The 122,160-nt window shown below is 52.9% G+C and overlaps 5 protein-coding genes across 6 annotated transcripts; 4 read left to right on the forward strand and 1 right to left on the reverse strand.

Moving 5' to 3' along the window:
• Positions 1 to 12,778: 12,778 nt before the first annotated feature.
• Positions 12,779 to 68,796, reverse strand: RBM6 (RNA binding motif protein 6). Of its 2 annotated transcripts, XM_080350362.1 has the most exons (23): positions 68,710 to 68,796; positions 63,054 to 63,163; positions 59,689 to 61,033; positions 58,842 to 58,931; positions 57,852 to 57,921; positions 47,789 to 47,862; positions 29,077 to 29,151; positions 27,466 to 27,526; positions 26,312 to 26,380; positions 24,954 to 25,205; positions 24,294 to 24,454; positions 23,453 to 23,547; positions 22,920 to 22,962; positions 22,269 to 22,329; positions 21,232 to 21,323; positions 20,376 to 20,528; positions 19,216 to 19,305; positions 18,368 to 18,457; positions 17,499 to 17,768; positions 16,865 to 16,939; positions 16,159 to 16,256; positions 14,816 to 14,927; positions 12,779 to 13,061 (listed from the first exon to the last, which is right to left on the reverse strand). In XM_080350362.1, exons 2-23 carry the CDS (start codon positions 63,095 to 63,097, stop codon positions 12,936 to 12,938), a joined length of 3,546 nt encoding a protein of 1,181 aa, XP_080206488.1. In that variant the 5' UTR covers positions 63,098 to 63,163; positions 68,710 to 68,796; the 3' UTR covers positions 12,779 to 12,935. The 2 variants fall into 2 exon arrangements, with proteins under 2 accessions (XP_080206488.1, XP_080206489.1); XM_080350363.1 differs by lacking the exons at positions 26,312 to 26,380; positions 27,466 to 27,526; positions 29,077 to 29,151; positions 47,789 to 47,862.
• Positions 68,797 to 69,030: 234 nt separating this feature from the next.
• MON1A (MON1 homolog A, secretory trafficking associated) lies at positions 69,031 to 74,151 on the forward strand. Its single transcript, XM_080350489.1, has 6 exons — positions 69,031 to 69,245; positions 70,226 to 70,367; positions 70,625 to 71,092; positions 71,331 to 72,096; positions 72,189 to 72,336; positions 72,804 to 74,151. The coding sequence occupies exons 2-6, from the start codon at positions 70,241 to 70,243 to the stop codon at positions 72,942 to 72,944; spliced, it is 1,650 nt and encodes a 549-aa protein (XP_080206615.1). The 5' UTR covers positions 69,031 to 69,245; positions 70,226 to 70,240; the 3' UTR covers positions 72,945 to 74,151.
• Positions 74,152 to 76,131: 1,980 nt separating this feature from the next.
• MST1R (macrophage stimulating 1 receptor) lies at positions 76,132 to 83,436 on the forward strand (the record flags this gene model as incomplete). The annotated part of the gene is made up of 20 exons (XM_080350509.1): positions 76,132 to 77,376; positions 78,570 to 78,758; positions 78,840 to 78,965; positions 79,042 to 79,218; positions 79,418 to 79,587; positions 79,677 to 79,854; positions 79,942 to 80,087; positions 80,201 to 80,362; positions 80,629 to 80,722; positions 80,818 to 81,045; positions 81,126 to 81,272; positions 81,347 to 81,506; positions 81,587 to 81,679; positions 81,758 to 81,979; positions 82,060 to 82,140; positions 82,220 to 82,401; positions 82,473 to 82,582; positions 82,695 to 82,860; positions 82,940 to 83,076; positions 83,157 to 83,436. The coding sequence occupies 20 exons, from the start codon at positions 76,132 to 76,134 to the stop codon at positions 83,434 to 83,436; spliced, it is 4,293 nt and encodes a 1,430-aa protein (XP_080206635.1).
• A 10,429-nt stretch (positions 83,437 to 93,865) lies between these two features.
• Positions 93,866 to 97,146, forward strand: CAMKV (CaM kinase like vesicle associated; the record flags this gene model as incomplete). Its single annotated transcript, XM_080350615.1, has 10 exons — positions 93,866 to 93,960; positions 95,099 to 95,230; positions 95,307 to 95,381; positions 95,458 to 95,596; positions 95,676 to 95,796; positions 96,069 to 96,144; positions 96,226 to 96,362; positions 96,449 to 96,527; positions 96,602 to 96,689; positions 96,877 to 97,146. 10 exons carry the CDS (start codon positions 93,866 to 93,868, stop codon positions 97,144 to 97,146), a joined length of 1,212 nt encoding a protein of 403 aa, XP_080206741.1.
• A 1,126-nt stretch (positions 97,147 to 98,272) lies between these two features.
• On the forward strand, positions 98,273 to 118,390 carry TRAIP (TRAF interacting protein; the record flags this gene model as incomplete). The annotated part of the gene is made up of 15 exons (XM_080350690.1): positions 98,273 to 98,370; positions 99,542 to 99,599; positions 100,848 to 100,931; positions 105,005 to 105,044; positions 107,622 to 107,749; positions 110,712 to 110,806; positions 111,370 to 111,483; positions 112,427 to 112,514; positions 114,057 to 114,146; positions 114,365 to 114,453; positions 115,225 to 115,380; positions 115,581 to 115,629; positions 116,132 to 116,257; positions 116,804 to 116,854; positions 118,262 to 118,390. The coding sequence occupies 15 exons, from the start codon at positions 98,273 to 98,275 to the stop codon at positions 118,388 to 118,390; spliced, it is 1,395 nt and encodes a 464-aa protein (XP_080206816.1).
• Positions 118,391 to 122,160: the final 3,770 nt, after the last annotated feature.

Genomic DNA, 122,160 nt, shown 5'->3' on the forward strand with positions numbered 1-122,160 from the left:
CAGGCTGGGCAGGCGTGGGGGTCTTCGCCAGAGAAAGTATTTTAATGAGGCTGGAGGGTGCCTGTGCTGTTATCTGCTGCTTCTCAGAGCCTCTTGGCTGCAGCTCCTCGGTAATTACAGCCTGGACGGCCGGGTAAGCTCTCTGGCTTGGACCCCTGCAGAGCACCACGCTCCGGCAGCCTCCTCGGCACGCTGCCCTTTGCTCCAGGACACTGCCGGGGGAGCTGGGGGACACGTCTCTGCCCAGGGTGAGCTCCCAAAGGGCTGAGCTGCCTCGCAGTCCCCAGCAGTGGATAATCCACTGTGGACAAGGGGGGTGTCTGGAGGAAGGAGCCCTGGCCCTGGCCCCGCTGCGCCTCTGTGCAGGGAATTTCTGAGGATCAGTAACTGGCAGAGACACAGGGGATGGACGCCAGGCTGCTCACCCCTGCTGGCTGCTCATCCATTCTGCCCCAGGAGACCGCGGGTCATCTCCAGGCTGAGCTGAAGATGAAGACACATCTGTCAGGGGTGGAACAGGTCAGTCGCTGGGCAGCTGCTGTAGCTTTTGCATGAGAGGAACCAGGGTGATGGCTGGCAGCAGCATGCTCTAAGGCAAAGCCCCCTCGTTGCAATTATTTAACTGGCTGGTTAAACCAGAGACAACCCAAACCAGCAGATGGGCCCAAGTGGAGATACCTACTCACAGTGTGGCTCCTGGTGCTGGTAGCAGCCCAGAAGCAACCACCACCATGTACCTCACCCAAGGTGCTGCTCCCAGGACACATCCTTCCTATCCGGCCCCTAGTTCATGGGAGCGCATCTCAGTCCTCCAAGTACTCATCCACACTGTGGAAGGCCACTGTGGCTGTCACCCTTCCTGTGGGGAGCTGAGCTGCAGATGGACTGAGTCACCTGCCCGTGGCCAAATGGGAACTGCAGCAGGGCAGGGATTGACCACAAGCATCCCACCTTCCTGCAAACAGCCGATCATCCTCCTACACCATGCACCAGAGCCTTGAGGAAGCTCAGTGCTGAGCCTGACTCTTCCAGTGCCCATGTACAAGCCAGCATGTGGTGGCAGAGTTGTCACCACCCGCCTGCGTGGGAGCACGCACCGTGGGAAGGCCAGCTCTGTGCTCAGTGGACAATGGACAGATGATTGAAACTGAAAGCCAAGTTAGCTGACATCAATGGTCTCCTCCTGGAAAACGGGGAAATAAACCTGAACTCGACAGTGGGAGCAGCAGAGTGGTTCCTGCGCACAATCAATGGCAGGTCGCCAGCACGTGGGACAAGAACAATAACCCCACACGACTTGTGAACAGCATTGTTTTAGGGAAACCATATCCTGGGCAGGCTCCCAAGTCAAATGGGGGTGACGTTGGCGCCAACCACGCTCCGTGCCATGCCATCCTCCTGGCAGAGCTGGGTTGTGCTGGCTGGAGCACGTGTGTGCTGTGCCTGCAGGTCCAGTGGAGCCTGGGGTGGGTCAGGGGTATGTGGCGTCACTGAGCATGGAGATGGCAGAGCCCAAATATCCTGCAGAGCCCAAATATCCTACAGTGCCCACACTAGGGAATAAAAAGGCTTATCTCTGCCAGGAACATGGAGTGCTCCCTCCCGGCTACCACAAAATCTGTCGTTCCCTGGCAGCTAGCTACGGGTAGATGCTGGATTTTTATGGCTGTGATTTGGGATAATCTATTCTACAGGGAGGCAGAATGACCCGGTCCCCTGTGCTGTGACCCCAGCTCTGCAGCCTTATACTGGTCATTTTGCCACTTTGTGCTTCTGTTGTCCCAGGCAAAAAGAGTTGGAGAAGGCACAGCCAGGTCCTGTGAGCAGGGGAGAAATGAGAAGTAGGTGGGGAGTTGATGGGTGGAGACAGAGAGGACCGCAGCTGGAGACCCAGGCCAGAGCAGGTAATGCTGTCTCCCCATTCCCTATCCGAAAGCTGCTCCCAGCTGCTCCCGGAGTTGGGGGCTACTCAGCTGCTGAACTGTGTCTTTGCTCTCAAGTTCATGTTCCCTAGTTCATGGGTTTGTAACTGTGTGAGCGAGTGCCTGTAAAGACCTGATTACCCTGTGCTCTCAAAGCTGCCTCTCGCTGTAACTCCAGCTGGAGTGAGGACAGACCAAACTTGGAGGAAGGGGCAGCTCCAAGAGTCCGAGAGCCAAAGCTTACAATAAATCTTCATCCTTGCTGTAAACGGCCCCTGAGAGGGTGTCACAGGGGCACAGCAGAGAGTGAGGCAGCCAGAAACCCTTGCTGGCGAAAGCATCTGCCAGCTCTGCTGGCTGAAGGGCTCGGTTTGGCAAAGAGCATCACTAGTCCTGCCGAGGAACCCAGGCTTGGCTCCCGCTGCCTCCGCTCGAGCCCAGCGCCGCTGGCAGCCCCGCAGCCGGGCATCACCTCCCCTCCAGCAAGCTGGGATGGCTCAGGCTGTGCCACCCCCTCTCTCCGGCCTCCACGAACAAGCACGTTGGTATTTGGGAGAACAACTTACACCCTTGGGGGTTTCCTGTTTAAATCTCACCCCAAGGAACTGAAGCAAATGATCTCTGTCTTGCATCCTTGTGGAATTCAGGGAGATTAGATTAGGGATGAATTCTTCCCATATTTCTTATAGAGCTGATATCTCTGCCCTGGCTTTTCAATTGACTTATCCATCCCTGACTCATAAATCACAAGGGTGTTTGTGTCTGTCTCTGTCATTTTCAATACTGTTAACTCTGCAGGAGAAATCTATAGATTATAGCAACCCATCATGTCAAGTCGGTGACCCACGGGCTGCCAAGCCCCCCCTCCCTTTGAAGGCTGTGGCAGGGCTGGCTGTTGGAAAGCTGGGACACGCTCCGCTTGGCAAAGAACAAGCTGCTGTGGCGTGCACGTGGGACAGCCCAGGGCTGTGATCTGCCCTTCCAGAGCACCTTCCCCTCTTCCCTTGGGCACCCGACTGCCTCAAAAAATGCTTGTTTCCAGCGTGGTGCGAATTTCACACCAGTGCTCAGCAGACAGATTAACGTGATGATTTTGTGTGGGCAATAAACTGCTTAAGGAAACACAGCCCTGGCAGCACCCTGAAGGTGGGGGTTCACCAAAGCCCAGCTGCACCCCCATGAAGTGCTGTAGCTCAAGCCAGAGGCAGTCTTACTTCAAGAGTAGGAAGAAATAACTCTCCTTGTCTTAAATTAAGTTCATCAAGTACGTTGTTATTTGTTTCTAGACATAAACAAACTGCCTCCCTCATACCCTCACCTGGAGTATCACAGCCCCATCGCACTGAAACATCTATCCAAGATGCTGGAGGTGCGTAAGGCTTCTGACTCCATCTGTTCATCCCCAGGCTCTGCAATGCCTCCAAGCAGAAGGGTCATTAGTTAAAGGACCCCTTTGGAGAGCACCCGGCATTTCCCAGGCTCTGTTTCTTTTCTGCTTGCTATATTGCATGTCCCAAGGTTTCTGAGAGCTGAGGCATTGCAGAGAGGGAGTTTGAATCTGTCCTGACAAATTTAATGCAGCCTGAGCAGGGGATGATTCCCCCACAGTACTGGGAGGTTATTTTGCTTCCTCAGACCAAACCTGTCACAACTGCTTGGAGGCAAATGATTGATTTTTATTTGGGGAGGTGGGGGAAATCCAACAAAGCTGTCTTTGAGCAGTGGAGAAGTCCCCAGAATGGAATAGGTCTTTAGTGAAAAATCTGTCTGATATGGGATTTCAGGTTGTTAAACCTTAGCAAAAGCAGAGCATCGAAGTCAAGGAGCCTCAGAAAATCCAGCTCTGGAAGCACCTTTACCTTAGTAATAAAACTTCTTGGAATCCAAGTTAAGGCATTAATAGCTGTAACCAAAAAAGGTTATGACCGTAAACTTTTCATTGTGTACTACAGCAAACAGAGCAGCAGAACAAGCTCTGCTCTCTCTACAGAGCTGGTTAAAGACAAGTCACTGCTGAGTTGCTCTTCACAGAGATATAAACCACAACAAAGCAGACTGTAAAAGCAAACAGGTTTCCAGCGGGTCAGCCCTGGTTCAACCACCCTGGGAACGCTGCCCCAGCCCTGGGGACAGACACAAGGGACCCAGCCCAGCCCGGACTGCCAACCTGATGAACAATTAACCCATCTCTGCTACTCACCAGCCCGGGAGCCCGCGGGGTCTCAGTGCGACGAGCCCACCCTGCTGCCAGCCCAGTGGCCTCCAGCACACCCAGCGCACTGGGAGGCTGCAGGGAGGAGCCGGGGGGTGGCAGCCCCTTCATTCACAAAACCAGCCCCCGCTGCGGTGACCCCGCTGTCCCGGGAGTGCTCCGCCGCTGCTCGGCCCGGGATCTGCGAGCAGCAATTGCCATCTGGCGGTAAATGGATTTATTTGGCCAGGGGCTGTGAGGCTTGCATGAAGTCATAGGAAAGGATTCGGCTTTTCCTGGGATGTCTCATTCCTGCACTCGAGGCACACCTAATGGGCTGGGAGAGTAAAGCAGCCCATCAAATGCATCGCTCCTTTTTCTTTACTTTGTTAACTGGGAAACCGAAATGCAGCGGGGCAGATGGGGACTGGGGACACACAGGTACTGTCCCACTGCAGCCTGGCAGCGGGATTTAGAAAGGAAAGCTCTGGTCCACAAGCAACTCCAGAGTGAAATGTCATGGAAAGGGAAATGTGTGAGGACATGGGCTCTGAAAGCTGTGCGCAAGCACAGTGCAGCAGGAGCGGACCTGTACATCCAAGGACCCAGTGTACGTACTGCACTTTTGCAAGGTTGTGGGTTCTTTTTAAACTCCAGAAAACCCCTGGGCTGATGCTGTAGCCTGAACGCCCAGCAGTGCCTGGGGAGCTCGAGGTGCATTCCTGGAGCACGTTTGATTTGGTTTCATCTGAAAGGAATCCAGTTGCTGTTCTCCCAGGCCTGAGCTCTCCAGAACTGCTCCAGGACATGATCCAAAGCACAGTAAAGTGAGGCAAGTCAGGAGATCATTTTCAGAAGTGCACCCCTGAGCCACATTAATGTGCTGGAGCAGGCACACCCAACAGGGCTTTGGAGAAAAGGGACTTTGCCGTGTAACTGCCTTGTGCCCAGAGAGCTGCTGGACTGTCTCCTAAGTCCCAGCAACAGGGAGGACCCAAGGGAGCTGCCCAAAACCCCAGTGGGGCCAGGGAGGGTGTCAGGGCCCTGGGGGCACTGATTTGCCTCACCTGGGCGCTCACCCACCCACCTGCTGACCATTGGGCTGGGAGCTCCATTTAAGCCCAGGCCTGGGTTGTAAGCCCTTTTCTAAGCTGTGCTGCAGGTCCAGACTGTTGTTCTGAGTGGACTTCAGGCTGATGTAGGCAGCCCCAGCTCCTGGTTAACCTCAGAGCAATGTTACTGGCAGCTTTGTTACCAGCTTGTTGGTGGCACCTGTCACTACCCCCACGCTGGCCATACTCAGGTCCTGTGGGGTGGCACCTTGGTGGGTGAGGACACCGCCTGTGCTGGGGTCACCCTGCTCCTGCTGCTCCCACCCAATGGGAACCCAAACTACCCCAGCACAGGTACCTCAGCCGTTCCTCACCTCCATCTGGATCGAGCCCGACGTGACACAGCATGAAGTCATACGGTATGTATGCATCCTGCAGCATAGGAGGTGCTCCCCAGGGTTATCCCCAGCAGTGGTGTTTGTAAGGTGATGACTGCAAATGGCTCCAGAGGATGAGCTTCAAGCTGTTATCCAGCTCTCTGTTGTTTCTGGACCTGCCCATCCTTCCATTGTGTGGGATGGTGGTCCCCTGGGTTGTAATTAATGCTCTCATTCCCCAGTTTCCTTGCAACACACCCGAATGCTCTGCAGGGAAGTGAGGTGCACATTAACAGCTGGGTGGGACAGGACAGGCTTCTTCCAGGCTGTAAATGGGCTGAGCAACACACGCATGGAGTAGAACTGTGCTCCTGGAGGGGATGAGAAGTGTTGGTGGCAGTGCTGCGCATGGCTGGGTTGGTGTTCATGTTGCTGATCCACTCATGCTTCCCAGGGGCAGCCCTGTGTGCCCCAGTGCAAGAGGTGGGTGCTGGAGATGGGCCAGCACTGGCACAGTAAGCTGCGGGTCCCCCCTCCACAGCTGGAAGTGCTGTAGAATCCTGGAACAGTTTGGGTGTGAAGGGACCTTCAAAGCTCAACCAGTCCAACCCCTGCCACAAGCAGGGACATCTTCACCCAGGTCAGGTTGCTCAGAGGCCCATCCAGCGTGGCCTGGGAGGTCTCCAGGGATGGGACATCCACCACCAACCCAGGCAACCTGGGCCAGTGTTTTACCACCTTCAGCGTAAAAAATTTCTTCCTTAAATCTAGTCTGAATCTACCTTATTTTAGTTTAAAACCATTACCCCTTGTCTTATCAAATGCTTCTGCCTTTTTCCTCTGCCAGGAGTAACCAGCACAAGTGATTCTCCTCCCAGCAGCGTGTTGGGGAGGAGGGCAGTGGGTGCCAGGCAGGGCAGCAGTGTGAGTCCAGGGACAACCTCCTGCCCTGGGGGGGCTGGAGCACGTGGTGAGGGACGTGCTGCAGCAGGACCCTGGGCACACACTGGGGAGTTTGAGTAGTGGGAGGTTCGTGTGGAAGGTCTGTGTCCTCTTGGCTGCCCTTTTCTGTAGGGAAGAAGCTTCTTTTTCATGGTATCATTTCCCTGGGCCAGGGCTGTTTTGCCCATGGTGAGAGATGCTGCTGTGAGGCAGCCTGGTGCCATCTCACCCCATTCAACCCCTTCTCCACACGCACACCCCAGCAGCAACTTGGCCAAAACAGATCCCCTTCAAAATGTGCTGGCAAAGGAAATCAAGTCAGAATTTAGACAAGGGCTTGTGTCTCTGCTTATCTCAGCTATTCCAGTCATTATGTGACTTATGTCATTCATCTTTCTTTGGATATTTGCTACTGGATGGAAGTCTATGAAAGTGTGATTTCACAAAGATTATACTTGCTGACATTCAAAAGCATAATGTCCCCAGTGCAAAGAACAGAACAGTCTTTCTTGTTTGTATATGGATGAATACAGAAATACATAATCTACATTAAAACGGGGGCATGATTTGAGTGACAGCCTCCTTTGAATGTTAAACTCCTGTTCCTCTTAAAACATTAAATGACTAAAAATATTCATGGTACTTTTCAGGTATCTTCCCACATTCAACTAGAGGCATGTACAGATTTTTATTACTCTGCTCTTTCACTTCAGATAAAGACAAGGCCTTTGGATTTGTTTGAAATAGTTACTAAAAATGGCTTATTGAAATGTATTTGCTCCTAAAGATTTTAGCAGTAGAGCTGTAGCCCGCTCATGTTCTGCTTGATGATGTCCTGTGCTTTGGGGGTGTCCTGGCAGAGCTTTGCCTGATGAGGAGTTGCCCGACACCAGGTTCAGTTGTAGCTGTACAAGCCTGCAATGCCCCTCATGGCCAGCAGCAGCTGCACTTGTTCACTGGTTGTATTAGACAAGAAATCCCTGGGGCTGGGTGTTTTTAGTTCACTTGCAGCTGAGTGGTAGAAACCAAATTTGTGGAGCATCAGAAGTTGCCTCTGTTGGAGGAAAAACAGGGGTTCTGATGCCACTGATGAAATGGATGTACCTGGCCTACAGAGATGTGAGATTTTTCTATGCCAAACTGTGTAAACCACTTCAGAGAGGGTCCTGAACAGTGCCTGCCAGGCCAACGAGATGCAGCCAGGTCTGGTCTCAGGCTCTGCACTACCCTAGCCAGACATGTTTTCCTCTGCCAGGTCTGTGCTGCAGGAGGGCAGGTACCTCATCCTGCACTCACCTCTTGGCTGGCTTTCTGGGCCATCTTTGCTCTCTCTGCAATGAGTGAGTGTGCTTGGTCTGCAGAAAGAGCAGTTGTGAGCTCCTGCTTTAGCGTCATGTTGCAGCGGGAAGATCCCCACAGTGTGCATTTGCTGCTGCCTGCAGCCCTTGTCCCCCTTGCTGTGCCAGTCCCTGGGGGAAGCGGGGCAGGAACCATGTTAGCAAAAAGCTGTGTCACTTCTGCTTTTCAGAATGGACTCTGGAGAAAGCCATGGCTGAGATAAAGCAGCGCTTGTTTTATTCCATGGACAGCAGAAAAGCTGTGTGCCCACCTTGCAGAAGGACAACTTGCTTCTGTCCTTTCCTGGCTGCGCTGGAGCTGAGTGGGGCAGCCCCAGCCCCCTTGCAGGGACACCTCTGCCCTCCCTGAAGCAGCTCGCTGCTGCGGAGGGAAGTCTCTTCTTCTCCTTCCCCTTTACAAATTCTTCCCTCATCTCATCTGGCTGTTTTCCTTTTAGAAAGCACAACTCCAGCTCTTTACATCAATATGTTCCACTTACAAGGCCCTGAATCATTGTTGTATCAATATTAATATAAATAAATATTGAAAATCAAAGACTATCTAGAATCACAGAATAGTTTGGGTTCAAGGGACCTTCCAAGCTCATCCAGTGCCACCCTTGCTATGAGCAGGGACATATTCACTCAGATGGGGTTGCTCAGAGCCCATCCGGCCTGGGATGTCTCCGGGGACGGGGCATCCACCACCTCTCTGGGTGACCTGGGACAGTGTTTCACTGCCTTCAGTGTAAAAAATTTCTTCCTCATGTCTAGAAGCATCTACTTGCTTTACGTTGGGAAAGCGGCTCTTGCTCCAGAGGCCCTCAGATGTGCCATCAGCCTCCTGCATAAGAACCTTTGGGGCTGACAGAGGTCAGAGATGGAACCCTGTGGGCAGGGGTCCAAGTACCAGTGCCCAGCTTGGGCCCTCTGCCTCCCACCTTCTAAATGGTGAGCTTCATTTCCTTTTGGAAACATGAAGTCTAGGGCTCCTGTTCTTAAAAACATCCCCACACCAAGCACAGCCCAGCAGCCGTGCCCCTGGGGCAGTGTCCCTCCCTACCCCCACAGTCCAGCCTTTGGAACCCCTTGTTCTGCCTTTTCTTCCCCTGCTTCTTGCATGCATGAAGCTCCCATTCACATCTGCCTTAGTACTGGTTACAATTGCTCCAGTCCTCCTGCGAACGACTTCTCCATGCCCATCAACCATCAGACCTCCTCCGGTCCCCCAGCGCAGGAACCGCTCTCTACAGTCAGTATGGGCAGCAGGTGGGGAGGGAAGGAGGAGGTGAAATGCATTGGGCCCCTCAGTTCCAGCAGGACAGGGAACTGCTGGAGAGAGTCCAGCGCAGCCACCAAGATGCTGAAGGGAGTGGAGCATCTCCCGTGTGAGGAAAGGCTGAGGGAGCTGGGGCTCTGGAGCTGGACAAGAGGACACTGAGTGGGGACTCATTCCTGGGGATCAATATGGAAAGGGGCCGTGTCAGGAGGATGGAGCCAGGCTCTTCTGGGTGACAACCAGTGGCAGGACAAGGGGCAATGGGTGCAAACTGGAACACAGGAGGTTCCTCTTAAATATGAGAAGAAACTTCTTCATGGTGAGGGTGGCAGAGCCTGGCCCAGGCTGCCCAGGGGGGTTGTGGAGTCTCCTTCTGTGCAGACATTCAAACCCGCCTGGACACCTTCCTGTGTAACCTCATCTGGGTGTTCCTGCTCCATGGGGGGATTGCACTGGATGAGCTTTCCAGGGCCCTTCCAATCCCCGACATTCTGGGATTTGGTGACTTGTACTCCACCAATTCCCTTTGGAAGTCCTGCTCCAACACAGGACTTCCCTTGTGAGCTGTTCCAACAGTCTTGGCTGGACCTTCCAAGAAATAAAAATGAATGGCAATCTTCAGGCATGCCCATCACCACAGGATGGCACACCAGGCAACATGCTGGACATGGCAACAGCTCTAGGACAGTTGTGAATAAGCTCTGTAATACAAAGAAAATAATTATAAGACATAAAGGGAGTTGAAATGCAGCTGTGGCTTTAGGTGACCATCCTTTAAAAAAATATTAAAGATATCAAAGCCACTACACCAGTGACAAATAGTCAGGGTTTCTACATTACCACCTATGGTGCTGCTTTCCTAAGAGAATATGAGGTTTCCTGGCTTGTTGCTGCTTTTTAATGCTTTTAGCTCCTTACTCTATTTGTTTGTCCCAGTCACCTCATCCCAACCCCACTGGAGTGCTCCTCCACATTCCCTCACCCTGGATATCCCCCAGCTGGTGCACAACACAGGTAGACACCATTCCCACGTGTATACGTACATTCCTATGTGTATATGTACCTTATATACACATGCACATCTCCAAGGGAATACAGAGAGGCTGGGTTATCCTGGGGAAGAGGAATTCAGAGGAATTAAGTCAATACAAAATGTAGGGGTTACCTTGATTTTCCATGAGCTGGTGGTACTGGGATACTCTTTTCAGTTGGGGTGAGTGGCGTTTTCCAGCCACACACAGCACACCCCCTTGAAACCTCACATTTTGTGAGTAACACGGTATTGTTCCAACATCTTAAGCCACAAGCCATATTCCTGATTTCCTATAATCAGTTACTATGATCCTCAAAATAATGGAAGCCAAGAAATTTAATGTTGTGATGATTAATAAATAATGGGAAGTTATCTCCACTGAGGAAGGATTTCTCTCGATTGGAGACAGATGCACCTTGCAATTAGATTTTTTTTTTTAAGATCTTTTTTTCCTCTTTTCACTACAGTCTGTTCCTGCTCCTCTCGTGTTCCTGACTTGAGCCCTGGCAATCGGCCTACAAGGCAAGTGCTGCGCTGCCTCTCCTTTCACATATGCACATCACGCCAACGACAAGCGAGCAAGCACGCAAAGGCAAAGCTAAGCCAAGGAACGCACATCATTGACGGAGGTCCATCTGTCCAAAGGAAGCTGCTCTAACATTTATCTGTTTTATTATCTAATTAATTATGTACCATCAGTTGTTAACAAGTTTTCACTAAGATGGATGTACCCACTTAGCAAATTAATAAGATCAGATAACGGGTTCCTGCAGTTGGTGGCTGTGAAGGATCCCCGTTCTGTCTGGGAATGACGTGCTGTGGGTGCTCATTTTTGGCACACGTGGGTGCCTGGTACACCCTGTGCAGCAGACACTGGTCTCCCCCCAAGTTCCCCATTTCCCTCCAGTGCTGCTGAAAACCATGTCCCATCGCAGTCCCCTTTCTTTCCCCCTTATGCACAAATCATTTCCAGACTCGAGAGCACGAGCCTGCTCCTCCAGATCCACACCCCCCCCACCGCTCCCTTCCAGGGACCTCATCCCCAGGAGCCCATTGCCCTCCCTGTCCTCCCCCTCGCATCCCAGGACCCCCCAGGACCAAAGCCCCATCTTGCCACCCAGGCTGCAGAACTCTGTACAGCCAGGGCCTCCTTCTGTACATTTTGTCAAATGCTTTGCCCTCGTTTGGAGATCACTAGGAGGACTGTGAAGGCTTGCTACCCTTTGAGACTTTGTGCTACTCACTCAGGCTCTAGTTTGGGTTAATTCCTCACTATTTCCACCCTAACAGAGTGGAACCCTGTGGGTCAGGGTCATTACACACATGTCCATTAAAAGCACCAGCATCCTCATCACCCAGACTGGCCCAATCTACAGACCCAGACAAGCTGCTGCTGGTTGCACCACTAATCCCACAGTGTTCTTGTTTTAGCGCACAGCTCTAGAGTGACCGACCCTTCCTCCATCTAAATTGCCACACTGTTCTCCTAAAGCAAGTTTCTTCAGCAGCTCCTCACGCTGGTTTGCGCAGAGCCCCCAGACTCAGCACAGGGGACTCTCCAGCGGAGGGGCTGTCACAGACTCTTTCTAAACCAAACACGTTGCCCTGGGCACACACGTTCCCTCCCCTCATACCCACGTACTCACCAGCACCACAACGCTTGTCCCCACCTCCACCATCACTGGGTGCAGCACCAAGGGCCAGGGTGCCAGCCAGTGAGTTCCCCACACCTCTCCGGGCTTGCCTGTGTTGGAGATGAGGAAAAGCAGCGTGGACAGGCCTTGTGCTCCCTGTAGCTGTCAGGTGTTGCACAGTGGCCCTTCACCTCCACATCTTGCTGTCTTCAGCTTCCACGTCTCCCGTTTTCCCTCCGTAGGGATGTTTGATGCTGGGCCAGCTCTCTGCCAGCAAGCAGCGCTGGGTGCTGGCCAGTGCAGTTCCACACCACCTCCTGCCAGCCACCGCCATCAGCGTCAGCCTTATCCGCACAGGCCATGCTCAGCCTTGTCACCCATGGTCCCTGCCCTGTGTACACGCGCACACATGTGTTCACTGTGCTTCAGACAAACCACCCCCAGGACACATCCCTGTCCAGGAGCTGCCCAAAACGACTTTTTCTCTGACAAGCACCACTCCTTGAAGGCCACCACACAGCCCCGGTCACCCTGGACCAGGATATCTATGTCCCCACGAGCATCCCCAACACCACTGCCACCAGATCCAGCCCTCCTCATGCTCTGTGGGAAGGAAAGAGGGGGACTCTGCACTGGCTGGGGAGCCCAGATGACACCCAGCATCAGCAAGACCACCTTTAGCCATTAAGCTCCTGCTATTAATTGAACCCAGCTGTCCTTGCTAACAGCCAGGATGAATTCCGCACAGGTCACTCCTGCTCCCGAATTCTTCCCAGGCCTTGGGGCTGTACCCTGCTTCCAGATCACATCCTGACCCACAAGTACATGGCACCAGGAGCATCTGTCCCTGAGCGGGCAGGGAATGTGCTGCAGAGCAGTGACTCAACCTGTCCCAGCCCCACAGACATAGCCACAAGCGCCAGGGACCTCAGCAGCAGAGAGCAAAACACAATGGGAATCTTCCAAAGCACAACATGTTTTTCAAACATGCCATTTTAGGCACGAGACAAGCACTGACAAATTTTCAGTTTTATTAAAAAAAACTCTAGCAGCAAAACCTGTAACAATTCAAAAAAACAACAAAAAAACCCAGACCAAACCCTCAAGAGAACAGGACACAGACAGAGATGGAGATGGAGAGAGACAGGCTTGGGGTTTTCTCTACCATTCACTCCAGTTCCTTATAGCGGGCGAACATGACTCTCCTGACAGCGTCGCGGTAGGTCTCGTTGGACTGCCGCTTGCTGGGCTTCCCGGGGGCACCCAGGCCAGGGCCCTTCTTCCGATTTTCTGCCTGAAAACAAGACACAGCCTGTGTTAGCGATCAATGCTCTCTGCTGACTGCCCATGAAGGAAAAGCTTTCCCCAGGCTGACAGCTGACTGCTCCCGCGTGGATCCAGGATGAACAGCAAGTGCACCGTGTTCCTCCAAAAGCTGTTTGGGAGAAACTCTTGGCCCTTTGCAGGCAACAAAACCGCAGTCAGCAAATGCCTGTCGAGAACCAAACCATGGCGATCAGCACGAGCAGACGGTGGGGTATGAGCAGGCAGCCAAAACAGGCAGCGCCAGCAGATGCCAGGCAGCGTGTGCGAGTGAGGATTGAAACAGTAAAGGAAAGTGCCAGCGAGAGAGCCGGGCTCCTGGGGAGCTGTTTGCCGTTTGCCTGCGTTTGCACAAGCTCAGCTGTTCTCTCCTCTAACAGAGCTCCCATGGGCTGCAGTAGCTCACTTTGAATTTCAACCAGTTTTTAACGACTGGCTTTTGCAGCCAGTGTCTGAATTATTCAGTAATACCTGCCTAGAGTTAGCCCAGGAGAGCTAGCCCAAGGCTGGAAGTTTCTCTTGCTTTTAAGTCTGACTTATCTGAATACCAGAGATGTGATCAATTAGGCTGAGAGATCAAAGCCCTGTGGGGCCGAAGTGGGCACATGGCTTTGTCCGGCATGACTTGGAAGTGAGAAGAAAGCGTATCTCTGGGGCCCTTCCGGGAGGCTTGCATAGGATTGTACGATGGCTGTGCTTTGCAATCAGCTCCTGCAGCTGGTCCAGGGAGCCCTGATCAGAGGTCAGAGCCCCCAGAGCACATTGCTGCAGTGGGTGCTTCGGCAAAGCCCGTCCTGTGGCCACAGGAAACTTTCCCTGAGGACTGAGGAGCAGCTGGGGCCGGTGCCTGCTGTCTGCACTGAAGAGGAAATCTTGCCTCGTGTGTGTGTGGGCTCAAGCAAACACACGTCACGAAGCTTCAAATATTTGCCTTTAATGATAAACTCGACTGCAAGCTGAATGTCGCAATGTGAGCTGCGCTGCGAGCTGCCTGCCGCTTGGCGAAGCACTGACACCATGGCAGTGAGCCAGCCAGACGATAAAGCCACCACAAGTGATGGTAGCCACAAGGGCACGGTGCTGCTCACGTGCCCCTGGGCAAGTTATGCCAGTCCCTGGCCTGTGCCGCTTGTCAGATAGACCCTCTCCAGCAAATTAAGGTCCACTGAGACCAGCCTGTCCCAAGAAGGCAGGATCTACCCAGCCCTGCCTGTCCCTGAAGCCCTTTGCTGCCAGGGACTCTGCTCCTCATCAGACCATGCACCCCAGTGCTCCCTTCTGCAGTCCAGAACAGCAGCAAGAGCCTCACAAGCAGAGCAGACAAACGATATCACATACCTGTGGCTCTGGCCACGCTTGCACCTCCCAGGAGAAGGTTCACCTTCTCCCCAGCTTACACGGCTGCAGAGCACTCAACTGGTGACCTGCTCCAACCCCAGCCTGGCTTTGGGCAGGTATTGATCAGGCACTCACACCCTCCCTGTTCACTGTTACTCTATTCTCAGCTGCTCCAGATCCATATAAATTCTAACCTTTTCTCACTGCCAACACGCTTGCAGTCCCTCCCAGCCTACAAAGTTAATCAGCACACACGTATTATTCCATCTTGTGGTGCAGAGACTTGAAGCCCGACTTTTGTGCCGGCCAGGAATTTGGTCCAGCTGTCCTGGGAGACATCACTGGCCACAGGACAGGGATGTGTCTGGAAAGCAAGGGAAGACTCACCTCCATCGGGGATGTTGTGCCCTGCTGGTTGTGGCCGAAGCCCTTCTTCCACCCCGTGGACTGAAACATGCGGTTCCCTTTGTTGTTACTATCCATCCTGGGGTCATAGTCACTGCAAAAGAGGCAGAATCAATTGTCCAGCTTTGCAGGGCTTCAAACACATGCCAGGGATTTCCAGCTCTGCTAACTGCACCTTCACCGATATTCCAGCCTCTCCTGAAGGGCACCCAAGTTGCTTGCAAGAAGCACACTGCCCAAGGGATCCAACTTGGTGGATTCTGGGTGCAGGACTCAGACAGCTTTGACTGTAAAACTTCTTGTCCCACACAAAAAACACACCAGTGCACAGGAAATGAGATCAGGCTCCAAACTATTTATGATACAAGCAAACCAGGAGCATTCTGTGCTTGCATTTCTTAATCTGAATTTTAGCAATATCAAGAAAGTGAAGTCTAATGCCTGCTGCTCTGTTAGGTCTTTCTTTTCTCCCAGTGCTGTGGTCATTGAGCTCTACAGTTTTTGATTCAGACATGCTTTTTCCCACCTGGTCATTACTCATCCAAAACCACTAACCAAGCTCCACCATTAAAAAACTGCTCAACACAAAAATAGCTTCCTTCAGGCAAGTTCTCCTTTCTGGCTGCTGACGACACTGCAGACAAACTGCTTTAGTTTATCCACAGCTATTCCAGGAAAACAGAGGGAAGAGAAAACGCAGATTTTTCAACTGCAAGACACGGAGTAAAGGTCCCCGTCTGAGGTGCTGTACCAGAAGGCACACACCAGTTTTGTCCCCAACACACGCCTAGCAGCTCCTCAGCCCGCTGCAACATGTGAGCTCACGGCAGGCAGGCCTTCTGAGAGCTCCGCACAGCACGCACTTTCTTCCTCCACCTACTCCGAATGAGATGGAAACAGCTCCCAGCATTCCTCTGAGTCAGTGGAACAGATGCAACACAGCTTTGCTCTTTCTGTCAATGGTTGGGTGCCAGGACAGGGGGACAGCAAGTGCCTTAATGAGGAGGTAGCTTCAACAAGCTGCATTTTGCACCCTATGCCTGGCCAGACACACTCAAATCCCCATCTCACCCATCCAGCTTGTCTCTGCTGTCCCCTAAACCCTCATTTCCACCCCTGCACTACACAGCCCTGGTGCTCCCCTGCTCTCTCTGAGAAGTCCTGCAGCACAAGAGGCTGCTCTCCCCACAGGAATCCCAGCCTGTATGGCCGTTCCTCTTGCAGATCCACCCCATGGGCTGATCCCTGGCCTTGGCATGCCAGTGGCACACACACCATCCTGGGACCAGCAGCCCCAAAGAGCCTGAACGAGGAGCAGCCATTACCTTTCTGAATCCCGGTCGTATCTGAGTCGTTTCCTCTCTGGTGAATCCATCTGCTGGAATTTCTCTCTCCGGTCATTTCCTTTGTCTTTATATCTCCCCTTCATAACAGAAATAACAAAGTAAATACAGGAGCTATGAAGGATTCAGCCCTCCACAGGAAACTGCTCTGTAGCCAGGTCTCATCTCATCCTCAGCTGGCTGCAAATATGTCCTGGGGACCCACAAACCCTGGATGTTTCCAGGATGCACAATCCATTCACGCTGTCCTGATGGCATCTGTTGGGCTGACCCAGACCTGTGGTTGCAGCCTTCCAGCTACGGCACTGGAAACAGCTCTGCTGCCTTCCCAACAATGGGCAGTTACAGCTTTCCCAGTCCTGACCAGGCAGCAGCAGCCCAGGTCCATACACGGCTTCAATTTTAGATGGAAATCTGGGTCCCAACTCAGCCTAGAGCCCAGCGTTGACTTGCAGGACAACAGAATCACACTCAGACCCCACCGGGAGAAGAGAGGCCTGCTCCTGGAAGTCACAGTTCTATCTGCAGGTCCAAATGCAGACAGTGTCCACAGTTCAGTCTAAGACTCTCTGGGAGGAGTTTGATGCCCTGGCTGCAGACACAAGTGCTGAAGTGGAGGTTCTGCCTGGGACCACCACCCCCCTATATAGGACCACAACCAGAAGTCCGTCCATCACTGCAGACCCACCTCACGCTCTCTCTTCTCCAAATATGCCAGTTCCTGCTCAGATCGTTTGATCTTCATATGTATCTCCAGGTTTTGCTGGAAGGAAGAAAACAGAAGCCAGTGTCAGCAGAGGACACAAGCTGTCAGGGTCATCTGCTCTGCCCCTACATTGGGCAGGTAAAGCAGCATTCCCTTGCACCTGCACTATACTCACTGCAGCAGCTTCTCTTGCAGCCCAGACTACCTGCTCCCCTCCAAGTGCAGGAGCACTTCCTCTCCAAAGTAAGGAAGACAACCGGTTCTATTTTATGCAGTTTGGCCCTCTAAGAAGAGCTCGAAGGCAGCACAGAACATGGGGAGGCAAGTGCTAAGTTCCTACTGCTATCACACTCCTGTGTGCCAGCACCCGCTCTTCCCAAGCCTGAGCTATCTCCCTATGGCTTAAAAAGTCACACCTTGATGTTACAGCACTCCCATGAGAGGAACCAGCAGCTCACACAATGCTTTGAACAGCGCTTTGATTGGAACCTGCTACTGTGTCAAACCCAGCTCTTCCCACCCAGCCATCGCATTTTTCCCTGCACATTATAAAGCTGTTGAGCCAATGGCAGCTTGCAGCACACACGCAGCCCCCCAGCAACCAGCTCCCCCGTACCTTGTGCAGGTTGGAGAGCTGCTGGTGCTTGATGAGCACCTCTTTGTTGGGAAACTGCCTCCTGCACAGCAAGCAGGCCAGTTTGTTCCAGTCGGTCAGCTTGTCGTCGTTGGCCTTGGCCTTCCTTGCCGGCTCCTTGCGTTGTGCTGGTGGGTGCGGAGGTGGCAGCCACTGCGCCTGTGACTGCTCCTCCTCTTCCTCCTCTTCTTCATTATCGCTGTCTCCTCCATATTCTCCTAGAAGTCCTATCAGAGGGTTCACCACCTTGGGCTGAGGAAAGAGGCAGAAGAGTGTGATAATTAGTAGCATCACGCCTGCTCAGCCACGCGGGGCTCTGCTTCCCCACCCAGTTTCCCCACAAATTCTCTGTTCCAGCCCAGGAGCCAGAAAGCACCACCCCAGCAGCATGGGTAGGGAATGGGAAGAAGCTGGTTGGCCAGCGTTTAAACACCACACGGCAGAACCCTTCTGTTCTCTTGACAGGCTGTGCTTTGGTGCCAGGCTTTCCCAAACGGCCACACAAGAAGCTGACCACAGCAGCAGCTCTTTGGCAGGGACCTGCTGTCAGTCACTTCCTCCAGCAATGGAGATCAGGGAGGTCTGGCCTTTCTTAGTCCTCAAGACTTCTTGAAGTGGAAAATTTTTCTGCCTAAGGACTGCTCAAGTGAGGAGGCCCATGCTAGAAGCCCGCAAACAAGCTCAGAGTTATAAAACACACGGCCTTCACCATTCCATCTCCAGTGCTCCCTTCTCTGGCACGAAAATCCAGCACCTCTGCCACCCAAGGTCACAGCCAGGCTCTGGTGAGCCTCCCTAGTCTTCTACCCAGGCTCGAACAAGTCAAAAGTCCATCCTATGGAGCCACTTACCGGAGCTGCGCTCTCGTCCTTTTTCACAGAGGGAGGTAATGGTTTCTTAAAGACATCTTCTGCAGAGAACTTCTCCTCTCCAGTCTCATTCTGAAACAGTCAAGATCAGGCATTACGACTCCCACAGCACGGACTCTGTGCACCTAACAGCTAAGCACCCATTTAAACAGGCCTTCTAGGAAACCAGTTGGCAGAAATGGTGGTTTTGGTGGGAGACATTCCCCTCCTGGGGGATTCACAGCTCTCCTGGAGCTATGCCCTTGCTTTCAGCAGCTCACCGTGCTGTCCCAGCCTGTTCCCCTGTCACTCTGCCAGACAGTGATGTTGACAGCAGCCCAGCTGTGCCTCAGACCAGGGAGGGAGCTGAGGCAGGGCCAGGTCACATTGGACACCTCTGTGTGTACACAAAGGACATGGAGACCATGCACAAAGCCACCTGCACAGCCAGCATGGGAGCAGAGAAACCCGGAAGAGTTAGTCCTGCTTGGATGTGAGAGGTGAGACAAAGCACAAGTACTAGAGAGGTGGGGAAGGGAAAGGACAACACCAGTGTTCTCTGCTGTGTCTGTGGCACAACGCATGGGCAGGCTCGACCAGCGTGGTGGTGTTCTGAGGATCTTCTTTATACTGGACAGAGACACCAGAGACTGCAGTCACCCAGCACTGCAACAGGATGAGCCTGTGATGCTCACTCATACACTCAGCAGCACAACAAGCAGGGTAGGGTGAAGCTTCACATCTACACGCTTTACAGAAAACTTGTCTGAAGCTCTGGACATGCTCTGGTTTAGCAGTTCATCAGCTACTCAGACTTGACTGGGGAAGACAAGTGCTATGCAACATCTTACCAGGCCTGCACTCTCATCCTTTTTCAAAGAGGGAGGCAATGGCTTTTTGAAGACATCTTCTGTAAAGAACCTCTCCTCTCCAGGCTCATTCTGAAAAACCCAAGACCAAGTGTTAGGCCAGCAGCAGCACAAGGGTCATAGAGTGCACACAGTAGCCAGAAAGCCGCGTCTGAGCATCCACAGAAACCAGGCAGCCTGGAACAGTGATGGGAGGATTCCTACTGGAGATGCTTTCACATTCCTCAGACAAGATCATGTCTGTCCTAGGTCAGTGCCTGTGAGAGCAGGCATCCTCCACAACAGGTAAGACTCCTCAGCTGGCTTGGTACCAACTTCAGGGATAATTGCACCCCTTGGGTGCCAACTGCCCAGGGCTGGTCCTGCTACAGAACACATCCAGACTAAAAGGCAAAGGGGAAATGACGTTTCTGCATTCATGGCTCAATCACTTCTGCCAACTCTCCTGACTCTCCCTGGGCCCAGTCAGTGCCACAGCACTGTTGTGGAAGATCCTACTCCAAGTCCTCGTGCTCAAACACCGCTTTGGGCAGATACTCCACCCCAGCAGGTCCCCACACAGTGTTTGCTCGTGGGGTAAACACTGAAGGGCACTGCCCCAGGACTGGGGCTGGACTCCGGGAGGGATTGTACAGGATGTCTGTCACAGACTCCTATCTGTGTTCTATCTCGGTTCACCTCTGCAGCCTGCCTGCACAGTCTGCCTCATCTTCCTGCCTGTCTGTGGTGTTTGGAGTGGGCAGGAATTGCGGTTAGAGGAAAGCTTGATCTCTGTTATTATCTGACTTGCTATGTTTAAACATCTCTGCTATTTTTCCATTGGCTCTGCTACAATAGTCGAGTACTTTCAGTAGTGTGAGTGAAATGTGTGTGTCAGTTACCTGGATGTTTCTGAATTCTTTACCATGAAGAAGGTATAAGAAGCCCTGACTCAATGTCACAACAAAAAAATTTCAGGAACTTACCCCGACCTGGCCAGACAACCACCACGTTCCTGGTCTGCTACCTCAGTATTTAATGCTTTTTGCTCACTGTCCCTCCCTCTTTGAATCCTCCATAAATTATTCTCTAATTTCTAACCTATCTTACGCCAGCCTCCTGGCCTCAGATCTCCGATCATTCTGATGCCTGCAGGGATTTACCTTAGCAGAAGTACTTCTCCCTTTCTCCTTTTTGTCCCTATTGTCCCTGCTGTGCGGCTCCTTCCTTTCATTTGTCCGTTCTTGGCTTCCATGCTGCCGCCTCTTGCCCTCTGTAGGTGATGAACAGGCTTCTCGGTCTATCGTGACTTCTCTCTGAAAGAGGCATTTGGAACAGACTTAGCCAAATCCCCACAATCTCCTTACTGGGCTTATTGTCCTTGTTGGGCTGGGGAGACCAGCACAGCAAGATGGAACTGCAGAGCCTCAGAAAGCTGAGGGTAAAGGCTTCAGAAATTTGTTGGGGCAGAAGAAAGTTGACCACAGTGAGGTCATTAGAGTATTGCCCTGCTTGCCCAGGACACAGACATGTCCAGTATAATGAAAACAAGATGATAGTTCCAAAGAACCTCTGCTGATAGTTCTTTTTTGGCATATTTGTAACTACTGCTGGCTGGGGTCAGGGAGCAAAGAAACTACAGATGAAAACACAGCTCTGCTGTCCATCTTTTAATATAGAGAGTCGCATATCACATGTCTTCAGTAAAATCTAGCCAGGATGCTCTGCCCATAAGTCTACTCAATGAACAGGGGACCAAAAACCCTCCAAAGGCAGCACTTCAGAGGCCATATAAGCAGCTATAGGAACTGGTTCAACACACAGCTAATGGGTTTGTAGCCTCTCATTAAACGGATATTTTGGGACATGCATCCCTTCTATACAGGACTGAGTGAGAGAAACAAAGCTGCCTCCATATGTCCTATGCTTCCTGTCTTCAGGACCTAGCTGTGAAATCTCTCCAGAAAGGGCAGTTTGTAAAAATGTTCTATGTGTAAAGCTTTCTTCCCACACACTCACCTGAGTCCTGGGGTCGTAGTATGTGTCAGCTATGGGGTCGTAGTAATTCCCAGTTTCAGGATCATAAATGTATGTGGACATATCTGATGGAGCTGAACAGAGAGACAAGAGTTAACACTAGAATATTCCAAAGGCAGAACTTGTCTTTTATGACAAAAGTGGGAGCAAACATTACACTGGTAAAAGGATAAAGATTGGGAAAGAAGGATTTTTCTCTCCTGGCAAAAAACGTATGAGTATCCCAACATCACTCCATCTGCATCTTCTCTTTTTTAAGGAGTAGACAGACAGGTTTTCACAATTCTTCTGTTTTAGGACTCTGGCAAAACTTTCACATCAAAGCACACTTACAGAGGCTGTGCTGAAATCACCAGACCACAACATTTGACCAGACAAAGCTAAAAAATTCAGCAATTTTCCTATGAATAAGGTAATGAGTATCAGGCTATGTGTCCACCCACCCTTGTGAACGAGATCTGTGCTCTTTCAAGCGTTCTTCTGTTTAAAGTGATGACGTTCCCCACATCCCTGCTGCCCTGTGGGTGCATGAAAGTTCCCCACAAGAAAGTGGAGCAAACTGTTTCAACAGGAAAAGCCAAAGGCCTTAGGGGTAGCCCCATAATGTGAGGAATGCTTCTCATTTCCAAAGCATGATGAGACAGAGCTCAGCGATACTACATATAAGTTTGTAAAACAATCAGGAATGTTCTCCCAGCTACTGGCACTGCTGCATATTTTCTTCCGTCTCATCTAGGAATTGCTGGGCTGATCTTATCCCATCAGTTTACCACAACAAGGAAAAGCATGTAGAAAGTTTCCTTTATCTGTATGTAGTTTTGCACAGTAAGAGTAGAGAGAAACACATCATCAGATAGGAAAATGTGACTAAACAAAGTTGGCAAGGGAACTCAGAAGTGGGTGTAGCAAACAAACCTACTCTTGGCCTTTAAAAATATTTTTGGGCTGATTTCTACATGTCAGTGCCCTTTTAAGGAAGAAAAGTCTCCACAGTAGGAGTGAGGCAGAGCTTAACTTACACTGTGCTCTGGTGCGTCTCTGCGATTCGCCGCCCCTCCTGTCTCTCATGCCCCTTCTGCCCTGGAGTAAGCAAATAACACAAACAGATCAGAGACTCTTTGACAAACATCATATTGCTTTTCCTCCCTCTCACAGCCCAAAATTCAGGAAATCAGCTCATGTAGCTACCCTAAATAGGGCACAGGCAGACAGCTTTTCATCTACAGAGCAATGGACAGTGTTGCGAAGCACAAGCCCTCTGTAGCTGCCATGAATCTTTAAATGAGGTGCTCATGGCAATCTATATTGAAGCCTCCAGCCCATTCAGTAGGCAAGAGCCCTGTAGTCTAGTAACAAGCACTAGAGAAGAGACATTCACTCCAGCAACAGAGATCAGTCATCAATTAAGTCACTCTATAAAGCGTGGCAGAGAGTAATCCAGCCTAGAACTGCCTCATGCAGCATCTGCATGCTGCCTTGCACTTCTGTGCACATTATAAACAGTGTCAGGGGCCCAGCAGCAATGAAGAGCACACTTGAGCAATATCAGCCCATCTTAAACACCTTGAACTTTCAGCAGCCCAAAAGAAAAAAGCTAAACAAAGTCAGGGCTATTATCCCCGGTGCTCCCTCCCATTCCAGCGACCTGCAGGGAAGCTGTGCAGACCTACCGGACCATAGTAGGAATTGTCTCCACGGTCCCCATAGTCATTCCTGTTGAGATAAATGTTATAGGTTAATGTCAATTTGGCTTCACATTAACCTCAGTGTACTCAAAATGATCAGCAGCACCAGTAAAGGCAGAAAGATCATCTTTGTTGGCCATGTGATGAATTGTGGCCATCCCAAGAGACAGAGAGACTCTGCAGATAACTGTCACCACAAGAGTTATGACCAGTCTCTGTGCTGTGCCCATAAAGATGAATCTCTCCAATTGCTCTTTAAAGAGTTGAACCAATTATTTCCTTCACAACGGGATTTGATGGCTGGACAACAACAAGAGCCCATGCAATGTGATTAATCCCATACTGCTCAGTCATTGAAGCTTCTCCTAGCTCTGATGCCTTCACCTCTCCAACACACTTTTAGGTTGCAGGAACATCTGTGTTAATTCATGTGACAACCTTTAAGAACCTGATCTGACAACACAGCTCTAGGCTCGCAGCACATCAAAGGACAACCCTGCTGCCTCATCTGCCTTTACCTTCTCCCTGTAGCAAGATTCACTTCCAATGTACGTCCATCAATGCAGATAGGGGGATCCAGATTCTGCAGGATCTTAAGCAACCTCATTGCCTCCTGTAAAAGGAAAGGAGAATTTCACATCCATGAGAAGAAAACATAAGCCTGTTTCCCAGATCCAGTCTGCCTGAAAGGAAGGCTTTGTGCTTACATGCTGATCAAAACAGGACAGGAAACACAACACTTTTGACTAAATATTAGTGAAAGGTATTTAGGATGGGACAAAAAAAAGATAAACCTGTTCTTAAGTTCTCTGCTTGCCCTATGACCATTTTCAGCAGCCAGCTAGACTACATTCTCTCAGGGCTGCTAGACCATGCAGCATCATGGCCGCTGTTGCCCCAAAGAGTTTTGGTGACTACGCTCTGGACCAATGCCAAAGCACAGCTATGGAGTCTGGGAGTCACCCAGAACCAGAAAATGTGAACCCTCCAACATGGGACTGTCGGTTCATTAAGATGCTTGCCTTCTAGAGACAGAAATCATTGAGTTCAAGCTCCCTGCAAACAAAATAACTGTGTAAGAGGTGCTGACATTTAGGAGGATCTACAAAGATGTGTATTGAGGCAGGAAACTCAATCAGCACCACAGCTTGTGACCAGAGACAAACTTTGGCTCCTAAAGCCAGAGAGCAAGAGCTGTATCAGATATTCCCTGAATCTAGCCAGACAAGCAGAAGAGACAACTTACTCTCAGGCAGCTGCCTCACAAGTACAGCTGTTTCTTATATTTCTGTGGTTTCTCTGCTTCTACAGACAACAGATGCTAACAGGGAGAGCATGTGAAAGCAGCAAACTACTTACAGCATGTGATTCCAGCTCAACAAAGCCGTAGGTCTGCCCCATCCGGCCAGCCTTGTTCTTCATGATGCGCACGTTGGATGTGGACAGACGCACATATGGGGCCAGGAGCCCCACAATCACTTCTGGTGGGGTGAACCGTGTAATGCGCTTCAGTATAATTGCTGTAAAGAACAATAAGGGAGGTGGACAGCAAAGAAAAAGTAGGAAAAAGAAAAAAAAAAAAAAGAAAATTCAGATCTAAGTTTATTGTGACAGCACAGGTCTAAACTAAACTCACCGACAGCAACAACACCACGTTTTTTCTCTTCACTCTCAAGATGCTCAGAATTCCCCCTCCAATTGATAACCTTCCCTTCCCAGAAAACAGAGCAGAAAGGAGGCCCCCTGAGGAGCTCAGCCCAGGTAACTCCTAGCCAAAGAGACTTTTGCTGCTGTGCTAAGTTAAATGCACCCCCCTGAAGCCAGTTTGCCCTGAATTAATGTTCCTAAAGGAAATTTGCCAGCACCTTTGGAGATGGACATCCCACCATTGCTTGATGCCCTGGATTTGCACAACATGGAAAGAGCCTCCAGAGGTTTTAGTGAAATGCCGCCCATTCTGCTGATGGCTTCATGGAGTGCAAGCAAGAAGAATAAAAAATTGGGCCCTGTGTTACTCACTTCTGCTTCCGCCACCATCCTGTGGCGTGGCTTCCTCTGGTTGTCTCTGAGAAGGCATCTCCTGGTGCTGGTCCATGTCACTTCTCCTCTCCTGTGAGGGCCTCTGCTCCCTCCCTTCATCTCTCTTCCTGGGCTCCTGTTCCTGAGGCTGACACTCCTGCTGCGGTGCAGGAATCGCAGGCTGGAGAGGCTGCTTTGGAGATCCTGGTTGTCCCGATAACTCTTGCTCGGGTTTTTCAAGCTTTGTCTCTGCTGTTAGAAAAGAAAAATTGACTGGTTACACATACAGGGTTTCACCTCATATTTTTCTTCTATTTTCTGGCCACTGCAGCAGAGGCCCTTATAAAAGGCTAACCTGCTCTGCCTTTCACATATCCCGTGTCTGAATACTCTGCAGACACAAGGTGGGTAAAGGACATGTGAGAAACTGCTGATCCTTCCATTACCTTGTTTCACCTTGGGCTCCTTTACCTTACCTCTCCTGTAGGAGACAAGAGGCTTTTTGGCCTCCCTTTAGGACTGGCTCTTAGCCTGGCACACATGAATGAGGGATGGGTTCAGATGTGTTCCTCCCATGACCAGGACAACCCACACGGCAGCAATATCCTCACTATGCCAGATATATTTGTGAACAGCCATAGCTGAACAACATCAACCAGTAACTGTTGCCCTGTCTCTATGGGAGAGGAAAACTGGGTTCAGATGCCTGTGACCACTGAGTGAAATGCATCATCACACAATTGCTGATTTTATCAGGTGCCTCCTTACTGCAGATGAGGCAGATATTATGGGGAAACACCCTGCTCCCCAGCCTTTCTATGCAATACAGAAAAGACAAATCCCATCGAGTTTCTGTGCTTGAAGGCCTCTAAAGCATCTGGCTTCACTTCAGGAGATCTCTACCTGAGCTAAAGCTGTTGGACGGGAAGCCAAAGCTACAAAGTCAGACACCACCAGACCTGCACCTGCTGCTGAAGCCTCTTCCCACAAAGAGAAAGAAATGAGAGCGCAAGACTCGCCACAGTGAAGCTTCACTCTTTAATGTCCCCCAGAGCACCTCCCTGCTCTTGTTCTCTTTGGGGAGTGGGCAGCATGGCAGAACATATGACGATTTTGCACGTAAATGTTGAGAAAGCTGCACAATGATTTGCTTGTCTGTCAGCACAGCTCATGTTGGACAGGCCTGTACTGATTTGTCTGCAGTTTGCAGCATGCAGAGTTTTGGCTACACTTCATGAGCAAAACCTCATGTAGCATTTGCATATGAAGCCAGTCTGCACGTGCAGCTGTGAAAACTGCTCATGCAAATCACACAGACATGAGGATGACCCTGGGGATGGGGAGAGCAATTCTCTTACTGAATTCTTGCTCAGCTGATGTGTCCTCTTCCTCGGAAGCACCTCTGGACTCTGGGCCTGTTCTGCTCCCTGTAAGAGAGGCTCATTAAAACCCATTTCAAGACCATCAGTCAAAAAGCACGTAAGAACTCACACAAAGCTGCAGTAATGTCTGTATATGCATAGAGAGTTGTTTTGTTTCACCCAGCAATTAAAGGACAGTCATAGAGAGGTTACCTTATTATACATGTTCTCACAATCAACAAAACCAGTTGGTAAGCAGCACGCACTACAATCTGTTTTCACAGCATCTTAAAGGCTCTGTTTAATTTGCTCCTTGGCAGCTTTATTACAATTCATAGTTGTGTTGGGCCAGCTAGGTGAATTTTGCCTTCATAAGGCTGATGGAGGAGCCACAGCACAAGGAAAGCACAACCACGGGGACAGTGTTTCAGTAAATTCAGAGTTCTGCAGCAGTAGTTATTTTAATGCCCTTCTGCCTGGGGTATGTGGGTAAGAAATGCAAAACATTGAAGTCTGCTCAAAGATACAGAGTGCCTGGAACACCTGCTCATCCCAAAGAAATCAGTTATCAAGGGAACATGTTTTGGCTCTCACACCCTCCCACTCAAAAAAAGCAAAGGTGTTGGTGGGGTGAGGAGAAGCTCCTGCAGATGCAGAACTCCTCTCCATGCACTTCTCACAGTTAGTAAGGCAAGTTCAGCGATGCACGTCCTGGATTCACCTCTAATCCAAGAGCCTCCAAAGAGTAACGCTAAAAACACACAGCTGCAGCTCCCAAGCAAGGTGGGTTGAGGAGAAGCCATCTCACTGACGGCCGGCAGCACTAGCTCACAGTCCTAGAGGATCCACAGCCTGGAACTCTGTGGTTGAAGGGCAATGCCAAAGCAATAGGAAGGGAAGGCCTTGTGCAGAGAGACACCGCTCCACCAAGCCTCACCAGAAGAGAGAACCTGTTAGCAACACATCTGCATGCAACATCTTTACTGTGGACAGAGAAAAGGCTCTAAATGAAGCAAAATCAATAATTCTCCTTCACAGTGCTCAGCTGGTCCACCAAGAGATCTGTCACACTTAAGCCAGAAGAGAAACTTACTTGTCAGGGCAGATCAAACTTTTAACTGACCAAATGCAGGGGGAGCTGATATACTCACCATCTCTTGGGAGCTTGCAGTAGGAACAGGAGGATCTGTAGCCCACAGTACACACCTTACACTGCAATGGAATACGGAACAGCATGAGGATGGTATGTTTTAAAGGCACCCACTCCAGAAAGGCAGGCTCTGCAGCGCTTTCAGAAAGTAACAGCTGCAGAAAAGCTGCAGTGAGAGCCTGAGGGACAGGATGGGTCATGGCAGCAGGAGCCTTTGCTGGAACGGAAGGGAAATCCTCCCATGGTTCACCACTGGAATTGCACAGGATTTTCACACAACTCCTGAGCAGAGATTTGTTTACACCATGGAGGTAACTTCACTAATCCTTGAGACAGGACCCTCCCACGTGACGCTGGACCAAAAGGCTCCATGCCAGGCACCATCCTGCTAGCCACCCTCTTATTTCAAAGGATCCAAAGTTACCTTTGTATTCCCTAATCTCAACTCACTCCTAAAGCAGTGACAAAGTCCTTACCCGAGCTAAACTGTAATTTGCTGAGTCAGTGAAGAGGTGTGTGCTAGCCAAGAGGCAGAACTGCACAGGCTCACATGGTTTTCCCACCCAGAGCCACTGTGGAAAGAGCCAAGCGCCCCATCTTCACAGCTCTCCAAACACAGCGTTGCTAACCTCGTCTTCAAGCTCTCTGTAAATGCATTGCTTCTCTTTCATACAATATTTTTTTTTCTCTAACTAAACCCCTGCAAATGCCCTGGGGCATGAGAAAGCTCTTCCAGGCCACACAGATGCCCAGCAACAGCAGGGACATACACTCCAGCTACTTCCCACTGCACTGAGCACCACCTGAAACTGCTGTCTCCACTTCATCTCTGGAGTGTTGCGAGCACAGACGAGGTGCTGAGCAATGGCTCTGCTGGCAACAGGCATGCATCCAGTTAGCCTGGATGAAGGTCTTTGTAGCCCAGTGGGATCCAGCGGCCAAGGCAGGAGTCCAACCAGAACCGATCCCTTCCCTACAACCAGCGCTTTGCTCTCACTGCTCCCCAGCCCACTGCAGCCCAAAGCACCTGTTCTGGGAGAGCTGTGGGAAGGGCATGGGCACAAACCCAACCCTCGGGCAACTGTGTCTTCCCAGAAATGGGCCAGTTCCAGTCTGTACCAACTGCTGCCTGGACTGGGACTCGTTTCCATGCTTCCTTCCCTGATGCACTTACTGCACTCAAATCTAGATCGCAGGTTCTTGCGTGAGAAGAGGAGTAGTTTGCACTGTTACACTGATGAAAGCTCTGGTTACCTGGGCAGTGAAGGCAAATGAAAACCTGTTCCATTCCGGTTGGCAGGATCACTGTCTCCTTTTGGTTTTTAAGGAAAAAGGATCCGCACACTATTTTCCCCACGTTAAAAGGGAACAATTGCATAGGGATGGAATTGTGCTTAAAACACTGGTTACCTGTACTAAAGCAACACACACTCAAAGGTGGTACCAAAAGCAAGGTAGGGAAAACCACCAAAGTTTAGAAGAGGCAAGAGCTTCAGGGCAGGTATTAGTGTCAGTGATCTTCACCCACTGAACAAATATCTAATGCTCCTCTCTGCTACCACTGCCACTGCCAGCAGGGAGGCACAGCACAGCTCTCTGATCGCATACTTACACGTTTGCAGCGCCAGAACTCTGGGCATGGTGTGTATTCAAGGGTCACTTCTTTGCCACCGATCGAAAGAGTTCCCTGTTGAGACAAGGGGGTAAATGACGAACGTGCCCAGCACACGCAGACTGCTCAGAGGCAAAGAAAGGGGTTAAAGCTCTGGTTCCTAAAGGTTCTACAAGCGAAACAGGGTGAAAGGAGGGAAAGTCTCCCGGTACAATTCACTGGAGCTTTGTTGTGGAAGTGGAAAGGAAGCTGCCTGTGCCCTGGTCTAGCACGGGGCTACAAAGCTGCGTGTCAGCTCCAGAGGAACTAGGCAGAAAGGCTTTGTCACCTCCCAGGATGAGCAGAGTAACCAGAGCATGAGAGGGAAGTTGCTTTAACCTGTTTTTGTCCACTTGCTGGGAAGAGGCAGCTGAACAGTCTGCTCCACACCAGCCACCACCAGGCTGGCCTCAAGGCAGCTACTTGAGAAGGAATACAAGTCAAAATATCACCAAGGTGAGAGAATTTTCATACTTGGGTTAGTCTCCACGTCACTCCTGAAACCCTGGCTTTCCTTCAGACAGGTGTGCCAGCACGTCCTTGGGGTTGGCCTCGAGCACCTGAGCAGCAGCACCAGAGGAGCTCCACTGCCTACAAACACACACTGCTACCAGCTCCGGGCACCGCACCTTGGAGAGACGTCAGGAGCCCAACAAATCCACAAGCTTTGCTGAAATGCAGATGATTTAAGGGTGAAATGAAGCCACAGGTGCAAGTTCCCCAGCTCCTGCCCAGAGCATCCCATAAAAGCAGAGAGCAGCGAGGACTCCTGGTGGGTCTCTGCTGTGGACAACAGACAATGCCTGGGCATGCAGGGTACAGACTGAGCTACAGATGCACGGAGCCATCAGACATCTTGTGTCACTGGAGGCAATGCCAGGCCAGTCTGTATTTCCCAGACCACAATATGAGACTCGGTGACAATGATGAGACTCAGACCCAGGTTTCCCAAACCCCAGGAGAATGGTCGCTCTTCTGGCCCATTGCTGAATGGTACAGACAGATGTCAGGGAGCTGTAAAGCTATTTTGGAGGTCTCTGGTAAGTCAGAAGCTTCCCAGGTACTCTGACCATGAACAAGAGAAAACAAGCTCCTAGAGTTGTTATTCAGAAGTCATGATACAACCATACATAAATTGCTGTGCAGAACATGAGTGAGATACTAGGGAATACGTAAAGCATGAGGGAAGAGTTCACGGGAGGGAATCACTCAGCGGCAGTACAACAATCCTTTAATCCCTACAAAAAAACACAGTGGAGAAAGCTGGAGACCACAGACACCACCCTGTAAGGTCAGGTTCCACCAGGACCACTCCTGCAGCTCGCTTTTTAGGAACGAAGGCGAGCCTTTCCTAGCAGGCCTATGTGCGTTGAACACTTCGGGTGTTCCCTTTCTGCTGCCAGCTGCTCAAGCACCACTTTCCAGCATGGACTTGCAGTCCCCAGACCTTGCTGCGGGCTGGTGTGTGCACCCAGCGCACAGAGCTGCGACCTCAGGCGCAATGAATCTCCTCAGGGTCTGTTCACAGCATGGGGTTTGCCTACTTTGCATGTCTGGGAGAAGGTTCCTACCTATGCTAAAGCATGTGAGGAAACACAACTGGGCAAGACAGGAACATGGACATCCAGGCTGTGCCGCTGGGACTGCTCGTCCCTCTGAGATGGAGATGCTCCCTCTCCCAGGCCGGGCAGCCACCACATTCCATCATACACTCACAAGACAGGCAGGGTCAGCAGAGCAGGGCCCAGCAAGCGCAGGCAGGAGGGAAGGCAGGGTGCGCATCCTCACCAGCGGAGCTGCACCCGCGCCGGGAGAGTCCTCAGAGTCCTCACTGCAGCCCTGGGGGCTTGGGAAATAAGGACAACCAGATCTGAGGGCAATCCATCACACAGGTTCATCCTTCTGCCAGACACTGGGGATAAAACTCGCCAGAAAGCCTTAAGATTATTTTTGGGTTTGGGGAAGATGGTTTTTAATTGCATGTGGTGATGGTCTCTGCTGCAAATTCAGTTCTCGGAGACTGCAAAAAGTGTCACTTGCATAATTACCCCCTAATTTCCTTAACACCCTGCTGATTGCCTGCTCACTTTTTCAACAAGCTCTCTCTTACTGATTTCTTCTTGATAAAGTAATTTTCAAGGTTGCAATCATCATTTAACACATCAAAATGAGTCCTTCGTTTAGGACACACATTGTCAGAATTCAGTGACTTTAAATTCCTCATTCTCCCATTCTGTTACTAAATGCCATCCCAAATATTTTCAGAACCTTTATTTCCTCTAGTCCCTGTCACTGCTTGTTCTTTTTTTCATCTACATCTTATTCCTTTTTTCTGCAAAATGTTTTGGATAATACTCTAATTTTCAGTTCACCACTTGCAATTGAGCAGATCTTTGGAATTTCTGAGAATTTCTGGAACAGTGCCAGGGGAAAAAAACCACCAACAAACAAAACCAAATGTAAGCCCAAGGAATGCAACATGTACTGTCTGGTACCCAGACAGTAAGAATCTCTTCCATATTCACACATTTTACCCCAAACCTCTCTCACCGACTCACCTGCACTATGCCCATTAATGCTCCTTGTGGGTTTTCAACATCCTGTATTTCTGAGCAGCTTGGCCTTTTCTTTCTAAATCACTATGTGCTACAGAAATGTCTCTCTGGTCCTCCCAGGCAGGAGCCTCCCCCTCACAAGCAGCAGTAAACACCCAGTTGACTCACCAGGGAAGGTTTAAAAGGCAGCACAGCTCTGCAGTCCTAGAACACCGAGCTCTCAGCCATGGAAATGACCAGATTTCCATGGGCACGAGCAGCTTCTACTGCTTTTTTTCTTTTCCCTGAATTTCCAAATTCATCAAAACAGAGCATCAGGACTTTACTGCGGGGAGCAATGATTTATGCTGCTGTTTGATATCTTAGTTATACATGTTTTTTCACTTAGAGGTCTGTTGGAGATTCAATACTGGATTCTAGTCTAAGCGACACAATTCAGTAGAAGCTGTTTCAGCTGAAGCTACTTAAAGGTCTGCATTATCTAGAATAATAGCTGATGGCTTAGTATGCAAATATTACTGACAGAAGACTCTGATAAACTGAGCAATCCCACCATGAGGTGGTTCTAGAGAGCGATGCCATGAAACAGTAAAGTCTGTTTGCAGAGAGCACACACAGCAAGCAGCAATGTCTCAATGCCCTTCACTGAGTGGGGATCAAACCCACAAGAACGGGTTACCGTAAAGAAAATGGGAAAATCCCTTAGCTGTGATATTCACAGGTGACAAAATCCTTCCAAAAGCACTTTGGAGACTGTGTGTCAGCTGGGCACAAGGCTTTGGCAGCGAAAGTCCGGTTTCACTAGAGGAGCTTCCACGCTCTTTGTCATCAAAGGCAATAAAACCAGAAGCATTAAAATTAATACAATACGATCCAAGTGGTAAAGGTAACTTTACCTGTGCGAAAAAAAACCAGATCACACTGCTAGCACATGGAATGCCCACTCGTGAGGGTTGTTCTAACTCATCTCCAGTGTAAACTCTTCAGACTTGTGCTACTTTAGCAAGGGAAGAACTTGCCTCCTGCTCCAAACACAGGCAATTCACACTGACAGAAATTGTGTGTGCTACCGAGCAGCGATTGCTTTGCTCACGCTTCCCAGGGAAGGGGCGCAGGCACTGCCGGGCTGGGGACAGCCCGCTGCAGGCTGGGCACGGCACGAGCCGCCTGCTTCGGCTGCCAATCATTCACATCACATGTAGTTGGCACGCTGGTGGCTTTCACGCTTGTTGACAGCCTTCTAATGATGATGACTGGGGGTTGAGGAGGGGGAGAACTTGCCAAAAAGGTATCTCTATGCTCTCTCTAAGACTGAGATGACAGAAGAATACAAATCATCAATGTTAAAGTTTTTGATAACTGCTTCCCTGGAAAAAATTTATAGCATCCAAGAGTGACCTAGAAAATTTAAAATGTGGAGAGCTTTTGGAGCACGGCACACTCCCTCAAATCAGATCAGGCTTCTTCTTTAACTGAATTTGGCCACACATTAAAAACTTCAGCAAAATCTCACTTCGGAGCCTCTAAACAATGAGCAGATAGCTCTCCACATCTTTCACCCCATGGGCAGTGCTTCAGCAGCTACCACAGGGGCTGCCAAACCACACAGACGTGGATGTAGCCACCGGCGCTGCTGTGAAGGAAGGTGGAGCCTGGTCTGGCTCCTTCTGTGGGCTGGTAACGCCAGGTCACCGTCCCCTGGTCCCTTGTCACAAGAAAGGTCACAAGCACCTGACTCAGTGGAACAGCAGTTGAGTTACGCACAGAACCAAACACCGCTTCAGCTAATTATTTCCTTATATTGTTCATAGTTCGATTAAATGGAAAATATCCATGCCATGAACTGAAAGGTTCTGGTACCCTTGCTGCTGAGTAACAATCAAGTCAGAAGACTGACATGGTTCCACATGTTAAAAATGAACTTAAAATATAATTCGCACATAGATATAGAATCACATACAAAGATTATGACAAAAGAATGCTTACGGGCAGCACAGCAAAGCAGTCACATTAAAATACCAAAATTAACATCCTTTATGTGATGCTAATTCAGCCCTCTTACGCATAGTTGCTATAATTAGGATGGTTATTCAAAAACCATTATACACCCATCATTTAAAAATTATTTAAACTGATTAATGAGTAGTAGAGATGCAGCACTTCCCAGAACCGCCATCTCTTGTCATCTTTGGGTGTTTTCCAGTCCTGCTCTCCAAATGCATGGGAGAGCACAGAGAGACAAGCAGCCAACAGCAGAAGTCAGGTTATCTAATTGTAACCGCAAATCAGACCGCTCTTAGGTTTCTCTCCTATTTGAGTATGGATTATAAATGCAAATATAACAACCCCAACTGCAACACAAAGTAAATTACTGCAGGTCCTCCTGTTTCCCTGGCATGGCTCTTGTCTCTGGCCAGAGGCAGGAAGGAGCTGGCAGGGAGAGCACAAAGCTCTCCCCATTACAGTAATAATCTCCAGATAATGCAGGCAGGTGGGGTTGAACAACAAAGGTCCCTCAAACCCACAGCTCCCCAGCTGCTCGTGGAATTCAGGAGGTAGCAGCTTCCCGGGACAGAGCAGGGGGCCAACACCAAGACACCTTGGAGGATGAGACCAGCTGGATGTATTTCAAAACAAGATCATCTCAGTCACAGAAACTGGCTTCTCATCCCGTTTTTTCCATATGCTGAAGTTTTTATCTCCAAGCTCCTTGGCAGCTGCCATACAAGGGACTCAACTCTACAGAGCAACAGGCAGTACATCTGCTTACCTTTGACAAAAAGCAGATGAGAAAAGCTGTGAACCCACAAACCACAATCTGTCGGTAATTAAACATTTAGAAACAGAGCATGACACGGAGAGATGAAGAAACGAGAGCAGTGCAGCCTGCTGCAGGGTACCGCGGCAATCTGGCACTGCCTACAGGAACAGTAACCACAAGTAAATTCCTACTTCAGTGTGACTTTGCCCAAGGCTCTCAGCCCCCTCCTCTACCCCCTAAGCATTTGCAGCTCATGGACTTGTTTTTACTGGCCTGATCTATCAGTATCCAGCACTCTACTGCAGGGTAACTGACAGCCAAGGCAGAAAATTCAAGATATTATAATACAGGGGAAAAGGACGGCCTGACAAGTGGTGGATCCCAGGGGAACAGTTACATCGCCAAGTGGATTCAAACCACCTACTGTGTACTATTATTACAGAGCTCTATCAAGACTAACACTGAAATGAATCTTGCACAGTGGTTGTGTTAGTGGGCACCGAAAGGAGGATGAGGTTCTTAGGGACATGGTTTAGAGGCGGACTCGGCAGTGTTGGGTTAACAGTTAGATGCGATGATCTTAAAGGTCTTTTCCAACCAAAATGATTCTATGATGCCATATTTAACTCCTGGGCTGCAGCAATGCTTGGAGCTGAAGAGCATGTGGCATCACCTTGAAGCACTTAGCAACAAGGCACTTGTCTCAACAGTGACCTGATGCCAACCAGCACAGCATGCTCAGCATTATGGTCTTCAAGGTCAGAGGAGGCCTGAGAGCCCAAAGATGTCATCATCAGTCCTGAGTTCACACAACAGAACTTTAGGCACACCACTGATGGGCATGTTGAACAAAACCAGCACTAGCATAGAACTGAGGTTATTAGGAGGATAACTTGGAAAGTCCTGAAGATGCAGTAATAAACATAACAGATTAAGATGCTACATAAGGATTATTTTATCCTAGATAGCACTCGGTGTCTCTTTTTCAAAATCCCTTCCTACAAAACCCATTCCTCACTTGCACTGGGACCATCCACCATGACACTCAAGTTTCCACTTCTACCTGCTCCCCTCTGCAAGCCTCCCTCTCTGCCTGGTCATCCAGGTCACTTGTCCTTTAGCAGAAGGTGCCAGTCTGCAGCCTATAAGAGCCTTATTTCCACAGACACCCCTCATCTAGCCTGATGAGACACCTTCAGTTTTCTTCCTACAATTTCTAAATACCTTGGATACCAGCCATACTCTTTTTAAGCAAGTCCCAGTATCTTTCTACAATCATCTCACCCCACCAACATCCCTTTTGCAAATATACACAGAAATTGCCTTCCAGAACTCCAATCCACTTCCAAGTTAAGACTCTCAAAGTGCTTATCTTTTAAACACAGTGTTTGCTTCACTTGTCAGCACAGTCCTATTCTGAGAATGCCACCAAAACAGTCAGTACAGGCAAGGTCCGTATTATGGCTCCGTGAAGGGTAACAGCAATCTGTCACAGCTTGAAAAAACACACAATGTGCCTGGGATTGCACATGCTCTAGGGCCAGCTTTGGGCGATAGGTGACACAAATGGCTTCTGCATTTCACCCTTTAAGGAGATTTCAACACATCTGAAAGCTTTCTTTGATCCAGTGAAGCAAAGTGGAGCTTCTACCTGCCACTGAAAGCCCTAACATTTCCCTGTAACGTTAATTCTATGCTTCAGCTTCCCTCAGCCCTCTCAAGAGGGCATCTCTGCAGATCAGCATTATAGGATCACTGGAAATATGAGAAAATTTTAAAATTAAAGGCTTTCTTATGCAGTACAAAGGGGTCAGAAGAGGATTTCTAGAGCTCAGACAGTGAGGGTTGGGGGGCATCAGGAGATAACAGCTCCAACAGTGACAAGTGCTGCGCTCTGGTGTTACTGGCTGCGCTCTCATTCCACAGCCAAAGAGGAGCCTGGATGGTTATGGACTTATTGGGGGTGAGCTAAGAAGGTCATACATATCAAACACTTGTTCCAGTGCTCAAAGAAGTATGAATCAGGTTGAATCCTCGCTTTGAAAAGTATACTTAAAACTATCAAAACTTAAGAGTGTTTAAATATTTAGCATATTGAGCATCGTTATTCTTAGATGGCTCTAGGGAAGGGTCCACATGGCTCTGCCTCATCTATATTCCTTTTCTGATTCATCATGGTCTGCTGCCTGGGCTCTGTGTTTGAACAGCAGCTGCTTCAAAGACTCCCTTTGCTCCCAGCTCAGATTTCTCTTCTCCCTCCAAAATGCTGCTCCGCGGTGTCTGGACTTATTTCTCAATACTTTGTTACATGGCCACCTTCTTCCTCAAAGGTCATCTCATCCCTTAACACTGTTTAACAACGTAAAGATGAGGCACATTTAGCACAATACACTAATCCACCCCAGGACCTTTCCCGTGCAATTATATGATTCTGTCATTTCCCCTCAGGGTACCTTACAATTAGCCATGCCCATAAGGAAGCTGGGAGAACGATGAGAAAAGGTCCAATTCCTTACTCAGAGATTTGAAGCACAATATCAAAACACTAAAGAGCAATCTCAATGCAAAATAATGCTGGAAAAAAGTCTGGCTGAAAAGCTCTGCCTTAAAGGGGTAAATTTATTCCTAGACAATTCAGTGTACTTGATTAACCATTTAATGATCCCATATCCAAACAAAAGCGTGCCCTTTTGCTGGAGCATGTAACTGTGGGATTACATGCCAGTTGCGACATGGCCTGACCTGCATGATCAAGGTGCAGGATGTTCTGCACAGCAACAAACCTTTACTAAGAACACGACAAGTGTAAATGGGGACCAGAAGGGTCCAGAGGCTCCCCCAGACAAGACTTCAAATTGACTTCTGCAGCCCCTGATTTAAAGTCTCAGAGCCCCCATTGGCAAGGCTTTCTCAGGCAAGCTGCCTGTGGAACAGCCCCTCTGCCACAAGGAAAAGCCCCAAAAACCCTGGGAAAGACAGAGCAGCTCTGGATAAAAAGAGGGTTTTGTCCCTGAAGACTTCATTTCTCAACATCCTCAGATTCCTAGTTAATGGCAAATTCTGACTCCAAAAGGGTAAGAACCCAGCCAGTTGCCAGGGAAAAGGCACTGGCAGAGCAACACTTACCTGGGCCATCTCAAGGATGATTCCCAGTGCATCACCATGACCTTGAGGTGGCCTGTCCGAAAGCTACATCCAGATCCTTAACAGCCAGGCCTACAGAGAACTACCAAGTAGCTGGCACATCCTCAGCCTGGCACCTGTACAGATTTCTAGATCTGAGTGGGTGCTGTCTCTTAGGAGAGCTACTCTTAGGAGCTGATTTGGGAAAAGGCTGTTCTTTGGTCAGTATTTGCCCAGGAAAATACTGCTGGCACAGCGTGAGAACAGAGCTGTCTGAGCCCTTTGGAAGGAAAGGAGCTTCTCCTGACAGCCTGGCCCAGGTGCAATGTCACACTAGTGGCTGTCACAGCTCCCCTAGGACCAGCAGCTCCTCTTTACAGGGGCACTGAGGCGTACAAGGTTCACCCAGGCACTTCTGACATTTAATGACTGGCCTGTTACGCACCAGAAGGGAGGAGAAGTCAGTGCAGTGGGCAGAGGAGGCAGTGGTAGAGGATAAACACCAGTCTCACATGGACCAGGCACAGCACACCACGTTGTCAGTGGAAAAAAAAAAACAAAACAACCACCTCAGCTCTCTTCTCCAGTGATATTAAAGTCGGGAAGAATCAATCAGGCTTTCAAAAACCTGGGATTATAAACAGTAAAATACCTTAGTCATCATATCATTAATGTACAGTTTCACACCATGAGACAACTTCTTAGTAAGACTTCTCAACCTGATTTTATGTGTAAGGAAATATATCTTGGGATTCTGAGGACTTAAAATTACTTTCTCTATTAACTCTGCTCCCGAGATCCTTGATGGAAAAGTACATTAAGTGTTTGCTTGGGCTTTTACTGCCATCCTGGCTCAAATCTGGTACATGAAGCCCATCTGAATATTGCTAATTTCCTGCTAAGACATGGACTGTACATCACAAAAACTAAAATCTCCCCTGCTGTCTATAAAAACAGGAGAGAATTCCTTTCTTCCTCTTGTTCTAAAGACAACAGTTTCAGAGATTTAAATACTTGAATCTCATGTTTACGACTTTGTGGCTTTGACCTCATTAAAAATGTAATCCATTACATGACACGCTTGATTTTACACCACTGTCTTTTGGGGAATTTACTTCTGGAAGCTGTTCATCCTGTGGAAGACATCACTACCTGAACTTACAGGTGGTACAAAATGATGGTGATGCAACATTAATGCACGCACACAGTGCAACAAGGCAGGAAAACAAACCTGAAGGCAGAATGCAATTTTACATCAGACACTTCACTGAAACAAGACAACCGCACACTTTGCAGCTTCTGTTGAAGAACTTCCCACTTCCCTCTGTCTCCTTGTACAAAACAGCTTCAGGATTTTCTCCCTATTGCCCCTTTCATGGAGCAATCGTAGTCAAAGACAAGCTGCTCACACAGGGGCCCTGAGGACTCTCAGCTGCTGTCCTGTTCACACATGCTGGGTTGAACAGGTCACCAGACTTGATGCAAGAAAAAATTCTCCCTCTCTTAAATTAGAGAGGATTGGGGGAAGTTTGTGCCTTCCTTTGGAAGCCCTTTGGAGGGCTGTTTTCTGCTGGCACCCTCGGTGTTCTTCCACTCAACGTGCTTTCTTGTCCTGCGCAGACACGGAATGACAGCAACGCTCCTGACCACCAGTCCTGTAGCACACAGTGTTTCTTGTGATCTCTGTGGGTATTAAAGCTTTAATAACAGTCTGAAAGTGCCCTGTGGCTTGCAGGGGAATGGGGAGGATAATAACCGTGTGTTCTTCTGTGTTAAATACCTGTTTTCTTGTTGCCTGTGATTGATGGATAATGACACAATAGCCCACTCAGGCGAGCCAGCCCATTTTCCACTGTAATCATGTTTCATTTCTAGTCAAAAACATTAACAGCCCAGTTACAGTCAAATGGAAACAGAAATTCACAACTAAAAGTTGCTGACTGCCGTAGCTTTGATCTTGCACCATCAAACCTGAAACACTTGAATTTAACCTTTTCCTTGTGTGTTTCTCAAAACCCGAGCAGAAAATGGCAAAATTCAAGGTACTCTTTTTGAATGTACCTCAATTCAAGATACCTTTTGAATGTACCTCAATTCAAGGTACCCAAACTTCCACGATTTACATTAAAAAGGTCCAACACAAACTCAGCTGGGAAGAAAACAGACCAAAATCCACATATGAAGGGAATTAATTCCAGTTCTCTCTCACTGTCTATCATAACCGTACTTAAGTAGAAAAGTTTCTCCAGAAAAGCAATCTGACAATCGCCTTTCTAAGAGAAGGAAGCAGCACTCCTGCCTTCCTTAGGCCCAAGCAGTGTGCAGTTTGACATCTTTTTCAGCCTCTAGACTCAAACTTTTACCTTCCTGCTCCAGCAACCCACCGTCAACAGTGTACCAAGGAAAGTGAAAAGCAATTGCCGCCAAGACAGCATAAAATCACGAACAAACAGCTCTGCTGTTGAAGCTAACAAAAACGACTCATCGAGTGAAAACTGCAACAATGTTTTGGTGTGCCCCAACTTATCAAAATAGTCCAGGTGGAGTCTTAGCACTATAGTGTGGCTCATATGCTCATAGAATGTATCTGGTGCTCCTCGCGACGTTGCTGGGATAGGGCCGAGAAAGACTGTTGTCTTTGTCACAGTGACAGGTCTTGTGCAAACCATTATGGCAAAACCGTGATAGAAAATGGTCTTGCTCTGGAAATGAAAGTTATGATGTGCTCATCCAGATGCCTTTATTCCTGTAAACTGAACCTATACAGACATTTCCCTCTTACTGCCTCTGTGTTTCCTTTAAGTAACTTCAGTCATTTCATCAGCATCATCCACTTCTAAGAGTACAGAGGGAATTTCTGATGGTGCATCTGCAGTTCTGTTAGTCACCAGCTTACTTAAAGGACGACTTCAAAAGCATCAAAGCAAATCTGTGGCATGAGTCCTATTAACTTTCATATAGAAACTTGATCAAGGGATTTTACATCTTAATCCAAAATCACCTTCTGACCACATACACAATCTATCAATTGTGGCAACACACTATCTGTGCCACAGCTGATTTACCATGCTCCTCTGAAGCACTTTGATGCTACAATGATAAATACCTTCCAAATGGTTACACAAGAATATATTTAGTTTCTACAGATCTTCACAGAAAATTAACCAATCGTGAATGCAAACACAATAAAAAATATACAATCTGTGAGTAAGAGCAGCCCAAGATTACTTGAAATCTTTCTAGCTCAAGGCAAAAATCTCACCTACAGACGAATTCAAAGGACAAGTGCACACGATGCTACATCACTCAAGAAAATGCTTCACATGTTGACAATGACTGAAACAAAGCTATTTCTTAGGTGTTGCTCTGCCAACAGCTGCTTTGCAATGCAAATTTATCACTACAGAAGGGGCAGAAAGCAAACTTATCCCTGGCACATGTTGCACTTCATTTCCACAAGCAAAAGTTTTTAAGTATGCCCATTTTTACAACAGCTGTGCCGGGTATGACTGAAGGTCCAGCTGCCCAACAGTGGTTCCTCACTTTGGGCCACCAGTGTAGGGAGTATCCACCCCCACACCTTTGGGTGCTCCAAGAGGAGTGAGGGCTGCACTGCAAGTGCTGGTGTATCCCATCATACATCAATCAGCCAGAGAGGACTGCACTTTCATCTTGGCAACACTCACGGATCAAGTTATTTTAACAAACTTCAGGAAATCAAAACTATTTGTTACCATTTGCCAGCTCAAGCTCCTGGCATTGTAAATAGAACATCTATTCCAACAGAGAAAAACTTGATTAACAAGGCATTTGAGGTGTACAGGGAAAGAACGGGTATTTCAGAGATACATCATCACCCAGATTTGTTAATGTCAACTGGCAGCAAATCCCAACAAACCCAAACCCACTTGAGACGCAAGTGGGAATGAACAAATGATTGACTCAACATGTCGAGCCTCAGTGATGCGAGACCAGGGCGAGCTCGTGATAAGGTCACATACTGAATTACACACACAAAAAAACCCAAGAAGGTAAATGCCCAGAGGCCAGGGGGAGAACAGTGCCATTTTACAGATGGGTAGCAGGGGGATGCTTTACGTGGAACAACCTATTTATACAGCAGCCCAAGAGAGCTTCAGCACACAGTATAGACAGTTCTGCAACACACAGCAATATTTCAGTCCTGAGATAACCCTGCTGGACCGTATGTCCCCAGCAGTGACCAGAGACACTAGGTGAGTCGTGCAATGCATCTGCTGCCTGCTCCAAGCAGCTCACCCTGAAGCTGTCCTCTGGGACAATCCCACTGCAGAGCGGCAGGTGGGCAGCAGCGGACGCACACAACCTGCATCACATGGGTAAGGTGAGGCTGAAGGGAAAAAGGATGAAGGAAAAAAGGAGCACAGGATTTTTGAATAGCAGCAGGGAGGTAGAGGGACATGGCAAGCTGGGATCACACAAGTAGAGAAAGAAGCTGCAACTTCACAATGTTTCTAGTTCGAAGTGTACTTATTTTAAAATACATTGGCTAGCATGGTTTGCTTCCGAGGCAAGGCAGGACAGAGCTGCCAAGAAGAAGGTTGTAGTTTTTTGCCTGGGTAGGGCTAGAAAAAACACATTGATGGGCAGCCACTGCTGAAGGAAGAGTGTGTGAAGTCTTTGGCAGAAGATCTCTTACAATCTCCTGTGCCAAAGGAAGAGAGAGTAAGAGGATTCACACGGCTTGGATAGCTGAGATGACAGAAGATGCTGAGATGACAGAAGTCCAGAGAAGTATTTTCAGTACCAGAATTTTTGGCACTTACATTTTACAACAAAAGACACCCTCCTCTGCACAAGCAACGTCTCTGTAACATGCAGAGATTAAGTCAGTCCTTCCGAACAGAAAAGCAGACAGGGCATTTATTGCAGCATGATGGCAGGATATACACAGGGACGGACACCCAGGCACCCAGCCCTGCCACAGGTCACCGAAGGCACATCCCACTGCTTGTTCACAGGGACGCCCCTGCCCAGCACCAGGAGCCTCCCATTGTGCGCTTCTGTACGGATCTCAGGGGCTTACAACTCCAGTTAAATGACAGTACAACACAGTGATTAGTGAGACGCAAGTGGGAATGAACAAATGATTGACTCAACATGTCGAGCCTCAGTGATGCGAGACCAGGGCGAGCTCGTGATAAGGTCACATACTGAATCACACATAGAAAAAAAACAAATCAGCTCTGCTGCCTGGAAATCCACTCATCTGATTACAAGGTGGGCTATGGAGGGAACTTTCCATGGGCCACTTGGATCATAAAAATTACTCCAAACTGTGCATGTTTCACAAAGCATTGGGTTGTTTACAGAAGAAACGCTGCCAAAGTATACCAGCCTTTCCCCTCTCTATATGCACACTTGAAGTGGAAGACTCCAAAAGGTAATTCTAGAAATCCACACAGTCGAAAGCAAGACATGTTTAATAAGGAAAAAAAAGATGTGCGCTCATGATACAACCTGAGCAAAATCCACGCACCTAATATACAACAAGAAAAGCAGAAGATATCAGCTGATAATCCAAGAAGGACATATCCAAAGCAAGGCCATCCCCAGCACTCTCAGCCTAATATGCAAACGGATTTCAGCATATTTGTGGACACACTCAATTGTTACCACCACCCTCAACGGCAGGTTAAAGCTAAAGAGATGGAGTGACCTTGTCAAATAAGTAAATGATGGATATCAGACAGCCTGTGAAAATACATTTGAGGCGGGTGTCATCTTCTGTTACAGGGGGCATTTTGCAGATTCTAGGAAAAAATGCCCGAGTCCACAACTCGTCATATCCTACCAAAAGGAAAACAATTATTTTTGATGTTTCGACACACATTTTCTCTTGGAAATTGCAACACACTCCTTGCACCACAGGTTTCAATAAATACCCCAAGGCTACAGGTCACAGATGCATTCTCAAGATAACCACAAGCTCCTGCTGTATTTCACTGAGAAGCCACACGGAGCTGTGACTGGTTACTGCCAATGTTTTCAGGACAGAAAGTCCTAGGCTTTGCCTGCTTGTCAAAGCATCTTGTGGATTTTAACACCAACAGCTAGAGTGAAAAACCTGCAGAGCTTGATCTGTATGAGCAGCTATGCTCACACTAAATGCAGAAAAGCACAACCGTGAAATGTGCAGCTGACGCTTCCAGTTGCGCAGAGGTGGGATGTGCTCAAGTGAGCACCCACAAAATCCAGTGAGAACCCCTCTTACCCTCTCCAGCAGGAACAAGGAGGGGACGGAGGTACTGTCATGTTCAGTGAGCTGAACCGGGACCGCACAGCGCTGCGGGGAAACGGCTCCCCAGCACACGCGGCCTCTGTGCAGGAAGGCACAGGAGCAAACCTTGGAACAACCACTTTTGTGCACACCTGGAGACCTCCTCAATAATTCCTGAACTATGTATTTTTAAAAGTTCGTGCTGCAGCTCTGCTATTTTTGTCCTCTTACTTAAGAAGCAGGAAGAGAGGACTACAAAGATGTTAGATACTACCAACGAAAGCTAGGAAATATTCACGCTGCCAGTGTTACTAAGTTTGAGGCCTGAGTGGATTTGGAGACACTACTACATAATCAGTCAAGACTAATTATTTGCTCCTAAGCTGAAAAACCCATTCTGCTTCCATATGTATAACAACCAGCTCTCTCTCATTGAAAACAGTAAAATATCCAGGGAGGAGAGATTTCTCCATTTCTCCTCCTTCACCTGCCTTTATGATACATGAGAGTACATGAAAGGTATTTAATTTACTGCCTGATTTTCTCACACCCAATAACAAACTTATTACATATGTTTGTTCTACAGATGGAGGAGGAGCACGGGAGAGAATTCAGGTACTTGAGGGGATCCCAAACGCTTATGGAAAACAAGAGCCACAAGATGTATTCTCAAAGCTGTCTCCCAAGAAGCCAGTCTGGTGCCCCAAAAAGGAACTCTGCTACACCATGGGCTACACCAATCCTTAACACCAAGAAAATGCAGCGAGGTAAATACCACACTATGTTACAACCTTTCAAAATGAGAATAAAGGAGAGAAAGATTGTTGAGGAGAAAACCTTCCAAACAGAAACCCCATTTTCCATTCAAAATACCCGTGCCTCTCCAAAGGAAAAGAAGCTCATCACAGACAGAAAAGAGGTCTCCTCTCATACAAGTCAAATGACAAAAGACCAACAGGAACATTGCAACCATCAGGTTGCACCTGGTTTCTGTAAAACTACTCCAGAGCCCACCTGCACAACCAAGGCAAAGAGCCTTCCAGGCAGGGGCGCTGGCAGCAGGTGCTGCACCCACCCAAACCTGACCCTCAGCACCTCTGCGCGAGCAGTGACAGCGACCCATCATGTCTCATGTACGGTAAATGGGACCTGCCAGCTGCAATGAATTGCCCATGCAACAATCAACAAGGTAAAGCAATGAATACGGGGGGTATTTTCATTACTTTAGCTGCAGCAATTAATACAAGTGGAATGAAAATCCCCTAAAAAGTAGGGCAGCATAGAAGACGGATGTTTCTTTATCACGGTAGAAAGTCACCTCGAATCACAGCAGTCACATACACATTAGACTTATTGAATGGAGAGAGTTGGACCTGGTAAATCTGTAGTTAGCAAATTTGGGAATGATCTTAAGTGGGTGATGGTCTGTGCTGAGTGAAATAAAAGGATTTCACAATATAGGACTTATACCATTTATGGATGTAGCAAAATGTTCTTTAGGCAGGGGCAGTTAAAAAGAGGCATTAAAAAGCATAAAAAAAAGCTGTCTCTGCAAAAGCTATTTATTCCCAGCCTACAGATGACTGAGAAAGAGAGAGGTTGACTAGCGAGGGGCTAGGATGTCACCGTGGGCTGGCACTGGTTTGCTATTTATGCTCTCACAAGCGATTGAGTTTGACAGGGATAGCTGGTAACCTTCTGAAAATAACTGAACTACCAAAGAATCTATGTCTCAGCTAACACACGTTTTCACTTTTGCAGCTTGTAAAAACGCAGATTAGTTCTCAGTCTGAGGAAATGATCTTACAAGTCTACCCTGGAAGATATTAAAATATGATATCTATTGTCTAAGGAGAACTGAATTGCGTAACTCCCTTTCTGTATAGCTCTATTTGGCTTTTACCAAGAACTTGAAAGTCAGCTCCTTCCCTTGCAGCAGGTCAGATATGAATCTTACTACTTCTTTTCAATTTAAATAATTAGAAGGCTTTTTTTTCCCCCATGTTCAAATTAGAGAAGTCAACCTACGTGGGGCAATTCAGATGTTACAACTCTCCTGACCAAGTTTACATAGCTTAGGTCACCTCAAAAAAGTATGTTTCTTGCTTCACAAAGTAGAGTAGTGAAGACACAGTGAAGATTGGCACGTGCAGGCTTTGGAGGTGATCCCTCCAACCACTCCATCTTCCAGGTTTCCTCCGTATGAAGGCACAGCCACGTACAGCAGAAAGAAAAGCTCAAGACCTCACACCCTTTCTGTTTCTAATGAGTCCCAGGTAGAGCATACAGCTGGACCATGACTCCAGTGCTTAATTCTGGCAGCATCTTCCCTGAGTGTTGGAAGGGAAACGCAGTAAAATATTATCCAGCCTGAAGTCCTGCTACAGCTGTTGCTGGAGAGGGTCAATGTAAGCGGCAGCTGCCATCCAGAACCTCCGCACATGTGCACATGCACAGGGCTTTACTGGGCACCCAGTTCAGTTTAAGGACTGGTGCTTACAGGCTCTTTGCTATTGCAATGGGCTAAATCTGATCAAATCAAACATTTGTCTGAAGTACATAAGGATGCTCCAAACAGAAGAAGGGGCAGAATAGGCATCAACAACAGAAGAAAGAGGTATTTGGTAATTGTTCTGCATAGGAAGACATTGTTTCATGTGAGCAGAACTGGAGAGGGAATATGGAGAAGCATTTGGTTAACAGGCGTGTCATACATAATTACAGATTCCCCAGTGACAACAAAATAAATTGGGAATTGTAACAACACCAAACGGAAAATAGAAGTTGTCACTGATGGTAAAAGTAATAATTAATCCTGGAGCCCTCTCTCCCTGTGCTCACTGCCACCACCCCGGTGGGAATGTGCCAGGCTCTTTCCCAGCAACAGAATTATTTCTGCAAAACATTTTTGTAAGTCGCAATACCTCTGTAACTGAAAATAGAGGCAAATGTGAATGCTTAGTGGGACCTCTGAAACCCCAGCTGTGAAGACTCATTAACTGTAAGTACATTTTTGCAGATGCGCAGCTCTAAATCTGACTCATGACTCTCTTCCCGTGACAGCGAGACCTGGGATTCAGGTAAAAAGCCTTTAGATAATTTATATGGTTTCTTACTCAGGCAAATTAGGAGGAAGAAGGCAGCAGAGAGGAGACTTAAGGGATGTAGTGAAGGAAGGCAGATCAATTGTTCAGGGATTCTTCTTGAGTGCTCCACCACCTGCAGTTCCAGGGCACAGGGAGGGTGGTGCAAGATGGGAATCTGTGTTTTACCAAGAAATTTTATGCACCTTGCTCTTGTATGGTGGACAACAGCTCTAGCCTCAAACACCAGGGCAGAAAAAAGGCTCCTCTTGGGTATTCATTCACTGGGATTTAAGCCATTTTTCACTTTCAAGGGCTGGAAGTGTTCAGATTTACCAGGCACAACTGCATGTAGGATACTCCTCAAGTTTGCAGCTCCAGCTTGCCAAACGACAGGATAGATATAAGGGAGATGGACAATTAAGAATCTCTCTGGCACACAAGACATACGGAAAAGCAGAGTGTGCAGGTCAGAGCTGAGTCAGAGCTGCAAACCAGAGGCCTCATCTACAGTCCCATGTGTATGTGTGTGCGCACGCACACCCAGGGAGGCGTTTAACACAAGCAGAGATCTTTCCGATTGGGTTTCAGTGTGAGAACAAAAGTATCAGGGCCACAACCTGCATTAGGGGTCTGCCAGCCCCCAGCCTCTGACGGCACCAGTGTGCTGACACACGCTGGGGAGCAGGGCAGACTCTGTGGTGTCTAGCGACTTTCTCACACTAGCATTTCTAAGCCTTTTACAAGTTTCTGGAAACAACATTTAAACCGCAACGTTGTGTATAATACAAGAATCTTCCTTTGAACGGTTCAAAAAAACCTCATTGGCTTTCCACCACCCCACCAAAAAAAATTAAATCTTCTAGCAGCATTGACCGAAGTTTAAAGCAACCTGGTTGGCTTCCATGCATCCGATGGCCTCTTCCAAGAGTGAAAACTCCACGCAGACATAGCCATAGTCGTAACCTGGGGACAGCATTTAAATACAGACGGGAGTCATGTTAGTGCCTTGTCATAAAGAAAGCCACATTAAATATTCCATTTCCCTTTCCCTCCAATGACCAACCACCACCCCTCTACTCCAGAATGAAAAGGAGAGAAATCAGGGACTAGCTGGATGATGATTAATTGTGCAGTTTATCATGAATGTTAATGGTACAGTGTTCCCACTTCCCCTTACACAACCCAGTGACAGGCACACCCTTCCTCAGGGCAAGAAATAATTGCTTTGAGGTTTTTTTTAAAGGTATAGTGATTTTCCACTGCTAGTTTCACATTTTGTGCTACCTTGGAGGCAGCGTTCTCCAAAGCAAGTGTTGATAAGTCATTCCAAAGTACCTTGCTGCAAATGCATTTTAGATGAAGAGCCAGCATTTTAATTGAGCAATATTCCAGAAAGAACCAACGCAATTTCTTTGTCTGTGCTATTTTTCCTTCAACACCTGGTTACTTTTGAAGTCCAAGTCCTTTGTATTATGAAAAAACACAGCGGTACAGGAATGAGAACTGCAGCTTTCTTATTTTGGTATAGATGTTATTGTGCACATAACAAAAGGGTGTGGGAGCTCGAGTTTAGATGTAAGAAACTAGAGAGCCTTTACACTTCTCGCTCCTCAGAAAGTTGTCATCTCAGCCAGGGGCAGGAGGGACCCACTGATTCAACTGTGTCCAGTTACCTGCACTGAAATGTTACATCCCACAGTAAAGCGCAGGGTGAACACTACAGAAGATAAGCCCATCCTAAGAGTCATCCTTGATGTAGAAAGTAGCTCCAAGAAAGTCATAACCTCACCCTTCACACGCCAAGGCCACCTGACTCTAAAACAGCGCTTTCCAGAAGAACACGTGCTGACATGCTTCCACACGGACGCTCGGCAGTAGGAAACGCTTGGTTCCCTCCTGCGGCTCTTTTGGCTGGTTAGGAGCAAGAGGAAAGGCAGTCTGGGTGTGGATGGTACAATGTGAGACACCTAGCTGTCCTGGTGAAGAGCTTGCCTCCTCTGCTAAAGATGCACATCTTAGCACCCGTGCCTTCAAACCAAGGATGTATCTGGTTCCTATTGCCTCAGCCGCTCACCTTCCGCAGGAAGGTGACTGCACACACACTTTCAGGCCAGGCTATCCAGTCTGTGGAAAACAGCCCCCATTTTCCCCTGAAACTATGCCAAAGAACATGTGCTGCACTCTCTGATTTTTCCTTCTCTGTTTCTTTATCACCTTTTGTACTTCACCACTTCAGAGACAAGGCCAAACAAAACTGTTTCATCATCAAACCCTATTTTTTTTTTTGTAAATTCTGAGAGCTCTTTGCATGCTGTTCTAACACAATCCTGACTTTAAACATCTGGCATTACAATGAGTCTACAATTTGAACCTAGCTCGTCCTCCATCTCCCACAAGAATTTATTCCCTTTTCCCATATTATTTCAGTCAATATAACTACACTAGAAGGAAATTTATCAATCTGGGCGCTTTTCCGCTCGCTGACGGACGCAGGCCAGCAGCATGCCATCTGCAGTGGAATGCAGCTAAAGCCACTTGATATCCTCCCATGAAGCGGGCACCTGGAACCAGAGGTACAGTTTCAGCTGGCAGAATCAACAGAACCAAATTCACCCAGCTGTTCCCAGAGCATCCAATCACATTTGCAAATGAAGCAGCACTCCTCTCTGCAGAAGCGAGCTGCTCTCCGAGAGCAGTGCTGCCCCGTGCTGGGAGGCTGGTTTGCATTCCAGGCAGACACCTCTGCTGCTTCCAGGCACAGCGTGCAGGCTCATACCATCTATTTTCAAGTCTTATTCAAATCCAGAACTCTGTAGAGTTGCTTCTCTCCTTCCTGTTTAGAAAAAGGCTGCATGAATGATATTTGTCAGCCTGTACGGCTCCCGATTTCCCTTCAGAGAGAGGATTTTTGAAAGCTGCTGTAAGCAGCAAGCCAGGATCAGAGTGCTATCTTACTTCCACGTGCATATGAAGTAGGGGTCTGCTGACAAGCAAGATTGCAGAAGTTTTCACTCTATTTGCTCTGCAACAAGAGGCAGTTTACATCCTGCTCCTAGTGAAGTGAATGAGTGGTTTATACATGGATTTAAGCCAGCATGAAACAATCGAGAACACAACGTTGAATGTTATACACAAAAACAAAAACTGCGACATTCGGAGGAATGTACACTACAGGATCCTTCCAAGCATTACATGGAGACAGCTAAGGAGAAGACCAGCACATTTCTCCTTGTGCACTTTCTTACCTTTGCTCTCCCCCACCAAACTCAACCTCCCAAACAAGCAAAGCTGCAGTAACGTACGGCAAGAACCACAAACAGAAACTGCAGCCCCATATCCTCTCAAAAAGCAGCTTCGGGCCAAGACGTTCAGCTGTTGTGGTCGGGTCACAGAGGGACACAGCGTTCTGCGGTTCCCTGTGAGCCGTCTTTGCACAGCCAGCACCGCAGTGGTGCAAGAGAGCGGCCAGGAGCTGCTGCTCCTCTCCAAGCTCCTGCTGAACATCTGCAGGGGCCTGACACGTCCCCAGACCCAGCCCTTTGCATGGCTCTGACACACACACTCAGTATGTAAGAACTACAGAGATACATCAGCCTGGGATGGTACAGCACTCCTGCTCTGTCCCCTTACCCCACCAGAGCATCCTTCCATTTTAGACCATAATGGAAAGGCCACTGAAATGGAGGCCGGTGGAACAACAGCACTGCTACAGAGCACCTTCCAAATGCAACGTGCGCTGATTTTTTTTTCACGATCAGCAATAGTTACAATACCCAGACTGCAACGCCTGAAACACAACCAAGTGACTTGAGGCTGGTTCTTAGGTGGAGCAGCTAGAGAGGCTCTGCTACCAACCATTGTTTCTCCTCTGTAGGGCTGGTTCAGCTCTTTATGCAGCAGCTGCTGAGCTTGCCTATTTTTATATCTGAAGCCTTCACGCAGTTTGCCTGTCAGAACATCGCAATTCAGCTGCCAGTACCAGAAGTGGGGCAGAGGATTTTGACGGGGGCAGGGGGCCAGGCATCTCATGGCAGGAACTGCTTCAACAGGCATCCCAAGGGAAGGTGTCCTCCCCTGTCAATGATGGGTCTCAGACACCCACTGGCATGCTTCAGGTCAGAATACTAAAACCAAAGTGATCAAACCAGCAAAGCAAAACCACCACTGAAGACTACAGCATGTTTTGGGTTTTTTTTACTCAAGGCAGCCTGAATTCATATGCAAAGTTTCATCTGAAGATATAAGTATCTTCTTTATTTCATCCTTCACTTACTGGCTAATACAATACTACAGTGTCAGGATCCACAAAAAAAGTAGAATGGAGTAAGAAGTGCTTTATGTTTTGGCAGAAGTATGTTGGATCAACACAGACTCTGTTATAAAGGACGCAAATCAGTATTTTCCCGCACACAACCCCTGAGCATGCTGCAGCACAGTTACACTGTCCAAAGGAACTTTCCAATAGGAACAGTGCTCCAATACTTCTACTAATGCAGATTTTGACCCTAGCATAGCCATAAAGCGCACATGTCCTCATCTCCCCCGCCATGTTTGAGGTCAACTGTGTAAAAGGACTTTCGTACCTTATTTAACAACATCTCGGCTGTGCAAGTCTACAGTACCACAGGCTGTATACGGCAGGTAAAAGGAGAACACAAGCAGAGCGTGCACGTAAAATCTAGAGGACTTTTGCTTTCCCTCAAGTGCTCCTATGTATACACAATCCTTTATGGATTTCCCAAAGCAGGCTCAGTTGTTTTCTGCACTGAAAATGGGCATGATCGCTTAATACTTAGGAGTAAGAACATATTTATAGCACCAGGAAGCTGCTCTGCAAACATTTGAATAAGCAATACTTTGCCCCTGAAGCAGATGTGTTGTAGTGAAGTGAAATCTAACAACAAATAGCAGGTCCCTGTGAGCATACCATGATTTGGCTAAACATCCTGAAAGCCTGACTTAAAATTACTGTTCTTTGGCTTCAGATAAAAAGATCAAAGACTTGGGATTCAAAATAAGCCTTGTTTCTATACTCACACGGTTTCTACTGAACAACTGACACATAGTAATGTGTTACTTCATGATAATTTGTTATGTCAAAAATCTAAATAAAGAAAACCATAATGTTGTTCTGTTAGGAGCTGTAAGCAGTGTGAAGACATAAAAAAAACTCTCTGGAATTTTAGGAGGCCAAAAGAAAAGATCTCATAAATACAGCAGCCCTGCCTATGCCAAACCAAAGATACTTTTGGAAAGAAGGCATGATGGCAACACGACAAAGGCATTCAGTTTGAGAGGTGATCCAGCTCCTTAGCTCTAGGAACACAGTAAGTGACGTTACCCCACCCCTACAAGCTTAAGGCATTAGGTAACCTGAAGTCCACAGTGAACTGTCAGCTACGTTGTCAAAAACAACTGCTACAAACCCCCTGTCTGCTGAGGTGCAGCACAAAGATGTTCTCTCTCCTCTGGCCTGGAAGGTAAGAAGATGGCTTCCTATTAAAGTAACTCCAAATAACAGGTTGCCAAAAGACACTCTGTTAACCTGACTGGCTGGGCCAGCCGTGAGCATGGTGGAGGCCCCTCCATCTGCCAGGGCAGAAGCTTCAGCCTGAGGGCAGAAGACGATGATGGAATCTCCGTTAGCAGAGGGCTTCTCAGCCATCCAAACAACACTTCCCTTGTGTTTTTTTCTGTAGGATGAGACAGAATTACCACAGAATAAAAGCATTTGCAGCTTTGGGCACTTTTAGGACTTGGAGAGACAGTACGTTAAAGCAAAGCTATGGCCAGGCTGCTGAAGCAAGGACATTCTTGCTGCTTGTCCTCTCCAGACCCAGCATGGCACAGCAGAGCACAGCCAAGGAAACCCTCTACAGAGCTTCATCCAGGTTAGAGAAGTTCTGTTGCTTCAAAGGCAACTACAGTATAAAGCATGGAGCAAACATAAAGGACTTCCATATTCCTGGAAGGAACCTGCAATCTCACACGCCAACCTCTGCACAGCTCAGGTAGTGGAGACAGGATTTCGTACAGTGTTCTCAGAGAATCTGCTGTTCCTTGGTTGATAGGAAGACCTACCTCATCTGTGGGAGGTTTTGGTAATATGCCCATGAGCCCTGTGTACAAGATTCTCAGTTTCCTCCAAGGAAAGATGCAGATGTAGTTCATCCATACTAAAGAGTAAACACCTCATACCACAAGAAAATACTAAAAGACACAGGGCTTTCTCTGTATCTGTGCTTACACAGCGAGTCCTGCAACTGCGGTGAGAACAGGCAATACTGCGCTGCCTGACAGCAAGCAAGGTGAGCCAAAAGCCTGCGGCCCATGCAGCTGGGAAAACTGGCAAAGACTGATATCAATGACCACGCACTAATTCCAACTAAGTGCTTTTTTTAGTCCTTGCCAGGCTATTCTGGCTACAAACAAGAATCAATTGCTTCATGTGGACCAGCGCTGAAGGTATTTCCCCAGATTCTGAAAGCTGAGCCCTCCAGATGGAGGAACTCTGCTGATGAGCAGGTCATCTGGTCGTGCCTCAGGAGGAAGCTCCGTGTGTGCTACAGCATCTTGTGAGCTCAGGGACAACCGCTTCGGCTCTCAGCAAGTGCCCAAGATCCATATGCCCTTGTTCATGGCTGATGCAGTTGAGCAGGCCACACAACCTTCACTGTGCAAAGCCCTAAACACAGCAAGAGGAGGTTATTTGTCCTCTGGTTCATTAGCACCAGCCTTGACGGTGAGCCACGCTGTTTTCTGCACCATTAGCGCAACAGGCAAGATGCACCAACTACAGCGAGGGAGCCAAGACTCAGCTCCATGTGGGCTAGACAAACGCAGAGCTGTGCTTGCTACCACAGGAACTTTAAGGGAAAGGAGATCTCACTGCTTTGGGATGCCCTCCAGGCACAGAAAATGGAGAATTTGACCTCAATATGGCAAGGCGTACTTCAGCACTGCATCTCCTCAAAAGGGTCAGACAGAAGAGGGTCAGCAAACCCAAATCTCCCAATTTTTGAAGTGCTGCACTAATTTAGAGGGTACATAAAGGGGCTGGAGTACACTTCACTGCTCCCTCTGCCTGCAATCCAGCTCACCTGGTCCCTCCAGGTCCACTTCACAAAGCTCCTCTCTGCACATGCTGCTCTCCATCTCTGTTAGCATGTCCATCCTCCACCACCTCAGTAAGAACTCCTCTCGGTCCCCCAGAGTGAGCCAGAAAAGCTTCATGGGTTGTCAGCGATTTCTCAGGCTCACTTTCCCTGAACAGCCCCTCCTCACTGCTGGTATTAATGCTAACACAAATCCTTGTTGGAAAACGCATATTCTGAGCTTGTCCCACTGCAGTCTGCATCCAGGAGAACAATCTGAACAGAAGGCTCACAGTACGCTTTGTGTTTGCACTTATTACTAAGGCATCACTGCAGCATCTTTTAAGGGTGAACGACTCATCACAAGCAGCCCTTTAAGATAAAGATAGTTCCATAGGCCCCCTTCTCCAGGGCACACATGTGTGTTCAGCAAAGAGTTCTGCGCACATCAGACACTCAAGATGGTCTGTCAGACTTTGCTTATGTTGGGCATTAATCAGGAAAACAGAAATAAAGCTTGATGATAACCAGGCAGGAGATAAGTTTAAAATACGACCAAAATAAAAACCAGGACAAGCTGTGTTCATGTTGGATTCCTCGAAGGTCAAAAGGTATTGGTTTCAAGCCGCTGGCAGTCAGCACCGACGCAAGCGCACAGAGAGTGGCAGGAGATGACAGGCACCCTGCCACGAGCAGCCCAGTGCCGTCACACGCTGCACTGGCAGCTCCACAGAGGAAGGCCCACATGAAAGCCTTGACCCCAGTGAGATAAGGACCCTCAGATGTGACAGAGGGGCCTCACAAGCCGTGACTGACAGCCCCCTTCTCAGAGAGCAGCTGACAAGCCGTCAGTGCCAGGATCTACCCAAGCTGCAGTGCATCCACCGTGTGAAGAGGCACCGGGAGATGTCACAGACTAAAGCAGCTTTAAGAAGATTCCACTATCACCTCAGGCTTTATTCTTTGTAATGCTTAATTGAACAGACATCACCAAACATACTTGAAAAGGTAAGCTGAAAGAGAAGGCAACAATCTAACACAGTTATTTCTGCCAAGGCTTACACGTTACCTTGGAAGAAGCCCGCTTTCCCCCCACAAACGGATTTGATACTTTCAGTCTAAACATCAATTCAAAAATCTAACCAGTGAAAATGACACATTAATTTTGCATAATGTTATAAAGTCTGATTTTGATATTTTATTATTGTCTGTAAATATCTGCCTTTTTGATTTAAATAGAACTACTATGCCATTTCAGTCTGGGCTTGAGAAAAAATAATCTAAAGAATAAACAGTTTGAATGCATACCAAAATCACAGCAGGTATATTAAGAACAGTGTTCCATGCTCAGCACAACCTTCAGTGACAATACACTTCCCTTTGCACATACACAGTACATAAAAAGAAAGAGCTTTATAAAGAAGTCGAGCTGCTTTTTTTCCAAGAAATGTCAACCATATGTTTTCCCCAAAAGAGAAGAGTCTTGTGAAAGATTATGCAGTGGAATAATCAGGTTGAAGCTGCTGAGACAAGCTTTATGATAAGCGTTATCTTTTCGTGAAACTGATTTGAACCTCACTTATTTTGAGTTAATTGTGTGTTATTTGTTATGGCTGTTATTGTTCTCCAACAGCTGCAGGCATTCTTCTCTCCAACACACTCAACATGAATACTCATGATTAATGTTATTTTTACCATTTCTGAACAGCACTCAACAATACATAAACCACTCACACAGGCTTAGCACGCACTCTTTGAGCCAAGGGTAGCATGCACCCTTCTGAGGCAGGCTTAGCACACCCTCCTCTAAGCCCAGTTGCCATTGTGGCACTGAACGGACACAGCAATGCAGCCCCTGGGCCCAGGTGTATCCCAGAGACACTGGTAATCCAGCAAGTTTGCCTTTAATTCTTACGAATATTTACACACACACCCCACCCTAAAAGCACTATTTAGCCCATGACTGACCTCTTGTTTCAAACAGACTTAGCTTTTCAGAAGTTAATACTAATTCAATTTCATACACTTCTCTACAGGATGACCTAATGTGAAAAGCTGGATTAAATTTACTAAAGCTTCTAGTTACCCAATTTCAAGAAGTTGTTTTCACAATTCAGGAAGCTTTTATTGTCCTAAACGTATCCATCTTGCGTAACAAGGATCAGAAAGCTGCTTAAATTAGCAGCTGCATTTGCGGCCTCAGGACATAATGCAAAACAAAGTCTTTGGAATATCCACGTAACCTAGATTGATGCTAGACTGCTTAATTACTGATGTTGACTGGACAGGGTTAAACAACTGCTTTAAATAGCTCACAAAATATGAGCTAATTTTAATTTAATTCTTTCCCTCTCCACAACTGCCAGAAAAACTTCTTAAACAAACAAAAAAACAACAAAAAGAACTTTGCAGCTGAGGAGACAGACTAAAAGAAAACACAGCTTTTAGAGAGATGGCAGAAAACTGCAACCCTCCTAATAACACGTGACTGCCAACAGAACCTAGAGCTCCTGGGCATAACTTCAGGCACTGTGTCTCATCCTGAGTAGCCTTTGAAACGGGGAATGGGAAGGAGACAACAACAGTTCTCTAATGATGGCAGTGAGTCCTACTACATACACAAGAAAAGGCTTACAAAGAGATTCCCAGTTCAAGTTGATTTATTACTGAAAAGTGACGTGTTTCAGAAAAAAACCCTCACAAATCACATCAGCACAAGCAAAAAAAAGAGTGTGTTGCAATTACTGGGTTGCAGTCAGTGTCGGGTGGCTGATGACAGCCATGCTGTACTATGCTTAGGAAAGAGGAAAGGAAGCAAGAAAGATGGACTGTGCCCTTTAAACCCTGCTCATTGGGCCAGACCAGACTTTGTGACAGGAGGGTGTTCTTTAGTTCAAAGGTTCACAAGAAGGTTGTGAAATCTCCTTTGACAGCTTCCAGAAACAAGAATATACTTGAGAAATATGCAACTGCCCCAGTTTCTCTCCTACTAAACACGTAGGACGCGTTTACATAATGTATTGACACCAGGAATCCCAACTGCTTCACGTGCAGCCCATATTGGTAATAAGAAAAAGCACTGATGGAGGTTGAAGCCTTTGCTTTCCTAGGTTTTAAAAAAAATAAATAAACATACCAGTTTCCAGGTATTTCCTACTAGTATTATCTAAACCACTCCCCAGGACTCACCCTGCATTTGCTACCATCGCACATCTTTGTTCCAGTATAACTTTCTCACAGAGCAGTCTCGTAAAATACTTTTCTTCAGAATCCTATACATACTGACCAGAAGTACAGCAACACTTCATTCTCTGAATGAGGAAGAGCATCCAGACCCAGTATGTGGGTATCTGTTCATCAAACTTACTTTTTTTAACCTGTCTTCATATCTAAGAAGGGTAACAGGTTCATGTTACTGAAGGAGAAATGTTAGGATGCAACAGGTTTCCTGAGGACACTATTTGTGCAGGACACATTCCACAGTAAGACTATCTCAGAAAGAGGATGTAGAACAATACAAAAAGATTTAATAATAATTTTAAAAACCTACTGGGAATTAACCTGGTGTCCCATGTCAGTATTTGCTTTACTCTTGATGGCTATTAGAACAGCCTTCTTGGTTGTACTGCTGCTCTTCCATCTATCTAGAGGCCCTAGGACTCATGTTTTACCTCTGAAGTAGCAGCAGCCATCAGTTTCAAAGACAAGAGGACAAACTACAAAACAGTAGGCATTTTCATTAGAAAATACCTGCAATTATGGCATCAAAGACTTTAACCAAACTGCCTAAGTGAGTGTCAGTGTGAAAAATACCCTTTTATAAGCTTGAAACCAGAAGCACTGGAAAAGCCTTCTCACCTGAACTGTAATCTTTCAGCCGCAAGTCCTTCACAGGTGTCCCATCAGGCCCTCGGAAAGCGTTGAGAATCTACAGGAAAATCAAGATCCACTTCAGTCTCCAAAACAAAATCTCAGAAAGTGAAGCACTTGCTCAGGTACCTTTCTCTTTCCCCAAAACTTCTTTTCTTTCTAGATTAACACTGTTACAAACTGACAGGTTTTCCCCATCAAGTTCCCACCATACCTGAGAACTGCTAATTGAGCTTGGGCAGTATTTTTGAGTTTTCTTTAAATAAGCGAACACCAGACAGTTACTGTCTTTAAGCAAATCAAGGGGCATGGGCTGCATGTTCTAATTCTTATCATCCTCCGACGGAAGAGGTTTCTGCCAGGAGTTCTCTAGATTCAAGCCTCAGCAGCTCCGATCATCGCAGCTAACCCTCGAGAAAACTGTTGCATGTAGGCGTTCTCATGTCTGCAACTGCCGCTAAAAAAAAATTCTAATTCAATGTGGAAACTTTTTGAAAGGGAGCCTCTTTCACCTTCCAGCCTAGATTTTTTTTACTAAAATCATCAAGCAGTAGACATGTTCTCCATATTTCTAAGATCTCATTTAAGCAATTTCGGGTAACTAGGAATGAATAAGTACACTCAGACGCTGCACGTCTGAGTCCAAAACATAATAACAAAGTAACAATATTTGGTATATATAAAGCGATGCTGGAAATAAGGCATGTTAAAAGGAGTCTGGAGTGAGGGCTTTTAACCACCAACACCAACACCCTAGACGTGACTGCAGAAAAACTTGTCACTTCCAGACTCCCCAAAACCCAGAATCATCAGATAAAAAATAACATTGCAATGACTTCTAAATCTGGATTTTCCCTGGGGAACATGACAGACCATCTGAAGTACATTAACAAGGCTTAAAAATGGTACATTTAGAAACACTTGACAGAAGTTTTGAAAATCTTGCAACGAATTTTGGATGTAAAACATCTGACTTACATCATCCTTTGTGGCAGTTTCAGGCACTCCTCCGAGTCGAATGAGCTTGCTTGGCTTCACATATTTGGGACAGGTCCGGTAATCTTGGTCCTTGAGTTCACACAATCAAGATGGTTTTTACAAGTGAGAGATGCTAGTTCACATATGCTAATGGTAACAAAGTAAAGCAGGGTATCATTCAAAGGCAAAGGCCCATAAGCAGATTGGCTCAGATCTTTAACCCCAGCACTGCTTAAGACTCAGAGAGCTCTGGAGAACCAGCATTAGTAGTTTCAGATGCTCACTGAGCTGTAAAATGAGATCTAGATCCAGGCAAATGACCCCTCTCTGCTTTCCAGCAGTGGGAGATTCAAATTCATTAGTAGTTATTAACTAAGTTGTTACTATTACCTTCAGATTTCAAAGTTAACTCTGAAGGAAAACAAAACACGCATGAGAACAGCTGTACTGGTCTACACAGGTTCACTCAAGCCAGTAACTTCTCTCTGGTAGTGCTCACGGTACTAGTGCTCCTGGAGATGTCCAGAAGAAAATAAGATAGTAAGATCTTCTATATCCTACTTCCCCCCCCCCACTCCCTCTGCCTGGGCATTTTCAACTTGGGGACTTTCTGAACCAAAACTAGTTTTATGTATTTAGCAATACTCAATTGCTAAACTGCACTTCTCCTCAGAAGAATATATTTCTGAGATAGAAAATGTGCCCATTAAAACAACCTGGAGCATGAGGAAGGTGAATTAGGACAGAGATGAAGTGATGGGATATGAATGGAAGACTCCTTCTCAGCTCCTTCAATTTTTTGGCCAACATACATTTAAAAGAAACATCAACTGACAAAACCACCTACCTGAAGGTTCTTATAGGGCCTAGAATCTTTGCTGGGTTTTCCTTCTGAAAAGGACTTGCCATGTTCATAATCAAAAATCTGATGCCCTGGCAGCCGGTGATCCACATCGCGATACTCGATGTTTCGGTAGTCGGTGTCTTGCCTTCCGAGGAAATCCAAGTCACCTTCACCCTTTAACCCAAGATCAGAATCGGATCCTTGCTGCTCCCCCCCAGAAAGCTGCTGCTGCTGCTGCTGTTGCTGCTTGTTAGCAAAGTTCTGAGGTTGCTCCTCTTGGTCCTGAAGAGCAGGAAGAGGTCCACAGCTATTCTGGAAATTGTGTGAAGCATCGTCTTCAAGACCCAATCCGAGGGATTCCTCTTCTCTGGCTGGTGCTTCTGAATGTTGAAATTCCCCTTTTTGGCTACCAAAGGGAGTTCTATCTAGACCAAGTGCAGACTCCTCTCTCTTGCTGGTGCTTAAACCAGAGCCCTCTCTTTCTGCTAAAGGTACAGTAGATTGGTTGTGCCTAAAATCTACAAGGTTTTGTTCCACAGGAGGCATTTCCCTATCTGAAAAGTCCATACGAGGAGCCACATCTCTGCTCCTAAAATCCTGATCAGACCGAGACCTGTGCCTATTTCTGAAGTCTGACGATGGTGCATTTCTGTTTCTGAAGTCCAAATCAGAGGTGCCCACACCCCTGAAGTCCAAATCAGGTACGTCCCTATTTTTGAAGTCTGAATAGGAATGCTCTCTGCCCCTGTAGTCTAACTCAGACACATCTCTTGCCCTGAAGTCCGCATGAGGTCCATCTCGACCTCTAAAGTCTAGATCAAAAGACCCCCTTCCCCTGAAGTCTGATGTTTCATCTCTGCCCCTGTAATCCATATTATGTGCTTCTCTATCCCTGTAGTTCATACGGAACGTCTCTCTGTTCCTGTAGTCCATGGAAGGAACATCCCCACCCCTGAACTCCATAGGCGGCCCTTCTCTCTCCCAGTAGTCTCCAGAGTACATATCCCTGCCCCTATACTCAGAAGAGGGGGGCTCCCTTCCTCTGAACTCCATCTGGGACTCATCTCTGCCCTGGAAGTCGGGTGGTGGGAAATCTCTGCCCCTGAAATCATGGTGCCCCTCCCCACCTCTGAAGTCACTACGTGGTCCATCTCTAGCTCCAAAGCTGAAAGAAGATTCCTCTCTGTTGGCAAACTGAGGATTGAGGAGGCCTGTGAATGCCTGGATATCAAAAGGAAGTGATTCTCTGCCAGAGAAGTTGCCAGAGTGTCTTTCTTGAGCAAGACTATCAAGGGAAGGAGGATATTCCCTGTTCCACCCGGGAGCAAACCTTTCTTCTTGGCTCCCACTGTAGAAATAAAGACAGTATTATTCATAACGTGCTTAGAGTCTCAAATCTACACAGCAGCACATTCTTCTCTAAACTTTTATAGAGTTGTGTAACAGTCTAAGATCCGCAGAAGATATTGATGTTTGGCAGTTTAAGATGAGGCAGCATACGACAGATGTGAGAAAGTAAACTTGGGTGCTCCCATTTCAGCACAATTTCCAGAAGCACTCAACAGGGAATACCTGCAATATTAATGGGTTAATGATGGCAGCAATCCACATAGTCCTGCACTGCACACAGCTCTGCAGCTGTGCCAGGTTCCAGCAGCCGGTGTGTGTGTGTGTGTTCATTAGCATCACCAGCACACACTTGTGAGGAACCACTTGAGCTTAAGCTCTCCAGGCAGTATTAAACAGCTAACTTATCACACCATCCTGAGGCACACAAAAGCAGAGATTACCAAATATGCTTTACTAACATACTGCAGAGACTCACTGATGCTTCCTTGTGCTGGAGTCTAGACTGGCAAAAGGCTGCGAGCTGCCAGTTCAGGCTTTGTGGGTGCCCCACAGGAATATGCCAACAATCAACAGTCAAGATGACTCTGCGCTTGTGCCTCCAGACCGGCTGTCTGACACCAAGTTTACAAAACTATAGCTCTGAGCTCTCCTGATATCTGCCTAAGACCACTCAGGAAGAGGCTTTTTCTCAAAACAGTTTCTCAAAATCCAGTGAGATTTTCTTTGAGATGGAGCTACTTGCTGTTTCATCTAAGCAAGGCTCCAATACATTTAAAAAAAATAGAATAATAAAACATCAATACATTTTAAAATAACACTGAATGCTACCCAAATCAGTGGACATTCCTTAGCAACTACAGCAAGTCATGTTCTTCTTCAAGTTTCACTACAGAATCACCAACAGAATGTAAGGTGACATTTGCATGGTTAACCAAACCATATACAGATTTCCTAAGCTACACTCCTCTGTTTCACCACCATATAGAACAGTAATTAAAACTTGAATCAAGGTTAGAATTTCCCACCTAATACAGTAAAGAATGATGCAAATAAAATCCACTTAAAAATTAGTATAACAGCACTACTGATACAATCACAAAACACAATCACTCATCAATACCATTAAGACATGTTCTGGAGGAAACTGTTTTCCATAGCTCAAATGTTATCAGCTTTCTCAACAACTGGACAATTATTTTAAGTATTCTTATTGCAGAACTCTAAGGTATACCATGAGTAAGCACCTTTACCATGTTAATATTCAAATAACTGAGGTGGACACATGAGCAAAGGGTGAAAGAATTATGCACAGCATAAGGAAAATCCTAGCTCTTGGTGCCTCCATTGGGTTTTGGTTTGTTTTTTATTTTTCATACCAAGAGCCCTCTTCCAAATACACGGCCTACTAACAACCAGAAGAATCTAAACTATGAAAAATATCATGTTGTGCAGGTCCAGTTGCATATGACTCTTTAAAACAGTTCTAGTGACATTCAAAAATGTCTTATGAAGGTTATATGGTCTACTTAGCCTCATGGAGAGAATTAAACTCTTAAAAATTTTCATAAAATCCTGTGTGCAATGAAAGTGCCAGTATTCCTGAAGTTAAGGCAAGCACCACAGTTGAAGAGAATCAACATCACACTATTAGGTGCTTCTCTTCTAGGTCTTAACAGCACATAGCACCAAAACCCATATGGCATCTCATCACCTCGGCTTACAACAGCTCCACTGGAAAAGGTGGTGTGGAGAAACAGAAATATTAAAACCAGCTGTTGTTAAAAAAAAAAAGAAAAAAGGGAAAAGAAAAAAAAACTTCACAGAAATGCAGAACACTACACTGTCACTTAACTTGTCTATTCTTTGGCAATCACACCAAGCTCCACAACTATCTCAGAGCTTTTACCAAAGTAGTCTGCTGACAGGAGGCTGTGCAGAAACATCGACAAACAGAAAGTTCCCACAGCTTATTGTATTTAAGAATGTTGCTGAAAAAAACTATACATTCAAATGCTTACCGAAAAGACCCCATTCTGTTGCCTTGTCGATGGTCTCCCCACATTTTGATCTTGTCTGGTAGGCTTCCAGAAATGCCTAATTCACTCTAAGAACACCAAGACAGCACGATCTGTTGAATAAATAACATGGCAATAAGCCACAAGGCAAAGAACACATATGTAAGAAAAACACCACTGGTTAGAAGAGGTGTGCATAACATCTGATCAGGGTCCACAAATATACAAGACCACAGGCACAAACAAATTTAATTGCTGCGTTTCTCCACATTCAAATTTGCAAGTGTCAACTTCTGAAATCAAACTGTCAATATGGGGGGCAAACAATTTGATATCTGCTTTGATTAACATAAAGCTTCCCAACACACTGTGCTGTCTGACACTATTCGGAGTGCAGACAGAAATGTGAGAACACCACAATCTATAAACAACAAAGACCATTGCTGAACAACAGTTCGCAATTAATGTTTAATCCAAACTATCTTTGCCAAAAGCTCTTTGCTGGGCAAGGAAACAATCACTCCTATTGGTCTGCTATGGTTACTCTGCCCTCAAAAGTCTACAGATAACAGAGCAGGCTTTGCCAATAAATCACTACAGGCACTGTCCCCCACCACTGCCCTCACCAAGCTGAGCGCCTCAGGTAACATTTGCCTCAATAGACACATAAAATTCCATCCACTTCCTCCCATTAGCGAGGAAGGTGCAGATTTCCTGTCGATTGCCGAAGCCAGGACTTGAAATGGGAAGTACTTCCATCTTTCCCCCCTCCTGCCCCCACCCGCCCCCCCCCCAAAAAAAAGACTGCAGCAGAACTAGGGCACAATGAGGCAGGTACCAACCTGCAGGTCTCAAATGTGCCCTGGCTAACCTGGTTGCAGTGGTTCAGGAGGGCAGCGGAGACACCAGACCAAGGTCGGGAGATCTTGCTACACAGCAGCTCAAAAGCAGGATTAAACTCACCGCAGCTGATCGGTGGAACAGGAGACAGTACAGTCACCACCAAGCCTGGCTAGAGTAGCTAATCTCGAAGAATAGCACGCAAGATCCTTTTTCTTCTGCTTCCAAAGATCAGTGCTGCCATACGGGCAGCAAGTCAACCGAGCAGGTTATGACATACACCAGGAAGTGACTCCACGGGTCACAGAATCATAGAGTCATAGAATCATAGAATTGTTTGAACTGGAAGGGACCTTCCAAGCTCATCCAGTCCAACGCCTGCCATGAGCAGGGCCATCTTGACCCACCTCAGGTTGCTCAGAGCCCCATCCAGCCTGGCCTGGGATGTCTCCAGGGATGGGGCACCCACCACCTCTCTGGGCAACCTGGGCCAGTATTATATCACCCTCATTGTAAACAATTTCTTCCTCATGTCCAGCCTCAATCTCCTCTCTTTTAGTTTAAAACTATCGCTCCTTGTCCCATTGTTACAGGCCCTGCTAAAAAAGTCTGCCCCCATCTTTCTTATAGGCCCATTTTAAGCACTGAAAAGTGCAATAACATCTCCCTGGAGCCTTCTCTTCTCAAGGCTGAACACCCCAACTCTCTCAACCTGTCCTCCCAGCAGAGCTGTTCCAGCCTCCGATCATTTCTGTAGCTTCTCTGGCCCTTCTCCAACAGGTCCATGTCTGTCCTGTGCTGAGGACCCCAGAGCTGGATGCAGCTGCAGGGAGGTCTCACCAGAGTGGAGCAGAGCAGCAGAATCACCTCACTCCACCTGCTGCCCACGCTCCTTGTGATGCAGCCCAAGATACAACTGCCCTTCTGGGCTGCATGCACACATGCCAGCTCATGTCCAATCTCTCATCTTCTTGTACCCCCAAGTCCTTCTCCGCAGCCTGGATTGATATACTGGGGGTTTCCCTGACCGAGGTTCGAGACCTTGCACTTGGCCTTGTTGAACCTCATGAGGTTCACATGACTCCACTTCTCGAGCTTGTACAGGTCCCTCAGGATGGCATCTTGTCCCTCAGGTGTGTTAACTGCACCACTCAGCTATGTGTCACCTGCAAACTTGCTGAGGGTGCACTCAATCCCACTGTCTATGTCATTGATGAAGATGTTAAACAGTGTCGGTATGGACCCCTGAGGGACACCACTTGTCACTGGTGTCCATCCAGACATTGAGCCATTGACCATTACTCTCTGGATGTGACCATCCAGCCAGTTCCTCATCCACCAAACAGTCCACCCATCAAATCCGTACCTCTCCAACTCAGAGAGAAGTATGTTGTGGGGGACTGTCCTGCACCAGCCAGTGCTCATGAGGAGGTTGGGGACAGTAAGGTCTGTTAGAGTGCTGGTGAGTGTGAGGGCTGATGAAGGCAAGCAGTACAACAACCTGCTCATTCACTTGCCATAGGGACATTTCTAAAGAAACAGGTTACCAGCTACTCAAGCCCAAGGGCCCTGGTCTGCTCACGTTTTACACGATTCTCAATGCAGCAAGAACGTCCATAGTTCCAAAGATTTCCTCCATAAGGAGTAGCATTTTTTTGGGCTTTCTCAGAGGTGAATCTGAGAGAACTGACACTGCACTCTCCACAGAGAGGACAGGTGAGCAGAGATGGTTACAGCAGTCACCATTACAGGTGGCTGGCATCAGCCAATCCTTTTATCTATGATCTTTTGCAGCCTGAAGACATCTAGAGCAGTGTTTCTTGGTGTTTCTTGTTCTTCCTTTTTTGATTTCTTCCCCCACTCAAGTTCTCATCAAGTCAACAAGCTTACCTATGCTTAAAAAAAAAAAAAAAAAAAAAAAAATCCCTTGCCAGCTGGGAATTGTTTGAACATAATATTCAAATTATCAGACAGGGAAAAAAATACCGTTGGACTGAAATGAGGCCTGGCGTAGATCAGCTGAGCTGTGCAGCCACATCCATGAGGATGAGGTCACAGTTCAATAACACGGGCAGCAGCACTGGCTCCCACAGTCCCTGTTCAGCCGATATGATTTCCACCCTCTGCTCTGCCTCTGGCAAGGCATAATGTGTTAGTTGTGCCAGCTTGTGCTTTTTTGGGTCTGCAACATGGACAACCCCCCGAAAAGAGTTATATTTAACACAGGTTATTTCAGCGATACAGTTTACTACACAGCCCCACAAAGCAGGGTAATAGCAAACTGCTGGACGAGGACGGAAACTTCTTGGACTGGCTTCCACCAACGCCAAGACCTCCCACACATAACACCCTGCCACAACCACTCCAAAAGGCGCACACTGTGCCCAGAGACCATCAGGATTCACCCTGCTGCTGCTGCAGGCAGGTGCAGTTGGCTCAGTTCCCACCTCTCTGCTCACAAGCAGACACCAGGAGACAGGTCAGCGTGAGTAAAGCTGTTTGCCAAAGACACACTAAGAGAGCCTGGGGCCAGGCCAACAGCAAAGTATGGCAAAAATCCACCCTCGGGTGTGAGGAACTGCACCAATTAGTCTTGCCACAGTTCAAGTCACAACCACACATCTGAGGGAGATGGCACATAGGACGTTTCAACCACAGAACATACAACATGGTCCAGCTACTCACAGAGCCCAGATTTAGCGTTCTTTTAAGACAATAATTAGCTGTTAACAATTATACTGAATATTCAGGAGGGCTGAAAAGCATCTTGAAAGTATGGCATTTTATTTCCTTCCTCTCCCAGCTGGCTGTTTCCTGGTAACAAAGCCTTGGCTCCAGTGAAGAGACAGAAGGTGTCTCCAAGGAGGGGAAGCTCTTTGGTGGCCTTCGTCTCCCCAGTCACCAGTGGTCCCAAAGCTCTCCCAGCAGACAGGAGAGTCTGATGCAGATCCAGATGCTCCCTGGCAGTTACACCCTGACAGCAGACTTTTCTGCATCTCTTATTTCAATTTACATCTTACTACGGTTGAGTAACAGCATTGTACATCAGAAGCACGCAACTGAGCCAGACTAGGAAGCTGGCCTTCTTAAGGAATAATTAAAGATTTCTGGCAAGGGGCAGAGGGAGGAATGCCAGCACAGACCTCCAGCACCTCCTCACTGACTTACACCCAACTTTGCACCTTGTTTTCCAAATCTGCGGGGAGACAGGATAAACTACTGACTGATTAGGCAAGGTGAAGTTTCAAAGAGATGCTATTTCCAGAAAAATACCCTGATACTTACAATTCCTCTTCAAACATATTTTGCCAAGGCTGCCAGACTTGGTATTTATAGACCAAGAGGAAATCAAACACAGAACTACAGACAAGACTACGCTCAATGAACAGAGGAAATAATTTGCTGTGGAACAACTGGCGGTGCTCAGTAAAGTTTTTGTAAGGCTAAAGAAAGGAAAAAGCCTCTGTGAAATGCAAATATTGCAAGACATAAACATGTCACTGAAGTTCGACAGTGAAAGGAGAGAGAACCACTTCGGCTCTCCTGGGTATCAGGCTGGAGGTTTTCACTTAAAGGGGTATGTGTGCTTTTCAGCTGAATTATACTTTTAAAAAGATGTATTGGAAACAATTAGGTGAATTTCTAACACACACCCCCCCCCCCCCCATTACTATCCTGACCTTGCCTGTCCCAAAGGACTTCACGAGCACATTCTCAACTCTCACACCACCAACACCCTGCTGGGACAGGGAAGGGGATTCAGCAGGATTTCCAAAATAATACCACACCAGCAACAACACCAAACTCTTGTGGTGCCAGTTGTTTTAAAAAACAAAACAGGAGAGCTCACCGTTATTGCTCCCAGCAGTTCACAACCACAAAGTAACCAAGCCACGTCCTGCCTCCATCTGAGCCTTTATTTACAGTTCAAAATGCCATTCAGCCCCTCTTGGGGGTTACTGTCAGCTAATCAATCTCCAGCAACAACCCCCGTCACCTTCCTCTGCCTCCCAGTGTGAACCTGGACCACTTTTCATCCACCCCTTTTAAAAACACAAGTGTCCTGGGACACTTTTCACAGAAATGCATATAATATGGTATGAAAGATGCCCTAATTTTGACCAGGGCCTCACAATAACAGAGAGATACCCAGAAGCACCACAACCACTAACAATGGCACAAATGGCAGGTCCAGCGTTAGGCACGGCTGTGGGGACACCCCGGGGTACCCCCGGACCGGGCTGCCCGAGTCCGCACGCAGCCGCGGGGTCACGCCGGGGCACGGAGCCGGGACCTGCTACCGCAGCCGAGGCAGCCCCAGCTCGGACTGACCCCCGGCACGGGGAACCCCAAAGAGACGCCCCCCGATCCTGAGGAACCCCGCTGGGGGAACCCCCGCCTCCTCTATCCCAGGCGGCCCCGAGAAGGGCCCACCCCCCGCTCCTCTATCGCGGACATCACCACGGTGACACTCCCACCCCGGGAGACCCTCAGGAGACGCCCCGCCTCTCTCCCCTCTGGCGGCGGGATCCCCCTTTGCCCCAGCGGACACCGCCGAGCCCCTGCTTCCCTATCCCAGGCGGCCTTACTGAGGACTCTGCTCCGCCTCTGCACCCCAGGAGACGCCCCCGCTCCGCTCCCGCACCCCAGGACGCCCCCCGCTCCGCCGCCTCACGCCAGGCCCCGCACCCGCGCGCCCCTCCCCCGGCCAAGCCCGCGAACCCCGCCCAGTTCCGCCACACCGGGCGGCCCCTAAACTCCCCGCCCACCGCGACCACCACAGCCGCCGCTCCCCCGGTGGGCCCAGGCCGCCCCTCACCTCCGCCGCCGTCGCAGCCGCGGCCTCCGCGCCAGGCCCAGCGCACCCACAGCGAGACACCGGAACTTCCGCCCCCCCCTGCGCCCCCGCGGGGCACTCTGGGAAGCAGAGTCCCGCCCCGCCGCACTAGCACTAGCACTACCACTCCCGCCATGCCCCGCGCGGCAGGGCTGTGGGCGGACTCCATCTCCCAGCATGCTCCGCGCGGCTGGAGCGGCCTGCCGGGAGTTGTAGTCGCGAAGGGGCGGGGCAGCGGCCGCGGGAAGTGCGTCCTGCCTACAGCTCCCATGATGCCGCGGGGCCCGTGCCCGACGTTGTGGCGGTGGGGCCAGGCCCGGGCAGGCCGCGGGGGCGGATCCCGTCGCGCCGGTGCCGCGATGCCGGGGGTGCCGCGGCGGAAGGTGGTTGCCCGCCGCCGGTGTCGTTCCCCCCGCCTCGTCTAGGCCGTGCTGGAGGCTGCCGGGCGGCCTCCGCCGCAGCTGCGCCCGCCGCGCTGCCCGCCCGGGCCTCCGGTGCCGACGGGAGGAGCCGCGCAGGTCGGTCCCGGTGCGAGGGAGTGCGGGTTGTCCCGGGCCTGGCACTTCCCCAGAGCACCGGAGCGGTGGCACTTCCCCAGAGCACCGGAGCGGTGGCGCTCCGGGCGGGAGGGGGGCCGGGGCAGGCCCCGCACTGTGCCGCGGGGGTCGCGGGGAGACCCTGTCCCGCGGGGGCAGCGGCGCGGCCGGAGGGGTCGGGGCCCTGACCTGCAGCCCAGCGTCCTCCGGGGCTGCCGGGGGGCTGCAGGCTTTTGGGGGTGCGTCCAGCCCACCAGGTGCGGCGTTCCCGGCTGGGGCGGGGGGTGTCACAGCCAAGCCGGGGCTCTCCGGCCCGCCCGATGTCGCGCTCTGGGGGGCTCCGGCAGCGAGGCAGCGCGGGGTCCCGGCCCGGCCGCCTTCCCGCGCTGCTGTGTGCGTGTGTGCGCTGCGGGGCCGGTGTCCCCGCGGGGCAGGGAGAAGGCGCGGGCCGGAGGCACGGGCGGGTGTGCCCCAGGGCTGCCCGGGGTCAGGGGCTTGAGAGGGCATCGTGCGCCCGGGGAGCTGTGCCACCTGAGCGGCTGCGGCCTCGGGAGCAGCGTCACCAGCCTGAGCTCATCTCGGCCACCTAATCCAGGCCAAGGAGTGCCATAAAACCCGCCCTGTGCAAATAAGAGGCCTCTGGGATCGAGCAGGGCCGGCTCCCTTCCCCCTCGCTGCCAGGAGGGAGCCTGAGCGGCTTTCCCAGCACTCAGGGGAAATTGGGGCCAAGCCTGGATGAAGGTGCTGGGGCTGGGGAGCTGGAAGGAGCCGGGGCCACAGGAGGAAGGAAATCCTGCTGGATTAGAGTGACTTTCCTGACATCTCAACAGAGCTCAGTGCTGCCTGCTGAGCCAGCAGGAGTGGGCCGAGGGTGCTGGTGAGGCCCCACTTGAGAGTGGAGCGTTTCGGGGCCTGTTTTGTGGGTGAGAGCGCAGAGGGGTGACGCTGTGGGTGACACGCAGGTCCTGCCCTGAGGAATGGCTGCAGATGTCCAGAAGAAGAAAAGCTGGGAAGTGCCCAACGGGTCCCTGGCTCCAGGAGATGGGCAGCATGCGGAGCGGTCCGAGAGCCCCACGCCGGGGCTGGCACAGGGGACAGAGCCAGGTACGGGGCAGAGCTCGACGTGGGTGTGAAACCAGTTCTTGTCGTGCAGGATGGGCCCTCCACAGCCCCACAGGCAGGGGGAGATGGGCCCCCTGGCAACTCCCCACCAGCAAAACCTGCACCCCTGGGTGCCGTGGGATGGGGAGGGGAGGCCAGCACCCTCCCTGCAACCCCCTGTCGCTTTTGTGTCGTCTGTCCGCTCGCTGCCTCAGCGTGGGGGACAAGCAGACAGACACTTCATGGTCCATTGTCTGCAGGGGCAGGCCAAGAGGGAGCCATGTTCGTGCACACCCGTTCCTATGAGGACTTGACAAGTCCCGAGGACGGGGCGGCCACAGTGCGGAGCCCAGAGGAGGGGCGGGGGGAGCCAGCCGAGCCCAGCAGCATGGAGCAGATCAGCAAGGACTTCAGCGAGCTGAGCACGCAGCTGACGGGCATGGCCCTTGACCTGGAGGAGGAGATGAGGCCGAGCAAGGAGGGGAAGCTGGAGCCGTCCCCGCAGACCACCCGCCGCGACTCGGTACTGTCCAGCAAGGAGGAGGAAGACGTGACCATGGATGCCTGGCGCATGCACAGGAAGCACGTCTTTGTGCTGAGCGAGGCGGGCAAGCCCGTGTACTCTCGCTATGGCTCTGAGGAGGCCCTCTCCAGCACCATGGGCGTCATGATGGCCCTGGTGTCCTTCCTGGAGGCCGAGAAAAATGCCATCCGGTCCATCCATGCAGGTACCACCCTGGGGGGGAGTGGGACAGGGGGTTGTCACAGGTTCTGCTGTGCATCTGGCACCGTGGGCACCATGGCCACTGTGGGCACCGTGGGCCACATTAGCTGTCCTCAGGGGCAAATTGGTTACTGGGGTGAGGAGGGGAGGGGGGGGCGCTGCAGCCTGGCTCCCTCTTGCAGCCCTGGGTAGCCAGGCTTAGCTGTCTGTCCCCGGCCCCCTGGGGACTCCCTCCTGAGCAGATGGCTACAAGGTGGTCTTTGTGCGGAGGAGCCCTCTGGTGCTGGTGGCAGTGGCACGGACTCGGCAGTCGGAGCAGGAGATCGCCCACGAGCTACTCTACATCTACTACCAGATCCTGAGCCTGCTCACCTGGACCCAGCTCAACCACATCTTCCAGCAGAAGCAGAACTACGACCTGCGCAGGCTCCTGGCCGGCTCAGAGCGCATCACCGACAACCTGCTGGACCTTATGGCCCATGACCCCAGCTTCCTCATGGGCGCTGTGCGCTGCCTGCCCCTGGCAGCCAGTGTCCGGGATGCTGTCAGCACCAGCCTCCAGCAGGCCAAGGCCAAGAGCCTGGTCTTCTCCATCCTCCTGTCAGGGAACCAGCTGGTGTCTCTTGTGAGGAAGAAGGATCAGTTTCTCCACCCCATTGACCTCCACCTGCTCTTCAACCTCATCAGCTCTTCTTCCTCCTTCCGGGAGGGTGAAGCCTGGACTCCCATTTGCCTCCCCAAGTTCAACTCCAGCGGCTTCTTCCATGCCCACATCTCCTACCTGGAGCAGGATATGGACCTGTGCCTCCTACTGGTCTCCACCGACCGCGAGGACTTCTTCACCGTCTCCGACTGTAAGCGGCGCTTCCAGGAGCGCCTGCGGCGGCGGGGGGTGCACCATGCTCTGCAGGATGCCCTGCGTACCCCATTCTACAGCGTCGCCCAGGTGGGCATCCCTGACCTCCGGCACTTCATCTACAAGTCCAAGAGCTCTGGACTCTTCACCAGGTGAGGCCCTAGGGGAAGCCTTGGGAGTGTGGGACAAGTCTTCTCCATGAACGTCCTTCTCCAGGGGGTAACATGGTGCTGTGTTCCTGCAGCCCCGAGATTGAGGCACCCTACGTGCGGGAGGAGGAGAAGGAAAGGCTCCTGGGGCTCTACCAGTACCTTCACAGCCGGGCTCACAACTCTTCACGGCCCCTGAAGAACATCTACTTCACGGGCCCCAGGGAGAACCTCCTGGCGTGGGTAAGGGCTGTGTGCAGGATGTCGGTGAGCCCAGCTTCTCCAGTCCTGCATGGTGGAGTGAGGGGGTGGTGACACAACACACCATCAGCTCCATGGTCCCTATGGTTACCCCAGCCCATGTGTGGTCCTTTGGGGGTCAGCCTGTCACTGTGTACCTCTGTGCCAGGGAGGGAGGGGCAAGGACAGCAGCTGGGACCGGTGAGCTCTGTCACTGTGGGCTCTGCCATGTGCTGCTGTGAACTCCCTCATGCCATGGAGAAAACCCACTGTGGGTGCAAACCATGGGGTTTGGTCATCCCATTTCTGAGCAAATGAGGTGCCACCCTTATAGGGCACCCTGCTGCCACCCCGTGTCCCTGCACCGGAACCCCTGTGCCTGCTCCCCGTTCCTGTCAGGGGAAGATGCAGAGCCAACCCCAAGTGAGGCACAGACATGTGCCCAGCAGGTAGCCTGTTTTTTCACGCAGGTAACCAGCGCCTTTGAGCTCTACATATGCTACAGTCCCCTGGGGACCAAGGCCGGCGCCATCAGTGCTGTCAACAAGCTCATGAAGTGGATCCGCAAGGAGGAAGACAGACTCTTCATCCTCACACCCCAGACATACTGACAGACGTTGCCCAGGGCATGGTGCCAGCCAGGGGAGCCCCTGCGGTGCCGGGGTGCCTGTCCCTCGGGAAAGCTTGGGCCATGAGTCCAGGGGAGAGGGCATGGTGGGACCCCGGAGCTTGGGGAAACCCACCCATGGGACTGTCCAACCTGGGTGTTAGAGCCAGAGCGCACAGCTGCTTGAGGAAGGGGTGAGCAGGACTTTCTCTCATCCGCAGGCAATGCCCCCTTCTGGGGGGGCTGCTCTTCCTCTGTGGCCCCTGGCCCCATTCCTCCTTATGGATGTCCTGGAGCAGGGCTCCTGGTGCCTCGGGTTGCTGGAGGGCAGCTGAGCCCCTGGGCCTGGCACCCTCCTCTCTGCTCTCCTGGGGCTGTGGTGAGGGTGGGTGTCCCTGGGGAAATGTGGCAGCACTCAGGGGACCCCTATGCTGCTGTCCCTGCAGGTGGTGGGTGATACCAGCCAAGTGGGGGACAGGGCTGGCCCAGAGACTGCACTGCTCCTCTCCCTGCCCTGGGGGAGCCAGAACCCCAAGTGCCAGGCAGCCCCTGGCAGTCCCACAGCTGTCCCCAGCAGGTTCCATTCCCTTGGCATCTGTGTGAGCCTGGACCCTTCCCACTATGACCTGGGGACACTGGCAGGCAGGGTGGCAGGTCAGCCTGCCCTGGCCAGGGCAGCAGCATCCTGCTTCCTCCCCCAAAAGCACAGAGCAGCCCCAGAGAGGCTTGGAGTACCAGGGTGCTCACCGTGGTGCTTGTGGGCTCAGTGCTAGCTCCCGGGCAGTGGACCCTACAGGGTCAGCTCAAGCACTGCCCCCTGGACAGCCCCCCGGCATGGGGTGCTGGTGAACCCCAGCCCGAGGAGGGTCTTCCCCTTGATGCAGGGGCACCTGCCCCCAAACCCAGCCCCTTGAGCCAGCTGTGCTGAGCTTGCTGCATGGGGGCCACCTCCTCACCAGCCGTCCTCAGGCACCGGTGTGGGGCTGAGCACCCATGAATGCTGCTGCACACCAGGCATGGCCTGACCCCGTCTTTTGGGGCTGTCTGATCGGTGCTGGGATGGGTGTTCAAGGAGGGGCAAAGCCACCAGGGTGGCACCGAGACACCGAGGGAGATGGGAAGGACCCGTCAGGGCTAGTGCAGGGCCTATTCTCCTGTATTTATGCTCCTGCCAGAGTGTAATTGCTTGTCTTTGCTCATAAACATTATCTGGACCCTAAGCCAAGTCTTTGTCACATTCATGATTGTGTGCTGGGGGCGGGGGTGTACAAATGGCCACGCTGGTAGGGAAGTTTGGTCCAAGTTTGGATACAGTGCAGTCCAGCCCTGGGGACCCGCTGGATGCCGGGAAAGCTGCCGAGGAGCGGTGCAAGGCAGCCAGGACTGTGCTGGAAGTGCTGGTGGGAGGGTGGGAGCGGTGAACACCCCGGGATGGGCTGGCCAGAGCCAGCTCATGTCGAAACTGAGCGGGAGCTGTGCAGCCGGAGGAAGGAGCTATTGGGTAAGGCCAGCATAACCACCAGGCCTTGCACAATGTGGGGGCGGGAGCTTGGGAGCGCTGAGCCTGCCCAGGTGCTGAGGGCAGGGGAGCCGGTTTTCAGCATGTTCAGCCCCTTCTGGGACCGAAGTCCACCCAGCAGCATGAGGCGGTGCCCTGCTCGGCTGGAGAAGTCCATGTGTGCAGCCTGAGGGCAGCAAGGCGCTTGGAGGGCAAATCTGTGCAACACATCCAGATGTAAAACATCTTCCTGCATCTGTGGGCACAGCAGTGCTGCCACCTCCCACCACTGTGCTTGATAGGGGGAAAGGGACACGAGGCAAAGAATGGACACAACCGAAATAGCCCCCATGCTCTGCTGGCAAAGCTGTGGCTGCCCTAGCCCTGCTCTTGTCCCCCAGCTGGAGCCCCCCAAGCTGAACCCACTGCACTCCCCTGGAAGGTCATCCCACCGGCCTGGGAGTCACAAGCGCAGTGCCAGCACGGGCAGCTTCGGGGAAGCGGTGATTTCGGGGAAGTAGAGATTTCATGTGCCAGGGTGTCGACAGCCCCTGCTGCCAGTGGCAGACGGGCCAACTGGTGCCAATGTGCCCGGACCCTGCATGAATCCCGGGATGCTGGCAGCCACCTCCCAGGCATGGGGACCCTCTGACAACCTGGCAGAGGCTGTGCCGAGCCTCCGAGGCAGTGTGCCAGCCCTACACCACGGACCCCGGTTCTCACCTGTGTCTCTCTGGGGGATCGTGCCCACCCAAGCTTGTCCCATGTGGTGTCCAGTGACCCTCTGGGAACCTCGGGACCGCGTGGCGCCCCCCGGGCTCCTTGTGCCCCCCAGCACCCCCGGGGTGGGAGTGCCGGTGCCGGCCCTCGGGGAGCCCCGCACGGCCCGGCCGCCCGCCCCGTCCCACCCCGTCCCGCCCCGTCCTGCCTCGGCGGCTCCGGCCCGGCCCCGCTCCGCCCCGGCACTGCACGGCACGGCCCGGCACGGCCCGGCAGCGCCCAGGTGAGCTCCCGACACGGCACGGCACGGGTCGGAACGGTACCGGACGGGACAGAGCGGGACGGGGCGGCCTCGGGGAGGGGCGGGCGGGGCAGCCGGAGCCGCCGGGGACCCCAGCTGGGGAGCGCTGCCGACTCCGGTGAGCTCGGGGGTCGGCGCCCGGCCGCGCGGTACAGCGGGGCTCCTGTCCCTGGGACAGGGACAGGGACCCGGAATTTGTCCCAGCCCCGCGGGACTGCCCTGTCCCCACTGGTGACCCGAGGGGCTGGATGGGTCCCTATCCCCGTCCTGGCTCCAGGGGGCCCTCGGGGTCCTTGTCCCCATTCTCGTCCCCTGGAGGGGTCTTGGTGGGCTCGTGTGGGGCAGAGAAGCCCCAAGGAAACAGGTGAGGGTACCTGGGAGGTGGCATCTGGTGGGATTTGTCCCCCCGCTGCAGGCAGTCTGGCTTCGCCTCTCATTTGCAGTGTTTGAGAAGAGGTTTGGTGTAGTCTCTCTGCCCCCAGCAGCACCCATTGTGGTCTGGCCCCAGGGGTCTCTGGCACCTCCAGCCCCACACACAGCACTAGCACTGCCCCAGGTCCTCACCCCCCTGCAGTGGGTAAACCTCTTTCTCCTCTATTTTGGCAGATGCAATGGTGACCCATCCTCTGTGTGTCCCAAACCTGCTCAGAGCTGAGCACCATCAATAACACCATGCTGGTGGCACCGTGCAGCATGGGGCCGCTGTGCCACATGTGCCTCTTGCTGGTGCTTGCCCTGGCCCCACTGGGCACCAGTGCCTGGCAGTGTCCCCGCATCCCCTACAGCTCCACCAGGAACTTCTCCATCCCCTATGTGCTGCCTGGCCTCGATGCTGGCAGCCTTGTGCAGAATGTTGCCGTCTTTGCTGACTCCACTGGTCCAGCTGCTGTCTTTGTGGCCGTCCGCAACCGCATCCTGCTGGCCAACCCTGAGATGCAGCTCCTTTCCATCCTCATCACCGGCCCAGTGGGCAGCACTGAGTGCCAGATCTGCCGCTTGTGTCCAGCTGTCACAGATGGCCCTGAGGACACAGACAACGTCCTGCTGCTGCTGGACCCATTGGAGCCGTGGCTGTACAGCTGCGGCACGTCACGGCATGGCCTGTGCTACCAGCACCAGCTGGAGGTGCAGGATGGCGAGGTGGCCATCGCAACCACGCGCTGCCTGTACTCAGCCACGGGCAACAGACCCATGTCCTGCCCTGACTGCGTGGCCAGCCCCCTGGGGACTAGTGCCACTGTGGTGGCCACCTCCTATGCCTCTTTCTTCTACCTTGGCTCCACCATAAACAGCAGCGTGGCAGCACGGTACAGTCCACAGTCAGTGTCTGTCCGCAGGCTGAAGGGCACCTTGGATGGCTTTTCGGATGACTTCCAGTGGCTGACGGTGCTGCCACGCTACCAGGACAATTACACCATCCACTATGTGCACTCCTTTGCTGATGGGGACCACGTCTACTTCTTGACGGTGCAGCCGGAGCGGCCGGGCTCTGCGGCATACCACACACGTCTGGCGCGGCTCAGTACCCACGAGCACGACCTCCGCCGCTACCGTGAGCTCGTCCTTGACTGCCGCTTCGAATCCAAGCGCCGGCGGCGGCGACGGCACAGTGGAGAGGGGGACACAGAGCACGACATCGCCTACAATGTGCTGCAGGCTGCCCATGCCACCCGCCCCGGTGCGCGCCTGGCCCGCGACCTTGGCATCAATGACACCGACACAGTGCTTTTTGGAGCCTTCGCCGAGAGCCGGCCAGAGAGCCGGCTGCCGCGGAAGAACTCAGCCGTCTGCGCCTTCCCGCTCCGCCTGCTCGCCCAGGCCATAGAGGAGGGCATGAAGAAGTGCTGCGGCACTGGGCACCCGGCACTGCTGCGTGGGCTCAGCTTCTTCCAGCCAGTGGAGTACTGCCCGCACAACGTGAGTCCTGCGCCCCGGGGGTCTGTGGGTCTGCTGGGAGGTAGGGAGGTGGGTCTGGGATGCCAGGAAGCACTGGTAGAGTGACCATGGCTGGGCTGGGCAGGGGGAGAGCAGCATCACCCAGGTGTGAGTCAGCCCCACCAGCTGCCCGCTGCCCATCGCAGGGGCCACCCTGTTTCACCAGCGCCAGCCGCACCGTGGCAGGATCTGGCCACGGTCCCCAACCCGGGCACCCAGCCCTCATAGCCAGGTGCTGCAGACACATGTCCTGGCACTTGAGTGCACTGCCGCTTGCCACACACCCTCCCCTCAGTGTGGTTTCCCGGAGAGCAACAGCTCCAGCCCCTGCAGTGACTGTCCCCAGCACCAGATTGTTGATGGCCACCCACTTCAGCTTGTTTAGGTGCATGGTGGGGACAGGGAAGCCACGGGGCCTTGATGCTCCTTGAGCTGGGGTGTGTGGGGTGCCCGGCCACTCCTGCCTTGCCTCCCCAGCCCCGGGGCTGCTGCCGCCTTCTCTGGGTAAATAAACTGCAGGCGGAAGTGCAATTAGTCACCAGGGTTTCTCGCCAGCCACAGCTGTGGGGCAGGAACGCTGAGTTCCAGGGACAAGCCCCAGCATGGCCAAGATGGGGATGGGTGGGCACCCTGGCAGGGCCCCCTCTGCAGGCAGGGACCCGCCAAGTACTGTGACACGAGTTTCGGCATTCTCAGCCAGGCATGGAGTGAGGCGCAGCTCAACCCCCTCCTCTCCCCACGCTGGAGCAGACAGCTCACTGCCGCTGACTCACACCGCTGGCAGGGGCAGCCGGGAGGGGACCCCGGTCCTGCGCATCAATGAGTGGCCAGTGGGGACCCCCCAGTGCCTGGTGACCCCCTTCATCTCCAGCCCCCCTGCCAAGCCCTGGGGAAAGAGAGGGCTGGCTTTGGGGTGCTGGCCCTGCAGTGCTGGCACCATTAACCACATCCAGATGGGATGGGAGGGGAGGACAGGATCTGACGCCACGCAGGGGCTGTGGGAGGGGCTGCAGATGTGTTTTTTCCCAAAAAAAATTTGTAGCCTGAAGGGGAGTTTGGGCAACTAGCACTCCCCAAAATACCTTGTGGCTGTAGCTGGTGCCCACCTGCAGGGGCGTGGGGGTGTCAGGGTGACAGTGCTGGTTGCAAGATGCTCACCCTGTGCTCCACTGCAGGTGAACCTCTCTGCACCGGTGACCAACACCAGCTGCTGGGACCAGCCCACCCTTGTCCCTGCCGCCTCCCATAAGGTGGACCTGTTCAACGGGCACCTGGCTGGTGTTCTCCTCACCTCCATCTTCGTCACCGCCCTGGGGGATGTCACTGTTGCCCACCTGGGCACAGCAGAGGGACGAGTCTTCCAGGTGGAGTGAGGGCCCAGGCGGGATGGGGGGCTCCCAGCAGGGCAGGGGGTGTGCTCAGCCCCCGGCTCTGCTCCACTGCAGATGGTGCTCCAGCGCTCCAGCTCCTACCTCCTCACCTTGGCCAACTTCTCCCTGGGGGAGCCAGGGCCAGTACGGGGTGCCCTGGGGCTGCAGGGCCACTCACTGTTCTTCACTGCCGGCACCAAGGTGAGTGAGGGGACCAGGGGCTGCGAAGTTTGTGCTGAGCTCCATGTGCCCACTCCTCTCTGCTCTCCATCCCCAGGTGTGGCAGCTGAATGTCACCGGCCCTGGGTGCCGCCACTTCTCCACATGTCAGCGCTGCCTGCGGGCTGAGCGCTTCATGGGCTGCGGCTGGTGCGGGGACAGGGATGGCTGCACCCGCCACCACGAGTGTGCCGGCCCCTGGGTCCAGGATAGCTGCCCCCCCGTCCTCACTGACGTAGGTCTCCGCCGACATCCCCCTGTGCCCCATGTCACCTGGGCACTCGGGTGGGGAGGGAGATGGCAAATGGGGTGGCACGTCATGGGACCTTTGCTCCATTCGGACACCCCGCTCCATGGGATGGGTGTTGCACCCTCTAGGGAACGGGATTTCTGGGCTTCTGGGGCTCAGGGCAATGCAGGTGCCTCTCCCGCAGTTCCACCCCAGGAGTGCCCCACTGCGGGGCCGAACACGGGTGACACTCTGTGGCATGACCTTCCACTCCCACCGGGACCCCGACCCTCACCGCAGCCCCCCCACCACCTACCGGGTGGCGGTGGGGCGGCGAGGCTGTGCCGTGCTGCTGGAGGAGAGCAGAAGCCACAGGTGGGCCACAGTACTGGGAGAGAATGGCGTCTTAGGGAGGTCCAGAGCTGCCCCCTGGCCAGGGGCTGACCCCCATCTCTGCCCCACAGACCCCTGCCCACCTCCCACCGCAAGGATTTTGTGGATGTGCTGGTGTGTGAGCTGGAGCCAGGGGGGCCAGCAGTGGTGGGGGGCCCGGTGGATGTAGTGCTCACAGTGGAGGAACCTGCCAGACCCTCTGCCTTCCACGTCCATGGCTCCACAACCCTCAGCGGCTTTGTCTTCGTGGTACGGCCCCGTGACCGTGGTCACCCTGGTAGGATTTTAGGTGGAGGGTGTTGGCTCACTCACCACCCAAACCCCTTCTCTGTCCAGGAGCCCACCATCAGCACCCTACACCCCCCATTTGGCCCCCAAGGGGGTGGCACTTGCCTCTCACTCCATGGCACCAACCTCTCGGCGGGGAGCAGCTGGCGGGTGATGGTCAATGGCTCTGAATGTCCACTGGCTTGGGAGTCCAGGTATGGCCCGGTCCTGCCGCTGCCAGGCACAGCAGTGTCACTGGCACGGGAACAGGCATGGGGACCCCCTGCAGTCCTGCTGTCCTCTCCAGCCACGACTGCTGTGTCCCCAGTCAGGGTGATGGGGCGATCCGGTGCGTGGCTCCTGCTGCTGGTGGCCTGGGCACAGCCTGGGTGGCCCTGTGGATCGATGGGGAGGAGTTCCCAGCCCCTCTGCCCTTCCAGTACCGTCCCAACCCCTTCGTGTCAGCCATCACCCCCAGCTGCAGCTTTGAGTGAGTGCATGGGGTCCCTTCCCCAGGGGCAGATGGCCCCAGCCTCCACCCCACCCTGGCCGGGCTGGATGAGGTGCTGAAGACCACATGCACCCCATGGGCCATGTTAACCTTGGGGGCCACATGCACCCCAAGGACCATGTGCACCCTGGGGACCATGTGCACCTTAGGGACCATGTGCACCTCAGGGATCATGTACTCCCTGGGGACCACGTGCACCCTGAGGGCCACGTGCACCCCAGTGCCCTGATCCCTGCCCGCCATAGGGGCTCGATGCTGACCATCATTGGCACCCACCTGGACTCTGTGTATAGCACCAATATCCTCTTTGAAGCCAATGGTGTGAGGACCAAACCTACAGTAAGCACTGGAACGGGAGGCTGTTCCCCCCTGGCCCTGCCTGCCCCATCCGTGGGCACCGTGCTGTGCCAGTGCCAGCATCCCCCTGCCCGCAGGAGTGTAAGGGCCCGCGGGCACCGGAGCGGCTGCTGTGCCGCAGCCCAGCCTTCCCCTTTGAGACCAAGGTGGAGACGGCGCTGGGGAACCTGAGTGTGCTACTGGATGGTGTCACCAGCCCCTTGCTCTTCCGTCTGCGCTACTACCCCAAGCCCAAGGTCTATCCCTTCGAGAAGGAGGACAGGCGCCTCCGCCTCAAGCCTGGTGATGATGAGATCGAGGTGCATGTATGTGGGGCAGAGGGGAGAGCCAGGGTGGGGAGTTCCACTGCCAGGACCCCCAGGCTGAGGGCACTGTGTCTGGGCAGCAATTGGGGCTGGACACCGTGGCCGCCTGCATGAACATCACCATGACAGTGGGCGGCCAGCACTGCCACCCCAACGTCCTGAAGAACGAGGTGACGTGCCGCCTGCCCCGTGAGCTGCGCCTGCGCCCAGCTGGGGCCCCTGTGGAGGTAGGCACCACCTGGGTGGGCACCCCCATCCCAGTGTCCCCCACTCCATCCCCGCTGAGCCCCTGCTCCCTCAGATCTGCGTGAACAGTGCATGCGAGGCGCTGGGCTGGGTGCTTCCCCCTGCCGCCTCTCTGGACCTGGCCGCCAGCCTGGCCCTGGGCACCAGCATCACCTTCCTGCTCTGCTGCGTCCTGGCCGCCATGCTGCTCCGCTGGCGCTGGAGCAAGAGGAGGGGTGAGTGCCGTGCTCACCGGGCAGCCCCCTGCCCCTCACCCACCCCCCACCACTCTCCACCCACCCCACGCTGCCCCCAGGGACGGAGAACCTGGAGCTGCTGGTGCAGCCCGGCCGCAGTGACCCCCCTGCCACCACCCAGCGCCCTGGTGTTGACTACAGAGAGGTGCTGGGTAAGTGAGTGTCACCGGTGAGCAGGGGGGTGATGGGTGCCTGCCCAGCCCTCACCATCCCTCTGCCTGTCCTGGCAGTACTGCCCACGGCAGGCAGTCCCGGACCGGTGAGGCCGCAGGCACGCTTTGCTGGCGCTGGCGCCGGTGCCAGTGTGGCAGGTGGTGGCTCCCCCATGCCCCTGCTCAGGGTCACATCCTGCTGCCTGGAGGACCTGCGGCCAGAGCTGCTGGAGGAGGTGAAGGACATCCTCATCCCTGAGGAGCAGCTTGTCACCCACCGCCACCAGGTCATCGGCAAAGGTGATGCTGCACCCCGATTTGGTTGTCTCATCACCTACTCACCATGTGTGGTGCCAGCTTCATGCTGCCTGTCCCTGCAGGGCACTTTGGCAGCGTGTACCATGGCACCTACACAGACCCGCTGCTGGGGAACCTCCACTGTGCCATCAAGTCCCTGCACCGTGAGTAGCACCTGCTCCAGTTGCACAGTCCTGTGACACAGCACGGCAGCAGGATGCCCCATGGCTTGACTCTTGGCAGGCATCACGGACGTGGAGGAGGTGGAGGAGTTCCTGCGTGAGGGCATCCTCATGAAGAGCTTCCACCACCCCCATGTGCTCTCGCTGCTGGGGATCTGCCTACCGCGCCATGGGCTGCCCCTTGTCGTCCTGCCCTACATGCGCCATGGGGACCTGCGCCACTTCATCCGTGCGGAGGAGCGGGTAGGGGGTTACCTACAGGGAGGGGGGTGGTGGAGGCCAGGGTCACCCCACTGACTGCTCCCACCCTGCAGAGCCCCACGGTGAAGGACCTCATCGGCTTCGGGCTGCAGGTGGCCCTGGGCATGGAGTACCTGGCCCAGAAGAAGTTTGTGCATCGGGACCTGGCAGCCAGGAACTGCATGTGAGTGTGGCCATGCCTGCTGGACCCCACTGTGGGGTCACCCTGTGGGCCCAGGGGTGGCCATGGGGGATGCTGCCTGCTGGCTCCCTTCCCCCAAAACACTGTCCCACAGGCTGGATGAGACACTGACAGTGAAGGTGGCTGACTTCGGGCTGGCACGGGACGTGTTCGGCAAGGAGTACTACAGCGTCCGGCGTCACCGCCATGCCAAGCTGCCTGTCAAGTGGATGGCTTTGGAGAGCCTCCAGACCCAGAAATTCACCACCAAGTCGGACGTGGTACTCACGACCCCCAACCCTATCCCCTGTCCCCCATCCCCATCCTGCCTGCCCCCCATGGCAGCTCTCTGCTTGGCAGTGGTCCTTCGGGGTGCTCATGTGGGAGCTGCTGACGCGAGGGGCTCCGCCATACCCTGAGGTGGACCCCTACGACATGGCCCGCTACCTGCTGCGAGGGCGACGTCTGCCACAGCCCCGCCACTGTCCCCACACACTGTGAGTCGGGCTGGGGTGTGGGCAGGGGGGTGGTGGGGGGTCTTGGAGGGCTGCTGGCGCTGATGTGGTTGTTGGGGCAGGTATGGGGTGCTGCTGAGCTGCTGGGCACCGGCACCTGAGGAGAGGCCATCCTTCGCGGGGCTGGTGGGCGAGCTGGAACGTGTCCTGGCCACACTGGAGGGCGAGCACTATGTCAACCTGGCTGTCACCTACGTCAACCTGGACCGTGGCCCCCCATTTCCCCCGGCCCCTTCGGGGCAGCTGCCTGATGGTGAGGATGAGGATGAGGATAATGAGGAGGATGAGGAGGAGGAAGATGAGGAGGAGGAAGAAGAGGAGAAGGACCCAGCCGTGTGCTGATGGGGTGCCCTGCACCATGGAGACTCCCAGGCCCCCATACACCATAAGGGCACCCCCTCAGGAGGGACGCGAGATGCAGCTAGGTGCTATGGGGCATCCTCTCTATGGGAGGCGCTGGGAGCAGTGGGTGCTGGCTCACACCTGGACCTGGTGGGTGCTCACCAGGCTCAGTCCCACACCTGTGGGGTGCCATGGGGCTCTGTCCTGCCCTGGCTGGGTGCTGGGCGGCTCAGCCCCACAGCGGTGAGGCGGTGCCATAGGTTCTGGGGCTCAGCCCCACAGCAGCTGGATGCCGGGGGCCCCAAGCCCAGCCCCACACCAGTGAGGCTGTGCTGTGGTGCACTGACTCAGCCCCAGCAGGTGCTGGGCAGGGACATGGCCCACTAAGGGGTCCCGTGGCCTTTCCAGCCCCTTGGCTGTTCAAATCGCTCATTAAAAATGATTTATATTTTTTCCTGGGCTGGGGCCATGTCTTTCCCAGGGGCCATGCCCTGTGTTGGCAGCACCCTTGACCCCCTGCGTGGGGGGCTCGCTCCCTCGGGTCCCCAGCCCCCCGGGGCACCCCACTCGGGGCGTGCAGGTGAGGGTGCACTCACCGTTCCCCTGCCAGCCACGGGAGGGCACCTGCACACTGGTGCTGGCACAGCCACCCCATGCACCGCCGTCCCCCTTCACCTGGTGCTTGCCAGCCACGCTGAGGCCACCCAGCATCGTTACCAGCTCACCTAATGCCACCCTAGTTACCACAGGAGCTGCCTGTCCAGGGGTTGTGCAGCCAGTGCCCCGGGGCTGGTGCTGGGGCTGCCGAGGAGCAGGGGAAGTAGCCGAGTCCCCACTGACACTCACTGCCGGACCAGCTGGCTTTCTCCTGTTGCTGGCAGGGGTAGCAGACGTCACATCCATGAGGAGTTCAATTTTGGGGCAAAATCCCCTAGAACAAGCCACTGGAAAAGAGGAGGGGGCTGGTGATGGGCATCACCCCCTGGGTGCACATCCAGAGCTTGGGCTGGGAGGCGAGGCCAGTGTTTGGGGCTGGATGGATGGGCAGGGGATGCTGAAACATGCTCCAGCCCCACGGCCACAGGCAGCTCTGCTCTCCGGTCCGTGGTGGCCACGCAGGTCCAACAGCCAGTGACAGCTCTAAATAAACCTCCCCGGCTGCTCATTAAGGAGCGCTGAAGCCCGCGGCCGCGTCAGCTCCCATCAACCGAGCTGTCTGTCTCCACTAGCGCCTCGCACCTGCACAACTCCACCACTGCTTGCAGGAGGGTATTTTTAGGGTGGCTGTGTCCCAGCATCCCATAGCCAGCGGGTGTCCCAGCACAGTGTCTCAGTTTCCCCATGGTGGGGCCATGCTGCTCCCCTGGCCTGGGTTTTGGGTTGGCTGTGCCCCTTGGCATGGGTGCCAGCCCTGCCTGTGTGAGACGGAGCAGCACCATTTCGGCTCCACTGCCAAGTTGCTGTGGCAACGGGAAGGGCCCAGTACTGCGTGGTTATTACGGGCTGGATCAGAATAGGGAAGTATTGGGGGATGTGTGTGCTGGGGGTGCAGCTGGGGTGGCCGGTTGGGACACCGCCAGTGGCCAGGATGCAGGAAGGATGGATGGATGGATGGATTGATGGATGGATGGATGGATGGACAGATGGGCAGACAAGCACTCTGCGTGTTGCATGGGGCAGGATGGGTCTTGGGGGACATCCTTAGGGACACCCTATGTGAACAAGGCTGTCAGTGCCCTGTGGTGGGGTGGCACAGTGAGCTGCTCATTAGCTGACGAGGCTCATGCAGTTATGGTGATGTATGTGAGGAGGGCCCCGGCCTTGAGCTGCCCCCAAAATGTGCTTGTGGAGATGACATATTTCGTGCTAATACGTATTTATCCTGCCCTAATTACGCTGCAGGAGGTGAGGAGTGAGAGCCTGGCCTTTAACACCACAGGCTGGTCAGCACCCACCCCGTCTGTCCCTGCCTGTCCCTGCCAGCCTGGATCTGCACCTGTGCTGCTCACACTGCCATAGCACGGGAGACGGATAGGGGACCTTGCAGAGTGGCACCTTGCACGGCACCCAGCACTCCTGCCTCAGCTGGGGGGCCTGGGGGCATCTCAGAGCTGCTGCCTTGGCAAGGGTGGGCACCTAGGGGTGGGCAGCCCAGGGCTGGCACTAGACAAGAGGCACCCTAAGGTGCTGCATGGCCAGGCAGAACCAGTGGAGCACCTGGTTGAGCTGTGGGCACTTGTGGCTGTGCCGTGCTGTGCCACGCTGTGCCATGCCCACCCGCCACGGCTGCAGCAGAGCAGCCAGTGTCCCACCTCGGCAGCACGCCTTGCACACACAGCACTTTAAATGTTTTATTTGGGGAAAGTGCTGTCGTTAGCAGGGATTAATTATTAAAATCAGAGCCATCTATAAAACATGAGTGGCCGCGCAGGGCTGCGGGCGTACAGGCAGAGCCGGGCACAGTCCCGCTGCCGGCAGCACCCAGGGATGTGCTGCCACAGTGACTGCTGGTGCCACTGCGGTGGCATCCGTGTGCCAGCAGCGGTTTTGGGCTCCTCATGGCAAAGGGGGTGCAAAGGCCAGGTGCAGGCAGCAGGTGTTGCCCAGGTGAGTGGCCTGCACCCCCTTTTTCCTCCACCACAGCCTGCTGGGCAGCTGGAGAGGGGTGCAGAATGGGCAAAATTGTGCCAGGATCGGTGTCTGGGCAAAGCAGTGGCTCTGGTAGCCGCCGGTCCAGCGAGGAGTGCCAGGTAGCAGCAGGCAGGGCCGAGCTGTTTTTAGCGGTTGCCGGTGCACTGGGAGCAGGCGCGAAGCACGGCCGCCGTGCTGCCACTGCTCCATTTTTAGAAACCGGCAAGTTTTGCTAATGATGTCTGTGAGCGGCGGGGGGGACTGTCTGCACCTCCCCCCTTCCCCCCTGCTGCCTGCACCCCGGGTAGGCTGCCTGGGCACCCCCGTGCTCCCCACCCGGTGCAGGCGCCTACACCTGCGGCACCTGCACTGCCATGGGCACCTCTGCACTCATTTGGGGCTGTGCAGACCCCTGGGGATCTTTGGTGGTCCTTGAAGATCTTTGGTGGCCCCTAGGGATCTCTGCTGGTCCCTAGGGAGCTTTAGTGGTCCTCAGGGAGCTTTGGTAGCCCTTGGAGATCTCTGCTGGTCCCTGGGGAGCTTTGGTGGCCCCTGGGGAGCTTTTCTTTACCTTGAAACCTTCCAGCCTGTAAAACACATTTTTTTTCCTTTTTATGCCCCCAGGACAGCATTCACCCTCAGCCAGAGAGGCTTGCCCTGTCTTGCACCCGCTTAGGACCTATGCGAGCTGCATCCTGGTCCTTGTCCTGGTCCAAGTCCTCTCCCCAGGCCAGTTCTCCCCTGGTGAGAAGCCCTGCTTGATTTACATGTGAAACTCCTCACCCTAATCAGCCTCCCCTGGTCTCCAAGGCCACAAAAGCCTCCTGAGCAGGTACCACCCTGGGGAGCCTCAGGGAACCCTCAAAGGTCTTCCAGTGGGAAGGGGAACCAAATCCCAATGCCATGTGTAATGTCACTGCTGTGATGCAGGTGATCACTACAGCGACCAAGCCTCCCTGCCCAGGCAAGGCTCTGGGATGTGATGGGGGCCAAGCCAGTTGAGAGGTACAAGGGTTTGTGCACTGTTGTCATTGAAATGGGGACAGGCCACACCAGAAGCAGGCTGGCTGGGGACAAGCAGCTGCGGTTGGTGGTGCCCTGCCAGGCAGGGGACAGCCCCATTTTCATCCATGGTGTGGTCACCGACTGGGACAGGCTGGAGGAGCTGTGGCACCGTGTCCTCTACCAGGAGCTGGGGGACTGCCCTGGGGAGGTGGCAGTGCTGGCCACAGATGCCCTGCTGTCCCCAGTGCCAACCAAGGAGAAGGTGACCAAGCTGTTCTTCCAGGCCTTCAGCGTGTCAGCCATGCTGGTGCTGGCCCACCCCTTGCTCGTTGCTGACTCCTGGGCTCTGGTGCCAACACCTCCTATGTGGTGGTGATGTGGGACAGCTACATGCTGCCCCATGCCACCTTCCACCTGGACGTGACCTGACACCTTCACATTCTACCCATGCTGGCTGCTGGGGTTCTGTGGGGTCCACCTGGGAACCAACCCCTGTGCAGCTTGAAGTAGACCTGCTCCACATCCTGCTGGGGACCAGGGTAGCCCAGCCCATCACCCTGACGGCACCTCAGAGCTGCTCCTGGGGGACAAGTGGTCCCACTGCCCTACAGCGCTGTTGGTCCCTGTCACCTACATCACCCCAGGGCCACTGGAGCAGGCAGCCCTCAGCATGCACTGGCCACCCCTCACCCTGCGTTGAGTCACCATGCTGCTGTGTGGCTTTCCCCCAAGCTGGGAGTCCACCTGAGGCCACCTTCAGCTACCACATGGCCACCTGGTGGGGGAGCTTGCTGGCCACATCCCTTGACACCTTCCAGGGCACATGGGTGCTGCAGGGCACCTACGAGGAGGGCAGCCCCGCCACTGAGCACCCCCAATTCTGCTGGCCCCAGTACAGGGCTAGGGGTGGTGATGGCACCCTGCGCACCTGTATTCTCCCCCCCCGCATCGCCAGCTCCCCAAAAGAAGGGATGGGGTTTATTTGGCCCTGTTGCCAGGCCGACGCACGCAATTATCGCTGATTGCCTGGCGGTTGCCATGGAGATGGCGAGCACGCAGAAATGCGGTGCCACGTAGTACTTGAATCACGGACACGCTGCACCCCCCCCACTGCACCCCACGGCACCCCCCCAACCACCAGCCTGCCAGGCTGGGCTGGCCCCACCCCCCCGGCCTGGGGCAGAGGGGTACTGCCATGTGTCCCCTGCCCTGTGGGCCCCTCACCCAAAGGAGTACAGACGAGTGACCCCAGCCCTGGCACCCCCACCTCAGGCAGCCTGAGTGGGCTCCAGGTGTTCTGTGGGAAATGTCACCCCAGACTGGCCATGTCACCCCGCGCACGGCAGTGGGCTCACCGCAGGGCAGTGGGAGGGGTGGCGGGTGCATGGAACAGTGGGCGTGTGTGGCCAGGGGGGTGCATGGGGTGGTGAGTGCACAGGGAGGCGGGTGCATGGGGCAGTGGGTACACAGGGTAGGAGGTGCATGGGGCGGTGAGTGGGCAGAGAGGGGGTGCACAGGGAGGGGGTGGGCTCAGCAGTGGGGCAGGGCACAGCAGGGACAAACACTGTTGAGCTCAGCACAGCTGATCACCCCAAAATGGTGTGTGGGGCAGCCCAGCGCCCAGGCAGAGCCAGGGCCAGGAGGGTTTGGATGGGCAGTGACAGGGGCCTGGGGCTGTTCTGCCATAGGCAGGAGGCTGGTGCCGGGAGACAAGGGGCACGAGCTGGGCCCAGGGGCACTGGAAGAGCGCTGGCCCATCCCTCATGCCACGAGCCACTTCTGGGCAGCCCCAAGCCATGCTGGGCACCTGCTGGGTAATTGTGAGTTATGCTCCAGGTTCCCACGAGGTGCAAAGATTAATAACTGTGCTGCGCTGCTGCCAGCCAGTATGATTAAACTCTTGATTAGAAGCTCAAACTACAGTGCCCTGCTAATTCACCCACTCTCATATGACTTTAATTACCCAATGCAAGTTGCAGTGGGGCTGGGGCTTGTGCGGCTCAGTGCTGCACAGGGGATGGATGCAGGGGGTGCCCTTGGGTGCCTCTGCCTTGGGGTGCTGGCTGGTGTCCCTGTGCACAGAGGGGAGATGCTGGCTTTGGGGACAGGACCCTGGTGTCCCCCATCTGTGGCCGGGGTGCCTTGGCTGACCCAGACTCCAGGGGCTATGGGCCCCAGGAGAGGATGACCACATTCACATGGTGGCTTAGGACTGCATGGGCTGGGTATTTTTGGGGAGCTGGGGTTTTGTGGGTGCAGGAGCGGGAGGGGACGGGAAGGGGGTGCAGCTCGGAAGCGGCACCATATGGGCCGCAAATGCCAGCGCACTGCACGCAGCCATGCAGGAGTCTCTGCACACGCGATCGCATTGCATGAGAACCAGGGTGCTCCAGGGAGGGCTGGGGGACCCGCTGCACCCCCGGAGCTGTGCTGGGCCCCAAGCCTGGGCTGTGGGCAGAGTTAAGGGTATTACAGTGGCCAATTTCTTGCCACTTTCCTGCCCCTTGGGCTGGCACATGGGGCACGAACAATACCTGTGGGGTGGGAGGCAAGCGGATCCTTTGGCCCCACAGCTGGGGAAGGAATGAGGGAAGTTGCCTGGGCCTCACAGGACCATGGTGTGGAGGCAGGACTGTGTGCCTGCCCACCAGTTCATGACACCTCTTAGTATCCTCAGGGGACACATACCTGCGACACTGAGCCCACGCTCGGCTCTGCTAATAACCTATGCTATGCTCCTGTTCTATCCCATCTATCCTGTCCCATTCCATCCAACCTGTCCCATCACATCCATTCCATCCCATCCCATCTCATCTCATCTCATCCCACCCTGACTCATCCCATCCCAGGACAGCGGCCATGGTCCAGCTCAGGGCACAACAGCTCACCCGGTGCTCCGTGTCTCACATTGGTCCCTACCATCTCAGTAAAGCTGCTGTGACACTGGGGCTGCCCCAGCACTCAGGGCATAGCAGGATGTGGCCTGTGGGGCACAGTGTCTCTTTGGGCAGCCACCCTCAGGGTGAGGAGCTCATACAGGGACAGCAGGGACAGGCGGTGACTCAGGGGACGTGCACGGGCAGGTCTGGCTCGCCGGGCTGCGCAGCAGCAGGAACGCAGCAAGCCGCGTGGGCTCGTCGGTATTTACGCGGCCCCGAAGCCGCCACCGCATGGGCAGTGGCTAGGGTCCCATGGGGTCCCCCGGTCCCCACGGCGTGGCAGTGCTCCAGCCCGGTTTTGGTGACTTTACTGTCCCGGGGGACACGGCTGCCCCGTCCCGCCGCGGTGCCGGGGCGCGTCCCCATGCCACGCGTGACCCTCCCCCACGGGTACCTCTCCCGCTCCCGACGGGCGGGGCGCGAAGTTTGGCGGTGACGTCAGGGGCGGGGCGGGGCGGGGCGGCTGGGGGGGGCGGGGCCCCGCGATCCTACCCCCCCCAACTTGCCGCGCCGGGCGCGCGGGGCCGCGCCGCGACGGACCGACGGCTCGGCTGGGCTCGGCTTGGCTAAGCTCGGCTCGGCTCGGCTCGGCTCGGCTCCGCACCGGCCCCACGCGGGAGGGAGGAAGGGGCGCGCAGCCCCCCCCCGAGCCGCGGCCCCCTTTGCGGTCGGAGAGGCGTGCAGGTGAGCGCGGCGCCGCGCCGGGACAGCCCCGAGCCCCGCCGAGCCGCTCCGTGGGCGAGGGGGGCCGGGCCCGGGGTGGGGGCGTTGCTGGGATTTGGCACTTGTTGGCCCGGGGCTGCCCCCCACTTTACCCCTCCTGCTCCCCGGTGGCCTGGGACACCCCGGCAGGGCTGTGCCGGTCCGTGCCAGGGTGCGTGTGCGCCCCGACGGCTGCTCGCTGCCGCACCGCCCCCGCCGGCACCCGAGTCCCGCAGACCCCGAGCCCCGACGGGTGTTGCGGGCACGGCGAGATACCGGAGCTCAGCTTTCCCCCGCGCCTCCCCGCTCGCCTCCCCGGAGCCGCTCCTGCTCCGGTGCCTCCCCCGCGTCCAACGGGGAGCCGCCGGGTCTGCCCCGTGGCGAGGGGAGCTGCCGATGCCCCTCACCCGGCGCCCCCGCCGCCGAGCATCCCTTCCCGGCCGGCCCCCGGCTCTCTCTCCCGCATCCCGCTCACTTCCCGCTGCCGCATCGCTCCGAGCCGGCCACGGCCGAGCCCTCCCCTGCGGTGCGCGGCCCGGGCTGCACCTCCGCACCCGCCGGGGCTGTGGACGGTGGGTTCGGGTCGGCCTGGCCCCGCGGGCGGTGGGGCTCCCCCAGCCCTGCCTCTGCCCCGGCCCGGGCCACTTCTGCGGGCAGCGTGGGGCTGGCGCAGCCCTTCCAACTCTCGCTGCCTGCCAGCTGCCTGCACCAGCAATATTTCGGTTCATTTTGGCCGGGCTGCATCTTTTGCCTCTCCCCAGCACATCCTTCCTTCCGTCTGGGGGGAACGGGATAGCAGTGGGGCCCCGCCACGGACATGTCCAGAGTGTCTGCAGGTAGAAGCAGGGCCGCGGATGGAGTGCAGGCCAGTGGCACCTCACGCCGTAGGGCAGAGCCAGGGCTCAGGGGGCCGGGGGACCCGCTGGTGAGGGCTGCACGTCTGCGTCATCCCTCCATGCCATCCGCACCCGGCCACCCACCTCCCTGCTATTGTCTTACACCCGCTGTTGCTTCTGCTCCCAAATTAGATGCTTTGGGGGGGACACACTGGTGGTGCGCAGGTGCCAGCACAGCACCCAGCCTCCCGCCTGGCACCCTGGGGAGGGAGCACTCACCCCTTCGTTTACCCCTTGCCTGGGTGCCCCAGCCACGGTGGGGATGCTCTCACCTGTGAGGCCCAGGTGCTGACCCCAATGTGGGGCTGGATGCCAGCCTCCCTTGCAGGGTACCCCAGGTGCACTGTGCTCCCCCCGAGCCAATCCAGGGCAAGGGAGGGTGCTGGTACTCTGATCTGACAGCATGGGTCCCCACTAAACCAACAGGAACTAATTTTATGAGTGCTGATCAGCTGAGAGCTCACAGAGACAGCAATAAAATCCCAGTATATCATCCTGCCTGGGTCCCCTTCCTGGCTAATCCTGGCATTGCGCCACCGATGCTGGCAGCCTGCCTGCCCGCCTGCAGGCCAGCCCTGCCCCTGCTGGCCCCTGTCACCAAGCCTGCCGCCATGCCAGCGGCTGCCAGGACAGCCCTTGGACCCCTTGGCCAGGAACGGTGGCATGGCAGAGCCAGCCTTGTGTGACACAGGGACATGGGGGTGCCAGGCAGGGCACATTTGCTGGGAAAGCTGTTGGAATGAGGCACGCATGGGCTAGAAAGCCTCACCTGGTCTGCAGCATGGGGAAGGGTGTCCCATGGGTGTTCTGCTTCTCTTTCAGGGGTGGGTGAACCCCGAGCAGGACAGGGACAGGTGCTCTTGCCCGGCATAGGCTTTCCCAGCAGGAGGGTGCTCAGGTGTCATACGAGCTGGGAGTACCCATCCTGTGCGCATCGCTTGGGCAGGCACAGTGGCAGGTCAGCCCTGAGTGATGGAGGCAGGAGGGAGCATCCCCTTGTTCCCTGGCTTACTGCACCCATGTTCCACCCAGATTTGGGGTCAATCACCCCAGGGGGCACTTAGGAGTGTGCCCTGGGTGCTACGGGCACGACCACCTTCTTCCCAGGGCCTGTGTGCCGGAGACAGGACTGTGCACCTGCAGGTGGGTCAGGTGCTGACGGGTGCTGCCCATCCCTGCCCCCTCCGAAGGATGTGCCGCTTTCTGCATCTCCAGCTCCCATTGCCATAGCAACAGGCTCAGCGCTTGGGTACCCACGATGCTGGCTCCCGCATCCCGCGCTACCATCCTGCCCGTAGCTCTCACTGCCCGGCCCCGCTCAGTGCCGGCATGGCACGGCGAGGCCAGCACATTGCAACTGGTGTTTCAGGAGCTTTAGCAGCAGGCGATGGGTGCCTCCAGTGTTGTGCCAGCATCTTGTCACAGGGTCCCGCTTGGGCTCATCCGAGAGGGCTGGGGGGACCTGGGGAGCCCTGTGTCCTCCCGAGCAATCAGAAAATAATGTCAGCTGAAACTTCTTCCTGGTAATGGGGTGGGAAAGGGAAAAAAAATCACTTCATGGGATCAATTTTTTGCTGGGAAGGTGCTGACCAGGGTCTGGTTTCAAAGGGTTCCTGGCAGGAAAGCCAGGGACAGAACATCATTCCTAAAGGGCAGGAGAAGCCGGTGTGTGTCAGGCCAGTGTCCTGTGTGCTGCCAGTGGCAGCAGTGGAAGAGCGCTGGGCACCCCTTGAACCACGGTGCCCACCTGCCTGGTGCTGCAGTGGGGCTACCGGGGCTGGTAAGGGCTGGGGAGCTGAGGCTGCTGTAACTCGCTGCATGTTTGATGGTGTGTGACAGTGCTCTGCTAGGGGAAGCCCCACCTACAGAAATGTTACCATGGGGCAAAACCAGGCTGAGAAATGGGAAGGGGTCTGTTTGCCTCTGTTTTCCTCCCCAGTGGGTGCTCTGGGCTCTGCACTTGCCATAGCTTAATAAATCATTAATGATCTGCAAATGAGGGCCAGAGGGGCCGGTTTGCGGCTGTGCCCGTGGCCTGAGCCTAGGCAGAGTGGCTGGACACCACAGGGATGGACGCATATTGGTGACACTGGGCATGAGGCAGCTTGCAGCAGCTGGGGAGCATGAGCAGCTGCCGCACTTTGTCAGGTTTTACGTTAATTAGCGCGGCTTGTGGGGGACTGGTGCGGCTCCAGCGGGGTGGTGGTGCCGGGGCGCTCACTGCCTCTCCCTGCCCCGCCAGCACCGGGCCCTGCGATGCCGTTTGGCTGCGTGACGCTGGGAGACAAGAAAGATTATAACCAGCCGTCCGAGGTGACTGACAGATATGACCTGGGCCAGGTCATCAAAACGTGAGTTAGTCTCTCCCTGGCCCTGGGGGTGTCTGGGGGACCCCAACCACCTGCATGCCGCAGGCTGAGGAGCGGCACAATGCTGCCCACGGGGGCTTTTGCACTGCTGGTCCTCAGCTGGGTTGGATAGGGCACATTTTGGGGTGGTTGTCCCCTAATTAATGCCTCTCGCTGGTGGGTGAGTGGGGGTGTTCGCCATCAGCTCCAAGGAGGGCAGCAAGGTTTCCCCACTGCTGCCGGCTGCAGCCAGGCGGCTCCCTGTGCCTCTTCTTCCTCCCCCCAAATCTGCAGGGATTGCAGCAATTCCCCATGATCACAGCTCCCCCGAGCACTCCGGGAAGCAGGGGGGCTCTGCTCCGGCAAAGGAAAGGGCAGATATGTCGGGGGAGTAGAGCTGCCGCCTTTCCCCTGCTTATGTTGCTGTGCTGGGGGACCCATTAGGAAGCACTCCAAAAAATGACGCTCTCAGACCCATTGAAACCAATTTGAACCCAGAAATTTTTCCATCAGCCTCTGAAACACCAGGACTTCTTGGGGGACCTTTTCAGGTGCTCTCAGAGGTTTGTTCCATCCTCTGGGCAGCCTGTCCCAAAGCACATGGGCCTGGTTCCCTTGCACCCAGAGCAGTGGCCATGAGGATTTTGGCACCACTGCAGGGGTTGGATGGCTGGAGGCTTTGCCAGAGCAGCACCGAACATCCCCGCGTCTCCCCTGCAGCGCTGGCCCTGCTGATGTGCTCCAACACCATTAGGAATAGAACATTGCCACATCCCCAGCAACCGGCATGTTTCCCCTTCCTTCTTCCTGACCACGGCACTGACATTCATGCCAGGGTGCGCTGCAGTTCCACCGTGTCACGGGCAGCTTTGCACTGGACCTTACTCCAGCTGCCATGGGAAGGGAGCTTTTTAGTCAGCACATTTCCCTCCTTCCCTAGCAATTTGCTTATTCCATGTTGATTCCTTCCCACTGCCCCTTTTATTTTTTTCCCCTCTGCTCTGGAGAGGTTTTTAGCCGCAGCTTCGGTCCACCCCTGCAGCATCTCCCCTAGCCACAGGGATGGGGAGGGATGCTGGTGGGCCCGTGGACCACCCAAGTGCCCGTCCTAGGGGGGTGATGGCTGTGGGCGCTCTTGCAGGGAGGAGTTCTGTGAAATCTTCCGGGCCAAGGAGAAGACGACGGGGAAGCTGTACACCTGCAAGAAGTTTTTGAAGCGGGACGGGCGGAAAGTGCGGAAGGCAGCCAAAAATGAGATAATCATCCTCAAAATGTGAGTGTTGGGGCTGGGGGGTCCCTGCACCGCCAGGCAAAGTGGGGACCCCCCCCATGCCCCCATCTCTCTGTAGGGTGAAACATCCCAACATTCTGCAGCTGGTGGATGTCTACATCACCCGCAAGGAGTATTTCATCTTCCTGGAGCTGTAAGTTTGGGAGGTGTGGGGGTCTGGCTGGGGATGCCCCGACCAGGGAGGGTCTCGGCAGAGCTGCTGTTGGCAGGGCCACCGGCCGGGAGGTCTTTGACTGGATCCTGGACCAGGGCTACTACTCAGAGAGGGACACCAGCAATGTCATCCGGCAGGTGCTGGAGGCTGTTGCCTACCTGCACTCACTCAAGATTGTCCACAGGAACCTCAAGGTGGGTGCTGGGGGGTGGGAGCACCCCTGGGTGCTGGTGTGCCCCCCACCCCGGCGCTCACAGCCCCTGTGCCCAGCAGCTGGAGAATCTGGTGTATTATAACCGCCTGAAGAACTCCAAGATCGTCATCAGCGACTTCCACCTGGCCAAGCTGGAGAATGGGCTCATCAAGGAGCCCTGCGGCACCCCTGAGTACCTGGGTGGGTGATAGCTGGGTGGGTGACAGCCGGGTGTGGGGGGGAAGCAGCCGATCCCTGCTGCTCCTTGCCACCCTGGGGACCAGCCCTGGAGGCTCCCACTGGGTCCCTCCTGATGGTCACAGGTGTTCCTGGTAGGTCCCTCCCGCTCCCCATCACCTCAGGGCTGATCCTGGGTGCTCACAGTGGGTCCACTCCCCATCCCCATCACCCTGGGGATAAGAGGCTAGGGGTTGGGGGACCCTGAGGCAGGGCCGCTCTTGTGTCCCCCGCAGCTCCGGAGGTGGTGGGGCGGCAGCGGTACGGGCGGCCGGTGGACTGCTGGGCCATTGGCGTCATCATGTACATCCTGTGAGTGCGGGGCGAGGGCCAGGGCGGCCACGGGGGGCTGGGGCCTGAGGATTGGGCTGAGCCCCCCACCCTGTCCTCCAGCCTCTCGGGGAACCCCCCCTTCTACGAGGAGGCAGACGAGGATGACTACGAGAACCATGACAAGAACCTCTTCCGCAAAATCCTGGCTGGGGACTATGAGTTTGACCCGCCTTACTGGGACGACATCTCACAGGCGGGTGAGCCCCACACTGGCGGGGGGGGGGAAGAGGGAGTCCCACATTGTCCCCCCTCCAGCACTGACCTGCCCCCCTGTGTCTTCCAGCCAAGGAGCTGGTGACACGCCTGATGGAGGTGGAGCAGGACCAGCGGATCACGGCGGAGGAGGCCATCTCCCATGAGTGGTGAGGGGCTGGAGGGGTGGGCAGGGGGTTTGGGGGGGGCTATGGGCACTGCTCACCCCTCCCTGCCTCCCCAGGATCTCTGGCAATGCTGCCTCCGACAAGAACATCAAGGACGGTGTCTGCGCCCAGATCGAGAAGAACTTTGCTCGGGCCAAGTGGAAGGTGGGTGGGGGTGCCCCGTACCTCAGTTTCCCCTCTTGGCCAAGCTCAACATCCATCACAAGGTTGTCAGCCACGGGGGGTCTGCCAGCTCCTGCGACCCCACCAGTCCCCAACAGCCATGCCTGATGGGGGATCCAGCACCCCACAGACAGGGGAACCCCCACAAGCCCCTGCCTCTTCCCCACAGAAAGCTGTGCGAGTGACCACGCTCATGAAACGCCTGCGGGCCCCCGAGCAGACAGAGACGGCCCCGGCCAGCACTGCTGCCACCACCGCTGCCACTACCACTGCCGCTGCCGCCACCACCACCGCCGCCGCCACGGATACCGCGGCCCCTGCCACGCCGCTCGCCACCGAGCAGCCCCCGGCCTCTGCCACGCCGCCCGCTGCCACGTGTAACGGGGACGGTGCTGCCGCCGCTGCCACCACCGAGGCCCCCAGCGAGCAGACGGGCTGAGCGGTGGCAGCCCCCGCGCCCCCCTCTGTACATAGTCCCCGGCATGGTGTCCCCCCCACCCCTCGCCTGCCGCCCCCTTTTCTACGTGCCCCGACGGAGAGCCAGCCGCGGGGCAGAGCCCTGCATGGAGCCCGTCCTCCCCGGCCCCCCAGCCCCTTCTGGCCCCCTCGGTGGCTTTGCCGGTCGGTCTGTTCCACCCCCCTGCTCTCTCAGTCTGTCCCCCGCCACCGTCCCCCCCAGGGATGCTCAGAGATACGGGGCAGCCCCCCCGGCCGCATGCCCCGTGGGGCTGGGGGGTGTTGTGCGGAGCCGCCCAGGACACGTGTGCATGCGCGGGACCGCGGGTGGTGCCGCGCGGGACGGCGGAGGTGCCCCAGTGGGCAGAGCACCTGGCAGCCCCTCTCCCACCCGGGCCTCTGGGGGGTGCGTTGCAGCGGGAGGGGGAGCATGGGGTCCCCCGCCCGGGGGGAGCCACACGGCCCCCAACGCCTTGTGTCTGCAGGATCCCAAACGACCCCCCCCGTGCCTCCCTCCGGTCCCCGCTTCCCTCCCCGCAGCTGCATGCCTGCAGGGCCGGCTCTGCCCGCGGCTGCCGCCGGCGCCCCGTGCGCCCTGTGCCCCCGCACTGTATCTCTGGCAAATAAAGACCCCGCTGAGGACAAACTGAGACAGCACCAGCGCCGCCTGCCCTGTCTCTCTGTAGGGCCTCGTGTGCCGGCAGCTGCCTCGCACGGCGGTGGCACATGGCGCAGCTCTCGCCGGGACTGAGCGAGGCGAGGTGGCCCGGCCATGCTGGAGCCGACATTACTGCCCAGGCGGTGCGGCCAGCGGGGTCCTGCGGCAGCTCGTCCCGCCAGGAAGGTACTTGGCAGCCCGGCCGCCATCGTTAGGCTTCAGGGTACACGGGGGCGGCGGGCGGCAGGACCCGGGGGCGCGGCCCCGCCCCAAGGACACGCCCCCCCCGGCCCGGCCCCTGCTCTAGAGCCGAAGCGCGGGTCCCAGCGCTCGCCTAGTGAGGTCACTTCCGGAGCGGGCCGGAAGCGGCAGGCGGGCGGCCGGGTTTGAATCGCACGGCGCCGCGCGGTTGGATTGTCCCGGCCCGGGCTCTGGTCCCGGCCCGCTCGCCATGCCCATCCGCGCGCACTGCACCATCTGCTCCGACTTCTTCGACAACGAGCGGGACGTGGCGGCCGTGCCGTGCGGGCACACCTTCCACCGCGCCTGGTGAGCGGCCGCCGCCTCCCAGGGGAGCGGGGCGGGCGGGGGCTCGGGACGGCCCCGGCGGCCGTGGGTTGGGGCAGAGGGGGCAGCCCCGTAGGGCTGCGGGGTCCCACAGCGGGGCGAGGCGGTGCCGGCGCCCGCAGCCGTCCCGGGCGGCAGCCCCCTCCCCGGCGGCTCTGCCCTGGCTGTGCCCGTGCGCTCTGGGCCCCGCTGGGCCCGGTCCCTGAGGAGTCGCCTCCTCCCCACCACCTGCGGAGCCCCCGCCCACGGTGGCAGCGATTCCCCCTTGAGCGGGGTTACCGGAGCTGCCACTCTGCTGCCTGTGGCCCCCTCCCTGCCGTCCCTCCCCGCTCCGGTGCTGGCGGTTCGTCCCTGCATAGGGTGTTTGTCTGGAAGCATCGGGGCTGAGTTATGAGTGGAGCCCCCCGTGTGGTTTCATGCTTTTTGCTGGAGCTGTTTAGCAAGTGTTCGTGCTGGAAGGAAACTGTTCTGAGGAAATCAGTCCTGTGCAGGGGGAGGGGGCTCACATTTGCCTGTCTCCTTGCCCATCTCCCTTGGAGACGGGCCACCACTGGCTGGCGCCATGGTCACCCCTGAGCCAGTGGCAGAGGTGGGACTTGCTGCCCTCTGACAGCAGTGGAGGAGGCAGAGCTTGGATAGGTAACCTGCCAGCTCCAGACTGCTGCCCTGCTCCAAAAATAAACGGTGCTGAGTGTGATGTGATGGTTTAGTTGAAAAATGCATTAGTAGCTCCCCTGGGGAGCCCGACAGGTTTCATTCATCATCTCAGAGCAGAGACTGGCCCGATGTCACTCACGCTGCAAGGCGTTTTGGTGTCGATGGCACCCATTGGAGCTGACCAGACCGGGGAGCTCTCAACTGTCGCATCCTGATATAGCAGCTCTTGTGCCGCTCGGCACGTGGATCCGTTCACTTCTGTGAAGCTACAGTTGTTCAAAGACTCTCTCAGGGACATCTGAGCTTTGTAAAAAGTCTGCCCTGGTGAAGATAAGCTGGCACACTAAATTCAGCTGGGAATTGTCTTGGAGGCGAAGGTAGAGTGCATGCGCTGGAATGCGGTGTTCCTGTTAGCTGCACCTCTGGACTAAATGTTTGTGTTTCTGTTTTAAGTTGGTAAGAAGGATTTACTGTAGTTTTTCTTTTCCTTTCTCAGTCTCTTCCAGTGGTTTGATACAGCACCAAGCCGGACATGCCCACAATGCAGAATCCAGGTAAAACCATAAACCCTGTGCACCTCTGTGTTTCTGTGGTGTGATGCTCTGCTCAGGGGCACTGAGGAACTGTGATCTGGGCCTGTGGTGACACAAGGAAAAGGTTCATGGTGTGAAGTGAGATAACTTTCCCCGAAAATACCTCTCCAATGGCTTCAAGGGTGCACTCCCCTCCCTTCAGCCACCCCTCTGGTCAGAGGGCTGGTCTGAGGGCACCCTGTTGCTGTCTGTGTTGTAGTTCCTCTAGAAAGGGTCTCTGCTTTCTGTGGCTTTTATTTAGACTGAGTAAGTGTTGACATACTGATAGAAAGGACTGGAAGAGATTAATCGGGACACCAGACTTGTGTTTCTGGAGTATCCTGCTGCTCGCCATCAGGAAGCCTCCTGCTCTGCTGTACATGGGCCTTATAATGGAGTCTTTGCTTTGCAGCACGCAGCCCTTCATTGTGAAAAGCAAAGGCTGGGGAGGGAAGGATGTGCCCATCTGCTGAGATGGGAAGCCAAGGCTTGGGGATCCAGTGGCCTGAACTTCTTTAAAGTCCTTTGTGTCACCAGCCTTGATGCCAGCAATAGGTCTTGGTGAGTGGCAGCTGCAGGAGATGTTGTCTTATGCTCAGATGTAGGTTTTTAGCCAGCTGCAGCTTGGACTTGTTCTATGTTCATGCTTTTTCTTCCTGTCAAGGTCTTGGCCCTTGTTCCTTTCCTGACTTGTTGATTCCCTCTGTTCTTCGCTACCTCTTACCTCTCTGGGTTACCATGGAGTTATCGCGAAATAACATCTTATGTAGCAGTAACTATGCAATTAGCTGGTGTCATGACTGTATATAATACTTAAAACACAAAGCTGTAGCTGCATGGGGGAGGTGTGGAGAGCTATCAAATTCAATTACAGCACCTTCTGCCTGCAGAAAGCAGCACGTACTTCTGTCTTAGGATCTGGCATCGTGTTAGCTCAGCGTCAGCTGCTCGGGCCTTGGCTGCCAGAGAACAGACTGCGCTTGATTCAGAAATGCCTGAATCCTTCTGCTGCAGCTCAGGAGCTTGGCTGAAGTTGCGGTCCTGAAACTCAGTGGGGGGTCTGCTGCTGAGCCAAAGCAGGGCATCACCATTAATGGCATCAAGTGTGTGGTCTGACTTGCCTTTTGTGGTTTTGCGACAAGGTGGTACCTTCTCCCCCTCCGTCTGTCATCTGTAGCTGTTTTGTTTCCATATCTGTGCCCACCAACCTCTTCTGTCTCCTGTGTTTAGGTCAGCAAAAGACACATCATCAACAAGCTGTTTTTTGATGTGGCACTGGAGGAGCAGGCAGCACCAGATGCAGAGACCTTGCAGGTAATGTGACTGGGTGGTTCTTCTGTTGTGTGGTGCTTCAGCATCTTGGAAGCGTGGCCTGGGCTACCAGTTCTCTGCCAGCAGCTGCTTCCTGAGCTGGTGCTTGCTGCGCTGTGCTCATCATTCAGACCTGAAGCACATCAGTGTCTCCTGCCTGTCGCTGTTCTCTCTCTTGGTCCTGGCCCACTCTCAGCTCTGTGACAAGGAAGTCTCCGTGTGGTGGGTTAGAGTTTCCCCTGACTTAAGAGGACACCTCTATTTCACTGCTCTTCTGGTTCTCACCTTGCCTGGAAACCACCTGAACCAGCATCAAATAAACAACCAACTGCTGTCTCTCCCTTGAGCCTCAAAGCCTTGGGGAAAATCCCAAATGCAATGAATTGCTGCCAGTGTCTGTGGCTGGGTTGTGTGTGAGCCCTGCAAACCCCTTGGGAAAAGAGGGTTGTTGGAGGAAGCACCACCTCCTCATTTCTGTGCAGGCAGGTTTGCACCTACTGTAAGGAAATGGGACAGGGTGGTGATAAAATCTTGGTTTCCCAAGAGAAAAGAGGACAGGGACTGCCTGAAGCTGCACCAATGGGGGTGGACAGTGTGGAGGCTGTGTCCTCGGGCTGGACCGGGCTCAACCTGCTGTGCTGGGTGATGTTCTCCAAGTGCCATCCTTAAGTGCAGAGAGCTGGGTGTATGCAGGGATGAATGCGGAGCGGCTGTTCCATGTTCTCCTCCTTTGGTTAGTGCAGATGAAGCACAGCTCCTTATGCCTTGGAGTTGTCTATTCCAAAAAAAAGTAATGGGTTGACCTTGGTATAATGGGATGCTTGTACCCTCTTGTGTTTAGAATCAGCATGTGCAGTGATTACCATAATTAGCAGTTGCCATGACAATACTATATGTATATCCCATGTTTTTAAAATAAAGCCAGCCAGACTATAATGTCAGTAGCACTGTCATTCTTGAAGACTGCTAATAAAGAAACCAAAGGCCAAGTATGCGTACTGGGGAAATGCAAAAGCATCTCTGGGCACTTGAAGCTGTGTACCCCAGAAGCACAGCAATGGCTGGAGCGGATAAACATTGCTTTTAGTGCATATTCAGGTCTGTTCTCACAAGTGTAAATAGATGAGTGAATCAGAAATAGGTCGACGGGAGAAAATTGCCCCAGAAAAACTTTCTGTTCCCTCTTCCCCCACCCCAGGACCCGAGCTGGGTTCCCCCAGCCTCCCCCTCCAGGCAGGCTGTGCTGGAGAGCTGATCCCTTGCTCAAGGGCCGGACTGTGGAGCCATTCCTGCACATGAGGCTTGATGGTAACTCCTCATGCTCCTACAGAGTTTGTTGTATGGCTGTCTGAACATCTAGCCCTGAGAATGCAGCTTTTCTAATGCTGTGGTCACTATCTAAGGGGAAAAACTCAAATATTTTCTGTATAGATTAGCACACTTGGTTTGTAAGGGTATTTACTGCCACACGCACTGATTCAGGTTGCTGCTGGGCTGATGCTGGTTTGTCACCAGTCACACGCATGCTGTGTGCTGCCTTGTTTCTGGAGAACATGGGTGTGCATCATAGGTGGGATTTAATTTCCTTCTAGACTGGAGTTCTGTCTGCAGTGGAGTTCCTGGTTCTGGCCTGGGCAGCAGTTCAGAAAAGCAAACATGCAGTGGGCCATTCCTGGTCTCTTTAGAACCTGAGAAAAGAGTTGGTGACATCCTCAGCCAGAAGTGACTTCACCTGAAAAAGCCCCCGAATCCAGGGTTTGTTGCCAAACCCTGCCTGTACCTCTGAGATCCTGGGCGTCACATGGCACTTGGCTCCGCAATCAGCTGGAGCTGTGTCTGTGCAGATGTCCTGAAGTGAGTGTTTGGCTTCCTGCCTTGGAAAGGTCAGGCTGGGGCAAAAGGATGTGATTTGTGGTGCTGGAAAGCAAGAGTGCGTAGCTGTGGTCTGCTTGTCATCTTGACAAGACAAATTTGGGGTACCTCTCTGAGAACCAGGCTTCTGTGCCCAGTTCTAAGTTGTGGGAAGAGCTTCCTCAGAATCCAAAACCTCTTCCTGGGGCTGCAGAATTATCCGAATTATCTTTTGGATAATAATTGTCTTTGGCACTATCCCTCACTCTTGCTTTTGGTCCTAAGTGTTTGCAGTCAAAGGGGCATTGGGGCTGCTTTGTGTCCCACCACACTGGGCATCGGTTTTGACTGAGACACTGGAGGGAACTCAGTTCCCTGGAGCAGCTGAAGAGCATAGGCTGAGTGCTGTGACATGTCCAAGCGTTCCTGGATGCTGAGCCTGGGTTGTCCTGGATTGCTCTTAAAGGTCATCCTCAGCAATCAGAACAGTCTCCATGTGGTTGTTCCCAGAGCAGGAGAACTGTGAGTTCTGGGGTGAGGCTGTCTGGAACCTGACACTTCCAGCTGTTTGTGATCTTGGGAATGGAGAGTCCTTATTCCAAAGGAGACTAGGAGACTTCGGCTTGTTCAGTTTAGCAAAAAGGAGGCAGGAGGAGGAGGAGGATTCCTGCCTGTAAACCTGCTGAGGAGGGTAGGAACCTGGGAGGACAGCTGTCTGTGGTCCGGATAAACTCCTTTGATCTTGGGAAAATGTGGTCTTCTAACTCAAGCTGGCAGAAAGAGGAGAGTGAAAATTGGGGGCAGCCTTTGGGAGCCGTGCTGGAGGATGAGGGATTTCAGATTAAGTTGATGAATGAGGTAATGTTACATAGATGCCCACGGTAGCCCAGGATTTCTTTGCTTTCATGCTAATTAGCACATCTGGTGAGCTCACTAATCGTTCCTGAATAGGACTCTGATGCAAACACTCCAGAATAGTTTCTGCAGCAGAGTTAATTCCATGTCAGGCCTCCAGCTGTTGTGCCCCCAGGGGCAAATCCAAGTCCGCTCTGCTAGGCTTTGCATTTTGTCCCTTCTGCTTACTGAGCTTTACATCCCGTATTCTCTTTCATGCCTTTATTGTCACAAGCAGAGCCTCACTCTGCTCCCATCAGCTCCATGGTCACTGTCAGTGCTATTCTCAGCTCTGATTTGCATGTTGTGTTCCGGGTTGCACAGATTTGTGTGCTCTGCTTCAGTACAGTGTTGGCATTTTATTGTGGTTTTATTCCACTGCAGTTCCTGCCTGACTCGTTACGTGCTTTCCTCTGCAGTTCTCTAACACAGTTTTTTAAGTCATCTTCTGTTGACTCTTTCCTGCATATATTTTTCCCTCTCTTTAAATATATATATATATATATATACACACACACACACATATATATTTATTGCCCTTCTTTGTAACCGCTCCATACTCCTTTTGGCTATTTGCCAGTATTCATAAATCACATCACTTCATTATCTATAATTCAAGCTATGGGGCATTTGCTGCTTCTTTCTGGTCCTTAAGGAAGGTGTTAGAAACATCTGACCTTCCCAGACCCTCGTGGCATCCAGGAGATGTTATGTGCCCTTAGTTTGGTACGGGTTGGTTTATCACTGATCTGTTTATGACCATTCGACTGAGCTGTTACTCATATCAGCATCCTGAACTGCAGTGACTGTAGCGTCCATCAGAGTGCCAGCTGGTGCCTTTGCTAGTACACTTCCTTACCTTTTTCAGGCACTTGGACCTGCCCACTTGTCTCCCACCTGCACCCAAATAAAGTTCACTTCAGTTCAAAGCAACCCTCAGTCCCGTTAGTCTGGCAACATCCCTGTCTTATTGCCTTGTTTAGGTAAAACGTTATAAAAATTGTTCCTGTCTGATTTCCTGTGTTTCCCTGAGAGCCTTCCAAAATTATTCAGCTAAAACAAGATGACTGACAGTGTGAGAAACACAAGGTTGACAAGGCTAAGACGAAACTGGGATCTTCTCTTCTCCCCTGAAGGATGCCAGTTGGAGGTGCTCTTTGCATTCCCACTGATAGTACTTGCTTGTAACTTGGTTCTTGCTGTTACTGTGGGCCCTTCTTAGCACCTGGCCAGGGCAAATGTCCTTCCGAGAAACTTCTCAGCTCCTTTTAAGACCTGGTGAAAGCTCCCGCAGGGCATTTCCTAATGGCATTTTCTGTGTTGTGTTTCAGAATGAACTGGACAAGGTGAAGGCTCAGCTCTCTATGAAAGGTGAGTTCCAGCTGCCAGTGGGGGGTCAGCAGGTCCTGGGCTCTGCCTGTGCCAGGCTGCTCGGCTGGGCTTGAGGAGCCCTGTGCAGAGCCCAACCCTTGCTGGGGCCAAAGGCGTAATGCCGGCTGCAAACTCTTGTGCCGGAGCAGCTTTTTCTGAGGTGAAACCACCTAAAGCTGTACAAAGCTTGAGTGACAGAACCAGAACCTGCAGCCTGGCCCAGCTCTGCTGTGGCTGGGGAGCTCACTGCAAGTTTAGAGGCATATATGCGATTTTTTTTTTTCTGCCCCTCTTCCTAATCGCAAGCTACAGAAGTGCAGAGCACAGCTATATCTGGAGCAGGCTTGCTGAAAGCAAAACCCTTGGTTTGCTTACTGTGAAACTCACAGCTGCACATGGCAAAGGCTCATTCCTTCTGACAGATGAGGGCGTAAAAGCAATGCCCAAAAGCAGCAGTGGGGAGACTTTGGATTTGTTTGGCTGTTGCAGTGCCACATGTGTCGCGCGAAGAGCAGGCTGAGTTCAGAGTGTGCCCGCTTCCATTTTCCCATCTTTAATTTTAGAGGATGTTTGAGGGAGGCAGGAAAAGCAAAAGCCCTGGAGACTTGTCGATGGGTTTTAAGCATCGTCTGTAGGCAGCCTGTCATCAGAACATGAGTCATGAGCAGCGAAAGGAAAATGTCAGTCTGAGTGACAGAAATCCAAAGACATACTAGCAGAAGGGGGAAAAGAAATTCTTTAAAGAATGCTGGGGGCTCGCCCACGCCCTGAGAGTCGTCTTTCCTCTGCTTTCCTTGCGTGCACGAGACAGACATGAATAGCCAGGAGATTGAGGATTCAGTAGTTAGCTTGAGAGCAGAATTGGATGGTCTGCATGTCTCTATTCTGAGGCGTGTTCTCTTGCCAGCTTGGTTGAGTTTAGTGACTTGGTAGAGAGCCAAATCTTCTGGGAAAGGTGGCTGGGACTCTTGCTAGGATGTTATCCAAGAAAAACTGCTTGAAAGCCTGCTCAGCTTCTCAGCTGCTGGTGAGTAGAGGTTGGATTTGACATCCCCTGTCCCATTCTCTTTTCATAGAAATGAGTAGCTCCTTCCCACCTCCTGCCTTCTTTGCTGTGGGCACTCTGCTCTCTGGTGGTTCTTGTGTATAAATTCTTCACTTGAGGATGTGCTCTGTGCTGTAGAGGAGCTGTGTAATTACCAGTCTCTGAGCAGCTTTCAAATGCCTCTGGAGGTGCGGAGCTGCGATCAGCCCCAGCAGGCACTGTGGGAGGCACTGAATGAGCTGCAAACTCATTCCTGCAGCACGGGGAGGTTTGGCTTCTGCCATCTGCCTCTGGGCAGCTGGGAACGGAGGAGGGGGAAGCCCTGACTCTTTTGGTGGCTATGGAGTCCCTGCAAACGCAGGGGAACGTCTCCAGGGTGTGCTGCCTCTGGTGAAGAAGGGTTATTCAGATCGATGGAGAAAGAAAATGCTTTGCTAAGAAAGAAATATATCTCGGTTTCCCTTGCCACCTGTGTGCTTCTGCTGGGATCTGCTCTTCTTCCCCAGTCCCACGTGGCTGTTTTACTGGCTGATCGAGCAGCAAAGCTGCACTTCAGGTAGTGCTTCCTTGGGACGTGCTGGCACAGTTTGAAAATGGGTGGTTTGCAAGGAGGAACAGCTTTTTGGAAAGGCCTTGACTGGTTCTCTGCTATCATCAGGCTGGAGCCGTGGACACTTTTAGCAAAGATGCTGAGCTGAAGACTTCACCCTGCTCTCAGCAGGGTTAGGCTGAGGAGTTATTGCTTTCCCTCATTGCTCAACTGCTTTGAGCTTTCCAGTAATGCTGGCTGTTCCCTGCTTAGGTCTGTCAGCTCCTGATGCTGATGGTTGCTTTATGAGCTGTTCTTCCCTTGCCTCAACAAAACAAATTGAAATCTGGTGCTATTTTCCATCATCTTCTCTCTGGTGGTCAGAGGCATGTGCTTGGTTCCTGGTTTGCCTGTGTGCGGAGGAACAGCAGGACTCCAGGTTTTGTGACCTGCAAAAAGTGGGTGCTCTGGGGAATCTACGTAAGCTGTCGTGTGTTCTGCAAAGCCCCCACCTGAGCTCTGCTTTGCTGCCTCTTGCTGTAGGTGCAGCAGCGAGGTGTGTCGCTGTACGCAGCTGCCCAAAGGGCTTCCCTGCACATCAGGCTTCATGGGGAGAGCATGGGCTGGGGGCTCAGCTCTCCAGCTCTGCACGAGCTCGGTGTAACCAGAGAGAAACGTTTTCCTTGTGCCAGGCTGGCTTTGAGAGCAGGCAAGAGTTAAGATGCATCAGCTTAGTGTTAGCAGGGCTGGCACTGGAAAGCTATTAAAGGGAACTGGTTATCTTTAGTAAAGAAAATCTTGAAGCCTGCTGGCACTGGGAGAAGCAGTTGCTCAGCGCAGACCCTGGTGCAGACAGCACTCGGGGAAATGGCTCCATGGGAACAACCAGCTCCGGCAGCCTGGAGCCCAAGACTGCAAGCAGTGGCTATTTGTTGTGCTTCTGCTGCGGTGGGGCAGCTGAAGTCTGCTGGGCCATGACCTTTTTTTTTATTTTCTTTTCCAGAGAAAGAAAAGCGGGAATGCCAGGCCATTGTGGATGGGCTGAGGGACACTCTGGATGTGCGCAATGCCACTATAGAGTCGCTTCAGAAGGTGCTGGGAGAGACAGAGATGCTGTGCTCCTCTCTCAAGGTACTCTTCCCATCCCCAGCAGGACTTCAGCACCAACTGTTGCTGAAGGTCTTGCTAATAAAGAGATTGTGCTGGTGGGATTTTGGATCTGGTGCCTCGAGCCTCCTGTCTCCTCAATCTCCATGTGACAGGAGGGCAGTGAAGCTGGGTTTTCATTTTGGGTTTATTCGTCTGAAGCAAATGGTGTTGCTGGCCTCAAGGTCCTGAGCACGCTCCACCAGGGGGTGATTTGGAGGCAGAAAAGCCAGGCTTGTGGCTCACATACAAGTGGTTTATGCTGAAGGCAGAGGTGGCCGTGATGGGGGAGAGATGCCAGCCCAGCCTGGGGACTGCTGGCCAAGCCTCGCTAGTGAAGCAGCAGTGCTGATCATAAAGGTAACAGCACGAACCGAGAGCAGGAACTGGCCCCAGTGCCCCATTGCCGAAACACTGGCTCCCTGCAGTAGAATGTTCTTCTGAAATGGGTTTAGGCCAGACGGGATTCAAGGAAAATTAGTTCCTTAGTTAGATTGGAGGAGAAATCAAACTGAAATATATGGAGGGGGAGTTGCAAGCTTCAGCTGAGTGGGATTTGATCCAGCTAACTCTCCTGTCTCTATTCTGTTGCCAGGGCTTTCCTTCGGTTACATTAGTAATGTGTGAAGTCCAGGGATCAAATATTCCTGTTGTGTTTCAGCACACAGTGACTCAGGGTGTAGTCACGTACTGAGCGTAAACAGCAAGTGGAAGAGGGGAAGAGCAGGAGCTGCTTTGTTGAGATGTCTTGTAGTGAGCAGAGTGACTGTGCCTGGGCGGTGGGCTGGGCAGTCCCTGCTGTGTGCTGGTGACACACCTGTCACAGGAAGATGGGTCCAGGCGGGGGGTTGTGGGCTGCAGGCTGAAAAGTGGGGAAGGGATCATCTGCCTTTCGCAAGGTCTCTGTTCCGTGGAGTGTGGGAGAATCATAGAATAGTTTGAGTTGAAGGGACCTTCCAAGCTTATCCAGTCCAACCTCTGCCATGAGCAGGGCCATCTTCACCCAGTTCAGGTTGCTCAGAGCCCCGTCCAGCCTGGCCTGGCCTGTCTCCAGGGATGGGGCATCCACCACCTCTCTGGGCGACCTGGGCCAGGGTCTCACCACCCTCAGTGTAAAAAAATTTCTTCCTCATGACCAGCCTGAATCTCCCTTTCTTTAGTTTAAAACCATCACCCCTTGTCCTGTTACAACAGACCCTGCTCAGAAGTGTGTCCTCATCTTTCTTATAGGCTCCTTTTAAACACTAAAAGGTGGTAATAGCCTAATCATGTTCCCAGACCTGCAAGGCCAGGTGGCCCCATGAGAGCTTGTAGATAGGTTGTGGGGTTGTCCTTCTGTGTTTCACCTGCAGCTGTCTCTTCCTGAAAGGAACCAGTCTGGGAGGTCTGCCTGACACCAGCAATGTGCTGCTGTCACAAGGCAGAAGGAAAGATATACTAAGGAATTAATGCCGGACAGGCCTTGCTGTGAGCCAGTATAACTTAACTTTGCCTGCCCACAGGATTATATCTAACCTGCTTGGGTGTAAAGGCAGCCTGGGCCATGCCAGAGATGTTCTGGGTGTAGCAGGCAGGGTACTTCTGATGCTCCCTACTCCTGCGGAAACAATTGTGATGGTGGAAGCTGGTGCTTGCTGCTCAACTCAACTTCTCTGTGCTTGGCTTCCCTGCCTTGGTATCTCAGGAGGAGGCTCTGTGCTTATCTTGCCAGTTGCAAAACCCTCCATATATGCTTAAGTCCTTTTAATGAAAGCTGGGCAGAAGGATTAGGGACCTCTAGGTGTCTTTTCTGTGGTGTACGGGGTTTCCCAGCTGAATGCCAAGCACTGTCTTATGCTGCATCATTAAAGATTAAAGCACTAAACGTCTGCAGTGAAAACAGAGGCTTAGCTGTCTGCGACACCAGTCCAGCCCACAGACTGTGAGCCGTTCCCATCTTCTGCTCGGACCGTCAGCTGCTGCTGAACCTTCGTGTTAGAGTTTGCTGCCTTTCAGGCTCTCTGAGGCCAGAGACTCTACTCCAGCCTGGCACAAAATGCTGCTGTGGGGACAAGAAGTGTCGAGAGCTCTGGTTAGGAAGAGCTAAAGATGAGCTCTGCTTAAGCAGGAGTAACACGTGAGCCTGCAACGTTGTCCCTCTGCAAAGCCCCAGCAGTTTCACATTTGGTTTCTGTGGCAGGAAGTGGATAAAATCCTTTAACTTCTGTGTGGAAGAGAGATTTCCGAGGCGATGGCCCTTGGCCAGGCCTCTCCCTGGGGTCAGCACTGTGCTGAAACCAGGCCCAGAGCCTTCCGAAGGTGCTATGTGAGGCACACACAAACCTACAAAACACAGGTGCATTGGAACGGTGCTGGCTGGGACCAGCTTTCCTCTATTCTGCCACACCGCAGATCAGTGCTTTCTCAGCCCAGCCGAGGTTCTCTGTCACTGCTGCCTGCTACTGGGGAGCCTGGAAAGATGAGAGAAGTGCCCGGGTGGGTATCTGGTCTCCCAGAAGAGACCTACTCAGCATTCCTATTTATTTAAGCAGCTAATAGCAAGGAGAACTGGAAGGCTAAAGCAGAGGGATCAGCTGTATGTGGAGGAGAGAGCAATTTCAAGGTTTCCTTGCTGGGGACTCCTTTGCTTTTTGAAAAACAAACTGTCGCTGTGGTCAGGGAGCTGCACAGCCCCCAGACGCTCTCAGCAGCAAGGAGGCTGTGATGCCGTTTCAGCACCAGACTCATGATGCGATTAGCACTGAGACACTGCTGCGCTTGCAGGGAGCAGAGCTTGGGGTGCAGTGGGGAGGGAGCTAAACTTGCTGTAATCCTGGGCTGCTGAGGTGGTGATAGCGTTAAGAGCCAGTGTATGCTCCCAGCTGCCCGCAGTGCGCATAAGCCAGGATATTTCTCTAACAATCCCTGGAGCCTTCCTAACGGTCTGCATATGCTTGCTTCTCTGCAGAAGCAGATGAAATTCCTGGAGCAGCAGCAGGAGGATAACAGAAGTTCAAAGGAGGAGGCCCGCCGCCTGCGGAACAAGCTGAGAACCATGGAGCGGTGAGACCCTGGGCCTTGTGGGCTGGGCTGTGTGCCTCTCCCCACATCGGAGGGGGGTGGTCCTGCAGTGTCAAGCCCCACACACTGGGTCATCTTACCCCATAAGGCTGGAAACTGCTGCATTAGCAGGGCTGCCCTTGCCTGTCCGTGCTATTGCCGTGCCTTGTTTCCAGACGCTGCTCTCCCTAAGCAGCAGTGAGGTATGCTGCTGTGTGCACACTGGCCTCCTCTCTGATGCTTTGAGTGTGGCTACGGGTCATTCCTGTTATTAGGGGATGCTGGGGCAGAATCCCAGCCCAGGAACAGTCACTATAGGGCCCAAGATGTTCACCTCACGTGCAGTACGTGTGTACAGCTGCCCCTTCACTGTCCATGTAGCTCTACTCTTCCCTAGAAAAAGTCCTGCTTGTGGCAGGGCAGTTGTCTCTGTTTCCCCACACAACATCCAGCGTGCCTGCAGCAGGAGCTTTGTCTGCACCAGCTCCTTGGGGGGAAGTGGAGCTCCAGGCTCTTACCCAGCTCTGTTTGTGACTCATGAACTGAGGATACTTTTTTTTGTGCAGGATTGAGCTGTTGCTTCAGAGCCAGCGCCCTGAAGTGGAGGAGATGATCAGAGAGATGGGAGTCGGGCAAGCAGCAGTGGAACAGCTCGCGATCTATTGTGTGTCGCTGAAAAAGTAGGTGCTGCGGGCCTGGCACAGCTGGCTCATGCTGTCCTGGGGTGCCCAGGGAGAACCCTCTGCCGAGGACCAGCAGGCGCATGGGCTCTGTGGAGCTCTCACTGCCTGCTTGGGCCTCCGCCGGGTTTTGCCTGACAGATCCTGGGGACCTAGATTGGAGCCTGTCACACTGAACTGTTCCTCTTGTCACTAGTGACATGCATGTCACCATGGGAACTATCTCCGGAGCTGTCAGTGCACCTATGAGGTGATGATTATTATTCCCTCCGTTCTCCTCTTGTGCCTGAGGGGAAATGAAGGAACGAGGGGCTCCAGGTCATACCCTCTGCTCCATCGCTCTGCAGCTGCAGCCTTGGGCATTCTCTGGCACGGCCAATCTGCAGCACTGCCCTCCCCTACCTGGGAATCCATCTGATCCGGCTGGGCAAGGCCACAGCTTCTGTGAGGCTGGTCTGATGGCAGCTGAATAATTGCAGCTTCAATACAAAGCTGTAATGAGGCGAGTGTCCCTGCGATGTAATTGGGAATGAATGTGCATGGCCAATAGTGTGAAGTCTGAAAAGTCACTTAAGCAAAGCTGCCAGCATGGAGGCTGCCCTGTTGTCTGTCTGTCTTTTCCATTAGCAACTGGAATGTCTCTAGATCTGGTTTCCATTTTGCTGGTGGATTCTATTTGTGCCCTGTTCTCAGACATGGTATCCCTTGTGGTACTTTTTCTCCCCCATGGTTTAGCGCTATGTTTGACACACTTGGTCCGTGTTGGTACACTCAGCTCTGTTCCTTGAAGAGCTTTGTGTCTCCTGTTTGTGTTTTTTTTTTTTGTTTTGTTTTCTGGTGGCTCTGCAGTTGTAGAGCTTCAAATTAAGGGTCTTGCCTTGCCTCTAAGAAGTTCTGGCTCAATCCTTCTGCAAACAACCTGACTCCCCTGGTCTCTTTGCAGGGAATATGAAAACTTGAAGGAGGCTCGGAAGATCTCTGGTGAGATGACAGAGAAGCTGAAGAAGGAGCTGTTTTCTGTCAATAACAAGGTAAAGGGAGAATGCAACTTGTCAGGGTGACATCTGGTCTGTAGGTCCCTGTCAATAACTGTGCCTCAGGCTGTCTGCAGTGACTCCTCCCACGCTGAGCACTACCTGAGTGGTGCGGGTGGTGTGGAGGTGTCAGGCTGGGGTTTCTGGGTCAGTCTGTGATGCTGCGGTGAGTACAGCCTCTGGCGACGCTGGTGGGGCAGCATGTGCCGAGCCAGCCGCAGTTGGTAAGGGAGCCGGGACTGGAAGGCAGGAGCACGCAGGTGCTCTACCACTTCCACTGGGTTCTGGAAGCAGCGCTGCCTTCATCCTGCCATGCTGCTGAGTGTGAGCTGCCAGCCCCTCCTGCTGCAGAATCAAGGCCCTAGGAAATGTGCTAAGGGGTTCGGAGCCAGCTCCAGTTGAGTGGGGCTTAGCCTTGGCCTGGTACAACTGAGTCACACCCATCCTTGTGCCTTCAGCCAACGCAACTGGGCCAGGGCTCCTGCATGATGCTGTGCCGAGGCAGGCGATGTTCCCAAAGTGTGGTGAGGATGTGCACAGGTGGCTCTGCACAGAGCCTGCCTGGGCTGTTCCCAACCTGGCACAGAGCTGGGAGGTACAGACATGGCTCTAGTGCTGTGCTCCAGCTGCTCTAGCCCTGCCTGGCCTCGGTTAGCTCACGTCAGGAGGCACTTTCTGCCAGTTCTAGTACCTAGTCCCCATGAGAAGTGTGTATGTGTAACTCGCTCTCCAAGGCGCAGGGGTTCACTGGGGCATCCCTGTGTCTAAGTTCACAAAGTGGGAGACTGTGGGTGGATTTAGCCTCTTTTTGTTACTTGACCATAGCTTGGCCATAGCTCCCTCAAATGGAGAAGGAGGTTCTGGGATTGCTTTGCTGCTCTCCAAGCCAGTTAACCCCCTGCACGAGGTGCTGTTGCTGGAACCGGGCTGAGGCCATGCCCAGCTGCAATCACCAGTTTGTGTCCGGAGGATGCGAGTCAGTGCACTCAGGGCTGTGGGCTCAGCTGACGAGAGCTGACTGTACCGACATTCTGTGGGCTGGCCCAGACTCCTGCACCACAAACGTCTCTGATGTGGTAGCGGTCCACTCCTTGACCCCTGCTCCTGGCGTGCTTCCCCTTGTGAATCAGGCCTGTCCCTGTGCCAGCACTGCTGATGCACAACCAGCCTCCGGCCTGTGGTTTGGAGTTCCTGCACTCTGGTGCGTCCAAAGTCCTGCAGGAATTCAGAATGCAGCCACCAAGTGTTCGAGCAGGGAAAAGCTGCCATCATCAAGCATAGATGCTCAGGAAATGCTACAGCAGGAAGATTTGTGTTGGGTGAGCGGCCCTGGAGATCCCTCTGCAGGCAGCTGGAGGAAATGGGCAGGTATTTGGTTGCTCTGAGAGAGGAGAGGTTGGTCAGACAGGAAAATTGAGACCCTAAACAGAGGCAAGCAGCTTGTGCTGCAGCCCATTCTGCTCTCCCTGGGGATCTCTGCCCTCCCTGAGCTCTGTGTTGTAACTGGCACTCTGCTGTTTGGGGGGGTTCATTCTGCAGCTCCAGAAAACCACTTCAGAATTGGAGAAGACAGAGGAGGAGTTAAAAAGCACCCAGAAGGATCTGAAAAATGCAGACAAGGAGATCTTGGTGAGAACGTTGTTCCTCAGTCTGCAGTAACTGGCAGCTGGCCACAGCCTGCTGCTGCAAAGCCAGGAGTTCTGCTGGCTTCTGCTCACTGACTGACTTACCCAGCCCACCTCACCTCTCTGATTTGCCCCACCTGATGCTGATTTACAGAAAAGGGGCAAAGTATCTGCAACTAAATATTTCCTTATCTTGCTGTCTGCTTTCCCTTTTCCCTCCAGAGTTTGAAGAAGAAGATAGACATCCTGCAGGACACTCTGAAGGTCCCATCTGTAACCAGAGAGACACTCAGTCGACTGGTGTTTGAAAGGTTAGTGACATGCATCCTCAAAGGCCAAGGATGGAGATGGCAGGTCCAAAGTAGGAGCTGACAGATTAACTTGCAGGGGAAGCAGAGACATGCTCATCTGGCAGGCATTGCAGTAGCATGGTCATTTTACTCCTTGTATTTTATTTTGTGAGATTTTTTTTAATGGATTGGTTGGGGGTTTTTTTGTTGCTGACAAGGTGGTGGTTGGTTTAGTTGGAAAAAGTGTGTGTTTTGGAGGGTTTGGGTCAAGATGGGATGGAAGAACAGACTAGGTTTTGACAAACTCTTTGTCACTGTGTCCTGCCAGAGAAATATCCCTAAAGCTGCTCCTCTGATTGCCTCAGGGTTGGCCTTCTAGTGAGCATGTACTGGTGTATGGGCATCAGGGATCTTAGCCAGGCAGAAGAACCCAGCCTGAAAAATGGCATCTTTTATGTTTTTATCGAGCCATTCCTTGCGAGGAACCTGTGCTGTTACCCCAGTACAGCAAACTGGGTCGTGTACGCAGAGCAGCAGCATGCCAGGGCATTGTTCTGGATGCTGCTGTTGTAGCACAGGCCGTTTGAGGGTGAACAGCAGTTTGGGACACTGACTGTAAACTCTGGGATTCAGATTGTCTTTTCTTTGACCTGTAAGCAGAATGGGGCTCTGATCCTGGTCCCACTGCTGTCTCGCAACTCAAATTGCGTAGCGTGCAGCTCTGTCTTCCTCTCACCTGCTGGGTGGCGAGCGGTGGCCTCCCGATGGCTGATGCTTTGCCTGGCCTTGCAGCCCTGCTCCCGTGGAACTGCGGCAACCAAAGCTCCATCGCCCGGCCCACAGTGATGAGATCAATCTAGATGCTACTTTTGATGTGGACACCCCTGAACATCAGCCCTGCAGATGTCTCTGCAGCCCTGCAAAAAGGCCGAAGCTGGATAAAAAAACGTGAGTTTTTCCTCATCTTTCTGCTTCTAAAGGAGATCAAAGTCTCGCTTCTTTGGAAGCTGCTGTGTGATATCAGACGGCTCTCCAGCTGCCTGATGTCGTGCTGCAAGTTTTGTCATCATTTACTTGGCCTTGTCTGTCCTTGCCAGCTCCACTCGAACAATAAATCTCTGCTGATTTGCTCCTTGGACTTCTTACAGGCCTCCTGTGGTAAATCTGGCGAAGAAAGTTCTGAAGGAAACAATGGAGGTAAAAGGGCTAATCTCGATTTCTGCATCACCTCTTTGATTCTGCTGTTAATAAGCCTGGGACAAAGGACCCATTTTCTCTGTGTAGGAGATGCTGTGACCATAGACTGGCCCATCTACAGAACTGCAGTACATGCTTCAAAGTTCTTTGCTAAACAGTCTCCTAGAAACACTGAATTGCTGCCTCAGGCCTCCTGGAGCCGGGCAGGAGAGGGAGGGTGGGGACACATGTCCTGTTTATCCTGACTTGGGTGCTTGGCAAACACATGGAGCTGACCCCAGGGGCTGGGGGGTGAGCTGGGGTCTATTCTCCCAGCCTTGCTGGGTGCAGTGTCCTACCTCCCAGGGTGGGAGGCTGGAAGCTGCTGTTCTCTGGCCTGACATGAGATCAGCAGTAACCATTACCCTAAATAGCTGTCTGTGTTATTAGTGCTCCCTCTATGTGGACTAAATTCAGCAGATCATGCTGGTTAAAGGGCTTTTCTCATTATTTCGTGGGACAGAACTGGGCAGATGATCTGGAGGATGAAGCTCTTAAAGGACTCCTGCCAGGATTCATCAGGAACTCTGTTATCTCCAAGAAGCCATCTTCGGGCAGCTTGCTGGCTCCCCCCAAGAACACAGGCACTGTAAGTATGACCATCCAGTTGGTGAGCGTGTTGAGTGCTGGCACTGCACACCGCTGTCCTGAAGTGACCCTGCAGGAGGAAGCGAATGAGGCTTTTACCTTGCCACGTAGCAGTGTGTGGAAAATAAATCTTGGAACATGACCTGGCTACTTCCCAGTCCCGCAGAGCTCCAGGGATGACAGATGCTCATTCCCTTTTTGGCAGCAGCCTAAATGGCCATCCATGTCGCATTCCTCCATCTCCTTGGAGCTTTGGGTGTTTTCCTCTTGTTCCTCAATCTCAGTGATAAAACACTAAGCCTTTCTGCTCCATGGAAGGCCTGCTTACTTCAGAAAGTGCCCAAGATACCCCAACTTTGCTAATATCCTTGGGTCTGCCTTTTTCTGAAAGTGAGGGCTTAGTACAAGTACTGAGTGTTTCCAGATGCTTGTAACCCCTCCCTAGAAGCTGTGGCCTGCAAGGCTCCCGCTTCCCTATAACCAGCATGAGGAGACATAGCCAAGGCTCTGTGCTGCTGCTCCAGACTCATTTCTTTCTCTTTTCTAGGTGAGGATGGGGTATGATGGCTTGGGAGGCAGAACAAAGTTCATACAGCCTGTATCCTTTCCTGCAGCTCACATGGCAGTACTGGTGCTGTGGGTCCTCTTTCGTCTTGGCCATCTTGGGGAGTTCTGCTCTGCAGCCAACAAAAAATGGGCTGGGATCCTTATGTAACCATCAGATTTCTCTCTATCTGGCTCTGATCAAGCCTGAGCCCAGCGAAGGCTTCAAGGAACTGAACTTGCTGAGAGCATTATCAGAGGTGGCTCACTTAGAGGAGCACATCAACTGGAAACCAGTACCCTTTGCAGGGACTGCCTGTGCCCTTGGGAGCAGCAGCGCAGCCTCCTGGCCCTGTGCCTGCCAGCCCCTGCAGCCGAAGGCCCCATTCCTGCAGGAGGCTGCTGCTCTGCTGTGCCTGTGCTGGTGGGCAGCCCTGCAGTGGGCAAGGAACTGAGGGCTGAGCTCTCCCAACGCAGGGGGAGCTGCTCGATTCCTGCTCCTCACACTGAAACAGTGTCCTCTCCCTACAGAGGCTGCTTCTCACCCGCCTTCCCTGGGCAGGACTGTCAGAGGGATGTGTGCTGCGCATGTGGCTCTAGCACTGCTCTAGCTCCTGGTGCTGCTTTTAAGGTGGTTTTTGCACTTTTTCTAGAAACCAGGAGGCTGAAGCAGAGAAGAAGCAATCAGCTGGAATGTGTGACTTGCTGGGAAGCTCTGGGCTGCTGCTTCTATGGCCTCGTTGTGACAGGGTGGAGGTATCCAGTGGCAGGGAGATGCCTGAACCAGATCTCTGGGGCCAGATGTGCCCGTGCTGCCAGCCTGAAGGGACTGGAAGGGTAGACGGCTGTCCCAGGGCTGCCTTGCACATGGCTGGTAGAGGAGCAGCTTATTTCTCTAATCCTGAGCGCTGGAGCATGCTAGTTTGTGTCATGCTGCAGCTCTGCTGCCCTGGCCTGCACCTGCTGGGCAATGCTGCAGCAGGCAGCTGGTTCAGACCTGTTACAGTTCAGTCATGTTTAGTTTCTGGGACTTCTGTGTCTCTGAAGGTTTGTTCAATGCCATGTGAGTTAAAGAGGACTGTTGCTCCCAGGGCTCTTCCCTGGGGGTTGCTCTGCCTTGGGAGGCTGCAGGCTCAGGCTGCCATGCCTTTCCCTGACCGGTATCCTGGCTCACGCATGCCAGGTGCATCTTGAAGTGCTGGTAGATGCTTAAATGCTGTTTTGTGTGCAAGGAGTATCACAGAAGTGGGAAGCATTCCTTGACCCATGGGGCAGGAGCCATGTCTGAGCTCTGCTGTGAGCTGGGAGACAAAGCCCAGCCTGTCCTGCAGGGAGTTTTAATTTGGGTGCAAGTGCATGGCCAGGGCCCAGGGCTGTGGGTCAGGTCAGTCTGCAGCAGGTATTGGATCACTTGTGTCGCCAGGGCCTTGGTCTATAAATTCCTTGACAGTTTTACGTCCAGACAAACCTGTCAGAAATCCGCCCGTTAGCAGTGAGGAACAAGAAGAAGGTCTCCAGGCCTGCGTCTGCAGCTCCCTCCGCATCGTCCTCCAGCAGCAGCCAGGCCAGACTGGACAGTTTCCTGCAGTAAGAGCACCTGGGAGTGGCTGGGCAGCGGCTGCAGGGCTGAGCGCGGAGCCCAGAGCCTGGCATGGAGCAACGCGCAACCACCGCTGTGCAGGGGCTGTTTGCAAACCACTGATGCTGCATTGTGGGAGAGATGAGCTGCCCTGGGGAGAATTCTGGCCCTGCAGCAAGCTGACAGGAGACCAAGCCTCTGCCTAATGCTTGGACCGATTTACCCACCTTGTTTTACTCCTCCTTTCTCCTATTTTCATGCAGAATAAACAGGTTTTTCGCACCTTCTGGCATGCTCACAGCTGTGCAGTTGCTGTTGGGCTCTCTGACGTGCAGTTCTACCTGATTTCTTGGATGCAGCTGTGAGCTGGAGATGCAGGAAGGGGATCTGGGATGTCAGTCTGGAGCAAGAGCCCAGAGAAGGGACCTGAACCAGCTCTACACCTGGTGTAAATAGTTCCAAGAAAGTTTCCTGGAGGAAGATGTGCAGAGGGCAGAGCAGTGCTGGCCTGCATTGCTGCAGGGTGGTTGTATATTCATCATCAAATTGAACACCTTGCCTCTGTAGGCCTGTGTGGGCTGGGGAGACCCACACCAAACCTGGGGGATGTTCTGCCTTGCCCTGGTTTGGGCCATGAAGAGAACTGCAGTTTTGCAGCCTGGACACTGAAATCGCTGACCTGGCGAAGAGGGTGTTGGGGGTGACTCCCTGCCCTGCTTGGAAACAGGGAGATGTCACTTCTGTTGGCATGTGTTGGTGTAGAGCTTGTTTGTATGGATTTCTGCTTTTTTTTAAATGAGATTGTAGGTTTTTTGTTCTTTTGTAACTTGCCTGCCTAGTGATCTGAGGGTTTGGAAGGGCCTGAAGAAGTGCTGGCAAGTGACTTCCATTGGGGGAGGGGGATACTGGGGCTGAACCTGTCTGGGGTTCTTCAGCTGGAGATGTGGGACAGGAGGTCTCCTCTTGCCCCATGGCTGAAGTGGAGCTGTTCAAGCTGCAAGGAGCAGACTTGGGTGAGGTACCTTGCTACCAAACTTTGTACTGTACAGATTTGTGATGTTTCCAACTTCCAGCTGCTTCAGGCTGGAAGCCTCAGTACCTGGGCTGGCTAAAAACATGTCTTTAGGGAATAAAACATACTGCTGTGCACACTTGTTAGCACAACTGGTTCCTGAGCATTTTTCTTCCTACAGTGGCTCGAGGTGGAAGGCTGAGCTCAGGTGCTGAGTGTGGGGTGACGGATATGCCTGACCCTCCAGAAACCTTTGGTACGAGCTCTGGGGAAGCAGGTCCTGCTGCAGGGAAGGGCTGCAGTGGGGTGAAGCCGTGATGGAAACGATGCTGAACCCCAGGGCAAGGGCAATGCCTGCAGAACATGAGCTGTGTCTTGTCTGCAGCACTTGGGGCTGGCAGCTGGATGACAAGGAATGGGTGGAGAGTCCAGAGGAGCATGAGAAGGAGGTTCTGAGCGCTGGGAAACAGGGGGAGACTTTAACAGAGTTAATTGTGGAGAAACCTGGGAGAGGCTCTGCAGGGACCATGTTGCTGACCCGCTTACATGGTGCCCTCGTCCCTTCCCAGTAGGTACCTTGTGTGTGTAAAAAGGGCAGATGTTCTCTGGATCTCTTTGGCCTGAAGCAAGTTCAGGGAGACCCTTCTGAGAAGGCAGTATAGATGATCCGTGGGTGGGACTGGTGAGGGTCATGGATTCTGTGCTGGAGAGCTGATGATGGATGGGACCCCTGACGGCAGAGCTGGTCCCAGCCTGCGGTGGAGGGATGGAGAAGGGTTTTGGGGCTGTCCTGCCCCAGTCCTGGTTGGGACACCTGTTGGAACCAGGGGGAAGGTATTTGCTCAATGCCGCCTGGTCCCCTGCTCAGCATCAGCCTTGCACCTGGGGTCCTGCCTGCCCGTGAAGCTCAGCATAGCCAGTGTCCCCTTCCCACAGGGACAGCAGTGCCTGCCTGGGCTGGCTTCTTCATGTTCAGCTTCTGCTGGGTCTGTTGCCCCCTGTTATTTAATCTGATTTATTTTAAAATATAAACTTATCCTGGGCCAAAAAGTTATCCTGCTCAAACTCTGCTCAGCAGAGGATCTTTGTTTCAGTGTCCCTTGCTGTTGGCTCTGCCAACTGTGTGCCAGGGTGGTGATATCCTCCATCTCCCACCATCTCCTGAACTGCTGTCACCTGAGCTGCTCTTCTGGGTTTCGGCACCAAGGTGAGTTGAAGGCCAGGGCTTGTGCCAGGCTGGACTGTGAGCTGGAGCCTGCTGCTGGCTGTGCAAACTGCTCCTGAGTGTGCGGTGGGTGTTCTGAGTCTGCTGTGCTCGGGAGAAAAACACATCTGTTCTGACCATCGCGCCTGTCCTGCTCCCCTTCCATCCATTCCTGTGTTCTCCACCTTTCTGTGCGCTTGCTGCTTTTGGAAGTTGCTCCTGCTGTGGTTTTGTTCTGTTTTATTGCACTTATAGGGTGTCCCTGCCCAGAACTGCAGCCTTTTTGCTCTTGTTTGGTGGTGGTTTCAGCCCCTCAGAAGCTGCTTTCCCCTGTGTTACACATTATTCCCCCTCTGCCCCGGAGCAGGACCCCAGTGCCCCAGCACGGCTGCTCCCTGGGCTGACATCGGTGGGAAGGGGCAGAGGGGCCGTGTCCTGGGGCAGCTGCAGCTGGTTCCTGTTTCTGTGCAACCAGAGGTGAGACGGGACCCAGTGTCACATCTATTTTAGGATTTAGCGTGTGTGTGTGTTGACTCACAGCCAACAAAATGCGGTGCTGGTGCTGGGTGTCGGGGCAGCTCCCGGGGGATCCTGTCTCTGCCCCCTCCGGGCCTTTTCCTGGCTGTGGGGTGACCTCCAGTGGGAGCCTGTGCCTCTGTTAACAGGAGCTTTAATTAGTGCCTCCTCTCATTAAGTACGGGTGAGGTGTAGTTGAGCTGTAATTCCATCCGTGCACTCTGACATCATCAGGCTGCCGGTGACCTCATGTGGAGGAGGCATGTCTATTGGCCGAGCGCTGTGTGACCTAATGGGGACGGGAGGTGCTGGTTGGCTGGGCTCTCTGTGACCTTCCCTGGGGAAGCTGGGTGTTCACTGGCTGAGCCTGCAGCTTAGGGAGAGCCTGTGAGCCCATTGGTTGGGCCCTGTGACATCACGGTAGAGCAATGATAGTCCCTGGCTGAGCGCTGTGTGACCCTGTGGGTCTGTCACCTCATCTGAGAGCCTGTGACCTCACACCAGAGCCTGTGTGCTAACCCATGGGGCACCGTGTGAGCTCACAGGGAGCTGCGTCCGCAGTGCCTGTCTGAGAGAGACCTGCAGGGACAATGCGTGACCTCATGAGCTAGCAGGGTGCTCATTGGCCAGCAGTGTGTGATATCACAGGGCTGCCTGTGACCTCCTAGGGAGCAGGACCCTCATTGGCTGGCAAGGTGTGGCATCCCAAGGCAGTTCATGACTTCAGAAGGGTGTGGGACATTCATTGGCTGGCAAGGTGTGATATCCTGAGGCCGCCCATGACCTCATGGGGGAGGAGGGAGCTCATTGGCTGTCAGACTGTGACCACCCAGGCAAGGCGTGACGTCCTGCAGCAGCACGTGCTCATTGGTTGTCAGGGTGTAACTTCATGCCGAAGCAGATGCTGATTGGCTGTCATGGTGTGACCTCACGGGAGACTGGATGCTCATTGGCTGTCAGGGTTTAAGCTCGCGGGGCGCCGCCTGGCGGACGGGGAGGGTGCAAAGCGCGGATTGGCTGGTGGGCTCGACGGGGCGGGGCCATCCCGCG

This window comes from Nesoenas mayeri (genome assembly GCF_963082525.1).
Source record: "Nesoenas mayeri genome assembly, chromosome: 10".
In the NCBI taxonomy this organism is placed as follows: Eukaryota; Metazoa; Chordata; class Aves; order Columbiformes; family Columbidae; genus Nesoenas; species Nesoenas mayeri.

Bases quoted from the DNA above. Each gene is read 5' to 3' on its own strand.
- RBM6 (XM_080350362.1), bottom strand. From the start codon at position 63,097: ATGTGGGGAGACCATCGACAAGGCAACAGAATGGGGTCTTTTCG. The intron at 57,922-58,841 runs GTAAGTCAGATG...ATTTTCCTGTAG, and splicing joins AAACTGCCACAAAGGATGAT to ATTCTCAACGCTTTCCGAGG. The intron at 19,306-20,375 runs GTAAATCCCTGC...TGGGTTTTTCAG, and splicing joins GGAGAAGTACTTCTGCTAAG to AATGAGCCTGGAGAGGAGAG.
- MON1A (XM_080350489.1), top strand. From the start codon at position 70,241: ATGGCTGCAGATGTCCAGAAGAAGAAAAGCTGGGAAGTGCCCAACGGG. The intron at 70,368-70,624 runs GTACGGGGCAGA...CATTGTCTGCAG, and splicing joins GGCACAGGGGACAGAGCCAG to GGGCAGGCCAAGAGGGAGCC. The intron at 72,337-72,803 runs GTAAGGGCTGTG...TTTTTCACGCAG, and splicing joins GGGAGAACCTCCTGGCGTGG to GTAACCAGCGCCTTTGAGCT.